Source organism: Haliotis asinina, chromosome 4, assembly GCF_037392515.1.
Source record: "Haliotis asinina isolate JCU_RB_2024 chromosome 4, JCU_Hal_asi_v2, whole genome shotgun sequence".
NCBI classification, from domain to species: Eukaryota; Metazoa; Mollusca; class Gastropoda; order Lepetellida; family Haliotidae; genus Haliotis; species Haliotis asinina.
The window spans coordinates 60,198,204-60,338,527 of NC_090283.1; the positions used below are offsets into that span (position 1 = coordinate 60,198,204).

The 140,324-nt window shown below is 40.3% G+C and overlaps 2 protein-coding genes across 2 annotated transcripts; both read right to left on the minus strand.

Moving 5' to 3' along the window:
- Nucleotides 1-24,327: 24,327 nt before the first annotated feature.
- Nucleotides 24,328-85,904, minus strand: LOC137281065 (mucin-2-like). Its single transcript, XM_067812209.1, has 23 exons — nucleotides 85,818-85,904; nucleotides 84,779-84,874; nucleotides 78,112-78,225; nucleotides 77,418-77,513; nucleotides 69,584-69,697; nucleotides 68,866-68,961; nucleotides 59,101-59,238; nucleotides 58,403-58,498; nucleotides 54,947-55,084; nucleotides 54,249-54,344; nucleotides 46,639-46,764; nucleotides 45,328-45,426; nucleotides 44,437-44,643; nucleotides 43,419-43,517; nucleotides 42,381-42,521; nucleotides 41,879-41,977; nucleotides 31,864-31,923; nucleotides 30,642-30,743; nucleotides 29,360-29,401; nucleotides 27,302-27,403; nucleotides 26,957-26,974; nucleotides 25,216-25,240; nucleotides 24,328-24,397 (listed from the first exon to the last, which is right to left on the minus strand). The coding sequence occupies exons 1-22, from the start codon at nucleotides 85,879-85,881 to the stop codon at nucleotides 25,233-25,235; spliced, it is 2,151 nt and encodes a 716-aa protein (XP_067668310.1). The 5' UTR covers nucleotides 85,882-85,904; the 3' UTR covers nucleotides 24,328-24,397; nucleotides 25,216-25,232.
- Nucleotides 85,905-106,612: 20,708 nt separating this feature from the next.
- Nucleotides 106,613-128,534, minus strand: LOC137281751 (uncharacterized). Its single transcript, XM_067813349.1, has 14 exons — nucleotides 128,425-128,534; nucleotides 126,844-126,951; nucleotides 123,329-123,442; nucleotides 121,422-121,523; nucleotides 120,345-120,377; nucleotides 119,753-119,848; nucleotides 117,739-117,771; nucleotides 117,203-117,304; nucleotides 115,172-115,213; nucleotides 112,734-112,832; nucleotides 110,807-110,839; nucleotides 108,985-109,074; nucleotides 107,492-107,530; nucleotides 106,613-106,706 (listed from the first exon to the last, which is right to left on the minus strand). The coding sequence occupies exons 1-13, from the start codon at nucleotides 128,489-128,491 to the stop codon at nucleotides 107,517-107,519; spliced, it is 933 nt and encodes a 310-aa protein (XP_067669450.1). The 5' UTR covers nucleotides 128,492-128,534; the 3' UTR covers nucleotides 106,613-106,706; nucleotides 107,492-107,516.
- Nucleotides 128,535-140,324: the final 11,790 nt, after the last annotated feature.

Sequence of the window (140,324 nt, forward strand, 5' to 3'; positions counted from 1 at the left end):
CAAACGCGGATCGATGAATTGCAATGTAATAATCATCAGCAATCACCATAACATACTCAGTAAAACGCTGATTCATAATCTAAACACCATACCAACTCTGTGAGGGTTTTTGCAGCGGTTTTGTCCTAATAATAAAAAAACTATCATAAAAATATTGACACAGTTCATTGTTTATTACGAGGGAGGAGTGCAGAGAACGCCACGGCCACGTGTTCGCAAAGCACGTGCACAAGTGCCGAGGAAGTTATACATTTATTAACCTGTGCTGTCTCCAGGCCACCTGACCTGTTGTGCCACCTGAGTGAATGCGTTTAGTTTAACGCCGCTGTTAACAACATTCCAGCAATACCATGCTTCACACATTGTGCCCATGTGGGGAATCGAACCCGGGACTTCGTCAAGACGAGCGAACGCATTAATCTCATACGCTACCCCACAGCCCCACTGACACTAAGGATTGGAGCTGATATTGAAAATCGTTTCTGAGGCAGTATCAGGGTATTTTCTTAAGAGAAATGATTCATTATGCTACCCTCTAGGGAAATCGTGCAGCACCCCATTTCCATACTCATCAAGCACTGTCAACAAGCTTTATACTGCTGCGAGTACTCAAGCTGAAACGGTCGAGGATAATGGTGTGTTATCCACGACTGTGGCGTGAAATGTTGTTGAAACGTCAGACAGGCTGGCCAATGACAGTCAGGCTGAGGCTACAGAAATGAGAGGTCAGCATCACCACTTTGGTCAATGAACCACCACCACCCTCTGAGCATATGGATCTAAGCATTTCGTAGAACTGATATTCTGATAGCCGACCTTACATTAACAGGTATCGAAAAACATTTTCTGCACGTGGGAGGATTTGACAACCACAATCGTGCTCAGGGACCGTAAACTACCGCCTTTTAAGGAGACAGGGACGCAGCCCCCGGCAAACGAGTTGCCCAGTTACAACGTCTCTTTCGAGTGCTGGGGCCACCGTTAATAAGGATCCACGCGGGGGTTTAAGCGGCGGATTAATGGATACTGTAATGCATACTGGATAGCAAAAGAAGGGCAAGAATTATTGTTCAGACAAACTCATTCAATTCTTTGTGTCGCCCAAAATTACAGTGATCCAATTAAATATTATTCAGTGATTCCATATGCAGTCACAGCATTTTTGTTCCTATGGGGTGGGTTCCAATTTGACTTTGAGCGTCTTCTGTGCAGAGAAAGTACTTTAATCGGATACCTTGAGGAACCCGCTCTGATTTCTTTATTATCAGAGAGTGTGCCGTAAAACAACCTTTTATTATCAGCCCTATTATTCCCAGCCTCTTAGAAAGCTTCAGGGTAGTGACAAACAGAACATAAGCAGAGATAATTACACTATCCGCATCACCTGCCACCAAATCAGCTGAAACATCACAATCATCATGATGCTGATCTGGCATATCGCCAACACGCTTAAGTCGTGTAGCCCACTTCACTGAACTTTCGTTTATCGCTTCAATCCACGATTTAGTTATTGTGGGTAGGCACGTGGCTCGCCCGCACGATCTGACCTACTGGTTATAGAAGACAACCAAAGACATTGAAATGAGTGAGTGTATTTTTACACCTCACTCCGCAATATTCCAGCTATATGGCGGCGGTCTGTAAATAATCTGCGCAATTGGGAACCGATGACATGAGTCAACGAAGTCAGCGAGCCTGACCACCCGATCCCGTTAGTCGCCTCTGACGACAAGCATAGTCGCCTTTTATGACAAGCATGGGTTGCTGAAGGCCTATTCTACCTTGGAACCTTCACGAGTCCAAAGACATTGAAACACAAAAGCTATATCATCGACTCGCTAAGATCCGGGTTAGCACTGGTCTTCAGCAACCCACACTTGTCGTAAGAGACAACTAACGGGACACGTCATCGTATCCCAATTGCGAAGATCGATGCTCAAAATATTGATCACTGTCTAGTCAAATCTCGATATTATTTGTAGACCGCCGCCGTGTAGCTGAATATTGCTGAACGTTAAACAACAAACCAACCAACCAACATAATCGCCTACGGCAATTGGTGGTGATTAGATGGCTGACTTTGTGTGCTGGCGATTAGGTAGCTGACTCTGAGACTGTGTGTTCCAAACATGGAAGGGACTCAACTAAATTGTTAGAATCGGTAATCTACTGAGGAAATATATTCCCGGATATAACATATACTATAATCGGTTATAAGTAAACAGCATGTGTTAGCATAGTTTCAGTAAAGATATGACGACCGTGAAGATAAACCAGTGCAATCGGGTAGATATTTATTGTGAATACATCACCACTAACTCACTAGAAGGTCTTGCTATTTCTTCCAAGTATAATCGTGGCTCTTTCAAAAGGGCACATTACCACCCGAGGAGTATGATCATATTTAAGTGGAACCCTTGAATACTACTACATACATACTACTACATACATACGTACACACATGCGCGCGTACGTACGCACACGCACACATGACAGGAGACGCAAACCTCTTGGAAAAACCTGCAAATTTGGCTTAACAATGTCGACCTTCATCTATTATGAAAACATATGGTTTGGTACTCTACAGCAAAATATATTACTAAATCACATCATAATTGCACGACCCTGTTTTCGGGTTTCCTGACTCTCAGACCAATCTCTTTCAACCCGTTCCGTACAGGCTGACCGGATACCCTCTGAAGTACCCGAATGTACCGACCTTCGGCTGCAGTGGTAACCCGAGGTATGCATGCTCGGGGACGGTCAACTGTTATACCTGTTAGGATGCAACGAGCTGCAAGCCATGATATCTTGCTTACACTAACCTTCAGACGCCTGGCAACTGAAGATTGGTAATTTCTAGCATGCATTCTTTCAACGGCGGTGTTCCCAGTCGCAGAGTCACCACATGGCGTAGTGATTTGACCTTGAACCACCTTCAAAACGAATGCCAATTTCGAAAGTAATGTGGAATTTTATTGCCAGACAGTGAATGCACTTAGCTGCACAATTTCAACTGGTAGGTGATTTCTGTTGCGTTGTGGCGATGCCTTTCTAAACCTTGTAACAAATCTCATCAAAAGCAACATTTTCAGGTTAAATCGATTTTTTCCTTGTGCAACTATGTAAAATGAACACTTTTCTTACATATTTTGACGACTGCTCGAACACAACAGGTAATTAATAGATTTAAAATACAAATCGCCTATCCTTTTTTGGAATAGTGTACAAATACCTGTTTTCATTCTACGTGGTGGGCTTTCCTTACATATCATTGAAAAACCCAAGGTTTTATTATGCCAGTCCTGATTTAATCATCGTCGAGTAATTGGCGTATTTCTGTTTTCATGATACCCTCTAACCTTCATCAAGGTAATGATGCGTAATATACATAAGGTGCTGTGGAGCGTCTGATACACGCCAATATTAATGGTCCCATAGATAATGACACGTTGTCAGAGGGGAGTTATACAACCTGACCCAACATTTTATTGTTTCGTTTTCTCAATGACATTATAACTGTCTCGTCAGTCTGATGAAATGGTTACTGAAGACTACACCTATGAAAAAGACGATTTTGTGTTTGGTTTGTTGGACAATTAAGATTTTTCCTATGTTGGTCTCCATCAACCATTAAACGACACAAGCCTTGAGCGTAGTACTCTCAATACGAGACTTTGATGGGTTACCATCTCTCCGATTTGGGTAAACTTAAGAATGCTCTTTCATGGCTTCATGTTCAAATCTTCCATTCACTTGCAGAAAGTTTAGGATATGTATTATACTACAGTAGAAGCTGTCTAAACCGGCACTCATTGAGGCTGAATAAACAATCCAGTTTAGACAATGTGCCGGATTGTAGAGCTGATGATAAATGCACAAGTCACGGATGGGACTGTGTCTAAATGCCGGTGTTGACAGCTTGCCGGATTGTGAAAAACAGTTTTGATGATAATAATGAATGTTTTGAGTACATCACCACTTGCACTTCCTTATGACCATAAGTAATCAATAATCGCTCTTGATGATTGAAATATGACGTGAAATTTGCATGTGTACGAATTTCATTTTTGTCAAACAAAACCTCCCGGCTATAAACAAACAAATGTGTGATGCAAGACCATTGTAAAAACAAAGGTGTACAGTGATTTATGGACCTACTTGAAAACCGTCAAAGTCAAGGATGACCCATGCGTGAGTGTGAGACTACTCTGTTATTCACGTGCATCCCATGCGCGTTCATTGTGGTGATTAAAAACAATTTGTGGTGCGTTCATAAGATGTCTTTGAAAATTCTGGTAACGGTTATACTTCCTATCCAGATTGAAAGTTCACGTTCCCCTACTTTTGTAAAGAGTATACAAGCCAAAAAGGTCGACACAAACACAGCAAGGGATACTGATGACGGCGAATATGTGTGGCATCTAGGTGTAACCTGACGTTGCACAATAAGTGAGTGGGTGTTGTTACAGTTAAGAATTTTGCAGTGACAAAAGGTGTAAGAAATCCCCTGTGAACCAGCAAAACAGAACAAAGACAAGTGTAAAACATTCAAATGTTATTATTAAGCAAAGAGAGCAAGTTATACAAAGTCACAAGTATTTTTATCAATACCGATTTTAAATACAATACAAATGAGACAAAATCTAAGGCAATGGGTCACAAAATATGTAGCAAACTCACCAAAGAGAGAGAAACAGTTATGCAGAATGTAACACAGCGAGCTGTTAGGTAGCTAAGATACATAGCGGTCGATATGCAGCACCTCCATAGGCCGCAATTGAGGAAATCCTTTGTCGCACTTTCGCGCACTCGTTACGATTTTTGCGCGCAAGAAAATTATGTGAATGACTTCTTTGTACTTATACCTACACGTACGCCCTATTTTCGTTATCAAAATATCTAAAATTAAATATTTGCAAGCCATCAAATATCTCTGTCGATCGCTCACATTTGCCCGGCGCCATTTTGAACCACGTGACCTATGCCGCGTCGGGGATTCCCTCCTTAAAATAGTAACACACGTGCTCTGTACCTCGTTGCTTGTTTACATCGAGTTTTCGTACGTTACCATAGATTTGTACCCAATTAAAACCATTGTATGGGCAGCTTCCTTTCCAAGTCACGCTGACTGACCACTCCTGCTCATTCTACAGCTGTTTCCCGAAACTTGCAGGTGAGTTTTCAATGCTTCTTATAATATTCTTTCTGTCACCATGACGTGTATCTGTACTAGTCCTGAGCATTTGCTTACAAGACAAAGTTTATTTATCAGAATTTAGGGCTTAATTAACTACTGAATTAATTATTTAATGACTCAACGAATTACTTATCTGTCTAGTTGTTTTATACCAATGGATGTTTTTATTCCTCAGTTCACATTTCTCCCACCTTGAATAATATTTTGAATATTTCCATGTCATGTTCATTCATTCCCATAGGTTATGATGTGAAATATATTATTTAATTCAATTTCATTAATTATAGATTATAGCTCATCTGAAAATGCTGTAATGGATAAGTTGAAACTCCTGTCTATGTTCGAGGAAGTAAAGTTGAAATTCAGGATGGACTTTGATCTGAAAGATGAACAGTGCTCACGAATACTAGAAATAATAAATAAGAAGGACTCTATGGGAATCCTTGGAACTGGGTTTGGAAAGTCTTTGACTTTTGTGCTGCCACCCATTTTATTGGATATGGTAAATATTCAGAGTATACATTATATTACCCATTTGGATACAATTATCTTTACTGTTACACTTAATACTGTAATGATTTTCTGTAATATTCTAGTAAGGTGTTAACAAATTTGTACAGCATACTGACAAGATAAACATCAAAACATAATTATTGTTTAGATGTACCCCGACCATGTACACATGGCAGTGGTTGTGTCCCCACTGAGGAGCTTGATGCAGACCCAGGTTGCCTCACTTAAGGAGAAGGGCGTTGCAGCAGCTGCTGTCCTGCAGAGATCCGAGATGTCTGAAAGCACACTCACTGGTAAGACATTTTGATAAATACTACTGAATACTACAAGAGCTCCTGTGTAATACCGTGTTCATCAAACAAGTTAATGGTTCCAAACCAAACAAGCAGGACAGTCTAAATCATTCACAAATAGAGGAGATAGGTAAATAGAGAATATTAAATTAGTTTGTATGTCATGTCACTAGGATAACTTAAAAGGTTTCTGTATGTCATTCTATTTTGTGGATCCTATACCTGCTATTCACAGGTTTTGTTTACTTGCAAATGACTCGTTCCATGAAATGCAAAATAGTTGATCTTAATAGATAGATAGATCTTTAGCCAAGTGTGAATAGTATTTATACTTGATATGTTCATTCTTGTAGCTAATCAAATTTTAAATTCTCTCTGTCTATAATTTTGCATAATTGTTGAATTTTCATTTCTAAACAACCTAACTGATGCTTTAACTAGGGATCAAAAGGGGGGTCTACTCAGTGGTATTCATATCACCAGAGGCACTCAACACTGATCTGTGGAGCAGTGTGTTGCAGGGCAAACGCTTTAGAGAACTTGTTGTTCTTATTGCAATAGATGAAGCTCACTGTGTAATAGAATGGTATGATTTACATCCTTCCTTAAAATATCAACCACAAAATAATGACTAAAATGAATTCATCTTTTTATTTGAAAAGTGATAATAAATTATGATTTCTTCTTTAAATGTGGAATTAATTATTATTGTTCAATATAATCAATATGCGAAATACTATTTATGAGTTTTGTTTAGGGGTGAGAGCTTTCGAGAGGACAAGGCTATAACATGGCTAAGACCTGTGATGAGGGATTGCCCATTTCTGTTTCTCACCGCTACCTGTACAAGACAAATGAAAGATGACATTCTGAAGCAATTTTGCATTCAGAATGTTTCTGTTACAGCTGCAATACCAAACAGGTGCCGTAGTTTCAACATTTACGCTTCTACCTTAAGTAATGAGCCTATGATTAGAGTGCATGATTCAACTGATACATAGTGAGAAATGTAGCATACTTTTTTCAGACCAACCATCTTCTTGTCTTACAAATGCAAGCCTGGCATGCGAATTGATGAGGAGCTAGCATTCTACATCAATGAGCTACTGGAGAAGGGAAAAGCTGCCAGAAAATGTCTTATATACACGTAAGTATATCTAGCTTGAATTTACATCTGTCATTCAACAGATACAAAGTCATTGCAAGAGAAAAATGAAGTTCCAATAATAATACAATAATTATTGTAAAATGAACATATACGAGTTATTGAACCATGAATCATTTGTTTTCTAAACCAGTATCTAATCAATTTGAACAAAAGTAAATATGCCATCAACTATTACTGAACAATCTTAAATAGTCAGACCTTTTCAGTAAGACTGATTCTACTTATAATTAATTACACTTGTGTTGAAAGAATACAGAAAAAAATTCTATTAACATTCCAGTCGGGTAAATCCAGCAGGGGAAATATTTGAAGAGTTTATGGACAGACTTAAAGAGAAGGCATACAATGCCCGAGGGCAACGACTAGTTGATGTGTTTGTTTTGAAAACATCAGATCTTGCCAAAAAACAGATCCTAGAAACATTTCCTCTTGAATCATCTGCCATTCGATGTCTTATTGCTTCATCAGCATTTGGAATGGGTGTTGACATTCTAGATGTTGAGCTTGTGATCCACTGGGGTGTCAGCACCACAGTACTTGACTACTGGCAGGAAGTGGGCAGGGCTGGTCGAGATGGTCTCGCTCTCCTCTTTGCAACACCTGTCACCATCAGTGACAAAAGAATGACAAAAGATAGTGTGAAAGAGCTGCATGAGCAGGTGAGCAAAGAAGCAGCTTGCGTCCGGCTCTGTATCCTAAAGGTGCTCTACATGGAATGCATGGACAAGACTGAAATCAAGAGAGTGGAGCACAAGGATGAGTGCACATTAGACTGTAGTCCAGGACAATCTTGTGCCTGTGCATTGTGTGCCTGTTGCAGCAACTGCCAAAGCAAGTGTTGCACAGGTTAGTCCATGGGTCTTACCGCTGCAAACCGCCCTCTGTCAAGTTTTCGGGAATAGGAAAGTAGGCGAGCTTTCAGCTTTGCTGGCTTCCTAATAGCCTGGTGGCATTCACTAGCGCTGAAATTTTGGTATTGTGAGTGAGTTCTACCTGGCACTTTTCCAAAGAGATTGTCGGCCTGGTATGCTTGAAGGAAAGCCAGAACTGCATTCTGCAGTTTGCCTTTACCATGGCTTACTTCATCATGCTCACAATCTGCTACATTTTGGGCAAATGTTTTGTTCAGATCTCTGGTCACACTTCCAATGATGTAACTACTTCTGTTGATGTTTGGGTAGTATACTTGCCATGTGTTCTCTTGGGGTTTTCTATGTTTAAAAGCATTAAAATATTTTTCATAAAAATTGATAAGAACAAATTATGATATTTGTGTCAGACACTTAAGATGCAAAAGACATTAACTTTACTTTGCCAGTTCATTTACTTGTACACATTTAATTCATTGTAAGACACTTGAGATGTAAAAGAAATTAACTTGATGTTGCCAGTTCATTTACTTGTAGATATTTAATAATTTCATGACTGATCTTATTGATATTTATCTTTTAACAAGTTACTGTGAACCAATATATTTGACATATGATACCTTTGAATTGATTATTGAGAAACTCGTTGTACTTGTCCATGGCAATGTTATGGCAAGGACCACCCCTTATGTTAACAGTTCGATTCCATGTCAGATCAGCAGCCTGTCGTTTTTGATAGCCATCCATTTATACCTGAACGTACAGTTTGGACTTAATTGTTTGTAAACATCTGTGGAATTCTATATGTCTTTAACACTATTTACAAGTATACATGTCTTCTCATAAGTCATACATATATAATAAATGGTTTAGATTAGGATTTAAATTGTTATTCATTCTTATCACGTACCAGAGATCATTCTATGCATGAGTATCAGATACTTATTATGGCCCTCATTCCAAAAGTGAATGCCATCATCCTTCCAGAATTCCAGCATCATCCTGCCATTTCCAGTCCGAATGGCATGACGCCTGACCTTGTCATTCAGTAACATCCAGGTTAGGCCAATAGAGTATTGGTACACACTATCATCCTGGTCTTTGGATGTGCAACCCGGACAGTACCATGTGTCGCCGGGTGATAATAATTCAGTGCAATAAATGCAGATGTCTATTCATGATGCTGATAATTTTATTTTTTAATTATCATGTTACAGATAGATATAAATGATATATTGCTATGGGTATTCTAGAAATATAGTCAGACATATATTAATAATGGGTATGATTAAATTTTAGATTGATATATTCAATGACAATATCACATAACCATCAGCACTTAAGTTTTTTGGTAAAAAGCTAAGTGAAATAGCTACGTGTCTTGGGGGTTCTTGACAATCCGACACAAGTCAAATGGAACCATTGGCCATGCTGACAGGCAGTTCTCATATGGCATTCCACCATAGATGTGTCCGCATTAAACCTTTTGCATTTGCAAAACTTGCTATACGGCTCACACTCTGGGGAACACCACCAGTCTTCTTCCTGCGATGGGCTTTCGCCAGTGATGAGCTCAATGCACTGGTCATGGAAGTGACCACCAGATGGACAATTGGGATTGGAGCGAGCATGTGACAACATCCCCAGCAACATCTTAACAGACAGGCAGATCAATAGACAAAGCACCATATCATGAAATAATAAAATTACTGCAACATATGTCATATTGGGGATTTCACTTTCTTAGTAAAGTACAAATTCTAGTACTTTTTTTTGGGGGGGTTGGGTCCCATCCGGGATTCGAACCCGCACCCTCAGTGTCAGGCACCTAATCGCCAGCAAAGTCAGCTGTCTAGCCCTCTCAGCCACCGCGACTTCCACAAAAATGAAAGTCGGACAACTGGTAGTCTAGACTGCGCACTTTGTGTACCCCTCTGATGAGTGTAAATTGGCACGGCTCCCATGGCCGAAAGCTATGATTACACGATGCCTTTAGAAAGTGGTCAAATGCAATATATGTCATATATGTATTTGCGTATTACATTTTTGGTAATTTTAAGGTACCTTGGCCACAGCAGATTGAGTCAAAACGACTTGTTGGAGGAACCAAAGCCTCAACAACTTCCCTCACCGAGTCACAGGTAGGTTGCAGCCAAATATTGTCAAGCATTCTCTGCAATATTTGATAGTATTTACTATTATATAACCTTAACTCACAAAGATGTGAAAAAAGGTATCAAACAATCACAATGTCATTATAAGTCATTTGTTAGGAACTGATTTATGTTAATGAAAAAAACCTACAGCAGAAGTTTCCTCTAATAGGCGTTCTTTGTCTTCTTTGGTTTTAACGAAAGGCAGTTCCTCATCATAGGTCTCCATGCCAATAATGTTCATAGCCAAAAGACAAAGGAGCCCATCACATGTCATTTCAAACATGTCTTCGACATGATTGAAGCAATCCATGACCTTGTTTTTGACTGAGTGTTGGTTCAGGACAAATTTGATGTTGAACAAAGTGCCTCTATCTGCCTGACTTCCCCCTTTGAAATACCTGTCCATTATGAGCTAACAAAGAAAAGTGAAAGAAGGGAAAATATATCATAATTTTCAATTCAAAAAGAATTACAGCAACAATAAGACAAAATCTATGCAAAAGTTTATTTTCCTTATTTTGCTCAAAATCATAATACTTCCGATATGATTGTAAAGTAGTAAATCATACATTATAATTATTCTTCTTTAAATTCTAATAATGCATCAACAACCATGATTATTGTCAATAACTAAAATACGTAAATCATATTTATCTCTTATTTTACTAATGCATCATGCCTTTGAATGTGTAAACCCTTACAGCTATACTACCTGTAGCATCAAGCCACGCTTGTGGAACTCTTGAGCACTGGGCTCCACCCCCAGCAGCTGGTGCAAAGGACCCCGGTCTGATGCCCTCACTCTCCTGGCACCAACCATGCGCTCAAATGCACCCCCATCACAGTGGGTTATCACAGTGTAGGGCCTCCCATCTGGATAGGTTGGAACGAGTCTGGTCAGATGTTCATAGATGCCAATTGCACCATCTGTTGTCGAAGGATTTTCGTCCAACACCCCAAGATTTATCTGTCAACATGTTCTTATTTATATTAGATATGAATATATTCATAGAAAATATAAATGGCATCTGAACGCAAATAAAAAGAAAGAACAACTAAATCACCAGAGCACTCATGTGAACACAGATACTAACAGAGACTTGAAATGCCTTAACTTATAATTCATTAAGGTTATAACTTATTTGAACCTACGATTTGAGATTTCTCCGACATCACACCAATGTGTTCATGCGGAATGAATCTAGGAAGCTGACAGTTCTTGAATGCTGGAAGGGATGAGACTAGGGCCTGCTTAATGCTAAACAGTAACCAGTCTCTGAGGGCTGAGTTGTGGGCTGGGTCTGGGAGGTAGACTTCTACAGGAATGTCACTTGCAGAAATAGTGGGAGATGTATCATCAAGGTACTCTGTTGCAACACGGTTGGTGGCTGCGTAGCACAGTGCCCAAGGCATTTGAGACGCAGTTTTGTCCTTCAACTGATGACGTGCCCTAACTTCAACTTGGGTGTTATCCCAGCAAAAAGTATAACCCCTTGGTTCCACTAAATAAATAAATTAACATTAACGTAGATAACAGATGCAAGATTGTGAAATTACTCTTGTTTAGATATAAATCATTAAAATTATCTTCTCACTTGTTCATTTCCAATACCAAAAAATCTCGAAATGTTTTGTATACTATGATACTGGCATTAATCACATTTAGAAACAATCAATTTTGTGAAATAATGATGCAAAATGAAATAACTTTACCGCTAGTAGCTGTATCACCAAATAGCTGTCGCTTTGGCCGAGGAGAGTTAATTTGACCATTAGCCAACAGTCTCTGAAAAGATTACTTCAGAACCATTTACACTTCATTATGAACATTTAAAATACAAGTTTTGAACTAGTATGTTACATTCTCGTATGCTGATGTATGATACCTGTTATATCTATTCTATGTTTTAAATGGTAGAGATATCTCAACTAAAAGATGTAGATTGAACAGAGAAGACAGTGTTCACTACTTGGCTGTCTATATAGCGTCAGAACATGTTTGAACTTGAGGGACAGATAAACTGTGACTGTTGACATGTGACATGTATTCACATATTGCTAATGGGTTTTCTTGAAGTGCATTGTTTTTTAACTTGATCTTAGCATTTATATACTGTGTTTTTAATTCAGAATAACCATTTTCCTAAATTGACTATTATCACGCAAATAGGTCTTGTAAATAGTGAGTGCGTGAGTTAATATTTTACGTCACATCGGCATTATCTCAGCCATATCGTGACGAGTCTTGTAAATAACAAGCAAAACGTCTTTATAGGGTTTGTCACTGAAAATCTATAATAATAATAAAACATTTAAGAGTATTACATTATAAACCAAAAAACTACATTTTTTAAAAATGTAACATTAATGATAATGTATATATCTTTGGTATAGTGACATGATGATGTTGACAGTATTGACAGTCTCACAACACATCTTTGTTTAAACTCAGCTTGGTTCAAACGACAGAAAATACATACACTAAAAAACTTAACATTAAGTAATTTGGAATACATGTAGGATATCCTTACTTGTAATTCATCCCTTTTCTCCTCTATTTTACCCTTGTACTGCTGCACAAAGCTAACAACCACTCTTCGTGCACTGTCTGCACTAGCTGATAAGTGCATTTTGTTGAAGGTTGTTAGGAGCTGAATGAAATAATCAATATAGAAGGCAAATCAACAAATTATTTGTTCACCCACTTCTTGATTTTGTGATGAGGTCCTGTAATAAACAACTGTTAAATTGTTTCCAAATGAATTAATTTGTGGTGAAGAATTAATAAAGTCAAGGCCGGGGGGGACAACTTAGGAATGGCCAGCGAGTCCTAACTTGACATACAGAAGGGAGCAAGCTACAAAGACATATTTTATATCATTGGAAAGATCTCGAGGAGATGAACACGAAAAGTTCATTTGCCAGTGTGTTCACGTGTTAATAAGCTCACAAATTGGCTCTGAAAATGCACTTCTGCAGAAATTTCTGGCAGAATTTTTTTTTTCCGCAGAAATTTCTGGCAGAAATTTTTTATTTCACTACCAGAATTATCTTAATTTAACAAAATTAGAGAGTATAAGTAATGATACTGCTGCATGAGTGGTAGTTTCATGTTTATTCCAAGTAATAAGCACTTAGCGTGATCAACGGATCTGATATTTTTGTTTCGATACTAGAATTATCTTAGTTGAATAAGATTAAACACAATCGTTAAATAATTTAATATAGACTTTCTTTAAATGGTGTCGTTTTCCCTGTTTAAAGCCTATTAGTACCAGTACCAGTATTGGGTTGCATTTTCTAATCTCAATAAGCCTACATTGTTTTTGCATGCGACATGGGTTGAAGGCGAATAGAGACGAAACCGGACATATACTACACACATACAATATAATAACAATGTAAGACGTGTGAGCCATAATTTGAATTCATCAACATGCCCGAAAAGACCAACGTACCAGATGAGATGATAAACAATACCTATGTGACAATGCATCAGTGTTCAAAGTGTCAATGCCCGCGAAAATGTAATTGCCTCTTTGAAACAATGATTTTTGCCGAAGTGGCCACCGACTTTTCACACCTGTTAATCCCATTCAAAAATGACTAATGTGGTACAATATCCCCTTTATATTTGTTATTCCTACCTTTTTTTAGCCAAGACCCTAGTGAGTGAATTATCGTCCCATCATGACAGAAGCTAGTGAGATAACTTGATTGGCGTGTTTTCGCAACAAAGGCCAGTGGTTGAAATGTTAAATTGTATAAATGTGTTTAATCTTATTCAACTAAGATAATTCTGGTATCAAACAAAAATATCAGATCCGTTGATCACGCTAAGTGCTTATTACTTGGAATAAACATGAAACTACCACTCATGCAGCAGTATCATTACTTATACTCTCTAATTTTGTTAAATTAAGATAATTCTGGTAGTGAAATAAAAAATTTCTGCCAGAAATTTCTGCGGGAAAAAAATTTCTGCCAGAAATTTCTGCAGAAATGCATTTTCAGAGCCAATTTGTGAGCTTATTAAACGTGAACACACTGGCAAATGAACTTTTCGTGTTCATCTCCTCGAGATCTTTCCAATGATATAAAATATGTCTTTGTAGCTTGCTCCCTTCTGTATGACTCGCTGGCCATTCCTAAGTTCTCCCGCCCGGACTTAAAGGATAGATAGGCCAGGGACTCAAAGATTACATTAACAGGTAAAGGGTCACAATTGAAATCAACTCTTACTAATTTCCTTTCATTAAACCACGATATTCCAATAATCAAAGTTTGCAAGTTTGTAAAATCAGAATAGTATTAATTGTTGTTCTGCTTTGCTATAGTTATATTTAATCTTTATATCGCAATATCTACAAGCAACAAAGATGTAAAAGTAATAGACCTTTTATGGAGCACCATGCCGGTACAATTCAAGAGCCATCATGTTCTGCAGCAAATTGAACTTTTGCCCGTTGTTCACATGAAGGATGATGGCCAAGAGCAAGCCAATTGTTGGATGTAGACTGCCACTATCACTGATAACAATGAATTTTTTCTTTCAGTCCAGAAAATACTTTGATTTAATTGTGATAGTGTAAGGAAAGAAATCTCAATTTTTGTTGAATGTATATAACTGGAAGTGAAGCTTTTATGTAACTGTAACATCAAAGTATTAGTCACAATTTGTTACTCACACTTTTGAAACAGAGTCATGCCTACTTGTCAGCATCGATGTTAGAAATGTAGTAACAGTGGGCATGTATGTGCTGAGCTCTTTCAGACAAGCACTCCAGTTGAAGGTATGAAGACTCTCTAGTGTAAGGGTTTGTCTCAAAAAGGCATCTTTATGTGATAGATAACATCCAACCTCTTTTCTCAGAATGTTAGTGAAGCTCAATATATTTGCTCTACAAAATCCTTTTCTTTGAAGAAACGATGTCATTGCATGATTATATTTATGCCGAGTGATGTTGGTAGGGGTGGCAGAGGACTGAAGTAAAAAACAATATGGTGCAGATTTAAAAGTAAGTACAATATTTCTTATTTTGGTACTTTATGTAAAATATATTTATTATACTACTATGAAAGATTGACATGAAAAGTCATTGTAAATTGTAAATTTGGCATTGAAATATTCAGCATTGTCATGCATCACCATATATATATTTATATCCTCTGTTGTAAATTAAACAATAACTGTGCCTTGAGCATGTACTAGTTGCCTGGATAAGTCTTTTTATATATGTCCAGTATGAATAATAACATTAATATTGTGCCCGTAATATTAATATTATTATTAATAGAGGTCATATATAAAAAGACTTATCCAGGCAACTAGTACATGCTCAAGGCACAGTTATTGTTAAATATACAATGTAATTTCAAAATATAACAAAATTCTGACCTTTGATACAGAATGAATGCCATGCTTTTTTGATGGTGTCCCTAACTTGACCTTTTTTGGCTTAGGCGATTTGCCAGGAGTAGACATAACCCGGTGTTTTCTCTCAGATTTTTTTTCGATAGGTGAAAATAGCAAGTGTCACAAAAAAACCCAGACATGTCCTCGAACACTAAGTTGCAACTATGTCTCTTCCACCCCTTTGTTTTTTTCTTGAACTTTCCCTTGCAATGTGCACAGACCGTGTCATCCATGGTTTGTTCTCTTCACTCTCAGCCTTGAATATATACAATGGTAATACCAGTCAATAAAGTGCATATAATGCTAATTATTAATCATCATGTTAATTCATCATGAGTTTAAATTCATACCCTCAGAGTATAGACATAACGCACAATTTCATATCCTTATCATTGTTAATGTTCTTACTATACATCCAATTATTATTATGTATATCCAATTGCACCTTGAAAAAATGACTTTTTGAGCAAACGCTTTGCTGATTTATTTGGAGAGCCTGCTATTTTTGCTGACAAGAGCTAGGAAGTACTGTAACAATTTCAAATGAGTATATATCCAGATAACCTAACAAATAAAAGCCTTTTTACAATGATGTATGCACAAGAGTTAAGATAAAGATTTCAGAAATTGCATTGTACTGTACAGTGGAAGCTGTCTAAACTGGGACTGAAGGAATAATCCAGTTTAGGCAATGTGCCGGATTTTAGAGCTGATGATAAATGTACAAGCCAGGGATGGGACTGAGATTATATGCTGCTGTTGACAACTTGTCAGATTGGACAGATACCGGTTTTGACAGCTTCCAATGTAATTTGGATGATCCTTTCCCCCTTTTAACAAATGATTTTTTGTTGTATCCCTTTGTTGTAGCATGTGTCCATAATTCATGATGGCAAATAAACATAAATGTTGTACAACATGGAAATGTGGTGGGAGAAATGTGAACTGAGGAATAAAAACATCCATTGGTATAAAACAACTAGACAGATAAGTAATTCGTTGAGTCATTAAATAATTAATTCAGTAGTTAATTAGCCCTAAATTCAATAAGTCTGTCTTGTCTTTGGCTTGTAAACAAATGCTCAGGACTAGTACAGATACACGTCATGGTGACAGCAAGAATATTATAAGAAGCATTGAAAACTCACCTGCAAGTTTCGGGAAACAGCTGTGGAATGAGCAGGAGTGGTCAGTCAGCGTGACTTGGAAAGGAAGCTGCCCATACAATGGTTTTAATTGGGTACAAATGTATGGTAATGTACGAAAACTCGATGTAAACAAGCAACGAGGTACAGAGCACGTGTGTTACTATTTTAAGGAGGGAATCCCCGACGCGTCATAGGTCACGTGGTTCAAAATGGCGCCGGACAAATGTGAGCGATCGACAGAGATATTTGATGGCTTGCAAATATTTAATTTTAGATATTTTGATAACGAAAATAGGGCGTACGTGTAGGTATAAGTACAAAGAAGTCATTCACATAATTTTCTTGCGCGCAAAAATCGTAACGAGTGCGCGAAAGTGCGACAAAGGATTTCCTCCATTGCGGCCTATGGAGGTGCTGCATAGCGTTCATGTAGTGAACGCTATGTATTTTAGCTAAGCGTTCATGTAGTGAACGCTATGTATCTTAGCTAAGCGTTCATGTAGTGAACGCTATGTATCTTAGCTAGTGGTTAGGCAGCAAGAGATCAGGCGTTGAGGGATATTGATGATGTATATACTCTAGTGAATGTGTGCCCGTGTGCAGTTAGCCTTTATATATACATTCAGTCACAGCTTCAAGAACCTACGAGCACTTACGGCCATCGCCAACACCGTAGGAAGCTCCAAGAACTCGTGTTTATATGTTTTTCAAAGGGAAGTAACTCTGAAGTACTGCCTTAGAGGCATGCCGCTTAAATAATTCTCTGTAGGAAATGTGACCCAATTACAACTACAGCAATAATAGTTAATAGCAACTCAAATCACGGAAAATACACTCTCGTAACAATGTGGATTTTAAATCACATCGTCATTATTTAGCTGCAGTGTCATTCAAAGTAGTTTTAAAATCATGAGAGAGACACACGATTATGAAACCCTGTCAGTGAAGGTAAGTACTCACTAGGTATTCACATAGTTGTTAAACCTAGATTTAGGAAAATTAAAACAATACACTAACAATTAACGATGAGTGAGTGAGTGAGTTTAGTTTTACGCCGCTTTTAGAAATATGGGCTTCACACATTGTACCCATGTGGGGACTCGAACCCGGGTCTTCGGCGTGAAGAGCGAACGAGCCACCATATTCTGATTCAAAACGGTGGTAGATATGGATATAGATATGATTGGAGTGGGCTTGCATGCCCTCGCAAAAGTTGACATTGCAACTGGTCGAGAGGAGTTACTTTGCAGCTCCGTAACGTAAGGTCTCACCTCGCGAGAATTGTCTGAGATACCTAGCGTGTTGTTTTGACCCGTTCTCCAGATTCCTGCTGACGTCATCCCCTGGCTGAGGACACCATGTTGGCGTGTATGTTGGCGTGATGGAATACCCAGCCCCAAGAGTGCTCAATCTGGCTACTGACGCCATCATATGACCCTATTTGCAGTTTTTGAATGAAGTCTGATTTTGTTTAATTCTTATTTGGACCATATGACTCTTTCTTGAATTTCGGCAAATGCAACACCAGCATTACAGGGAAGTTGCACTAAAATTATAGGAAAAGGATTTCTGTTTGTAAATTAATTAACATAAATCTCATGTCTTTGTTTCAATTTTTTGTAAAGCGCAGCTGCTGATAACTTTCTTTGGTCCTGTAGTTTAATACATTTGTTGATTGTTACACTAATGGCACACTACCAACATGTTCTAATTTAGTATTTTTTGCAAGCATTAGTACACTGACCGTGGCGTTCAGCTGAATAATACACTGTGCGCAAAAATGGACCAATAAAGGTTTTTGAGATGGTGACAGTAATTTCCATGGTTGTTATGTCCCCAATCTACCACCACAGCTTTCTTTCTGTACACTGCCTCTATTGGCCATGTTGCATGTGTAGGTTGTAAGATGATCGTTTTAATTGGAACACACGGATTTTCAGGGACAGAGTTGGCATGTTGAAGTTACATTGAATGATCGTCTTGTGATCAGCTATTTTCTGCAAAACATCATCAAACTCCAAAATGCCCAACAGAAGGCACTTTACAACAAAAGAGGTAGGCCAAACGACTGGTCTTTTGAACGCTCGTCTTTCTTTTCAGGAAGTCGTCAGAAGGCTTAATGTCAGTCTCGGCTAACTGCGTGAATGGCATCAGCAGACTGGATCAGTTAAGGCTAGGAGCGGACGTTCCACGAAAACTACTCCACACCAGGACCGAGAAATGGTAGTCACTGACAAAAGGAACATAACGAAATCGGCAAGAACGATAAATTCTGAATTCAGATATGACACTCCGATGGTCCCGTAGTCCAGCTGTTTAGTCGCACATCACAGAAGAAATCGACCTGAATTTGCACGATCGCATGGGAGTATGGATAGGGCCTCACTATAGAAAACATATTTTACACAGACAAATCCAGATTCTGCCTGGACTATCAGAACAGAAGAGGACATGAGTGAAGATCGACAATGTTAAAGATTCGTTTACTGTAATGTGGTTGAATATGACTGGTTTAGAGGAGGCTAGATCATGGTTTCGAGGGCAGTCCACAGACCTGTATATGGTAAGGAATGGCAATTTGAATGTTGTGAGATATCAGGGTGAGATTTTGGCTCCCATTTTCAGACCATTTGTTGGTGCCACTGAAAATCATTATAACTTCGAGGATGACAATGCTCGATCGCACAGATGATTATTTTGCGAGAGAATACTTTATTTGGTTGGACTGGCCTGCCTACTCACTAGACATTAATCCTATTGAACACGCTTCAAATTCGAATTTCAAAACGTCCGTTATGGAAGTGGTTTTCCCTCGAAATCCCTGTTTCAGTAAAGTTTGGTTTCCGAGAGGAGGTACTGTACCTCCAATGACTGAGTACAAGACATCACAAGAAAACATGCAAAGCAAACTGCATGTGCACGTTAGCGGAAAAGCATGCGATAGCAATCATTATAAACTCGTGGACAAAAGAAAGTGAACACTTTTGATTTTGAATTTTTGGCAATGTTTTTCAAGTTAGTAATTTAAAAATACTTTTAGTTTTTCAAGATAGTAAATACTTTTACACCGAAACGGTTCGCCCTAATCGCGGCATTCTGGCTGTGTAGACGCACGTGAATTTGTGAAATGGGGTGGGGGGGTGGGGGGGGCTGTCAGTATGAGGCTAATACCAACCATATTGCAAGAGCCCTGAACTGGACTCATGGTGCCATCAGCAGGCTGTTCCAATGTTACGGGCAGACTTGCAGCACCCAAAACAAACCACGATCAGACAGACCACCTTTGACGACTCCAAAGATCAGACAGACCACCTGTGACTACTCCAAAGATCAAACAGACCACCTGTGGCGACTCCAAAGGAAGACTCTTCATCTGTGCAACCGGGTTATAACGTGAACGGAAGCGACGGCAACGGCTCTAGGGCGTGTCATCATTCAACGTATCGTGCTACGACGTTTACGTGCAGCAGGTGTCAGAACTCGATGTCCTCTGCGTGGAATGGCACTGACCGAGGAACATCGCCGTCGTAGGTAACAGTGGGCAAGGACTTTATGGCACCGATTGAATTTTACAGAAGAAAGTCGATTCACCATGTTCTATAATGATGACCGTTGCGATCATACCGTCGCAAGGGAGAAAGACTAACGCCGAACGGCGTTCAAGAAGTACATCCTATTGCAGGCAGAGGTGTAATGGTGAGGTGAGGAATTTGTGGGAATCAACGAACACGATTAGTCGCAATACGTGGAAACTTGCCCACAACAGGGAACACTTCTGCAGCACGACTACGCTAGGCCCCACACAGCGCGAGTTGTCCAGAGCTTCTAGAACTCCCAGAATATCAAAGTTCTTCTATGGCCAGCACGTTCACCAGTAAGTACGTAAACTTTGCCTCAGTTTTGTTCGTTACACTCCTACACTGGGTCTAACAAACCCTAGTAGGAGGTCGTGTCGGGTAACCTTTAGGCGACGTATGACCGTCCAATCAAATTCGAGATAGCCGAATGGATTCAACCAATCACACATCAGCTATTGTTTAGGGTTCGGCCAAAATTCCGCGGTTGCTGACACTGATCTCTCAACAAACGAAAATCCGCAGGTATGTGACATGCAGTATGTACACGTTGGGTGATTCTGTTGACATGGTTACTATTAGCTAATATTTCCGCAAGCTGACATACTTGAATATTGCTAAAACTCTACTTTCAGGGACTGTTTAATCAATGTTGTGGCGTGCTCCACTGTGCATCACGTGGAAGTGATCGTACGGAAAATAGCATTCTGAATCGTTCGGGTACAAATCTTTTCGAGGAAAAAGTCCAAAAGGTATGTGCGAATGAAAAACCTTTTTGATTTGGTAAGCTGTGTTCTGATTGGTCAACTTAACGCGGCGTCCTTGCTAGACTCAGTATAGGAGTGTAGCGAAAAATACTGAGACTAAGTTTACTTAAACTGGCTCTTTCCCCGGTCTCAAACCCCATAAAGCACTGGGGGATTCACAGTGAGGAGACGCGCTCCCGAACAAGTGGAATAGGATTCCGCAAGACGTCATTCGTCGGCTGACGACATCGATGAGACGGAAAGTCTGGGCTTGTATTGCTGCTAGAGGTGGTCACGCTCGTTACTAAAGATGTGTGTGCGTGACTTGAAATGACTGAGACATTCCAGGATTGACAGTTGTATCTATGAACTGTGCTATTCCTACCCTTCTGTCCATTATGTGACACACGTTCTTCATCTGTGATGAGTTCCACTTAGATACTCTTTGTGCATTGTCCAAAATGCTGGCTTCATTAAATGTACTATAACTTAAAAAACATTCTTTGCTTTGCTTTTATTGATCATTGATAAGGGTGTTCCTTTCCTGTTGTCCACTAGTTACGTCCACAAAGCAAACTAATACAAGACACTATTATGGATGACAACTTCTTTAATTCTTTTAACACGACGTTTCAAGGCTAATTCTTGCCCCTTCGTCAGGTGATATTGACTTCCTCTTTTCCAGGCAAAAATGAATGACAAAATATACATAACGTTTGCTTTTTAAAATTCTTCAAAGGCATTTAGAAGTTGGTGAGGTAATACAAGACACTATTATGGATGACAACTTCTTTAATTCTTTTAACACGACGTTTCAAGGCTAATTCTTGCCCCTTCGTCAGGTGGATCAGGCTAATTCTTGCCCCTTCGTCAGGTGGATCACCTGACGAAGGGGCAAGAATTAGCCTTGAAACGTCGTGTTAAAAGAATTAAAGAAGTTGTCTGTATCCATCTGACGAAGGGGCAAGAATTAGCCTTGAAACGTCGTGTTAAAAGAATTAAAGAAGTTGTCATCCATAATAGTGTCTTGTATTACCTCACCAACTTCTAAATGCCTTTGAAGAATTTTAAAAAGCAAACGTTATGTATATTTTGTCATTCATTCTTGCCTGGAAAAGAGGAAGTCAATATGCCACCATTAAGGGCTGCCAAACGAAACATTGTCATAGACCGCCTTGAAGCTGAAGAGTCTGCAGTTCCCCGGCATTTCAACGTTCATCACAGCACCATATCTCGCCTTTGGGATGGTTTCCTGCAGACAGGTCACGCCCAAGATCGCTCGAGGAGCGGCCGTTCGAAAACGATGCACCCCATTCCCCTTCTCCCCAGAAAAAAACGAACCCATTACCCATCGCACTTTCTTAAATGGTATATAAGCGAACCCACCACACTTGCTAAAATGGTACGTGTGCGAACTCATCACATTCATTAAAATGGTACATGTGTGAACCCATCACATTTGTTGGATTGGTACATTTACGAACCCATCACATTTGTTGAAATGGTACATGCACGAACCCATCACATTTGTTGGATTGGTACATTTACGAACCCATCACATTTGTTGAAATGGTACTAGTGCGAACCCATCACATTTGTGGAAATGGTCCGTGTGCAAAACCATCACATTTGTTGAAATGGTATATGTACGAACCAATTACATATGTTGTACTGATACGCGTGCTCACCCATCACGTGTTGAAATGATACATGTACGAACCCATCACATTTGTTGCAATGGTACGTGTGCGAACCCATCACATTTGTTGAAATGGTACTTGTACGAACCCATCACATTTGTTGAAATGGTACATGTGCCAACCCATCACATTTGTGCAAATGGTACATTTACGAACCCATCACATTTGTGGAAATGGTACAAGTACGAACTCGTCACATTTGTTGAAATGGTATATGTGCGAACCCATCACATTTGTGGAAGTGGTACATGTACGAACCCATCACATTTGCTGCATTGGTACGAGTGCAAACCCATCACAAATTTGTTGAAATGGTACATGTACGAACCCATCACATTTGTTGAAATGGTACGTGTGCGAACAAATCACATTTTTAGAAATGGTACGTGCTCGAACCCATCACATTTGTTGGATTGGTGTGTGTGCGAACCAATCACATTTGTTGAAATGATACGCGTGCTCACCCATCACATTTGTGGAAATGGTACATGTACGAACCCATCACATTTGTTGAAATGGTACATGTACGAACCCATTGCAATTTCAAACATAATATATGCATGCTATGTAGAGAGCCACTCCTTGACGAGGATGATAATATCAATACCCTGTGTTCTCGTTTCAGCTTCAGCATAGTGTCACATATACGAAACATTACCGGTAACTAAATGTCACATTGGCGGTACCTTGATAAAGACCATTTGACCTTTCAGCTTCAAGACTGGCTGGTCTTAAATGTAGGCTTGAGTTGCAGTAATCATTATCCTGCACCAGCAAATAGTCCAATTACCAATAGTCCAATAAACCAATTACTTGCAGGAAGTAACATTGTTTGCTGAATGTTATAAATCAAAGGTATTAGGGGTGTCCATCACGTGATTTCATAAACTACATACCTTAAGCTATACGAAAAGCATAGTGACGTTTCATCGCTCACTATGGTGGTCAAATCCAGTGTGACTCATACATCATAATTCTATTCGAATTTCAAGCCATTTTTGTTTTGGCTGAATTATAATTGCAAAATCATTGATACTATTTGCTTGTGCCTGGATTTCTAAGTGGCATTGTGTATTCAGAGCTTTCTGTCGTGGGAGCCGTGCCCGTATACATTTTTCAGGGTTACACAAAGCCCGTGATAAGCACTACCAGGTGTCCAGTTTTGATATATTAGATTTGGTTTTACCAATTGGTAAGTAACGAGAATATCATCACTTCTCAATTGTTCCAGTGACCAATGTTGGTACTTCAGTGACCAGTGTTGGTACTTCCGTGACCAATGTTGGTACTTCAGACACCAATGTTCGTACTTCAGACACCAATGTTGGTACAGGTCGCATCAGATAGGCACTGGTTTTCTTAATCCATGGTAAAGGCTGTATCCTCACGATTCTAGCATATTGTATTGGTGGGGACGTTTATGAACCAAGGCTGTGTGTATCATTGTCTTGGTCACAGACTCGATGGTTGACGTGTCTTCAGTGGTTCCATGAAAATGACAAAGCTTGGCAGAGTTAACATTTTAATCGAATACATGGTCATACAGAAGAAAATCAAGGAAATTTTATCTCGGCTTTCATACTCTGTACCTGTGTCTTCTCGTCCTGAGATTTCTAGAAATGTAAATACTTGTTTTTAAAACGAAAAAAAATGGGTAGACTTGTGGTCTATTAATTTACAAGCAGATGTCAAAACAAATAGAGAGAATACATATTTAAGAAATAGTAAAAGAATACTTCACCGGTAAATCTTGATCATGGCGGATAGATTTTAGCCTAGTAAGCATTTATTTCATTTTGATTGCATTCGGTGGTAATAACTTGAGACAACGAATATAACCAATAGGGTATGAAAAATGTGCACCATTTTTGATACGGCGTTGCTACATCTTTTTATTTGACTCTACTCGATAATGTCGGATCTATGATAATAGTCTATTTGTCATGCGCATTTCTCAATGCGCAATGCAGGCACCTGCAATACAAGTGGTCTCACCTAGGCAAGCGCGTTTGTTCAAAATTACCTCTGTTCACTGGGTATCCAGTGGGATAAAGTCATTGGACTATGGCCTTCTAGCACTTAACATGAGTCCATATAATCTCTGTATTACTATTAACCTGTCTGTTAGACTATATCCCACCGGGTATCCATTTTCTGCTGAGTGAACAGGGGCAGTTTTGAACAAAACTCACTTGCCTAAGATGGGACGACTTCTATGACAGGTGCTCCATTGTGGGCAGAACTGAAGTCCAAGCACTTCAGAAACTGCCAAACACGGTCACCCATCCACGTACAACGTGGCTCACCTTCATATGATTTGTGACCTGAGCCTCTGTGCAAAGGACCACACGATATACAATCACAAGTGAAATCTTGGTAATGGCGTGTGATGTTTTCTCACTCACAATTCTTGAAAGGTTTGTATACTTACCTCCATATGCCAGCCCGTTATTGTGCTGAGGAAATCAAAAAGACATTTGTCACTGCATTAACCTATCTAGCATCATTGTCTAAGGTTCTCACATGATAGAATGTGCTCCACCCGAACATATACCTAATACCGATGCTGAACGTATTGCACTGTCTATCACAAGAAATGTGTTGCTCTCATTCTTTCAGTGACCATCCCCACCCCCTAGTATCAGTATCATATTGTATCCATCACATTATTATGTATCCATTCTCGTCACGGTCAATATGACTGTGTTGTGGCGTTCTCAATGACCACGGAGAAGGTGTCAAACAGCAACAGATGCAGAAACTCTCCTCAGGACTTTCATTCATATTAATAAACTGCAAGAGTACCTCAATCTCAATGAAATCGCAACCACAATAGGGTAAATTCCAAGTTGTCATTTTGCGAGTGGAACAAGTACAAAAAAAACGTTGGACTAAGATTAAGAGAGGCAACGTCAGTGGAATTCAAGAATGATTCAAGTGCACTTTCCTTTAAACCCTGGAAATAGCGAAATGCCTCCCAGTCACAAAGAACCCGCGAATAGATAGATAGATAGATAGATAGATAGATAGATAGATAGATAGATAGATAGATAGATAGATAGATAGATAGATAGATAGATAGATAGACGGCGCGTCGCAAAGTCTACCCTGGGTAACCCAAGCAGAAGGTTACAATCAAGTGATGTAAACTAGTGTCCAAAAGAAACGATACCACTTGTTTGCAAAAACATAAAACATAAACCGAACAATAGACAGTACAATAAACAACAATTTTCCCCGGAAGTGGGGTTATTCTTTTGATAATTCATTTCTCAATACCTCTAAAAGAATTCATTTAAGTCACATTTGAATACTGAATTTGACAAGACTTTAAAGATGGGTGCGGTCAAAAATGAACATTTCCTTAGAGCACTAATCAGAGAAACAATATGAAACATCAGCTGAAATGTCTCAAAGTCAAGTCAGTAGCGGGTATGTCAACCGTCATACACGCCAGGACACGCCTGCGGACTGATGACGTCAAGCGTCTAAGACGTTGGGAATGATGCGTTCCTATTCCTCGAGAAGATTTCGTTCCAAGTCCTGAACGTTGACTGGAGGCACAGGGCGACGTCAGATTTGCCGATCGAGGTGGTCCCATAAGTGTTCGATGGGATTCATGCGGGCCATGGCAAAACCTGTATGTTGGCGTTGTTAAGGAAGTCCTGTGTCAATCTTGATGTGTGTGGCCTTGCATTGTCCTGTTGGAAAATGATTCCACGAGGTTGTTGCTGAAGGAAGGGCACCACAACAGGTCGTAAGATGTCATCACGATAACGTTGTGCATGCAGATTTTTACGAATTACAACAAACCTTGCCTTGACGTCACCACATATGCCACCCCAAACCATTAACCCTCCACCCCCAACCGACCGGACTTGATGAACACGGTTAAACATGGCATGTCTTGTGTTCTTTTTGTTTCTGTGATCTAACGGGTAGACCCATCCGTTTTATACAGTTTTTATGCACGTGCAGAAGATGCTAGAGCGAGAAACGTCACTCTCACGAAATTTACGTTTTCCCCGGAAGTGGTAAAGTGTTCCCGGTATTTTCCATCAAATACGCTTTGTTTGGGATATGCAATACGGATTGGCACGTTTTAGTAATAAACTAATTTGAAAAATAGTTGGTATCGTTTCTTTTGGACACTAGTTTATATTTTCACTTACCTGTGATGATGAAATTGTCTGCAAATAAAAATGAATATCAAACAACTACGCAAACAAAATACTCAAACACAAATGTGCAGGCTCGAATAATACAGAAAAAGGTAACATAGTAACACCATACGCATTGTTGAGGACCAGTGCTAACCCAGGTCTTCACGCGGAGACAAGCACGATTGGCTGAAGACCAAAGCTAACCCGGATGTTCACAGGTGAGTGCACACACAGTACATTCATTGGTCACATGTAGCACGTACACTGTCTGTCACCTGTGATCACGTGGATACAACAGAACGTGTAAAACAGCGTCAAAAGCCAGTTTGGGATTTCGCAGAACGGATTACTCACTGACACAGCACGACTGCCCAGTTGGACAGGATCTTGCGCTTACAATCCCAGTCGACATGCATCTGCTTGTTTCAATACACTGAATAGTAGGGAGATCGCACGCTGAAACAAAGATTCAATACGTTATCACCATAGACAGCGTGAAAAACTTAACATATTGTAATCATGCAATCTTACATTCACTGTTGATTTTGATGGGCAAAATACAGTTTCCTGGATCTGAGTCTTCCAACTGCTTTAAGATGATACATGGCAGCTGCCATAAACACATACACAGGCAGGTCAACTAGCTTGATGCTCTAGCCATTAATGTCAGGTGTTCGACTTTGCATACGTACCTTGGAAATGGCGGATAATCATATAATTCGAACGCCACAACAACTGGTAAATTATGACATTATTATTGTTTGAAAATCGTCATGATTATATATCAACACAATCAAACTTGATGTCACTTGTTTCTCGGGTATAGTTTTTATCTTAACCACCATCAAAACACCTAAGTGAGTTTAGCTTTTAGCAAGATTCCATCAATAACACAACAGGGGACACCAGAAACGGACTTCACACCATGTGCCCATTTTGGGAACAGAACCTAGGTCTTCAATATGACGTACGAACGCCTTAACCACTAGACTATTCCACCGTCCCCAACACACCTGAAGTAAAAGTTACACTTATGTAGTTTAGAAAAGGAAAATGGTCTTATTTCATGTGCAGAAGAGAAACGTGATGGTTGCACCATGGGGGCTCATTTGTTGTTGATATCAGTGAAACATACGAAACAAGGAATCGTCCTTGATTACTGACACGAAACACAAACGGACGGACACAGTATGCAAGAGAGTCTGGCTTTGCGATTTTCCACATTTACTTACTATGAAAACGACAATAACTGACTCAGATTTAAGAAATATTGAGGAAGGTGTGAAAAATAGTTTCGTGCGATAAAACAAATCTAATGTGGAAATAAATGCACTACTTGGAACATTTACCGAGTTAGGGAGGTTAAGTGTTGTCATCCATTTACGTTGCAAACAAAGGTGAGGACAAAAAATACTTAATAAAGACCATTTTGATCCTCATAAATTTGTATGAAAAACACCCTTGACAATCTAATTCCCCGGCAACAGATGTGTAGGACAATCATGGAGCCAGTGTTAACAATATTTAATGTTAATAAATTAAAGCGTTTATACTAAGGCCATCCTTCTCAAGGAGAGTATCGAGAAAAGGTAGAAACACTTCATAAAACTTGCGTCAAACAGTAGCAGAGTGCATGAGTGTGATTTTACGCCGCACTCAGCAATATTCCAGCTACATGGCGGCGGCCTGTAAATATATGATTGAATTCGTTCGACCAAAATACCAGTTATCGGCCCTGTTTTGAGAGACTGCTATCGGTGCAATCGCTTGCGTTGTGTCGCTGTGTCCGTAAGTGGAAAGTTGGAAACTGGAGGCTTCTTCATAGGCGAGATGGAGGTGTGTTTACCGTCGGAAAAACGTGGGTTTTTACTCTAATTGCATTCGATAGGTCAACAGATTGGGTGGAGTGTGACCTAGCACGTCACATGCTTATGGAGTTGTTCAAGACAACGCTACTTCACATACAGCACGCGTCATGGTCAGCCTAGTCAATTCTAAATTCTATGTCACAATATCCAGACACTGACCATGATTTCTGGGGTGTTTTGGGGGTTTTGTAGGGTGGAGGTGCTAGGTGAATTTCCTGGGGTTGTAGACTATTGTCACGTTGACATCACAATGCTGTAGATTAGACTAATCAAATTAATCTATATAGTCATCAAAGTATACTGGGAGAGGGTTGTTGGACAGTTACTAAAAGGCAAACGGTTATTCTGAGTGTAAATTTCAACGTTAACATTTCGTCAGGCACACATAGCTGTTAGTCCTTTCACTCATGGGAAGATCGCGTCTACACTGCTGAGCAGCTTATGGAAGACTAACTGGAAAACCACTGGGTGTTTTGCAGTTTGAACACCGGCCTTATATATACATAGTGTACATTTGAGTGCAGAATTAATTCTTTACACTTACGTGCCATAGTGGTCGTGGTTGTTGTTGTTACAGTCAGGGCATCTGAAACAGAACGATGGGTGCCATGCAAATGCAGTTTAAGGCAAAATGCTATGGATGTGAACTTCTTTATCATTTACAATTCTAATATAAGACCAAATGTTGTGGATGTCAACTTCTTTATTATTTACACTTCTGATATAAGACAAAAGTTGTGGATGCCAACTTCTTTATTATTTACATTATTTACAGAATGCCGCCATATAGCAGGAATATTGCTGAATGCGGCATAAAACTGACCTCACTCACTCACTGTATTATTTACACTTCTAATATAAGATAGAATGTTATGAATGTCAACTTCTCCTTTATTATTTACACAATCCATTAATTGACATCCATAACATTTTTTGTTTTATATGAAAAGTGTAAACAACAAAGACGAAGTTGACATCCACATCATTTTATCTTAAATTACAAGTGTGAAAAATACAGAAGTTGACATCCATAGCATTTTATCTTATATTACAAGTGTAAAAAATACAGAAGTTGACATCCATAGCATTTTATCTTAAATTACAAGTGTAAAAAATACAGAAGTTGACATCCATAGCATTTTATCTTATATTACAAGTGTAAAAAATACAGAAGTTGACATCCATAGCATTTTATCTTATATTACAAGTGTAAAAAATACAGAAGTTGACATCCATAGCATTTTATCTTATATTACAAGTGTAAAAAATACAGAAGTTGACATCCATAGCATTTTGTCTTATATTAGAATACTAACTTCGAAATGCCTCTCAACAACCTCTTGAAAAATGTACATAAAGCAAACGTACATATGATATGATGTTATGAGAAAATCAAGTCTACTTCTCTGAAGACAATACGATCCTGGATATCAATTAAAGCTGAATAATACCCACAGGGGCTTGTATCGCTTTGTATAGTACTAGTATAGGGTCTATACATCTATATGTCTTTCGAACGCCGTTTCAAAGCGATACAAGCCCCTGTGATAATACCATCTTTAATTCATAAGCAACCTTAAGGCCAATATATTTTAACAGGTTTGCAAAGCCATCATGCAATTCACAGTTGTATAATCATTTAATTTCCAATTGTATAACCATTTAATTTCAATCCGGAGTAAACAACTGTATACAGATGACAGATCAAAACAAAGTAGCCGAAAATTGATTACCTGTTGGTTTAAGCTTTCGTCTTCGTGTTATTGTAAAAGTAAGACCGGGGAGGAAAGCGCTTGTTTTGAGGTGAAAAGGGTCAGACAACTTACCTGCACAGCACACCTGACCACTTGGACAATGGCGGCCAGGAGTAACTCCTGTGGGGTCACAGCTACTAGTCGGAACACAGGAGATAGCGGAACCACTACATACTGAAAGAAAAGCAAATGCATAACTTTCCTAAAATGTCCACAGGTCTTTCATTTTCATTTTTTGTTGTTCAGAAAGTAGATTTCTTTAGAAACAGATATATTAGGTCATCTATTTGTTGAGTCTATAGATGACTCAGTATTTGCCAAAATCCTATTGTATGCTTTAACTTAACAATTCTATGTATTTATAAATAAGTAAAGAATGTTGCTAGCATATTCCATCCGTTCCAGATGAACATCTCGAAAGCACCGTGCTTTAATTGACGTTTCTTTGTGCCTGTAGTGCCTTCATCGAACCGTTTGTGAAATTCAGTAGTTTTCATTGTGATTCTGACTGGTATTTTCTATGAGCGATAATGCGTTAATGCGGTGCTTTCAAACGGTGCATAATTTAAGTGTGTTCAAAAAATAAAGGTATCTATTTGTCAACTTTGTCAACTATTTTTCTGTTTTGTGCTCATTTCACAAATCAGATGAAAGGTGGTGGTGGTGGTGGCTGTGTTTGACAGCTTGACACCTAAGGGTTTCTAGGACTTTGGACGTGCCCTACAAAAAAGCACACGTGATACATGTGATCTCACCCTAGGCAAGTGAGTTTGTTCAAACATGCCTGTGTTCATCCAACAGAAAATGGGTACCCGGTGGGATAAAATCATTTGACTATAACTTTCTAGGCACCTCGCTGGCAGCTTGGTTTATCCGGGATAATAATGAGCTGTCTAACCACAGCAGGAGCAGACACCGACAACCAGGAGTATTTAGCGCTCTAGAAATACACTCATTATCATTATTATGAACTATTTGTTATCACTTTGAAAAGTAAAGAGCAATGATCTATCAAGAACATGTTCTTGATTCCTTTAACAGCTAGATGAGGAAAGGTTAAGTAATTCAAACTACGGCCACTATGTTGGTCATTCATTTCATGTTGAAAGTTTATAAATTTTCCTCAGCAACTTAAACTTGTCATACACAGATACTTTGATTTCTGCTGTCATGGTTGATGCATGTCATTGCATCCTAACTGCGCAGATGGATGTTCATGGTGTCAGTCACTGGACTGTCTGGACTATTGCTTGAACCGATGTTGAGGAAACATACACACGAGCAGTACACGTACATGGCATAGTTGTCGTCGTGGTTGTCGTTGTCGTTGTTGTTGTTGGTGAAGTAAAGAAGTCTGAAACATAACAGTGTGTGATACGAAAATACAGGGTGTTTATATTATGATGATATACACTTTCATAATTTTAAAAATGGTATCTCATTGCTTTTGCTGCCCCTCGCAATACCATAGGAGAATCCAGAGGGGCTATACGGGTGGGTGGGTGCAGCCGTGCAAATATTTTAGAATGAAAATCGAAACTCCAGTGAAAATGAAGTGTGCATCACCACCCCCTATTCTCAATAGTATGCACACACACCACCGCTAGCCCATCCCCTTTCTAAAAGAACATGTATCCGCCCCTGAAGACCACACCTTCAAACAGGCACTTCTCCATAATAACTAAACTGATAGCATCCCCCATTCATGAGAAACCTTCTTAAACAATCTGTACTTTCAAGGAACACATATGTTATAAGCTACAAATTAAGGAGTATTTGTTAAATTGTATAAGGTAGCTTACACAGTTATCATGGTAAATAACTGAGCAAGCTATTATCTTACTTAAAGTCACTGTACATGGTAAATGGTTAGATATAAAATCACATCAAACACTATCTGTTAATGACTCTACGAGTGAGTGAGTATTCTTGATTAACGCCACATCGACAGTTATCATGGTAAATGTTTGAGCAAAGGATCTTCTCACTTAAAGTCACTGTACATGGTAAATGGTTAGATATAAAATCACATCAAACATTATCTGTTAATGACTCTACGAGTGAGTGAGTATTATTGATTAACGCCACATCGACAGTTATCATGGTAAATGTTTGAGCAAAGGATCTTCTCACGTAAAGTCACTGTACATGGTAAATGGTTAGATATAAAATCACATCAAACACTATCTGTTAATGACTCTACGAGTGAGTGAGTATTCTTGATTAACGCCACATCGACAGTTATCATGGTAAATGTTTGAGCAAAGGATCTTCTCACTTAAAGTCACTGTACATGGTAAATGGTTAGATATAAAATCACATCAAACACTATCTGTTAATGACTCTACGAGTGAGTGAGTATTATTGATTAATGCTACATCAGCAGTTTTGCAGCTAGTCTCCACGAGAAAATCTATGTACAATAACTGAACACAATAAAGTGTTGTTGTAAATATCTGAAATATCAGCACTTTATGCCATTCAAAGGTAAAAACATTATCTCAGATATAACATTCTATATTTCTTTATACAGTTTGATTTCTTTTAAATAGGCTGAAATCAAGAGATTAAACACATGGTAGACAGAGCACTAAGGAGCAGATTTTCACACGTTATGGGGTGGTAGTTGATATCGGTGTTGTAGTTGTTAAGGTTGTTATCGGTGTTGTAGTTGTCGAGGTTGTAATCGGTGTTGTGGTTGTCGAGGGTGTTGTTATTAGAATGGTACTTTATGAGAGTGTGTTCAGGTGATATGTGTAGTAGGGATGGCTGCACGTGTTAGAATGTTGATTGTCGTTACTGGGATGTATAGTATAGTTGTGGTGGTGATGGTTGTTGGGCCTTTTTGTTCCAGGGTTGGTATAATTGTTTGATGGTAGTTATTGCAAATTTGATCTGGTTGTGACGTTGGTCTTGTTGCTAAACTCTCGAAAACAACAACTCAGTTCTCCTATAACGGTGTACAGTTATATAACTCCTCCAATTCGGGCTGAAAGATTATTATCTCTCTTTCATGAGACAAAGTCAAGTTTCAAGTTGCAAATTTCAAGTTTCTTGCCAACCGGCGTAAGCCTTTAGCCGCATGAAAGAGGGTAGTTTTTTCACAACAGCTGAAAAAGTAGTTCCTGGAAAATGAAATACTTTTAAACATTAAGGCTTAAGGAAACCAAAATAATGTAAATTTTCCTGATTCTACCTGAGTTTCTTGATTGCCAGTGAAATGCGTTTCATACTAGGAACCTGTATAAATCGTTTAATTAGTGCAAAGCTATGTAAATATTTTCACCTCCGATATCACATATTTAATAGACTTAAAAATCATATACATGTATTTGCATCGGCATATGAACAAATATTTCTGGAAAAACAATAATCGACAAAGTCCGTCGTACACGAATCGTATTCCATATATTTGATTCAGATGACACTATGTCAAGAAAAGTGCAGAATACATGATTTATGAATATTCACGAGTCCTAATTTCTAATGTTATGAGTCAAACTTTTCGACACCAACACAACATAAAGCCGGTGTTGCACCAAATATGACCTGCTTCGTCCAACCCCTACATAATGTGCTGCTATTTGGATAAATGTTTACAGAGTTTACAGGACTTTCATGTACAGGTCAGTTGAAGAACGTCTCATGCTATAAGTGTTTCATTTCAGTTGAATATGACAAGAGAGAAACGAAAATGAAGATCGCGAAATCTAACTTCCGTTTCCTTGTGAGTTCAAATGTCATCGGATGTGACGTCACAGACAGGGATTGTCCGCTAAAAAATCTTTGGTTACTGAATCTAAACAGTAACTTTTGAGGTATTTCGTCCTGCAAACACAAATTTATCACAAGTTACCACAATGTTTCCCATATATAATTTGCAAGAAGAAGAAGAAGCCCCCGACACCCTGAAACAGTAACTGATCAATACTCCACAAGTAGATTTCTCAGTATCTTCTATTTGAATTTTTATAAATATTAGGACCACAGCTTGATTCTACACTGAAAATATAAATGAGAAACATATAAAATAGTGAGGCATGTTGATGCTAGTTTTGTGTAGTTGTTGTTGTTGTTGTTGTTGCTGTTTTGAGGTTTTTTTTGTTTGTTTGGGTTTTTTTCATTGTCAAACGCAACAACATTTATAGACATAGGCAAAAAGTGCGCGGAAATGGGCGTGACAAGGTTTGTGTTTCAAAATAGAAGCTCCGCGATGCACATGTGTTACTCTAAAGTATAGTATCAATTTTAGTTGCATGGAATGAGGAATTATTTAATCAGTTGTGCGCTTATATTACAGGTATGCCAAATATACAGGTATCACTTTAGAACAATTTGAATTACATAAATGAACTTGTGCAATAAATTAATATCCTCGGTGGATATTGATGATAGATTTATCAATCTTACTATTTCACAGCTGTTTTGCAACTTTCACTTTTTCATTTATTATCAGATGTTGATTGTCACTGATAATATGATTAGTTCTTTTGGTCATGAGTAAAGATTTAGCGAATCTGTGAATGCATTATCAAAGCTAAAATAACCAATCGTCAATCACTGTCTTTCAAAGAAGTGAACCACTAACCAATTTACATAATTATTTGATACAAATATTCCATACGGAAATATGTGATACAACATTTTGATATCCGCACAATGTCTTGCCAACATATAGCACAAGGACAGTTGTTATGGACTATTTTGTCCTCAACAGTAGGTGTTTGTTTTGAAAATATTTTTTGAACTGGTTCCAGCTATGTCTCAATCTTTCAATCATCATCATCATTGGTCCAAACCAGCTCCTTTCCGTTCTGCTTTCCATGGAACGTGTGTGTTGCAAAATATGAACATGCACAGTGTGGGAAAGTAAGTATAAATATGAGGTTACATTTTACAGTTTTTGGTTACACCAGTACTTATTATGCTAAATGCTTAATGAATGCATCGGGTCACTTAACCAGATCTGCTTGCTTTTTGAGGCAACAGAATGTGTTGCTTAGCTTTAGTCTGTTTGCAGTGAAAACGCACCGATGAATTTAAACAGGAGGATTGGTTAACGCTCATCATGAACCGCACGTGCATTTGTTTCACTGTTCACTGCGCTTGCAATACAAGCCAATATAACGATTTGAAACCATGATCGTTTATGAAACAACTTTTATCCTAAGTTGGATAAAATTCCAAGATTTAAAGTTTTTTCACTTGACAAGGTGAACTAATAAGGATTCTCTATTTCAATTTCACTCTATTTGATTTAATATTTTATTTAAAGTCAAATTCATCGCAAATGTCTAAAATGTATACCGGGATTTTGTATCGAAATGAACGACACAGACGATGACTATTTTTTTAATCCCATATTTAATAGATATTTTCATTTTTCAAGAAATCCAGTTACATGTACCAAACAATTCTTACACTAGATCTGGTTTCATCCGTTTCAGTGAAAACAAAAAGGTTTCACGCACCGACATCTACAATTATGAGAACTGTCTTGTAAGAACAGACACAGAACAATAGTTTGTTATTGCTATGGCATGCTGAAATCTTGCCCTTTCAGAACATTATTCGAAGTTCGTTGACCGCGAAGTTCAAAGTTCATTAGGACTGAGGACTGATCACAACGCACTGACGGCAATACTGGGGTGGAGAAATATACAAGTAAAAAGAAAAATGACAACTACAATTGATAGCGGCTAACAGTAACCAAATGACGGTGTTTCAGGCGATCGGTGGGCGAGCTGGCTAAAGCGCCAGGCTAGTGATCCAAACGAGGTTGCGGTGTCGGGATCGAGCCCAACTGTGACCGGGTGTAAAAATCTTGTAGTCAACTTTGTGTGCAGACTGTTTCAGTCTTGTCACAACCCCTAGTGTACAGTACATAACACAACCCCTAGCATACAGTACATAACACAACCCCTAGTGTACAGTACATAACACAACCCCTAGTGTACAGTACATAACACAACCCCTAGTCTGCAGAACACAACCTTGTGCACTCACAAGAACCCACGAATCCGTTGGTTTATGACCAGATGGTGGCCACATGAATACGTGCAAACAGCTAGTTGCGAGTACAGTAATGTGCAGTAAACTTGGACAAAGTACTGTGACTATGTGTTCCAGTCTACCCAGCTGTGAATTGGGTGCCTCGTTAGGATGAGAGGGCAACAATAAGAAACTCTGTTCGCCTAGTGGCAGCAAGAGTTGTACACTCCCCAGGGAGTTCAGATTGATAATACGACGTGACGCTGAGACGGACATCCAATGATGGGAAACAAATATCAGCGACTTGAGCAAGCAATAGTTGCATGGATATGTTGGCTATATAAATATCCTATAATAATGATGTACTGCTGGACGGTACAGTGATGGGAGTAAACCAGGGGAAGTCTTTCACCATGTCTGCCCACAGTCGGCCCATTGTGGAGAAGCTGTCTGAGAAGCCATTGCATCGTGTGTACATGCAGTGTGTGGAACAGAACAGTAATCCAACCGACCCTTTCGCCTGGATGTGAAACTGAGGGCTTCCTTTTTGATGCTCAGGACCAGTCACTTCCCACTCGCAATCGCAAGAATGTGATTGTTCAAGAAAAAATCAATATGCAATGTCGTCTTTGCAATGTATTTACAGAGACTGTCCAACACCTTGTCAGTGGATGTCCTTCCTTGACACAAACAGCATACCTTAAAAGTCATGATGGCATGACTCGCTGCTTTGACTACCGCCTCCACCATGCCTGTGGCTTTGACCCCGAGGTCCATCCATGGCACGACCCTGAACATGTCCAGGGCGTCCTGGAAAATGACAGTTTTAAACTTCCATGGAATAGGACCATATACAGCCTCAGAAAAATTCCAGCTGACAAACCTGATCTTGTCCTTTTTGGTAAAGACAATGAAATTATTTATATCACTGAATTTTCTTTTGACAGCAATGTGATTGGCAAGATTCAGGAAAAGCATGATAAATATGCGGACCTCGCCTTTGAAATGCCTCTCTTGCATCCTAAGTACACTGTCGTCAGGCTCCCCATTGTTCTCGGTGCCCATGGTCTGGTACCTCCTGATCTCTTGGCTCAGATCAGGAGGGTGCCCGGGTTCTCAGCACAGCCCCTCTGACAATCTGGGTAATGCAGAAGGCAGCAGTGTTGGGGAGCCTTCATATTCTCCGGAAAGTTCTTGGTGGGTTCGACTAGGCAGTGTTTTCTGGGAGAAGTCCCATTCGCTGTCTCGGCTGCGTATAGAAGGGACGAGGGCCCTTATCTGATGATGCGCTTTACCAGCCTCAGTGTGCCAGGATCATCCGTACCCTGTCTGCTGCATTTCAATCCTAATCTGTAAAACATAATAATTTAACAGTTAACTCTACTACATATTTTGGAATTTACGGGAATTTGTTTCAGTTTCGAAAATCAATGGTGATGTCCCAGCTAGTGCATCTATGTGTGCGATACCATACGTGCTTCCGGTTTGATCAAGTATGGGTACAATTACAAATATTATGATTACTTTTAATGATCTGCAATATTTAAGTACTGAATCGTTTTCTTAGAATATATATAAGTTCGGATTCTACTTATGAACGTATTTTTAAACATCCTTCACATCTTGTCACTTCAAAACGCCACGCCCTTACGTGCACACGTGTGAACTATGGCTTCCAACAGTGTCAGTGTCGGAAGATTTGTCCTACAAAATCATTACAAACATTTAAATATGATAATTGTTTTACGTAAACAGTGAAGTAATCGGACCATGTTATCAACGCTAGCGAAAATATATAGTGGGTCTATCAAAAGGATGGCACATTTTTTCCGTATCACGATCCATGTGGAGTTGTTTGTTCACCGTCGTTGTCATGGTTGTTTTAGCTCATTCAACCAGTGATGAAACATTGAGATTGCTTTTGTTTTTATCCAGTGAAACAGAACATCACAGTTGTTGTAGAAATAGGGAACGTCGGCGTTTACTTCAAAGAGCACACACTTTGATCAAATTTTTGAAGATATTACTTCATTATGATGAAAAGATTAGATATTATGTGCATGAAGTCAACTATGGCCATTATCTGTGCCCAGAAATTTGACAATTACATTTTTAATTAGCGGGCTCTTTTAAGGTATATAAACTAACTAAAGATTGCATGATTAGAAAGTTTTAATGCACTCCCTCCATAATTCAAATGACACTTAAATCTTACTTGGCAAATAATTTTTGCAAATTTTATTTGGGGATGTTATTACGCTACTCTTTTGTTCTGAATTTGTTCGACAGCAGCAACAGCAGCAAGTTCAACTGTCAATCAATACAGAAAGTATAGGGTACAAAGTTAGGGATCTGTGGTAAGCCGCATAAAGTGGGCAACCTGATGTATTTATTCAGGTTATACTTTGAACAAACAATCATCCTTTGTTTAGAGAATACAGTCCTTGATTATTCAATTCTTATTTCCTTTGTTGTTTGTTCATATCGCACCCAGTTCTGTTACTCTCGCTTCATCTTTTAGTTTCAACTTGATAATCAGCAGGTAACAATATTTGGATGCTGACGTCTAAGACAAAGTAATAAAGAGACAAATATAATTTTCACATTCAGTTTTTTTTCACACGTATTTCAAACTTACTATTAATGTATCCTTTTTATACACATTGTGTCCAAAACACATGTTAAGCATAGCATAATTCTATCCACAAATATGGGATTTTGCAGTACACTTAAAATACATGAAGAGGTTAGGCATTGCTCGTTTTCAAAATGCCTTGTAGAGCAGACAGAACATCAAGGAGCAGGCGTTTTGCAAATATTCTCCACAGATGTAAAACCTTTTCGTCTATGTTCATTTCGTTCCATGATCAGAAGATTACAAAAACAATTGGATTTGCCACATCAAGTTCATGGAAGTTGTGGCACCAGACTTTCGTTCTCCAGAAATAACCTACTGGGACAGAGATTATGGATCCAATGCAAGCTGGAAGAAAACGTTCATCAAAGGGAATACAGCTGTTTCCTTACTTTACTGCGAAAAGTTCCTTTATATTTGATGCAATTGCTTCATCTGGTCATTCAGTTTTCCATGACATTTGCAAACAACGACAGGTTAAACAAGAGTCATCAGAAGATGACATATCCCCCGGCCCCCACATATTTCAAAGGACAAATCATCTGAAGAGTTACTTGACATTTTTTTAGACTAAGTTTGAATCGAAAATGATAAACCACAAAACCTGTAAATAGCGAAAGGCACCACTTTAGGTTCTGATTCATATATCTACAAGGTTTTGCAGAAAAATATTGGACGGCTTTTTAGTTCTGCTCCGGAAACGAAGCCCACTCCAACATTAGACTAAAACCAAAATGTTCCATGGAAAAAAATACAAATGCCAAAAATCTGTAAATAGCAAAGGGCACAACCATTGGTTCAGATTATTATATGTATCAATTCTGGTCTAAAAATACTGAACGGGTTTTGAGTTATCCTCCGGAAACAAAATGATTACGGACGGGCGGACGGGCGGACGGACAGACGAAGCGTCGACTATATGTCAGACAAAAAGTTTCTCAATGGACGGTTTGAATAACAATTTCATGTGAAAGTAAGGGACAGATACATGAATCAGGACAATGATAATGAGGACTATGAAGCATCTTGTTCACGAAATATTTCCAAAAAATAATATCTCTTTGGGGGAAAATATACTACAAACAAAAAGTATGGTGCTGGTGTGTTACACAACCCTTGTTTGACAATTTCCTTTCACTCGAAATCAACGAATAATGAATCAGTTGCTTCACTGCAAGTTCTAAAGTTTAAAGTGCCCATTAAACACACAAAACGTTTACTTTACCATAGTGTATAAATGACCAAGACACGTTCAAGTGTATATCTGACCATCAAATGTTTTCCCACACTTTTGTTTGCAGTATATATGATGAAGGGTGAAATCCCATAAAAAGTGAGTAAATATTTAACGTCACATCCGCAATATCACAGCCATATGGTGACGATCCAGAAACAAAAAACAAACAAAAACAAAACAAAACAAAAAAAAGTCTACTGTATTATTTGTTAATCACACTTACGTTGCAAACCTCCCAAACTTGTTGTTGTTGTTGTTGGTTGAGTACTAGTTGTTGATTGGGTGCTTGTTGTTGGGGATGTAGTTGTTGATTGGGTGCTTGTTGGGGATGTAGTTGTTGATTGGGTGCTTGTTGTTAGGGATGTAGTTGTTGATTGGGTGCTTGTTGTTGGGGATGTAGTTGTTGATTGGGTGCTTGTTGTTGGGGATGTAGTTGTTGATTGGGTGCTTGTTGTTGGGGATGTAGTTGTTGATTGGGTGCTTGTTGTTGGGGATGTAGTTGTTGATTGGGTGCTTGTTGGGGATGTAGTTGTTGATTGGGTGCTTGTTGTTGGGGATGTAGTTGTTGATTGGGTGCTTGTTGGCGATGTAACTGTTGATTGGGTGCTTGTTGTGATTGCAGTTGTTGACTGGGTGCTTGTTGTTGGGGTTGTAGTTGTTGGAGATGAAGTTGTTGATTGGGTGGATGTTGTTAGTGTGGTGGTAGTTATTGTTTGTGTTGTTGTTGTTGTTGCTGTTGTTAAAGTCAGGAGAGCTGAAACGGCACAATGTGTGGCGTGAAAATACAGCTCTTGTCGATTATGAAGGCACACATTTTGTTCATCTTTCTATGAATCTGAGATCTCATTGCTTATATTCAGCAACACTGTCCACATCCTGAAGCAAAAGATGTAATTTGGAATTTCTCAAACAAACATCCTGTGTTTACTTTAGGCAAATAATCATCTAACTAAGGCTATTCCAGCAATAATTACCATGGCAAAAGGTCACATAAAATTATGTCTCTCTAACTGTAAATTGTTCCCACAACTATATATTATATGTTATATAATGCGGGCATCGGAAACAGAATTCACTTCAAGTGAAAAATCTTTACTTGTTTACTTATGTATCCTTGTAATTTACGTTATGGCCAACACAGTCGTCAAATAGTCAAATAGTACTACAAGTACAAATATGTGACATCCCATTACTTTCACATTCGATGGATGCACTAAATCAATCACGCTGGCTAAATTTTCAAAATGCCATGCATGGCAGACAGAACACCAGAGAGCAGATTTTCACAAATATCCCATTTTTTGAAAAAAATCCAGAATTGTTATCACATCAAAGATGAATCTGAAAATTGACGGCCAGCATTAATTTCTTCTAAGTTTTCGTTTTCCAAAAAAATAACTAAATAATCAAATGCCAAGAAGGCCCAAACAACTGCAGACTACTTACTGGGACAGCACACTTCACCACTGCCACACATACGTCCCGCAACAACTCCAAAAGGGTTACATCGACTAGGCGGAACACATGTTAAGATTCCATCGCAAGCTGAAAAGAAAAAAAAAACGTCCATCGAAGCATAATTCAAAGCATAAATCTGTTTCGGAAATGAACTTTTGCGGTTTTGCCACACGTGTATTAGTTTACGGATCACGTTCTTTTCGTGATATTTTCAAACGAGACAGGCAAAATAATGAATGTTGATTAGAAGATTAGACAATCCAGCGATCAACAACATGAGCATCGATCAGCCCAATTGGGAAACGATGACATGTGTCAATCAAGTCAGTAAGCCTGACCACCGATCCCGTTAGTCGCCTTTTACGACGAGCATCGTCGCCTCTTATGACAAGCACGGATTGCTGAAGGCCTATTCTGGCCTATCCTGGAAAAATATGATGTAGTTCTAAGGACCAGCTAGTCGAGTTTACCATTGTTTCATAAAACTTACGTGGTAAAGTTGTTGTTATGGTGGTAGTTGTTGATGGAGTTGTAGTTGTCGTCGTTATAGTTGTTGTTGTGATGGTAGTTGTGGTGGTAGTTGTTGGCCCTGTTGTTGTGGTTGTAGTTGATGTCGTTATAGTTTGTTGTACTGAAACAGAACAAAGAGAAATGAAGCTCTTTACCACTGTAATGGTACATAATGGTTTAACTGGAGAATGTGATCTCCTTGCTTATGTTCAGCTACACAAGTCCACACCCCGAGGCAACAATCCATAAAAAAACCCAAATCAACAATCCATAAAGTACCCCAAAGCGACAATCCATCAATTACCCCGAAGCAACAATCCATCAATTACCCCAAAGAAACAATCCATCAATTACCCCGAAGCAACAATCCATCAATTACCCCAAAGAAACAATCCATCAAGTACCCCGAAGCAATGATCCATCAAGTACCCCGAAGCAACAATCCATCAAGTACCCCAAAGAAACAATCCATCAAGTGCCCCGAAGCAACAATCCATCAAGTATAATTTAGGCTGAAAAGTTAGTATCTATCATTTCGAGAAACCTCATGCAAATGCCTTATCAACAGGCTTTAAAGCCATCATGCAATTCACTGTCTATCCTTCACTCTAACAAGACTTGTACTCAAATAATTTCCACCATTTTTGAAAGCAGATACTATACGGTTAAAAAAGATGTGGCAAAATTTATCTTGAACACATTAAGAAATCGGGAACAATTATCCTGGTTATACAATCATCGTCCCAAGAATAATTACCATGGTAAATAATGACATAACGACTCATTTCACACACTGTCTCTTCGAGTAGCTTTAAATGTTTTGACAAGGGCATATGAAACAGGGCCATGTAGAATCTAGATAAGTCATTTCTCCTAAAGTGAATTATCTTTACTCCCTGATTATTATCGTATCAGTGTGGTTCATATTATGGTCAGGGATGTTGCCAAAATATAAATTTATGAAACATAGTGGGAAGAAGGTTAGTGTTATATTCTAAAACAACGTTAGACAACTTACCAAGGCAGCACACCTCCCCACTTGCACAATTGAAGCCAGTAACAACCCCAGCAGGGTTACATTGACTAGTTGCAACACATGTAAAGAATCCAGTGCAAGCTGAAAAGAAAACGTTTATCTAAATTAATACATCTGTTTCCTTTCTTTACCACGAAAACGTCCGTTTCAGTTTTTGTCACTCGTGTATTAAAATGTTGCAAAATGTCTACAAATCACTTGAGGTGCTTCATGTGGTCATGTAGTTTATAGATCACTCCTTTTTCAGGCTAAACTATACATGTTGATTAGACGATTCCTTGCCGCGTGTCTGTAGCACATTCATCAAAATGTCTGTGAGATTCTTTAGCTTTTCATATGTATAATGGCTTTTCGTCGACCATTTTCTGAGGTAAAACAAATATGAGGTCTATTCGTGTTGTACCAAAAATTAATTATGAATGAAATGCATTGCTGTGCACATTTTCTAAACATTTACTATAGATAATACCTTATTTCAGTCATTTACATATTTGGTTTTGTTGGACTGTTTAATGAACAGTTGGATGACAAAGTAAACGACAGATTTGTCCATCACAACCATTGTCATGAGGATTTAGAAACGTATAGTACACCATATATCTCTTGAAAAGGATATTTCAAATTGGAAAATTTATGGTGAAGTTACAAGGGTCAACTTTAGAATACCCTACTTAAGGAGTCAGTTACTTTAGTTTTATGTCGCACTTAGCAATATCCCAGCTATAGGGCAGCAGTCTGTAAGTAATCGAGTCTGGACCAGACAATCCAGTGATCAACAATATGAGCATCAGTTTGTGCAATTAGAAACTGATGACATGTGCCAACCAATCAGCGAGCCTGACCATCCAGTCCCTCTAACAACAAGCATAGTAGCCTCTTATGGCAAGCATGGGTTGCTGAAGACCTATGCTACCCCAGACCATACCCTACTTAACTTTAATTCAAATTAAGAAGAGTCCACTTAACTATAGTCGAGTTTACATTATTCCATTACACTTACGTGGCAAAGTTGTTGTTATGGTGGTAGTAGTTGTTGGAGTTGTAGTTGTCGTCGTTGTAGTTGTTGTTGGAGTTGTAGTTGTCGTCGTTGTAGTTGTTGTTGTTGTAGTTGTAGTTGTCGTTGTAGTTGTTGTTGTGATGGTAGTTGTGGTGGTAGTTGTTGGCCCTGTTGTTGTGGTTGTAGTTGATGTCGTTATAGTTTGTTGTACTGAAACAGAACAATGAAAAATGAAGCTCTTTACCATTGTAATGGTACATAATGGTTTAACTGGGAAAATGTGATCTCCTTGCTTATATTCAACCACACAAATCCACACCCCGAGGCAACAATCCATTAAGTACCCCGAAGCAACAATCCATCAACTATAATTTAGGCTGAAAAGTTAGTATCTATCATTTCGAGAAACCTCATGCAAATGCCTTATCAACAGGCTTTAAAGCCATCATGCAATTCACTGTCTATCCTTCACTCTAACAAGACTTGTACTCAAATAATTTCCACCATTTTTGAAAGCAGATACTATACGGTTAAAAAAGATGTGGCAAAATTTATCTTGAACACATTAAGAAATCGGGAACAATTATCCTGGTTATACTTTGAGCAAACAATCATCGTCCCAAGAATAATTACCATGGTAAATAATGACATGACGACTCATTTCACACACTGTCTCTTCGAGTAGCTTTCAATGTTTTGACAAGGACATATGAAACAGGGCCATGTAGAATCTAGATAAGTCATTTCTCCTAAAGTGAATTATCTTTACTCCCTGAATATTATCGTATCAGTGTGGTTCATATTATGGTCAGGGATGTTGCCAAAATATAAATTTATGAAACATAGTGGGAAGAAGGTTAGTGTTATATTCTAAAACAACGTTAGACAACTTACCAAGGCAGCACACCTCCCCACTTGCACAATTGAAGCCAGTAACAACCCCAGCAGGGTTACATTGACTAGTTGCAACACATGTAAAGAATCCAGTGCAAGCTGAAAAGAAAACGTTTATCTAAGTTAATAAACCCGTGAAGGTCCCGGGGTAGAATTGGCCTTCAGCAACCCATGCTTGCCATAAAAGGTGACTATGCTTGTCGTAAGAGGCGACTAACGGAATCGAGTAGTCAGACTCGCTGACTTGGTTGACACATGTCATCGGTTCCCAGTCCCGCAGATCGATGCTCATGTTGTTGGTCACCGGATTGTCTGGTCCAGACTCGATTATTTACAGTCCGCCGCCAAATAGCTGGAATATTGCTAAGTGCGGTGTAAAACTAAACTCACTCACTCACTCACTCTATGTTAATACATCTGTTTCCTTTCTTTACCACGAAAACGTCCGTTTCAGTTTTTGTCACTCGTATATTAACATGTTGCAATTTGTCTACAAATCACTTGAGGTGCTTCATGTGGTCATGTAGGTTATAGATCACTCCCTTTTCAGGCTAAACAATAAATGTTGACTAAAAGATTCACTTCTGCGTGTCTGTAGCACATTCATCAAAATGTCTGTGAGATTCTTTAGCTTCTCATATGTATAATGGCTTTTCGTCGACCATTTTCTGAGGTAAAACAAATATGAGGTCTATTCGTGTTGTACCAAAAATTAATTATGAATGAAGTGCAATGTAGTGCACATTTTAAAAACATTTACTACAGATAATACCTTATTTCAGTCATTTACATATTTGGTATTGCTGGACTGTCTAATGAACAGTTGGGTGACAATGTAAACGACAGATTTGTCCATCACAACCATTGTCATGAGGATTTAGAAAGGTGTAGAATAGAATACCCTACTTAAGGAGTCAGTTACTTTAGTTTTATGCCGCACTCAGCAATATACCAGCTACAGGGCGACAGTCTGTAAGTAATCGAGTCTTGACCAGACAATCCAGTGATCAACAATATGAGCATCAGCTTGTGCAATAAGAAACTGATAACGTGCCAACCAAGTCAGCGAGCGTGACCATCCAGTCCCGTTAGTCACCTCTTATGACAAGCATAGTAGCCTCTTATGGCAAGCATAGTAGCCTCTTATGGCAAGCATAGTAGCCTCTTATGGCAAGCAACAAATACGTCCATTACAAGCATAATCATATGGACTTGGAAAATACATGAAGAATTTATAAGGACTAACCCTCCAAATTAGGAAATATGTATCCTTACATTTAGTCTATTCCACCACTTTTTCATTACACTTACGTGGCAACGTTGTTGTTGAAGTGGTAGTTGTTGTTGGGGCTGTAGTTGTAGTCGTTGTAGTTGTTGTTGTGGTTGTTGTGATGGTAGTTGTTGTGGTTGTAGTTGTTGTAGGTAACACACTGGATGCTGAAACAGGTCATGGCATGTCAATACAGCGCTTTATCATAATACACACACACACACACACACACATATATATATATATACATACATACATACATACATACATACATACATACATACATACATACATACATACATACATACATACATACATACATACATACATACATATATATATACCCTGACACACACACACATATTGTTACGAGAGAGTATTTTCCATGATTTCAGTTGCTATTAATTATTATTGCGGTAGTTGTAATTGGGTCACAATATTTAAGGTTTTAGCGTTAGTTATTATGGGTCACATTTCGTACAGAGAATCATTTAAGCCTCTAAGACAGTACTTTGGAGTTATCTGCCCTTGGCTTTCTGTTGACTTCCCGGAGACTGCTCTAGGCCATTCCGCGTTAGTGGCGATGGTCATATGTGCTCATACTTTCAGGAAATGACTGAATGTATATATAAGTGTCAGTTGCCGTGTTGTCGACAGGCACGGACACACACATTTACTGGAGTAACATCATCAATCTCCGACAATGCTTGATCTTGATTCGAACCCTGGAAGCGTGCCAGTTCACACTTATCAGAGGGGTACACAAAGTACACAGTCTAGACTACCAGTTGTCCGTACTTTATTTGTACTTTACTGAGTGAAATCCCAAATAGGACATATGCTGCATTTGACCACTTTCTAAATGGCACCGTGTAATCATAACATGTATTTTCATTGGCAAGTCCCATGGTCTGGGTATAAACAAGATTTGTGAGAAAATTAATGTACATTTCTTTTCGGACAAGATGTGGCTGAATTTTGCAAGACCTGTCATGCATGCCAAATTGTTGGAAAACCAAATCAGAAAATTCCTTCCGATGCCTTAAAACCAATACTGGCTTTTGAGGAACCTTTCCGTTGAGTTATTATTGATTGTGTTGGTCAACTACCTAAGACTAAGTCTGGTAATCAGTATTTACGCACTATTATGTTTGCTTCTACCAGATTTCCTGAAGCAATTCCGCTTCCTAGGATTGTTACTCCTGTGATTGTCAAGGCTTTGATTAAGTTTTTCACCTTAGTTGGTTTGCCAGACATTGTTCAGTCTGATCAGTGCTCAAACTAAGGAGTTTCAACAAACTATGTACCAGTTAGGTATTAAACAAGTTAAATCTAGCGCTTATCATCCAGAGTCACTGGGAGCTTTAGAAAGGTTTCGTCAAACTTTGAAAAATATGGTCAAGACTTATTGTTTTGAGAGAAAGATTGGGATGAGGGTGTGCATTTGTTGTTGTTTGCTGTCAGAAAGTCAGTTCAGGAAAGTTTAGGGTTTAGCCCCTTTGAACTTATATTTTGTCACAGTGTGCGTGGGCCACTAAAACATTTAACAGAACAATTGCTCAGTGACAGTCCTGAGATCATCCTGTTGGCTATGTGTCTACATTTAGGGACAGACTATCAAAAGCAAGTGAACTGGGCAGAAAAAACCTTTAAAGTTTCACAAGAAAAAATGAAGCTAAACTGTGACAGAAAGTCAAAAGAGAGAAAGTTTCCTTGTGGTGAAAAAGTTTTAGCTTTGCTTCCCATTCCTGGTCAGCCACTGAGAGCAACATATCAAGGTCCATATGTTGTTGACAAGAAGGTTAGCGACACCGAATATGTCATCCTGACGCCTGGTCATCGTAAACAAAAGAGACTGTGTCATGTAAACATGATTAAGAAATATCATGACAGGTTAGAAACCAAACATGTAAATTGTATTGCCACACTCTCCCCAGTTACTGATTGTACTAAAGACAATTGTGAAAATGTTGACAACATTGATGATTGTGTTAGCAATTTGAAGTTTGATGATCTTAGTGATAATGTTTCACCAAACTTGAGAAATTCTGATGTGTTAGCTCACCTTGATGAGAAACTATCACATTTATCCCCTGAGCAAAAAGTTCAAATGTCAGATTTGATTCATGAGTTCTCTCACTTATTTCCTGATGTGCCTGGTCGAGCTCAAGTTGTTGAGCTGTGAAACAACACCCTTATCGGATGAATCTAGTGAAACGTGAAATTCTGCGGAAGGAAGTGAAATACATGCTGGACAATGACATTACTGAACCCAGTGACACTCCGTGGAGTTCACCGTGTGTTCTTGTGCCAAAGAGTAGTGGTGGTTGGCGCTGCTGTGCTGACATGAAAGCTGTCAATGCACTCTCACGAACTGATTCGTATCCTATTCCGAGAGAGGACGATTGCATTGATCAAGCTAAATTTATGAGTAAGTTTGACTTACTTAAGGGCGTCTGGCAGATTCCACTTACAGACCGTGCAAAGAGAATATCAGCATTCATGACACCAGATGGACTGTATCAATACAAGTGGATGCCCTTTGGTCTGAAGAACGCACCAGCGACGTTGCAGAGACTCGTCAACAATGTCACATCAGACCTTGATCGTGTCAAGGCTTACATGGATGATGTCATCAATTAAGACATGGAGTGGGATGACCATCTGAAAAGGACTCGTGCTTTGTTCTAAAGACTGACTGAGGCAAAGTTGACTGTGAATCTTGCCATGTGTGAATTTGGGAGGGCACACGTTGAATTCTTAGGGCATGCTGTTGGACACAGCCAGGTACTGCCAGTTCGTGCTAAAGTTGAAGCAAATGTACATTTTCCAATACCTCAATCTAAGAAAGAACTCATGAGATCCTTGGGTATGGCTATTACAGGAAGTTTTGTCGAAACTTCTCAGACATTGCATCACCATTTACCAACATTTTGGGTAAAAGGTAAAATTTCAGTGGGATGGTGGTTGTCAGACTGCATTTGAAAAAGTCAAAGCCATATTCATGAATTCTCCAGTATTACAGGCAACACATTTTGAAAAAGCATTTAAGCTGCAAATTGATGCAAGTGATGTTGGTGCAGGTGCTGTCCTTATTCAAGACGATGATTCAGGGATTGAACATCCAGTTTGTTATTTTTCAAAGAAATTTGACAAGCACCAAAGAAATTATTCTACCACTGAAAAAGAGACATTAGGCCTTTTGTTAGCTTTACAGCATTTTGAAGTGTACCTTGCTACCACCACTTTGCCAACTGAAGTTTTTACCCATCACAGTCCCTTGACGTTACTTCACAAAATGAAGAACAAGAACCAAAGACTTATGAGGTGGAGTTTGACCTTGCAAGGGTTCAGTCTTCTGATCAAACACATTAAAGGCAAAGACAATGTTTGTGCTGATGCACTTTCCAGGGTGTATGATGGTTTGATGATGCTGTATGTATGTATCTGCTTTTTGTTATAGCAATAAGTTTCTAATATTACTCATATTATTACATGTCAAGTTATTATGTTAGGGTTTGCTATGATTGTAACATAAGATTTCTATGAAACTTTCTTTTCCTCAAGGGGGAGAGTGTTACGAGAGTGTATTTTCTGTGATTTGAGTTGCTATTAATTATTATTGTGGTAGTTGTAATTGGATCACAATCTTTAATGTTCTAGACCATTCCACGTTAGTGGCGATGGTTGTATGTGCTCAAACTACATAACCGCTGCCTGACTGCTCGCTGTGTTACATTCAGCATAACTGTTTCTCACTCTCGCACGGAGACTTTGGTGAGTTTGCTATAACATTTGGGGCCCACTGCCTTAGATTTTGTCTCATTTGTGTTGTAATTGAAATCGGTATTGTTAAATTGACTTGTCACTTTGTGTATCTTGCACTCTTTGCTTAATAATACAATATTTGAATCTTTTAGACTTGACTTTGTTCTGTCACCTTTTGTCATGGCAAATTTTTAAACCTAACTAAACACACACACACACACACACACACACACACACACACACATATATATATATATATATATATATATATATATACTTGTGACTCTATATTTTATGTGTAATATATATACTTTACACATAAATGTCGTTTTCTGATTGGCTGAGCACTCATCTATTTTCAATGTCCCCTGCTTACAAGCCATGTGCATTACAATGCACCCCCTTGCCAATTGTAACTCAGTTGGTACTTCATGGTTGTGAGTCAAATAACATTGACTCACGGATGATGTATGGAAATTATCAATGTTTCGCAAAATCAAGTAGATGAAAGGGAGATCAAATCTATATCTGTTGTTTCTGGTGTCGTCTGCAAAATCTACGACAAGATTTGACTCGTATTGTAATAAATCAATTTTGACAGAAAGTTTAAATTTAGTCTGTGTGAATACTAAGTACAGAAATTACACTCAGTGACTATACTAAGACGATAGCTACGGGAAAAACAGCAAGATGCAAGATTCACACAGGCTTGTCGAAGTGTACGATTCGACACCGATGCTTCAAACAGTTCAAAATTATCACTGAGGTGTAAGGTAAGATGAATACGTTGTTCCCTGGTCCCCAGAGGACCATGTGTTGATGTACACTCGATGTTTCTTTATGTTCTGCCCGCCCTTCGGGTTACATTGTTCACAGGTCACGAGAGGGCATGAGTTGATGTACACTCGATGTTTGTTTATGTTCCCTGTGTCCGAAGGGCAAGGGGAACATAAACACACATCGAAGGTACATCAACTCATGGGCCCGATGAACCAGTGAATAACATAATTATCTTAATTTTGATCTGTTGGAAGCATAGGTATTGCATCGTACACTTCAACCAATCTGTGTAAATCAAACGATTCGAATCTCGTGTCTTACTGTTTTTCCCGCAGGTATTGTCTTAGTGAAGTCGCTGCGGTGTAATTTCCCTTATAAAAGGGACATTTGAACGTTTTGTGAAAATGTATTTATTCAAATCCTTTATTCAAATCCTTTCGTATCCATCGCTAGATTCTGCTAACGACACAAAAAACAGATCTAGAGTTATCTCCCTTCCATAGATTTGCATTCGCAAAACATCGGTTATTTCCGTGCATCATGTGTGATTCAATGTTATTGGAGATAAAGAAGTACTACCACGAAGTACCGAAAGTGCTGCTGTTGGCAGCGGGTATATTTCAACAATTATCTTATTTAAAGTCGCTAAAACAAAAACTACGATGGTAAGTGATCACGTATAAAATCAGATTTCACACTAACTGTTAATTGTTCTTATGAGTATTTTTCAATGTTGATAAACATTTGAACAAGTCCTTCTCCTTGAAATAAAATATATTTATTTGCTGATTACTTATTACAACGTACCCTTGTGATTTGCATTACGGTCAGCGTACGTCAAATAGCATAATATGGAAACATTCATCAGTTTCAAACAATAAAATACCACCCGATGCTGCTCGTTTTCAAAATACTATGCATTTCATTCTGTTCAAGGTGCTGATCTGAAAATATTCAGATTTTACATCAAAACATAGTCTTGCCAAGAATATTGCAGCTGTTTCTGCAATCATACGTCTGAAAGCATTTCACTGACTTAAATTATCGTGTATCACCGTGGTAGACAGTACTTATTCTTTCATATCATCTAATAATATCCAGACACTGTATCTGTGTAACAAAGTGAGTTGCAAGTTGGTACGCATAGGTACGCTTTAACCATTAGACTACACCTTGATTGGAATTATGACTTCAGTTTAAAAAGTTCCAACCTTTATTACCTTATAACAAACAATACAAAGCCCCAATAGAGAGAATTACGTGATTTGCATCTTTCACATTGCCAAAGAAAAAAATCAGAATGCAGTGCAACTTGAAGCAATTAACTGTAGAAGAAACACGCAGTAGAATACTAATGGCATATAGTGAAAAGCGAAAGTAGGCCCTGAAGTGGAATATACCAAGCGAATTCCAAGTGTTTATGTCTGTCAGTCAGTCGAATCTGTCCCAACTCAATGTGTAACAAATAACTCAAGTAGACCATCAGTCGTAGTGATATCTGGACGTGATTGCACGTAGTGATAATAAAACAGATTCGGTTTTCAATCTCCCAAGGTTCAGGATCTTTTGGGGGTTTTGCAGTGCAATTTCCGCATTGCAGTCCTCTAGAAGGAAATATTTCGGCGACTATCCTTCTTTTCAAGGCCTACTCCATATTGCATAGAGTTCAGTATCTTTGATGCACCGTCCACCCTAATGGGCGTGTATGGTCTCAACAGAGTTAGGAACCAGAGCACATCGTCCGCCTCGCATCTCTTGCCATCCGACGCAGTAATGTAATCCTTCAGGGTAGCCAGCAGGTTGAACTGTTGCCACGCCCTTTTTCTATTGTCCTTTGTCCCGTGTAAATTAATGTCTTTTGATCCATCATCCTGAAGACAGAGTTGCTTTACACGGAACACCATCCGCCAGGTCTTGTAGTCTGGGCTGTGCACAGCATCATGAGGTGCCATATCTGACAATCGCAGTGAGGCCACTAGGGTCAACAGAACCAATTCTTTCTCCCTCAACTCATCTAGGTTCAGTGTTCTTTAATTGTCCCACTACCTTAAGTACCATGCAGGAAATCACTGTACATGAATAACTTCAGATTTCTTGCGAACCGTCATGGTTTCAGCTCCTGAAACCCATGCTCTCACTAAAATTCTCAATGCCCAGTGCTTCCCAGAGACATGCGACTGTTGTTGTGGTGCATCTTAACTGAGATGCTGGTCTGCTCAATGCATCAGTTAACTGACAAATAAACTAAAACTGATATCTCAACACTAGGAAATGATGGTCCAACTTCGGAACAGGAGATCAGAATCATCACTTGCTTGATAAAAGTGAAGTTGAGTATCCCTACAGCTTGGTTTTCCTTCATCACTTGCTTGATAACAGCGTTGGTACCTGCACCGATATTTTTTCAAATAAAGAAGTTGACTATCCAAACAACTTGGCTTTCCTTCAGTATATCAGACATTTCTGTAAAATCCTGTTATACAGACATTATGTGATCATGTAAATAAACATAAGACACACACATGGATCAAAATGGATCCAATGATGGTGGTGCAGTTCCTTCTGGATCCACTGTATCGAGAATAATATTTTATTAGCTATGAAATGTATCAATTTGAAAATTTTGAAATTATGAATGCTGATATATTTATTCATTGACATACTGATAAAATATCAATCATAAATACATCAATATCCCTAACTTTTCTTTCCAGTATATATTATTATGTGGCATGGGGAAGAGCACTGTTTATTTGTGACATCAAGGTACACAACTCCACAGAGGTATGAAAAACTGATAAAGGAAACCTTTATCAGTATTTCATATCGGGCTGAATCATCCAGACGGGAGCAAGGAAACCAAAAACATAATAGAGGAAAGCCTTTAGATCTTGGGTTAGAATTGGCCTCCAGCAACCTATAGTAGTTACACAGTGGGGGATGGGGGCGGAGGTCAAACTGATGCCAGCCATCGAGTTCCGATTGCTTACATATGTGCTCAGTCAGTGCTCATGATGACGTCATTCACTGGGCTGTGTCATCCGGAACATGTGGTTTGATTATTGGTAGTTGTGGTGTTCAGAAACGATCAAAGGAAACTTACAGACACAGCACACCTGGCCAGGTGGACAAGTCAAAGATGATATAACTCCTGCTGGGTCGCAGTTTCCAGCACAGGTGATTCCAGGAACGATGCAGGCTGAAACAGACAACGAATCATTAACACATGCAATCGCGGGTCACCGTTGTCAGATCATACCTTATGAAATAGCGAGGGAGTGAGTTCAGTTTTACGTCGCATTCAGCAATATTCCAGCAATATGGCGGCGGTATAAATGATCGATTCTGGACCAGACCATCCAGTGATCAACAGCATGAGCATCGATTTGCGCAAATGGGAATCGATGAAATGTGTCAACCAAGTCAGCGAGCCTGATAACCCGAACCCATTAGTCACCTCTTTTGACATTGCATAGTCACCGTTTATGACAAGCAAGGGTTGCTCAAGGTCTATGCTAACCCGGACCTTCACGATTCTGTGAAATAATATTGCTGAAAGTGTAATTGTGACACAGTGGTGAGTTTCACACACGAAGCACAGGAAGCACACAATCTTGACTCAAAGAAGCATACGACATGTTGGTTGCTTAACGTGGCACTCATTTTAGCTCTAACTCAGACAATCCAGAGATAGACATCATCTGCGCAAATTGGCTTTGGAACGCAGCACGCAGCATCGCTCACTCATAAGCATAATCATAATCATATGCTTACATTTCACCACTTTTTCATGCAACTTACTTGGTGCTGGAGTGGTAGTTGTTGTTGTGGTTGTAGTTGTCGTCGTTGTAGTTGTAGTGGGTGTTGTGGTTGTAGTTGTAGTGGTTGTTGTGATGGTAGTTGTTGTGGTTGTAGTTGTTGTAGGTAACACGCTGGACGCTGAAACAGCACATGGCACGTCAATACAGCACTTTATCATTATTTTATTTATACACACACATACACAGAGAGAGAGAGAGAGAGAGAGAGAGAGAGTACCTGCTTACTAGCGAGGTGCATTACAATGCACCCAGTTGCCAATTTTAACTCAAATCATTACTTCGTGCTCATACGTCTTTATATTGCGTAACATTGACTCATGGATGATGTACGGACATTACCGATGTTTCGCAAATTGCAAGTAGATGGAAGGGAGATAACTCTAAATCTCTTTATTTCTCATGTCGTCTGCAAAATCTCCTACAAGATTGGCCTCCCATTGCAAGAAATATATTTTGACAGAACGTTTAAAGTTAGTCCGTGTCAATACTAGGAAGAGAAATTACACTGGGGTGACTTTACAAAGACAATACCTTTGGGACAAAACAGCAAGATGCAAGATTCAAAATGGTTTGACTCACACAGGTTGGCTGAAGTGTACAATCTGATACCCATGCTTCAAACAGTGCACAATTATCACTGAGGTGTAAGGTAAGATGAATACGTTGTTCACTGGTCCCCAGAGGACCATGTGTTGATGTACACTCGATGTTTCTTTATGTTCTGCCCTTTTATGTTCTTCTGTTCGGGTTATATTGTTCCCTGTGCTCAAAGGGCAAGGGGAATATAAACACACATCGAAGGTACATCAACTCATGGGCCCCGATGGACCTGTGAACAACATATTTATCTTACCGAACAGTTCAATGTTAATTTTGATCTGTTTGAAGCATAGGTATTGTATTGTACACTTCAGCCAGTCTGTGTGAATCAAACGATTCGAATCTCGTGTCTTACTGTTTTTCCCGCAGGTATTGTCTTAGTGAAGACGCCGCGGTGTAATTTCCCTTATAAAAGGGACATTTGAACGTTTTGTGAAAATGTATTTATTTAAATGCGAGGGAAATACTTTCGTATCCATCGCTAGATTCTGCTAACCACACAAGAAAAACAGACTTAGAGTTATCTCCCTTCCATAGATTTGCATTCGCAAAACATCGGTTATTTCCGTGCATCATGTGTGATTCAATGTTTTTCGAGATAAAGAAGTACTACCACGAAGTACCAAAAGAGCTGTTGTTGGCAGCGGGTACATTTCAATGTACCTCTCTTGTAGGTGGAGTACATTAAAAATAAAAGAGCACTCAGTTAACCAGAGAGCGACATTTATGTCGTTGTGAGGTAAGATAAAATGGTCTAATTTGAATATGAAGTGTGAACTCATTGCAAGTCCACATCCTGAAGCAACAATTTATCAAATGTGATTTAGGTTAGTATCTACCATTTATAACAAACCTTCATGCACATTTCTGATAACAGGCTTTTAAGTCATAATGCATCTAACCGTCTATCCTCCACTTCACCAAACGCTGCCTGAACACAATAAGTATAGGGTACAAATAACTTTACACTTAGTTTCAAAGTCAATAATTTGAACATTTTGGAAAATGATGACTGTATTCAATTGTCTTGTCACTAAAGATGCTATAGCATACAGATGATGTTTGTCATGGAATCGGTTCCACCGGAAATGCAACTACAATGTCTATCTACAATAGCTATCAAAAACTGTGAGTCACAACTTAATGAAATCAATATCGGGCGTTCACAGCTGCGATACAACGTCTGCTCATTGATTGGATGATTCGTCTGAACACAACTTGTGGTATGCGTCGCCATATTCGTACCAGCATGGCACCAAGCTCCTGCAAGTTCTGTGGAGGGTTCCTTATTTGACGGAGCCGCCTACCTAACACATCCCAAGCATGCTCTATAGGGTTGAGGTCGGGAGATCTTGAGAGCCACTCCATGATATTGATGCCAGCGTTCTTGAGGAAATTTGTTCTTAAATTGGCCGTATGAGGTCTGGCGTTATCCTGTTGGAAAGTCAGACCTGGGTCATGAGCTGCCGTGAATGGCAAAACCTCTGGAACGAGCACATGATCCCTACATGCTGGCGCATTAAGGTTTCCCTGGATGACAATGAGTCGGGATCGAGCATGACCGTCGATAGCACCCCAAACCATAATGCTACCGCCCCCAAATCGATCCACTTTCTGTATGCAACACTGTGCATTGCGTTCTCCTCGTCTTCTCCTAACTCCAACCCTTCCATCAGCAAAGGTTAATGTGAACTTTGATTCGTCACTAAACTCAACCCTATTTCAATCTCGCTGGGTCCATCTCAGGTGCCATCGTGCCCAGAGAAGACGTTGGCATCGATGGAAACGGGTTAGAATTGGTCCACGATATGGTCACCGTGCATGAAGACGACACCTGACTCTGACTTTCTGAACATATGTCCCTCGTAGTAGCAAATAGCTATATTTTTATGAAACTTATTATGCATAAACCTCACAGTGTTGGTCTGGTGTTTTGATTATGATCAGCGTGATCAGCGTTCTATTGAGTATTTTAGGTTCATAAGTTTTCGAGTTGGGTTGCAATTCCTCAGTCCACTATGGATTCAACGTATGTAACGTATACTTGTGTTTCTCAGCATGGGACAACCACAGCCATGTGAACAAACAAGTATTCACAAAAATGCAACACATGTGTGCAGGCAAAAGAAACACTATTATAACACAAAATCTTCACAGAGCAGCATTTTCTGTGCTTCTCACCGCCCAGTGTCACAAACAAATTAATTTCAGTACACACAATTATGTGATCATGTAAATAAACATAAGACACACACATGGATCAAAATGGATCCAATGGTGGTGGTGCAGTTCCTTCTGGATCCACTGTATCGAGAATAATATTTTATTAGCTAAGAAATGTATCAATTTGAAAATTTTGAAATTATGAATGCTGATGTATTTATTCATTGACATACTGATAAAATATCAATCATAAATACACCCATATCCCTAACTTTTCTTTCCAGTATATACTATTATGTGGCATGGGGAAGAGCACTGTTTATTTGTGACATCAAGGTACACAACTCCACAGAGGTATGAAAAATTGATAAAGGAAACCTTTATCAGTATTTCATATCGGGCTGAATCATCCAGACGGGAGCAAGGAAACCAAAAACATAATAGAGGGAGGCCTTTAGATCTTGGGTTAGAATTGGACTCCAGCAACCTATAGTAGTTAAACAGTGGGGGATGGGGGCGGAGGTCAAACTGATGCCAGCCATCGAGTTCCGATTGCTTACATATGTGCTCAGTCAGTGCTCATGATGACGTCATTCACTGGGCTGTGTCATTCGGAACATGTGGTTTGATTATTGGTAGTTGTGGTGTTCAGAAACGATCAAAGGAAACTTACAGACACAGCACACCTGGCCAGGTGGACAAGTCAAAGATAATATAACTCCTGCTGGGTCGCAGTTTCCAGCACAGGTGATTCCAGGAACGATGCAGGCTGAAACAGACAACGAATCATTAACACATGCAATCGCGGGTCACCATTGTCAGATCATACCTTATGAAATAGTGAGGGAGTGAGTTCAGTTTTACGTCGCATTCAGCAATATTCCAGCAATATGGCGGCGGTATAAATGATCGATTCTGGACCAGACCATCCAGTGATCAACAGCATGAGCATTGATTTGCGCAAATGGGAATCGATGAAATGTGTCAACCAAGTCAGCGAGCCTGATAACCCGAACCCATTAGTCACCTCTTTTGACATTGCATAGTCACCGTTTATGACAAGCAAGGGTTGCTCAAGGTCTATGCTAACCCGGACCTTCACGATTCTGTGAAATAATATTGCTGAAAGTGTAATCGTGACACAGTGGTGAGTTTCACGCACGAAGCACAGGAAGCACACAATCTTGACTCAAAGAAGCATACAACGTGTTGGTTGCTTAACGTGGCACTCATTTTAGCTCTAACTCAGACAATCCAGAGATAGACATCATCTGCGCAAATTGGCTTTGGAACGCAGCACGCAGCATCGCTCACTCATAAGCATAATCATAATCATATGCTTACATTTCACCACTTTTTCATACAACTTACTTGGTGCTGGAGTGGTAGTTGTTGTTGTGGTTGTAGTTGTCGTCGTTGTAGTTGTAGTGGGTGTTGTGGTTGTAGTTGTAGTGGTTGTTGTGATGGTAGTTGTTGTGGTTGTAGTTGTTGTAGGTAACACGCTGGACGCTGAAACAGCACATGGCACGTCAATACAGCACTTTATCATTATTTTATTTATTCACACACATACAGAGAGAGAGAGAGATAGAGAGAGATAGAGAGAGAGAGAGACTATCCTGCTTACTAGCGAGGTGCATTACAATGCACCCAGTTGCCAATTTTAACTCAAATCATTACTTCGTGCTCATACGTCTTTATATTGCGTAACATTGACTCATGGATGATGTACGGACATTACCGATGTTTCGCAAATTGCAAGTAGATGGAAGGGAGATAACTCTAAATCTCTTTTTTTCTCATGTCGTCTGCAAAATCTCCTACAAGATTGGCCTCCCATTGCAAGAAATATATTTTGACAGAACGTTTAAAGTTAGTCCGTGTCAATACTAGGAAGAGAAATTACACTGGGGTGACTTTACAAAGACAATACCTTTGGGAAAAACAGCAAGATGCAAGATTCAAAATGGTTTGACTCACACAGGTTGGCTGAAGTGTACAATCTGATACCCATGCTTCAAACAGTGCACAATTATCACTGAGGTGTAAGGTAAGATGAATACGTTGTTCACTGGTCCCCAGAAGACCATGTGTTGATGTACACTCGATGTTTCTTTATGTTCTGCCCTTTTATGTTCAAAGGGCAAGGGGAACATAAACACACATCGAAGGTACATCAACTCATGGGCCCCGATGGACCAGTGAACAACATATTTATCTTACCGAACAGTTCAATGTTAATTTTGATCTGTTTGAAGCATAGGTATTGTATCGTACACTTCAGCCAGTCTGTGTGAATCAAACGATTCGAATCTCGTGTCTTACTGTTTTTCCCGCAGGTATTGTCTTAGTGAAGACGCCGCGGTGTAATTTCCCTTATAAAAGGGACATTTGAACGTTTTGTGAAAATGTATTTATTTAAATGCGAGGGAAATACTTTCGTATCCATCGCTAGATTCTGCTAACCACACAAGGAAAACAGATCTAGAGTTATCTCCCTTCCATAGATTTGCATTCGCAAAACATCGGTTATTTCCATGCATCATGTGTGATTCAATGTTATTCGAGATAAAGAAGTACTACCACGAAGTACCAAAAGAGCTGCTGTTGGCAGCGGGTATATTTCAATGTACCTCTCTTGTAGGTGGAGTACATTAAAAATAAAAGAGCACTCAGTTAACCAGAGAGCGACATTTATGTCGTTGTGAGGTAAGATAAAATGGTCCAATTTGAATATGAAGTGTGAACTCATTGCAAGTCCACATCCTGAAGCAACAATTTATCAAATGTGATTTAGGTTAGTATCTACCATTTATAACAAACCTTCATGCACATTTCTGATAACAGGCTTTTAAGTCATAATGCATCTAACCGTCTATCCTTCACTTCACCAAACGATGCCTGAACACAACAAGTATAGGGTACAAATAACTTTACACTTAGTTTCAAAGTCAATAATTTGAACATTTTGGAAAATAACGATTGTATTCAATTTTCTTGTCACTAAAGATGCTATGGCATACAGATCAATCGGTTCCACCGGAAATGCAACTACAATATCCATGATCAAAAACTGTGAGTCACAACTTAATGAAATCAATATCGGGCGTTCACAACTGCGATACAACGTCTGCTCATTGATTGGATGATTCGTCTGAACACAACTTGTGGTATGCGTCGCCATATTCGTACCAGCATGGCACCAAGCTCCTGCAAGTTCTGTGGAGGGTTCCTTATTTGACGGAGCCGCCTACCTAACACATCCCAAGCATGCTCTATAGGGTTGAGGTCGGGAGATCTTGAGAGCCACTCCATGATATTGATGCCACCGTTCCTGAGGAAATTTGTTCTTAAATTGGCCGTATGAGGTCTGGCGTTATCCTGTTGGAAAGTCAGACCTGGGTCATGAGCTGCCGTGAATGGCAAAACCTCTGGAACGAGCACATGATCCCTACATGCTGGCGCATTAAGGTTTCCCTGGATGACAATGAGTCGGGATCGAGCATGACCGTCGATAGCACCCCAAACCATAATGCTACCCCTAATCGATCCACTTTCTGTATGCAACACTGTGCATTGCGTTCTCCTCGTCTTCTCCAAACTCCAACCCTTCCATCAGCAAAGGTTAATGTGAACCTTGATTCGTCACTAAACACAACCCTATTACAATCTCGTTGAGTCAATCTCAGGTGCCATCGTGCTCACAGAAGACGTTGGCGTCGATGGAAACGGGTTAGAATTGGTCCACGATATGGTCACCGTGCATGAAGACGAGAAGAGGCGATTTCGAATGGTATGGGCAGTCACTCGACCTCCAAACTGTACATTCCCAGTGGATGTGGCAGCAACGAACCGATTACGCAAATGACGTAAGACAATCTGTCGGTCTTCTGCGTGTGTCGTCACACGTGGTCGACCAGGACGGGGGCGGTCGGCTGTGGTGCCAGTTTGATGGACACGTGTCTGGGGATTATGGATGGTCTGTCGACTGCATCCCATAACCCTCGCAACAACAGTGACGGGCGTTCCCGTATTCAGCATGCTAATGGCACCTTCGCGCTGAATGTTTGACAACCATGGCATAGCAAATTAACGAATAATTAACCATAAAACCGATGACACTACTCTGCTACCGTGAGATCAACTACACGTGTATCAATAGGTCACGTGACTTGTGTCACGTGGAAACGTGATTTTAACGTGCAGTGCTCTCCCCCCTGCTACTTAAGCCCGACCACTGGAATGAGTGTGTGACGTAATGCCTTTCACAATGCATTTAACCATGTTCACAACAAGAACTCTGTCAAGAAAAGTTTCAAAACACTATTTGAAAAATAATGAGTGTCAAGGTTTTAGTTTGCTGAGTTTATTATCCTCGAACACATTAGGAAAATCCTGGTTATACTTTGTGCTAACAATCACCTTACTTAAAGTCGCTACAACAATTACTGCTATGGTAAGTGATAACATATACAATCAGACTTCACACTAACTGTCAAGTGTTTCTACGAGTATTTTTAAATGTTGATAACACGTCATATAACATTTGAACAAGTCATTCTCCTTATAATAGAGTATATTTACTTGCTGATTACTTATTATAACGTACCCTTGTGATTTGCATTACGGTCAGCGTACGTCAAATAGCATAATGTGGAAACATTCATCAGTTTCAAACAATAAAATACCACCCGATGCTGCTCGTTTTCAAAATACTATGCATTTCATTCTGTTCAAGGTGCTGATCTGAAAATATTCAGATGTTAGATCAAAACGTAGTGAACTTTGTCAAGAATATTTTTCAAATGCAGGTGTATCTATACTTTATATTTCGGCATTTTATCGGACAACCCCAAGTAAATTAAGTACAGCTCCCGTAATGGGCGTATATGGTCTCTGTATTACGCAGAGTTCAGTATCTTTGATGCAGTGTCCACAGTAATGGGCGTGTATGGTCTCCGTATTGTGGAGAGTTCAGTATCTTTGATACACTGTCCGCCATAATGTTGATAAACTGTCCACCGTAATGGACGTGTATGGTCTCCGCATTACGGAGTTCAGTATCTTTGATGCAATATCTACCGTAATGGGCCTGTATGGTCTCCATACTGAGCAGAGTTCAGCATCTTTGATGCCGAATCCACCGTGCACCGTATTACACGGAGTTCACTATACTGTAAATCATTAAATTTTCACGAGCATGATAATTTTTGTGAAAATTGCGAATGACTTAAGCTCGCAAAAATATCATGATATCAATAGAAATATCATTTGCTGGTAGATTGCAATGAATAATCAGCAAACAACCTGTCCTATCTTTGCTTTATTATTCACCACTTCATATAAATTAACAATAGATGTAGACAATACATATATTAAGCAATGACATCAACGCGAAAAATGACTAATTACTAGTATTACTCGTACTCACGTGTCACATGTCAAACAATGGATACCTGAACAAAAGTCACTCAATCAGTACGTCCGATACTCCAGAGAGGCGCCAACCACGCAACACACATTTCTAGGAGACTGTTTGAAAGGCCGAGACCATCCAGCGGGCGTGGATAGCTTTCATGACACTTATCTGGAGATCAACAGCTTCGCCGACACTGACTAAACTGGTCCTTAATCAGTGGCAATGTATTAGAGTCATTCCATTTAATTTAATCCTTTTGAAGTGTTTTAGGTGTTGTTTTTAGGAAACATCACTGATTGCATATTGTTATGAGTATGTAGTGAGAATAGCTTATATGTTATACTATACATATATCTGTAAATATCTTTATAAAATCTGAAGTTAATCTAAAAACTTTTAACTACCCGTTCACCATGAAGCTGAGAAGCTCTGCTTACCACTGACCACTTTCCATTGTATGTAAGTAAGCTGGGGTAAGGAAAATACAATAGGATTATATAACTACAGCTTGGGTTTGACTTGGTTAAACAGGGTAACACTAAGAAAGGTGATCAGTTCCCAGGTGGGGAGTGATGAGGTTGGCCAGGTCGGCTGTCTTCATTTTGTCAACTTGAGAGTGCCATGTCGGCATAGTTTATGACAATTATTTGGACATATGTGATCACATTCAGAGGAAGGAGATGGAACAGGAGCAATTGGAACTGTTATGTGATTAACAAAGTAAGACTTTTAACCATACACTGTGATTCTTGTTTTGCCAGCATTAAAACGATTGTTAAAATTGTTGCGTGATCTCTCCACTTGGGGGCTCGTCCGGGAGCTGTTCATTTAACGTTGATGGTTTTCTAAGCAGGGATAAAATGGAAATCAGTGCAAATAAAGCACTTATATTCACCCCTTGCATATCAATTCCAAATTCAAATTGTTCATTGTTTTATTGTTCAGTGTAAACAGGGAAAGCACACCAATTAACTGCCATGTAATTCAAAGTGAAGGATTTTGTACAGACAATTAATGTTGAAGGTATCCTTGCATTGAAAAACATCTGAAGTAATACAGGTAGCAAATATGTTCAGATTGACATTGATCCATTGTCTCGGAAATTAAATATTTAAAACCTTGTGATAGAATACCTAGTGGATGAAAATACTTTAGATGACAGCCTTGAACCTAAATCAGAAGTCATGAGTGAAAAAAATATTTTAATGGAGTTAGAGGTCCAGAAATAGAAAAAGCAGACAGAAAGGGAATTGAGATCAAGACAGTTAGATATTCAGAAACTAGAATTAGAGCTGAAAATAAAACAACAGAAACTAGGTGATGAGAAGAATAAGGGATATGATGTGGCCAAATTTATGAAACTTATTCCCCCGTTTCAAGAAAATGAGGTTGATAAGTTCTTTTTGCATTTCGAAAAGTTAGCAACAAATCTGAAGTGGCCTGAAGAATCATGGACGACACTTGTTCAGAGTGTTCTCGTCGGGAAAGCTCAGGAAGTTTATGCTGCTTTGTCCATTGATCAGAGCTCTGATTATCAGATGGTTAAGAGTGTCATACTGAAAGTTTATGAGATAGTTCCCGAGGCATATCGACAAAAGTTTAGAAACTGCAGAAAGCATGAAGGACAGACATACGTTGAGTTTGCTAGAAGCAAAGATATGGTGTTTGATAGGTGGTGTACATCCAAAAAGATAAATAAAGACTACGAGAAAGTGAAACAGTTTATGCTGGTTGAGGAGTTCAAAAGGTGTATTCCATGTGACACTAAAACTTACTTGGATGAACAAAAGGCTCAGACATTAGAACATGCAGCTACTCTTGCAGATGACTACGCACTAACAAGTAAGGCTTCATTGCAAAATGCAGAATATCATAGTGGAGGGAAGTTTAGTTCTTCTAGTCAGTCAAAGGCTTCAGGGAGTAGTTTACCAAGGTCAGATGGTACATGTGGTTATGTTACAGGTCATGGATTGTCTCGTCTTCATTTAGAGGTTCTAACAATAATGAGATGGCAGGTAGAACGCTTAGTTCAGCACATGGGAAATTCTTCAGCAGGAATGATGAGTTCAGGGCCAGTTTGTTCTTATTGTAATAAAAAGGACATTTGTTAAGTGCGTGTTGGAAATTGAAGAACAAATCTCAAAGTGAACAGTTGCCCCATGCCCTTGCCTCAGTGATATCAGATCAGTCCATTTGAAATCAGATTTGGTGACAGGAACTATTAGGGTTGGAATCATGTCAACATTGCCAGTGCCAGGTGTATCACTCATCATGGGCAATGATATTGCAGAAGATAAGGTTGTAGCTGATCTACCTAAGATGAGTGAGATACCGTGTGAAAAGCAGGAGGTTAGAGAAGAGATAAGTGTATACCCTTCTTGTGCAATTACTAGGCCTATGACACAGCAGAAAGCAAAGTGCCAAGGGAAGACTGACATTCCTAGATCCAGGGAAATTGATTTACCTCAGACTTTTATCAGTAAACTTGATGAAACTGAAGGAGTGACAACTTTCAGTCATAGTATTGGGGATGAAACTGATAAAGAGGACAGCTTTGTTTCTAACGGAAATAGACCTACTGTTAAGTTCACTTTTTCTGACGAACCAGTTAGTGATATTACCAGGGAGAAACTTTTTGAAGAACAGAAGATGGATCCAGAACATAAGTTGATTAGAAACAAAGCCGTTTCTGAGAAAGATAGTCACAGGGAGGCAGTGTGTTACTATGTTTTGCAGATGTTTTGATGAGGAAGTAGAGACCGCCAGATAGTCCAGCAGATGCAGAATGGAAAATATTGCACCAGATTGTTATTCCACCAATGTATAGACATGAGATTCCCAGCTTAGGTCATGATACTCTACTGGCAGGTCATTTAGGGGTTAACACGACCTAACAAGACAGTAAGATCTTAAAACATTCCTATTGGCCAGGAATTCAGAAAGATGTCAAACAATTCTGTAGAACATGTCACACCTATCAAATGGTCGGTAAATCGAACCAGAAGATAGCAAAATATCCTTTGCAACCTATTCCAACACTTGAAGCAGGGTTATAATAGAATGTGTTGGACCCCTCCCTCGCACAAGGACAGGAAATGTCTATTTGTTGACAATAATGTGTGCATCTACACGCTTTCCCGAAGCTATTCCCTTGAGGAACGTTAGGACTCTTGTTGTTGTCAAGGCACTGATTAAGTTCTTCACTCTAGTAGGGTTGCCAAAGTCAATCTAGTCAGATCAGGGATCTAACTTTATGTCTGGGATATTTCAGCAGGATATGAATGAATTAGGTATCACTCAGTACAGTTCGAGTGCGTATCATCCTGAGTCGCAGGGTGCTCTTGAGGTTAAGGCTTAAGGCTTATTGTGAGGACAATCAGAAAGATTGGGACGAGGGGATTCCATATGTGTTGTTTGCAGCTACGGAATCAGTGCAATCCCTAGGTTTCAGTCCTTTTGAGTTAGTCTTTGGGCGGACAGTTCGGGGACCATTAAAGTTCCTGAAGGAGAAGTGGCTAGATGAGAATACCGAAATCAATCTCCTTGATTACGTTTCAAACTTCTAAGAGAGGTTTACTAAGGCTTGTAGCATAGCTAAACAGAACGTGCAGGGTAGCCAAGACAGGATGAAAACCTGGTATGATACCAAAGCACAAAATAGAGTGTTTGCAGCAGGTGACAAGGTACTTAACCTGCTACCAATACCAGGACATCCGTTTAGTGCTAGGTTCTATGGCCCATATCTTGTGTGCAAGAAAGTGAGTGACACAGATTATGAAATAGAAACTCCAGATCAAAGGAAGTCCAAGAGAAGTTTGTCATATCAATGTGATAAAACCATACTTTGATAGGCATGCTGAAAATGTACCACAGACTGTGGGTGTTAACACAATAAACACAGTAGAAATAACTGAGAATGATACATTGGCTGGAGACTCTGGTACCAAAAGCAAAGAACCTGATTTGAAGCTTAGTAACTCAGATGTCTTAAACAATCTAGATGCTAAGTTATCACATTTGAATCGTGAACAGAAGATTGAACTGGAGGTATCAATTCATGAGTACTCACATTTATTTCCAGATGTACCCTCTAGGACAGACTGTATCTATCATGACATAGATGTAGGGGAGGCAATGCCTGTCAAGCAACATGCCTATCGCATGAATTCAATCAAATTAGCACAACTTAGAACAGAGATACACTACATGTTGGACAATAACATCATCAAACCCAGCAATAGTGCTTGGAGTTCACCATGTATCCTTGTACCTAAAGCTGGAGGTAGTGTTCGACTATGTAATAACTACAAACGAGTTAATGCTCTCTCCAAATCTGATTCCTATCCAAAGCCTAGGATTGATGATTGTATTGATAGGATGGGAACAGCTAAGTATGTGAGCAAATTTGATTTACTGAAGGGATACTGGCAGGTCCCGTTAACAGATAAGGGAAAACAAGTATCAGCATTGGTTACCCTAGAAGGCTTATATCAATATAATGTGATGCCTTATACTACCAATACATGCGGAAGTACACCACTAAATGGTGTCCAAGATTAGCGGCAAACCTTGATATGTGATTGAATTTATGCCATGCAAACACTCTCCATCTGACGTTTTTGCATGGTTCCGGTGCTGTATTCTTCATAATGAAGGTTTCGATGCTGTAGTTTAAACAGCTGATCGAACCTCATCTACAGTGGCATGGCGCGATCAGAGTTACGTGCCCTTGCTGAATTTCGAGGATGCTGATTATCAGACTGACCAAACTGAGGTCCTAGAATGGACTGTTGATTCTGGGTATGAAGCGGTGTACCTCACTTGCGAGCCGATCTACTTGCTGGGGACCAGTCTCTCTCAGTCTCTTGAGTATTTTAGGTTTATACGTTTTCGAGTTGGATTGCATTTCCTCAGTCCACTATAGAGTCCACGTATGTAACATATACTTGTGTTTCTCAGCACCACACAACCACAGCCACGTGAACAAACACGTATTCACAAATATGCAACACATGTGTGCAGACAAAAGAAACACTATACAAAATCTTCACAGTGTTTCTCATCGCCCAATGTTATACACAAATGAATTTCAGTACACACAAGGATGTGATCAAGTAAATAAATATAAGACACACAAATTGATAAAATGGATCCAATGATGGTGGTGCAGTTCCTTCTGCTCAATGGATCCAGAATAATATTTTATTAGCTAAAAAATGTACCAATTTTGAAATTTTGAAATTATGGATGCTGGTGTATTTATTCATTGACATACTGATAAAATATCAATCTTAAATACATCAATATCCCTAACTTTTCTTTCCAGTATATATTATGTGGCAAGGGGAAGAGCACTGTTTATTTGTGACATCAAGGTACACAACTCTACAGAGGTGTAAAAAATTGACAAGGGAAACCTTTTTCAGTATTTCATGTCGGACTGAATCTTCCGGACGGGAACATGGAAACCCCCAAAATAATAGAGGGAAGCCTTTAGATCTTGGGTTAGAATTGGACTCCAGCAACCTATAGTAGTTAAACAGTGGGGGATGGGGATGGGGGTCAAACTGATGCCAGCCATCGAGTTCCAATTGCTTACATATGTGCTCAGTCAGTGCTCATGATGACGTCATTCACTGGGCTGTGTCATCCGGAACATGTGGTTTGATTATTGGTATTGGTGTTGTGGTGTTCAGAAACGGTCAAAGGAAACTTACAGACACAGCACACTTGGCCAGGTGGACAAGTCAAAGATGATACAACTCCTGCTGGGTCGCAGTTTCCAGCACAGGTGATTCCGGGAAAGATGCAGGCTGAAACAGACAACGAATCATTAATACTTGCAATGGCAGGTCACTGTTGTTAGATTATACCTCATGAAATAGTGAGGGAGTGAGTTTAGTTTTACGTCGCACTCAGCAATATTCCAGCTATATGGCGGTGGTATAAATGATCGAGTCTGGACCAGACCATCCAGTGATCAACAGCATGAGCATCGATTTGCGCAAATGGGAATCGATGAAATGTGTCAACCAAGTCAGCGAGCCTGAAAACCCAATCCCGTTAGTAGCCTCTTTTGACAAGCATAGTCGCCGTTTATGACAAGCATGGGTTGCTCAAGGCCTATTCTAACCCGGACCTTCACGATTCTGTGAAATAATATTGCTGAAATTGTAATCGTGACACAGTGGTGAGTTTCACACAAGAAACACAGGAAGCACACGATGTTGGCTCAAAGAAGCATACGACGTGTTGGTTGCTTAACGTGGCACTCATTTTAGCTCTTAGTCAGACAATCCAGAGATAGACATCATCTGCGCAAATTGGCTTTGGAACGCAGCATGCAGCATCCCTCCCTCAGACTGACAAATACGTCGATTACAAGCATAATCATAATCATATGCTTACATTTCACCACTTTTTCATTACACTTACTTGATGCTGGAGTGGTAGTTGTTGTTGTGGTTGTAGTTGTTGTGGTTGTAGTTGTAGTGGGTATTGTGGTTGTAGTTGTTGTGGTTGTAGTCGTTGTAGGTAACACGCTGGACGCTGAAACAGCACATGACACGTCAATACAGCACTTTATCATTATTTTATTTATACACACACACACACACACACACATACACATACACATACACACACACACACACACACACACACATACACACACACACAGTGTGTACCCTGCTTACAAGCGAGGTGCATTACAATGCACCCAGTTGCCAATTTTAACTCAATCTTTACTTCGTGGTCATTCGTCTTTATCTTGCGTAACATTGACTCATGGATGATGTACGGATATTACCAATGTTTCACAAATTGCAAGTAGATGGAAGGGAGATAACTCTCAATCTTTTTTTCTCATGTCATCTGCAAAATCTCCTACAAGATTGGGCTCCCATTGCAAGAAATATATTTTGACAGAACGTTTAAATTTAGTCCGTGTCAATACTAGGAAGAGAAATTACACTGGGGTGACTTTACAAGAACAATACCTTTGGGAAAATACAACAAGATGTAAGATTCAAAATGGTTTGACTCACACAGGTTGGCTGAAGTGTACGATCTGATACCCATGCTTCAAACAGTTCGAAATTATCACTGAGGTGTAAGGTAAGATAAATACGTTGTTCCCTGGTCCCCAGAGGACCATGTGTTGATGTACACTCGATGTTTCTTTATGTTCTCCCCTTTTATGTTCTTCTGTTCGGGTTATATTGTTCCCTGTGCCCAAAGGGCAAGGGGAACATAAACACACATCGAAGGTACATCAACTCATGGGCCCCGATGGACCAGTGAACAACATATTTATCTTACCGAACAGTTCAATGTTAATTTTGATCTGTTTGAAACATAGGTATTGTATCGTACACTTCAGCCAGTCTGTGTGAATCAAACGATTCGAATCTCGTGTTTTACTGTTTTTCCCGCAGGTATTGTCTTAGTGAAGACGCCGCGGTGTAATTTCCCTTATAAAAGGGACATTTGAACGTTTTGTGTAAGTGCATTTATTTAAATGCCAGGCAAATACTTTCGTATCCATCGCTAGATTCTGCTAACCACACAAGGAAAACAGATCTAGAGTTATCTCCCTTCCATAGATTTGCATTTGCAAAACATCGGTTATTTCCGTGCATCATGTGTGATTCAATGTTATTCGAGATAAAGAAGTACTAACGCGAAGTACCGAAAGAGCTGCCGTTGGCAGCGGGTATGTTTCAATGTACCTCTCTTGTAAGTGGAGTACATTAAAAATAAAAGAGTGCTCAGTTAACCAGAGAGCGACATTTATGTCGTTGTGAGGTAAGATAAAATGGTCTAATTTGAATATGAAGTGTGAACTCATTGCAAGTCCACATCCTGAAGCAACAATTTATCAATGTGATTTAGGTTAGTATCTACCATTTATAACAAACCTTCAAGCAAATTTCTGATAACAGGCTTTTAAGTCATAATGCATCTAACCGTCAATCCTTCACTCCACCAAACGCTGCCTGAACACAATAAGTATAGGGTACAAATAACTTTACACTTAGTGTCAAAGACAATAGTTTGAACATTTTGGAAAATAACGATTGTATTCAATTTTCAAATCATTAAAGATGCTATAGTATACAGATCATGTTTGTCATGGAATCGGTTCAACCGGAAATGCAACTACAATATCCATGATCAAAAACTGTGAGTCAGAACTTAATGAAATCAATATCGGGCGTTCACAACTGCGATACAACGCCTCCTCATGGATTGGATGACGCGTCTGAACACAGCTTCTGGTATGTGTCGCCATATTCGTACCAGCATGGCACCAAGCTCCTGCAAGTTCTGTGGAGGGTTCCTTATTTGACGGAGCCGCCTGCCTAACACAGCCCAAGCATGCTCTATAGGGTTGAGGTCGGGAGATCTTGAGAGCCACTCCATGATATTGATGCCACCGTTCCTGAGGAAATTTGTTCTTAAATTGATCGTATGAGGTCTGGCGTTATCCTGTTGGAAAGTCAGACCTGGGTCATGAGCTGCCGTGAATGGCAAAACCTCTGGAACGAGCACATGATCCCTACATGCGGGCGCATTAAGGTTTCCCTGGATGACAATGAGTCTGGATCGAGCATGACCGTCGATAGCACCCCAAACCATAATGCTACCGCCCCCAAATCGATCCACTTCCTGTACGCAACACTGTGCATTGCGTTCTCCTCGTATTCTCCAAACTCCAACCCATCCATCAGCAAAGGTTAATGTGAACTTTGATTCGTCACTAAACACAACCCTATTCCAATCTCACTGGGTCCATCTCAGGCGCCATCGTGCCCACAGAAGACGATGGCGTCGATGGAAACGGGTTAGCATTGGTCCACGATATGGTCGCATGAAGACGAGCAGAGCGCAGGCGATTTCGAATGGTTTGGGCAGTCACTCGACCTCCAAATTATACATTCCCAGTGGATGTAGCTGCAACGAAACAATTACGCAAATGACGTAAGACAATCTGTCGGTCTTCTTCGTGTGACGTCACACATGGACCAGGTCGACCAGGACAGGGGTGGTCGGCTGTGGTGCCAGTTTGGTGGACACGTGTCTGGAGATTATGGATGGTCTGTCGACTGCATCCCATAACCCTCGCAACAACAGTGACGGGCGTTCCCGTATTCAGCATGCCCATGGTACCTTCACGCTGAATGTTTGACAGTCATGGCATAGCAAATTAACAAATAATTAACCATAAAACCGATGACAGTCTACCCTGCTACCGTGAGATCAACTACACGTGTATCAATAGGTCACGTGACTTGTGTCTCGTGGAAACGTGATTTTAGCGTGCAGTGCTCTTCCCTCGCTATTTGGGCCCGACCAGTGGAATGAATGTGTGACGTAATGCCCTTCACAATGCATTTAACCATATTCACAACAAGAAAAATTTTAAAACACCATTTGAAAAATAGTGAGTGTCAAGTTTTTAGTTTGCTGAGTTTATTATCCTCGTACACATTAGGAAAATCCTGGTTATACTTTGTGCTAACAATCACCTTACTTAAAGTCGCTACAACAATTACTGCTATGGTAAGTGATAACATATAAAATCAGACTTCACACTAACTGTCAATTGTTTCTATGAGTATTTTTAAATGTTGATAACACGTCATAAAACATTTGAACAAGTCATTCTCCTTATGATAAAGTACATTTACTTGCTGATTACTTATTATAACGTACCCTTGTGATCTGCATTACGGTCAGCGTACGTCAAATAGCATAATATGGAAACATTCATCTGTTTCAAACAATAAAATACCACCCGATATTGCTCGTTTTCAAAATATTATCCATTTCATTCTGTTCAAGGTGCTGATTTGAAAATATTCAGATTTTAGATCAAAACGAAGTGAGCTTTGTCAAGAATATTTTTCAAATGCAGGTGTATCTATAGTTTATATTTCTGCATTGTATTGGTCAACCCCAAGTAAATTAATTACAGCTGCCGTAATAGGCCTATGTGGTCTCAGTATTATGCAGAGTTCAGTATCTTTGATGCAGTGTCCACCGTAATGGGCGTGCATCGTCTCCGTATTACAGAGAGTTCAGTATCTTTGATGCAGTGTCCACGGTAATGGGCGTGTATGATCTCCGCATTGCGCAGAGTTCAGTATCTTTGATACACTGTCCACCGTAATGTTGATACACTGTCCGCCGTAATGGACGTGTATGGTCTCCGCATTACACACAGTTCAGTATCTTTGATGCCGAATCCACTGTACATCGTATTACAAGGAGTTCAGCTTCAGCTAAAGCTGGAGGTAGGAATCATTAAATTTTCACGAGCATGATATTTTGGTGAAAATTGCGACTGACTTAAGCTCACAAAAATATCATGACGTAATTTGCTGTACAGACAATTAATGCTGAAGGTATCCTTGCATTGAAGAAATCTGAAGTAATACAGGTAGCAAATATGTTCAGGTTGACATTGATCCTAGTGGATGAAAATACTTTACATGACAGCCTTGAACCTAAATCAGAAGTCAAGAGTGAAAAAAAATATTTTAATGGAGTTAGAGGTCCAGAAAGAGAAAGAGCAGACAGAAAGGGAATTGAGATCAAGACAGTTAGATATTCAGAAACTAGAACGCTTAGTTCAGCACATGGGAAATTCTTCAGCAGGAATGATGAGTTCAGGGCCAGTTTGTTTTTACTGTAAGAATAAGGGACATTTGTTAAGTACGTGTTGGAAATTGAAGAACAAATCTCAGAGTGAACAGCTGCCCCATGCCCTTGCCTCAGTGATATCACATCAAGTGAAGGTTGAAGATGTGCCAGTAGACAAGCTCGCCTTTGGAAAGGGTTATTCTCCTTTCATGTCTAAAGGAGTGGTGTCCTTAGTTAGTGATAGGTCAGTCTCAAAACCTGTAGATCTCTTGAGAGATACTGGAGCCCTCCAGACTCATATGCTAGAAGATGAGTTACCATTTTCTGAGACTACCTACACGGGAACCAGTGTCCTCATGCGGGGAATTGGTTGTTACATGAAGGCACCTCTTCGTGAAGTCCATTTGAAATCAGATTTGGTGACAGGATCATATTGCAGAAGATAAGGTTGTAGCTGATCTACCTAAGATGAGTGAGATACCGTGTGAAAAGCAGGAGATTAGAGAAGAGTTAAGTGTATACCCTTCTTGTGCAGTTACTAGGCCTATGATATAGTAGAAAGCAAAGTGCCAACGAAAGACTGACATTCCTAGATCCAGGGAAATTGATTTATCTCAGACTTTTATCAGTAAACTTGATGAAACTGAAGGAGTGACAACTTTCAGTCATAGTATTGGGGATGAAACTGATAAAGAGGACAGATTTGTTTCTAACGGAAATAGACCTACTGTTAAGTTCACTTTTTCTGAGGAACCAATTAGTGATGCTACCAGGGAGAAATTTATTGAAAAACAGAAGATGGATCCAGAACATAAGTTGCTTAGAAACAAAGCCGTTTCTGAGAAAGATAGTCACAGGTAGGCAGTGTGTTACTATGTTTTGCAGATGTTTTGATGAGGAAGTAGAGACCACCAGATAGTCCAGCAGATGCGGAAAGGAAAATGTTGCACCAGATTGTTATTCCACCAATGTATAGACATAAGATTCCCAGCTTTGGTCATGATTCTCTACTGGCAGGGCATTTAGGGGTTAACAAGACCTATCAAAAGATCTTAAAACATTCCTATTGGCCAGGAATTCAGAAAGATGTCAAACAATTCTGTAGAACATGTCACACCTGTCAAATGGTCGGTAAATCGAACCAGAAGATAGCAAAATATCCTTTGCAACCTATTCCAACACTTGAAGCAGGGTTATAATAGATTGTGTTGGACCCCTCCCTCGCACAGGGACAGGAAATGTCTATTTGTTGACAATAATGTGTGCATCTACACGCTTTCCCGAAGCTATTCCCTTGAGGAACGTTAGGACTCCTGTTGTTGTCAAGGCACTGATTAAGTTCTTCACTCTAGTAGGGTTGCCAAAGTCAATCTAGTCAGATCAGGGATCTAACTTCATGTCTGGGATATTTCAGCAGGATATGAATGAATTAGGTATCACTCAGTACAGTTCGAGTGCGTATCATCCTGAGTCGCAGGGTGCTCTTGAGCAGTTCCATCAAACTCTAAAGAATATGCTTAAGGCTTATTGTGAGGACAATCAGAAAGATTGGGACGAGGGGATTCCATATGTGTTGTTTGCAGCTAGGGAATCAGTGCAATCCCTAGGTTTCAGTCATTTTGAGTTAGTCTTTGGGCAGACAGTTCGGGGACCATTAAAGTTCCTGAAGGAGAAGTGGCTAGATGAGCATACCGAAATCAATCTCCTTGATTATGTTTCAAACTTCAAAGAGAGGTTTACTAAGGCTTGTAGCATTAGCTTGTAGAACATGCAGGGTAGCCAGGAAAGGATGAAAACCTGGTATGATACCAAAGCACAAAATAGAGTGTTTGCAGCAGGTGACAAGGTACTTAACCTGCTACCAATACCAGGACATCCGTTTAGTGCTAGGTTCTATGGCCCATATCTTGTGCGCAGGAAAGTGAGTGACACAGATTATGAAATAGAAACTCCAGATCAAAGGAAGTCCAAGAGAAGTTTGTCATATCAATATGATAAAACCATACTTTGATAGGCATGCTGAAAATGTACCACAGACTGTGGGTGTTAACACAATAAACACAGTAGAAATAACTGAGAATGATACATTGGCTGGAGACTCTGGTACCAAAAGCAAAGAACCTGATCTGAAGCTTAGTAACTCAGATGTCTTAAACAATCTAGATGCTAAGTTATCACATTTGAATCGTGAACAGAAGATAAAACTGGAGGTATTAATTCATGAGTACTCACATTTATTTCCAGATGTACCCTCTAGGACAGACTGTATCTATCATGACATAGATGTAGGGGAGGCAATGCCTGTCAAGCAACATGCCTATCGCATGAATCCAATCAAATTAGCACAACTTAGAACAGAGATACACTACATGTTGGACAATAACATCATCAAACCCAGCAATAGTGCTTGGAGTTCACCATGTATCCTTGTACCTAAAGCTGGAGGTAGTGTTCGACTATGTAATAACTACAAACGAGTTAATGCTCTCTCTAAATATGATTCCTATCCAATGCAAAGGATTGATGATTGTATTGATAGGATAGGAAAAGCTACGTATGTGAGCAAATTTGATTTACTGAAGGGATACTGGCAGATCCCGTTAAGAGACAGCGAAAACAAGTATCAGCATTGGTTACCCCAGAAGGCTTATATCAATATTATGTGATGCCTTTTGCTACCAATACATGCAAAAGTACTCCACTAAACGCTGTTCAAGATTAGCGGCAAACTTTGATATGTGATTGGATTTACGTGCAAACACTCTCCATCTGACGTTTTTGCATGGTTCCGGTGCTGTATTCTTCCTAATGAAGGTTTCAATGCTGAAGTTTAAACAGCTGATCGAACCTCATCTACAGTGGCATGGCGCGATCAGAGTTACATGCCCTTGCTGAATTTCCAGGATGCTGATTATCAGACTGACCAAACTGAAGTCCTATAAAATCTTCACAGAGCAGCATTTTCTGTGTTTCGCCCAATGTTACAAACAAATTAATTTCAGTACGCACAATTATGTGATCATGTAAATAACCATAAGACACACAAATGGATCAAAATGGATCCAATGATGGTGGTGCAGTTCCATCACTGGATCGAGAATAATATTTTATTTGCTAAAAAATGTATCAATTTGAAAATTTTGAAATTATCAATGCTGATGTATTTATTCATTGAGATACTGATAAAATATCAATCATAAATACACCAATATCCCTAACTTTTCTTTCTAGTATATATTATGTGGCAAGGGGAAGAGCAATGTTTATTTGTGACATCGAGGTACACAACTCTACAGAGGTCTGTAAAATTGACAAGGGAAACATTTTTCAGTATTTCATGTCGGACTGAATCTTCCGGACGGGAGCAAGGAAACCAAAAACATAATAGAGGGAAGCCTTTGGATCTTGGGTTAGAATTGGACTCCAGCAACCTGTAGTAGTTAAACAGTGGGGGATGGGGATGGGGGTCAAACTGATGCCAGCCATCGAGTTCCAATCGCTTACATATGTGCTCAGTCAGTGCTCATGATGACGTCATTCACTGGGCTGTGTCATCCGGAACATGTGGTTTGATTATTGGTATTGGTGTTGTGGTGTTCAGAAACGATCAAAGAAAACTTACAGACACAGCACACCTGGCCAGGTGGACAAGTCAAAGATGATACAACTCCTGCTGGGTCGCAGTTTCCAGCACAGGTGATTCCGGGAAAGATGCAGGCTGAAACAGACGACGAATCATTAATACTTGCAATGGCAGGTCACTGTTGTCAGAATATAGCTTATGAAATAGTGAGGGAGGGAGTTTTGTTTCACGCCGCACTCAGCAATATTCCAGCTATATGGCGGTGGTACAAATGATCGAGACAATCCAGTGACCAACAGCATGAGCATTGATTTGCGCAAATGGGAATCGATGACATGTGTCAACCAAGTCAGCAAGCCTGATAACCTGATCTTTTGACAAGCATAGTCGCCGTTTATGACAAGCATGGGTTGCTTAAGTCCTATTCTAATCCGGACCTTCACGATTCTGTGAAATAATACTGCTGAAAGTGTAATCGTGACACAGTGGTGAGTTTCACACAAGAAGCACAGGAAGAACACGATGTTGGCTCAAAGAAGCATACGACGTGTTGGTTGCTTAACGTGGCACTCATTTCAGCTCTTAGTCAGACAATCCAGAGATAGACATCATCTGCGCAAATTGGCTTTGGAACGCAGCATGCAGCATCCCTCCCTCAGACTGACAAATACGTCGATTACAAGCATAATCATAATCATATGCTTACATTTCACCACTTTTTCATTACACTTACTTGATGCTGGAGTGGTAGTTGTTGTTGTGGTTGTAGTTGTTGTCGTTGTAGTTGTAGTGGTTGTTGTGGTTGTAGTTGTTGTTGTTGTAGTTGTTGTAGGTAACACGCTGGACGCTGAAACAGCACATGACACGTCAATACAGCACTTCATCATTATTTTATTTATACACACACACATACACACACACACACACACACACACACACAGAGTGTACCCTGCTTACAAGCGAGGTGCATTACAATGCACCAAGTTGCCAATTTTAACTCAATCGGTACTTCGTGCTCATTCGTCTTTATCTTGCGTAACATTGACTCACGGATGATGTACGGATATTACCGATGTTTCGCAAATTGCAAGTAGGTGGAAGGGAGATAACTCTCAATCTTTTTTTCTCATGTCGTCTGCAAAATCTTCTACAAGACTGGCCTCCCATTGCAAGAAATATATTTTGACAGAACGTTTAAATTTAGTGCGTGTCAATACTAGGAAGAGAAATTACACTGGGGTGACTTTACAAAGACCTTTGGAAAAAATAACAGGATGCAAGATTCAAAATGGTTTGACTCACACAGGTTGTGTACAATCTGATACCCATGCTTCAAACAGGTCAAAGTTATCACTGAGGTGTAAGGTAAGATGAATACGTTGTTCCCTGGTCCCCAGAGGACCATGTGTTGATGTACACTCGATGTTTCTTTATCTTCTCCCCTTCTGTGTTCTTCTGTTCGGGTTATATTGTTCCCTGTGCCCGAAGGGCAAGGGGAACATAAACACACATCGAAGGTACATCAACTCAGGGTCCCGATGGACCAGTGAACAACGTATTTGTCTTACCGAACAGTTCAATGTTAATTTTGATCTGTTTGAAACATAGGTATTGCATCGTACACTTCAACCAATCTGTGTGAATCAAACGATTCGAATCTCGTGTCTTACTGTTTTTCCCGCAGGTATTGTCTTAGTGACGCCACGGTGTAATTTCCCTTATAAAAGGGACATTTGAACGTTTTATGAAAATGTATTTATTTATATCCGAGACAAATACTTTCATATCCATCGCTAGATTCTGCTAACCACACAAGAAAAACAGATCTAGAGTTCTCCCTTCCATAGATTTGCATTCGCAAAACATCGGTTATTTCCGTGCATCATGAGTGATTCAATGTTATTCGAGATAAAGAAGTTCTACCACGTAGTACCAAAAGAGCTGCTGTTGGCAGCGGGTATATTTCAATGTACCTCTCTTGTAAGTGGAGTACATTGAAAATAAAAGAGTGCTCAGTTAACCAGAGAGCGACATTTATGTCGATGTGAGGTAAGATTTGAATATGAAGTGTGAACTCATTGCAAGTCCACATCCTGAAGCAACAATTTATCAAATGTGATTTAGGTTAGTATCTACCACTTATAACAAACCTTCCTCCACAATTTCTGATAACAGGCTTATAAGTCATAATGCATCTCATTTTCTATCCTTCACTCCACCAAACGCTGCCTGAACACAATAAGTATAGAGTACAAATAACTTTACACTCGTTTCAACGTCAATAATGTGAACATTTTGGAAAATGGGTTTGAAATAACGATTGTATTCAATTTTCTTGTCATTAAAGATGCTATGGCATACAGATCATGTTTGTCATGGAATCGGTTCCACCGGAGACCTTGAGAGCCACTCCATGATATTGATTCCACCGTTCCTGAGGAAATTTGTTCTTAAATTGATCGTATGAGGTCTGGCGTTATTCTGTTGGAAAGTCAGACCTGGGTCATGAGCTCCCTTGAATGGCAAAACCTCTGAAACGAGCACCTGATCCCTATATGCTGCAGCATTAAGGGTTCCCTGGATGACAATGAGACGGGATCGAGCATGACCGTCGATAGCACCCCAAACCATAATGCTACCGCCCCCAAATCGATCCACTTCCTGTATGCAACACTGTGCATTGCGTTCTCCTCGTCTTCTCCAAACTCTAACCCTTCCATCAGCAAAGGTTAATGTGAACCTTGATTCGTCACTAAACACAACCCTATTCCAATCTCGCTGGGTCCACCTCAAGTGACATCGTACCCAGTCACTCGACCTCCAAACTGTACATTCCCAGTGGATGTGACAGCGACGAACCGATTACGCAAATGACGTAAGACAATCTGTCGGTCTTCTTCGTGTGTCGTCACACGTGGTCGACCAGGACGGGGGCGGTCACCTGTGGTGCCAGTTTGATGGACACGTGTCTGGAGATTATGGATGGTCTGTCGACTGCATCCCATAACCCTCGCAACAACAGTGACGGGCGTTCCCGTATTCAGCATGCCAATGGCACCTTCACGCTGAATATTTGACAGTCATGGCATAGCAAATTAACAAATAATTAACCATAAAACCGTGTTCTTTTCTGAGATGACAGTCTACCCTGCTACCGTGAGATCAACTACACGTGTATCAATAGGTCACGTGGCTTGTGTCACGTGGAAACGTGATTTTAGCGTGCAGTGCTCTCCCCTCGCTATATGGGCCCGACCAGTGGAATGAGTGTGTGACGTAATGCCCTTGACAATGCACATAACCATAATCACAACAAGAACTCTGTCAAGAAAAGTTTCAAAACACCATCTGAAAAATAGTGAGTGTCAAGTTTTTAGTTTGCTGAGTTTATTATCCTCGTGCACATTAGGAAAATCCTGGTTATACTTTGTGCTAGCAATCACCTTACTTAAAGTCGCTACAACAATTACTGCTATGGTAAGTGATAACATATACAATCAGATTTCACACTAACTGTCAATTGTTTCTATGAGTATTTTTAAATGTTGATAACACGTCATAAAACATTTGAACAAGTCATTCTCCTTAAAATATGATATATTTACTTGCTGATTACTTATCATAACGTACCCTTGTGATTTGCATTACGGTCAGCGTATGTCAAATAGCATAATATGGAAACATTCATCAGTTTCAAACAATAAAATACCACCCGATATTGCTCTTTTTCAAAATACTATGCATTTCATTCTGTTCAAGGTGCTGATCTGAAAATATTCAGATTTTAGATCAAAACGAAGTGAGCTTTGCCAAGAATATTTTTCAAATGCAGGTGTATCTATACTTTATATTTCGGCATTTTATCGGTCGGTAGCTCAAGTAAATTAATTACAGCTCCCGTAATGGGTGTGTATGGTCTCCATATTGCGCAGAGTTCAGTATCTTTGATGCCGAACCCACCGTAATGGGCGTGAATGGTATCCGTATTGTGCAGAGTTCAGTATCTTTGATGCAGTGTCCACAGTAATGGGTGTGTATGGTCTCCGTATTGCGCAGAGTTCAGTACCTTTGATGCAGTGTCCACCGTTCTTGGCCTGTATGGTCTCCACACAGTTAGAAACCAGAGCACATCGCCCGCCTCGCATCTCTTGCCACCCGTCACCATACCGTACCCCTTCGGGGTAGCCATCAGGTTGAACTGTTGCCACGCCCTTTTTCTATCGTCCTTTGTCCCGTGAAAATTAATGTCTTGTGATCCATCATCTAGTCTGTCGTACAGACCCTGAAGTATACATATCCAAGAAAGCCCACGCAAGTCTAGAAAATGTGGCAAGTCTAGATTTAGCTTCAGAGTCTGTACCAATCTGCTGAATCCACAGCCAGTATATGGCTAGTAATTAATTATCAGTTGATCTCTATCTGTCACTGGTGTTTAGTATAAATTCATGGGGAGGCTCCCCGACAGCTCCCCCATGGCCCCACCCTTGGCTAAGACCTCCTGCCCTGTCCTCTCACCACCAGGCAACATGTGTCGGGTTTTATCCAAGATTCCTGATCTTTCTTCCTGGAAAACTAACTTCCTGAGCGAGTCCCTCGACTCACAATGTCTTCGATAGACTAACAACTACTCTCTGAAATGAACATATTTTACTGGGAAAAGGTCATAGTAAAAGAAATAAGGATAGCATAATAAAATGGAGACTGAGACTTTCTTCACTTTCAGAAGCTACGGGAATCTAGACTTGCCACATTTTCTAGACTTGCATGGGCGTTCTTGGATATATTTGCTTCAGGATCTGTACAACATCGCATATCATTGATCAGTTGTTTTGTGACTTCAGTTCCACAGGACTGGTACAAATAGATGGCAGTCTTTTCAAGGGGTTTTACAAGACGGCACAAAGTATTGTCCATATGAGTGACCTGATGTGAACATTTTCTACACACTGTGTGTGTTGAACATTTCCTGTTAGCTGTTACTAAAACATTTCAATCAAAGACATGGTTCTGTCTTACTACATCCAATATACATTTTTCTCCTGTTCCATGTGATTTCAATCAAACTGCCGTATATAATGCAGACATAATATTTTGATTTGACAGAAAAATTATATTTGATATCTTTGTTGGAGTTTTGGATACATCCAGATTTCCAGCCATAGCATTAGTCTCAAGAGATGCTAACCCTGAGCTATGTGGTTGCGACACTTGATACTTCCCATGAACTGCCCACACCACACTGAGAGGGAGTAGGGGTCGGGCTGGGTAGGGTGATGTTGGGGGCAATAAAAGGTCCTCTCACATACACCTTCAGTGGCGTGTCAGTAATGGGTGATAAGAATATTTGCAGGTGTTGAGAAATTCCAAGAAATTATCGCTCTGCAGATATCGCTCTGAAAATGAAGAAAGTCTCAGGGCTCCACTTCATTATATTATTTGTTTTCACTATGAACGTTTTTTCAGTAAAATATGTTCATTTCAGAGACTAGCTGTTAGTCTATACTGAAGGAACAATCCACTAGGTCTTGCCGTCTGAGCTGTGCACAGCATCATGAGGTGCAATATCTGAGAGTCACAATGAGACCACTGGGACCAACAGAACCAAACCTTTCTCCCTCAACTCATCTAGGTTTAGTGTTCTTTGATTGTCCGGCTACCTTAAGTACCCTGCGGTAAATTTCTGTACATGAATAACTTCAGATTTCTTGCGAACCGTCATAATTTCGGATGATATTAGCACGTCACTAAACCTCCAGAAACCCATGCTCTCACCAAATATTCTCAATGCCCAGTGCTTCACAGAGGCACGCGACTAGCGCTGTGGTGTATCTTAACTGAGATGCTGGCCTGTCTGATGCATCAGTTAACTGACAAATAAACTAAAACTGATGGGAAATCATGCTCCAACTTCGGAACAGGAGATCAGAATCATCACCATTGCTTGACGAAAGTGACGTTGAGTATCCATACAGCTTGGTTTTCCTTCATCACTTGCTTGATAAAGGTGAAGTTGACTCTCCACCTGACGTTTTTACCTGGTTCCGGTGCCCTAATCTTCATAATGAAGGTTTCGATACTGCAGTTTAAACGGCTGATCGAACCTCGTCTACAGCAGCATGGCGCGGTCAGAGTTACGTGCCCTTGCTGAATTTCGAGGATGCTGAGTATCCGACTGACCATATTGAGGTCCTAGAATCGACTGTCTTTTTTGGGGGGTACGAAGTGGTTTACCTCACTTGCGAGCCGATCTACCTGATGGGGACTAATTGTGGCTTAATTTGTGTTTTCATTATGACCAGCGTGATCAACGTTCCACTGAGTATTTTAGGTTTATAAGTTTTCGAGTTGGGTTGCAATTCCTCAGTCCCCTATGGAGTCAAACGCACTGTAGCGTATACTTGTGTTTCTCAAGAAGAGACAACCACAGCCATGTGAGTAAACAAATATTCACAAATATGCAACATCTGTGTGCAAACAAAAGAAACACTATACAAAGTCTTCACAGAACAGCATTTTCTGTGTTTCTCATCGCTCAATGTTATACACAAATGAATTACAGTACACACAAGATTATGATAAAGTAAATAACCATAAAACACACAAATGGATCAAAATGGATCCAATGATGGTGGTGCAGTTCCTTCTGCTCACTGGATCCAGAATAATATCTTATTAGCTAAAAACGTATCAACAAACACCATCTACATTCACATATATGTAATATTTTCAGTCTCATTTCCATCCCTTTGTGTCCCATAAACATTAAAACAAATAAAGACGTTTTAACTCTTAGTAAGAGTCATACAAACTCAGTTATGTAGATTATGTTTTACTACGGATTCAATATTTTAACTACCGGAGATGAGATCAACCTTTGATATTATACTGGACAAAAATAGTTAGGGATATTTCAACATTCTTTAAATTATGAATACTAATGTATGTATTCATTGACATACTGATAAAATATCAGCATAAACATACCAATATCCCTAACATTTTTTGTCCAGCATATATTATGTGGCAAGGGGAGGCACACTGCTTATTTGTGACATCAAGGTACACAACTCCACAGAGGTGTGAAAAATTGACAAAGGAAGCCTTTTTCAATATTTCATAATGGACTGAAATCCGGACGTAAGCTAGGAAACCAAAAAAAATAATAGAAGGAAGTCTTTAAATTCTGGGTTAGAATTGGACTCCAGCAACCTATAGTAGTTAAACAGTGGGGGATGGAGGCGGAGGTCAAACTGATGAGAGCAATCGAGTTTCAGTTGCTTACATATATGTTCAGTCAGTGCTCATGATGACGTCATTCACTGGGCTGTGTCATCCGGAACATATGGTTTGATTATTGGTATTGGTGTTGTGGTGTTCAGAAACGATCAAAGAAAACTTACAGACACAGCACACCTGGCCAGTTGGACAAGTCAAAGATGATACAACTCCTGCTGGGTCGCAGTTTTCAGCACAGGTGATTCCGGGAAAGGTGCAGGCTGAAACAGACAACGAATCATTAATACATGCAATGGCGGATCACCGTTGTCAGATTATACCTTATGAAATAGTGAGGTAGTGAGTGAGTTTAGTTTTACGCCGCACTCAACAATATTCCAGCTATATGGCGGCGGTCTGTAAATAATCGAGTCTGGACCAGACAATCCAATGATCAACAGCATGAGCATTGATTTGCGCAATTGGGAATCGATGACATGTGTCAACCAAGTCAGTGAGCCTGACCACCCGATCCCGTTAGTCGCCTCTTTCGACATGCATAGTCACCTTTTATGACAAGCATCGGTTGCTCAAGGCCTATTCTAACCCTGATTTTCACGGGTCTGTGAAATAATACTGGTGAAATTGTCTTCTTGACTATACAGCAAAAATAAATAAATAAAAACAGTACTTCACCTGAGACTACAGATTCAATAAAAGCCAAAAGTATTAAAATATCCATTCATTCACAAATGGTTCATGATTACCTTATACATGGTACCGGGAATGTGTGAAGTTTAGTCAAACACTGTATACTTTCTTTTGAGCACTAGTTTATACTTCATTTCTGATTTCATCGTACATAATGACTAAACTTTCAAATTAGGGATTTTTATAACGGTCTTACAAGAAAAGGGATGTTCATAGCAGCGGTCTATAAATAACAGAGTCTGGACCAGACACTCTGGTGATCAACAGCATGAGCATCGATCTACGCAATTGGGATACGATGGTGTGTGTCAACCACGTAAGCGAACCTGACCATCCGATCCCGTCAATCGTCTCTTACGACAATGGGTTACCGAAGACCATCTCTAACCAGGATCTTTCACGGATGCCAAATGACAATGTACTGCAATAACTATCATCTACCTGCCACGTTCTCACTTCAAAAGAATGCGCCCTTGGCAAATGCAGTAAGCAAACACAACGGTTTTACATTACCTTGGCCATCTACTCCTGTGAGAAACAGCATTAGAAGAAGACAACATGTTTGGGCAACTGCCATTTCGAGTTTCGGCAATCATCCGCTCTTGAACAAAACCAGATATCGTCTGCTAAGAATCTTTGTTATCGACAATACTTAAACAAAGAACATAAATAATTCACCCCGGGCGCCATGCTATCATAATCGTGCCTCATGGCAAACAGGTCGTTTATCTTTCGTGTCACTTCATATTTTGAGTATGCATAATGTATTCCAGTATTATCTTTTTGCTAGGATGCCTTTTATGAAAATCAAAATTCCTTATTCCTTCTTCTTGGTATATGACTTTTTTGACTGAATTTCTTTCAATTTTACGTAATGATCACACAAGATTAAATGGCGTTATCTTGTAATATCAACCATGCGTTGTAACCATTAGAATTCACACTCAACCCCGGGAAACTAACATCCTCCACTTTCACCTCTAAAAACGAACCTGCAAGTCTTCAGTTCTCTAGCTCCATGATGGCGGTATTTAAATATTCTTAACGGGCGTAGACAGTCAGTCCACTGATTGGTATCGTCAACAATGTCCCGTCGGGGCGAGATGCTGTGAAGCACAATCGCTTGGCCTGGTACGTTTAGTTTCCATGAACGACATAAAATAAGGACTCGCCCAATCCTGAATCATCACTTGCACAACAATGAAGAACTGTGGACAAGGCTACCAGGGTACGTTTCTAGGGCTAAGTCATTTATCACAGTGTTATTCCTGGTTACGAGATTTGTAATAGCGTGTTCATCCGGAAAATCTTAAATGTGAGTGGAAATGCTTTAGCATGTGATCAGCAGTCACAGAATTGTCTCAATGGAGAAGAATAAAGGTGAGGTGACCTAAGGTATAACGTGACGGCATGCCTCCCTGTTTTGTGTGGCTGCTTATACTAGTCCAGGCGTAAGCTGTATCTTCGTGAAGAAGAAGAAGGAGAAGAAGAAGAAGAAGAAGAAGAAGAAGAAGAAGGAGAAGAAGGAGAAGAAGAAGAAGAAGGAGAAGAAGGAGAAGGAGAAGAAGAAGGAGAAGGAGAAGAAGAAGAAGAAGAAGAAGAAGAAGGAGAAGAAGGAGAAGAAGAAGGAGAAGGAGAAGAAGAAGAAGGAGAAGAAGAAGGAGAAGAAGGAGAAGGAGAAGAAGAAGGAGAAGGAGAAGAAGAAGAAGAAGAAGAAGTAAATTAGTAAATTCCGTGTCACATACTTTAGTAATGGCTCACTGAGATGCCTCAGTTAAGCTTGATTACCCTACTTACAGCCGACCTGTCCTCGCTGTAGCTGTTAATGCCAAGGGGGAGACAAGGACCAATAAGTGTCATATTTTAACGACTTTTCTTATGACGTGGCCGGGGATCGAAACCAAACCAGTAAGTAGTAAATAAGAGTGAGTTTCGTCTTACACTGCATTCACAAAGCATTTAGCAATATTTCAGTATATGGCGATACTCTTTAAATAATTCGAGGCTCCACCAGACAATCCAGTGATGAGCAGTATGAACATCGATCTATGCAAATGGGAACCTATTTCACGTGTCAATCAAGTCACCGAGGAGGACCAATCGATCCCTTTAGTCGCATATTACAAGCATAGTCGCCTTTTGAATAGCCTAAGATAACAAAATAAGTAGGATCACCATGACAATTAGTGAATGTTAGTTAATTAGGTAGAAGCCAAGGTGCTTGGGGGGTTCATCAGTGGGAAACCAGTGGTGAGGAATGTGAGTATACGGGGTGATGAGAAACCAGAGTGGGTTGAGTGGATAACTATTTACATCAAGCAACATTTCAGCAAGCTGAGGCTAAAAATCTGACTCATCACCCGAATGGTGTATAATATAAATGTGTACTAGCGCTGTTGTTTGAAGAGTCTGACAGAAAAGGTTTCACTCCTGCAAACAATTCTTCTAGCGTGAGCATTGAACACATTCCACAGGAACATTCTTTAGCACAGATGTCAACAACTACAGTTCGTTTGATTCCATTTGAGACCGATGAATTGCTCACTACAGTCCGTTTGATTCCATTTGAGACCAATGAATTGCTCACTAACGATCACACGACGCTAACTCAATTATTTGCAAAGTATTTAACTTTTTTAAAAAACGAAGGTGAAAAGGGTAGTCCTCAATATGTTTTGGCTAAGTATCGTTTAAGACGGAAGGGAAGTTAAAAACTATCTTGAAAAACTGTACCGATTCAGCCTGCACGGTCACAACTGAGGGGACCGTCTCAAAACCCACACGATGTGAGAAAGTCGATTCATTTCAACAACAGTTCGATAGAAACGCCATTAAATCTCTATATAAACAAAATACCTTTGTCTCTCTGCGTATTCTGAAAAAGCATATGGAGACAAATCATTCTTTGGTAATTTCAAGTATCAGTTATGGAAGTTGGGTCACAAATTTGGTTTCCGTTACAAAAAAATAGCTTCAGAAAATAGACGTGCACTGTGTGAGAGGTCTAATATTGTTCGACTAAGAAACCAGTACTTACGCACAGTTCGAAAGAAACGTACAGAGGGTTATGATCCTGTATATTTGGACGAAACATGGGTAAATGCTTCCCATACCACAGGGACACAATGGTTCTTCAGAGTCCTTTGCCAGAAAATTACCATTGGGCAAGGGAGAGCGACTGATTGTGCTCCATGCTGGTTACAACAGTCGGGGAATCCTACCTGGCTGCTCCCTAGTCTTCAAGGCAAAATCTAACGACAGCCGAGACTATCATACCGAAATGAACGGGATGGTTTTCTTAGAATGGGTACAAAATCAATTGGTTCCAGCACTGCCCCCCAAACGTCTGACTGTCATGGATAACGCTCCATATCATGGCGTTCAAGTACATAATACAAAGGCCCCAACATCTAACAGTAAGAAGCGTGGCATGATAGCGTTTGCAAAACAAGGCAATATCGTATCCAGACAAAAAAACAACCATACCTGTTCTGTATGACATCATAAAGTCAAATAAAACCACACCTGTCTTTAAGGTTGATGAGTACCCTACAGAACATTGTCATTCAGTTTTGCGATTGCTACCCTATTATTGCGATTTAAACCCAATGAAACTCATTTGGGGTGTCATGAAATCAGATGTTGGCAGGCAACATGTAACATTCAAACTTCGGGATGTACAGACGATTGTTCAACAGTCAATAGACACCATCAGACAGGAAACATGGCAAAAGTGCGTTGAGAAAGTTGAGAATGAAATAGAAAGACATTATTGGGAACAAAGTGGACTGGACCATGCCACCATCAAGCCAGCCGTCATAAGGGTAGACTCTGACGACAGAGACACCGAAGGTGACACGAAAATGATGATCGTTTGTTAAACAACTTTTTTATTTGGGTGTCTCAAATTATGAGACACATCATCAGAGTTGGTCTGACGATTTCATGTGGCTGTGCAAAATTTGGTTTTGTTGCAATTATTAGATTTTGTGTTACAGTCCGTTTGATTCCATTTGAGACCGATGAATTGCTCACTAACACAAAATCTAATAATTGCAACAAAACCAAATTTTGCACAGCCACAGCATATCAAAACTCTGATCAAAGCATGTACGGTACAACGATCGGAATAGACCGGATGAAGTCAGTTGTGGAGAAGCATTCTGAGAAGCCACTGCATCGCATGTACATGCCGGAATCTGACTCTTAAAGTAAATGTTAACATGAAATGTCGACTGTGGAATGAATGTTCTGAAACCAACACTTTGTCAATGAAAGTCCTTCGTAGGCACAAAAAGCATATCTTGATGACATGATGACATAGTTAAATATGCGGGCATCGCCCTTGAAATGTCTCGCTTGCATCATACGTACACTGTCGCTCGCCTCCCCATTGTTCTCGGTGCCCTTGGTTTGGTACCTCATCTCCTCATCTCCTCATCTCATCATCTGCTCATCTCCTGGGGGGCACCTAGGTTCTCCACAGTCCTTCTGACACTCCTAGTATTGCAGAAATCTGAGGTATTTAGGACTATCCATATTTTCCGGAATGTTCATGATGTTAAAGCATTGGCTCATCCCGAAAAAGACGGAGGTTTGTTTGCTCAGATGGGTACAATATGTGAAGTCCATTTCTAGTGTCTCCACCATGGTATTGCTGGAGTATTGCCAACAGCGGCATAAAACCATACTGAATCACTCAGTTCCATGCTTTTCGCCCTAGTGCTAGCCGCATCAAAGCAGTGCAAGTTTACTCAGAAGCTTCCGAGCACATGCATCAGGCCATAGGCAGTCGGGCCCATACTGAAAATTACCTGAGCGAGTCCAGCCGCACGCAGTTGTCGGGCCTTAGTTTGAGGTCATTCAATCCTCTTTGAATATTACTAATGTGAACCAATCTTTTGGTGTAAATCTGTAATCATCTTGGTTTATGCACATGAAGCAGGAATACAGTGGAAGCTGTTTAATCTGGCACTCTTTGGGACTGATGAAATAATCTGCTTACGGCAATGTGCCGGATTGTAGAGCTGATGTAAATGTACATGCCACGGAAGGGACTTGGATTTTATGCCGGTTTTGACAATTTGCTGTATTAGGTAGATGCCGGTTTTGACAGCTTCCACTGCATATGTCTGCATTCGTAGTGTTAAGCCTGGTTTTATGATGTTTATTTTTCTCTTCTTCTGAGTGATCAGTGTATACTTTGGTTATACACCAGTACATACAAAATGATATCAGATATATATTTTTATACAGTTATTTACTTGTATACAACTGTGTACGATTTTGGTACACAACAAATGGAAGTTTAGCACAGCTTTAGGTTGAAAGAAGTAGAATCTGCACAGTATATGTTGCTAATGTCGTCATTCTGTTGATGCCATTTCATAATTAATAGGGTCTCACAGAATCGGACATATATCCTTCTGTTGGAGGGTGGTTTGCCTTCTGTTACACATTGTTTCAACCTTGATTCACTGGATATTTGTATCGACTTAAGGAAGGTGATGGCCTCGAAGATGTTGGGATGAACCTTTCTGACGATTTTGTTAAGACGCCCATGGTATCCTTCAAAGAGGTTGAAATACGCTGACGACACCCAGATGTATGACTTGCCTTGCAGAGCAAGAGGAACAGCACATGGCATGGACGAAAACATTCCATATCTAATGTTAAAGAATGGATTACTGAATATGCTTCATCTAAACGAGAAAAGACAGAAGCTGCTGTTATGGGGCATGACCTTACTTAGCAGGTTGCCTGAAGACAAACTGCACATTAACCAGATAAACATCGATATGTCCCCTGTTGTAATCCAGTCGTCCTAAATGAACATTTATTATGAATGGAACAGCAAGTGAGCAACATGTGTAAAAGTTGTTACCTTCAACTGAGAAACCCTGTGAACATACGTCATCTCATGACTAAAATTCAGCTGAAACACTCGCTCGAAGCTTGGTTCTGACACACATAGACTACTGCAATAGTCTGCTTGTGAACATCACAACACTCTTCAGTAAACGAACTCAACTGAGTGGATGTTACCTGTAATGTCTTTTTTAAAGAAGCACAACTTTGGAATCAACGGCTGAACTTTGTGAATGATATCTCCCTTCAATGTGTTATGCAGCCATTTCAAAGAAAAGTGACGGGAATATTTTCTATGTTTTACGTTTTGTGTCTTTCAAATTGAGTATTCTCAGTTAGTGTGGTTCAGACCGATTACACAACACACCATGATGCTTGGACCAGCCTCTTTCAACAAAACACTTACTGGAAAACACTTCCCAAAACCTTCACCATATTCTCACTCTGCCATCGACTGCCAAAACTCAGTATCGGCTTTCATGACATAAAAGCACAACTCTCTGTTATAATAATCCGGTGATAATGCCAGTTTCTATGCCAAGTTGCTGGTTGGGCGATGAAGACCGGTGACTACGATATGGTCTGTGACAGCAGTGGTTTCTTCCACGCAAACGTCGACGCACTGTGTCGGCACTGATGAGTCTGTTGTAAGTCCCAAAGGTCTGGCGTGTTGTGTCCGTCGCTGAGAGGAAGCGATCCTGCAGATGGTTGCGCACAATATGTGGGTCTTAATGTTACTGAAGATGGCAAACTGCGCGGAAGATCCTGGATGCGGTTGGTGACCTGGTACTACTCATGCAGTCGGTATATTGTCCTATCATGATCATTAAAATGTTTGGCCACCATGATCATTAAAATGTTTGGCCACCATGATCATTAAAATGTTTGGCCACCATGATCATTAAAATGTTTGGCCACCATGATCATTAAAATGATTCTCTACCTCCGTGCAGCCTGGTCCCAAGACTTGATTCCTCTGATGTCTTTTCACGAATGTCATACGAAACCTTTTATTACGTCTCTCGATTTTGCGCAGATGTCACACTGATGTTGTTAATAACTGTCAGTTTGTATTGACGAAAATAGAAAGATATAAGCATTATAAAAATACCACTTTGTAAGAACAAGATCTTGTATTGGCGACGTGTATTTTGCGGTTCAATACATAACAATATACAGTCAGTTGCAATAGTTAATCTTACGTATTTACTGACTTTCTACTTATAGTTTCATATTTAGTTCTAACACTGGTAATTACTCCGACAAAATGCAGACATATACCACTCATTTGTTCATGATTTTTTTTTACTTTTAGAACGGCTGAATGTAGTAAAATATATCATTCAGGGTGAATTGTTCCTGAACACACACCAAACATATACCGCATGGAATTCATCATTATAAAGATGACCCATTCCTTGGTCTATTTCACAGAACCATTCAATACACACAATACACAGTTCCAGTAAATCTACCAGTTCCAAGTTCAACGATATAATTAACTACATAATTTCACTATACATAACGTGGCATTACATTCATCAGAACTATATACATTTTCAAAACCGATAAACCAATGCATATCATTATATACCATGATGTATCATCATCTTCACCGAATGACAAGTAATGGCTAACATTCCCAGTTTAGTGACGTATGCAAACAAAACCGAAACCACACTAGACTATGTGACTTAGGAGATAAACATCATGTGCTGGCCAAATTCAGGGTGTTATTGAGCATTTGAAGCCCGGGAATATTTTATTTGAAACCTCCGGCGTATGTTGGGCAATGTCCGGGTGTTATTACGTATTTGACGTCCGGGAATACATTTGGAACTGACGGCGTTAGCAAAACAATTGTTTGCGATGTTTCTACGTGTCAATACACAGCGAATAGTCTTGCAGTTTCCGGGAATCGAATACCATTTCAACCAATCAGATTACAGAACACACTGACTTTTGGTTTATAATAACTTTTAATATCAATGTAAGATGTCAACATTAGGTAACATTTATGTTCAAGACCTTTCCTTCTTAATGTACATGTACAGATTCGGGAGATGTTTTTTCAGAGCCATACCAGAGGAGTGAGTGAGTGAGTGAGTGGGTGGGTGGGTGGGTGAGTGAGTGAGTGAGTGAGTGAGTGAGTGAGTGAGGGTTGCTTTGACACCAATGACATGCAATAATTAATGGTCAAATGGCCAACAATAGAATCTGTGCAGAAACGCATTCGTTTTGAGTACTGTACTCACTACTGTTTTTAGTGTTCTGTTATGGTAAACAAAGGTGCATAAGAACCTTTAGTGTCCACGTTTTCTAGGGACCAAGTGACTGTTGTCTTGAACAGCACTGCCCCCCAAACGTCTGACTGTCATGGATAACGCTCCATATCATGGCGTTCAAGTACATAATACAAAGGCCCCAACATCTAACAGTAAGAAGCGTGGCATGATAGCGTTTGCAAAACAAGGCAATATCGTATCCAGACAAAAAAACAACCATACCTGTTCTGTATGACATCATAAAGTCAAATAAAACCACACCTGTCTTTAAGGTTGATGAGTACCCTACAGAACATTGTCATTCAGTTTTGCGATTGCTACCCTATTATTGCGATTTAAACCCAATGAAACTCATTTGGGGTGTCATGAAATCAGATGTTGGCAGGCAACATGTAACATTCAAACTTCGGGATGTACAGACGATTGTTCAACAGTCAATAGACACCATCAGACAGGAAACATGGCAAAAGTGCGTTGAGAAAGTTGAGAATGAAATAGAAAGACATTATTGGGAACAAAGTGGACTGGACCATGCCACCATCAAGCCAGCCGTCATAAGGGTAGACTCTGACGACAGAGACACCGAAGGTGACACGAAAATGATGATCGTTTGTTAAACAACTTTTTTATTTGGGTGTCTCAAATTATGAGACACATCATCAGAGTTGGTCTGACGATTTCATGTGGCTGTGCAAAATTTGGTTTTGTTGCAATTATTAGATTTTGTGTTACAGTCCGTTTGATTCCATTTGAGACCGATGAATTGCTCACTAACACAAAATCTAATAATTGCAACAAAACCAAATTTTGCACAGCCACAGCATATCAAAACTCTGATCAAAGCTTGGTTCTGACACACATAGACTACTGCAATAGTCTGCTTGTGAACATCACAACACTCTTCAGTAAACGAACTCAACTGAGTGGATGTTACCTGTAATGTCTTTTTTAAAGAAGCACAACTTTGGAATCAACGGCTGAACTTTGTGAATGATATCTCCCTTCAATGTGTTATGCAGCCATTTCAAAGAAAAGTGACGGGAATATTTTCTATGTTTTACGTTTTGTGTCTTTCAAATTGAGTATTCTCAGTTAGTGTGGTTCAGACCGATTACACAACACACCATGATGCTTGGACCAGCCTCTTTCAACAAAACACTTACTGGAAAACACTTCCCAAAACCTTCACCATATTCTCACTCTGCCATCGACTGCCAAAACTCAGTATTGGCTTTCATGACATGAAAGCACAATTCTCTGTTATAATAATCCGGTGATAATGCCAGTTTCTATGCCAAGTTGCTGGTTTGGGGGATGAAGACCGGTGACTACGATATGGTCTGTGACAGCAGTGGTTTCTTCCACGCAAACGTCGACGCACTGTGTCGGCACTGATGAGTCTGTTGTAAGTCCCAAAGGTCTGGCGTGTTGTGTCCGTCGCTGAGAGGAAGCGATCCTGCAGATGGTTGCGCACAATATGTGGGTCTTAATGTTACTGAAGATGGCAAACTGCGCGGAAGATCCTGGATGCGGTTGGTGACCTGGTACTACTCATGCAGTCGGTATATTGTCCTATCATGATCATTAAAATGTTTGGCCACCATGATCATTAAAATGTTTGGCCACCATGATCATTAAAATGATTCTCTACCTCCGTGCAGTCTGGTCCCAAGACTTGATTCCTCTGATGTCTTTTCACGAATGTCATACGAAACCTTTTATTACGTCTCTCGATTTTGCGCAGATATCACACTGATGTTGTTAATAACTGTCAGTTTGTATTGACGAAAATAGAAAGATATAAGCATTATAAAAATACCACTTTGTAAGAACAAGATCTTGTATTGGCGACGTGTATTTTGCGGTTCAATACATAACAATATGCAGTCAGTTGCAATAGTTAATCGTACGTATTTACTGACTTTCTACTTATAGGTTCATATTTAGTTCTAACACTGGTAATTACTCCGACAAAATGCAGACATATACCACTCATTTGTTCATGATTTTTTTTTACTTTTAGAACGGCTGAATGTAGTAAGTGAGTGGGTGGGTGGGTGGGTGAGTGAGTGAGTGAGTGAGTGAGTGAGTGAGGGTTGCTTTGACACCAATGACATGCAATAATTAATGGTCAAATGGCCAACAATAGAATCTGTGCAGAAACGCATTCGTTTTGAGTACTGTACTCACTACTGTTTTTAGTGTTCTGTTATGGTAAACAAAGGTGCATAAGAACCTTTAGTGTCCACGTTTTCTAGGGACCAAGTGACTGTTGTCTTGAACAGCACTGCCCCCCAAACGTCTGACTGTCATGGATAACGCTCCATATCATGGCGTTCAAGTACATAATACAAAGGCCCCAACATCTAACAGTAAGAAGCGTGGCATGATAGCGTTTGCAAAACAAAGCAATATCGTATCCAGACAAAAAAACAACCATACCTGTTCTGTATGACATCATAAAGTCAAATAAAACCACACCTGTCTTTAAGGTTGATGAGTACCCTACAGAACATTGTCATTCAGTTTTGCGATTGCTACCCTATTATTGCGATTTAAACCCAATGAAACTCATTTGGGGTGTCATGAAATCAGATGTTGGCAGGCAACATGTAACATTCAAACTTCGGGATGTACAGACGATTGTTCAACAGTCAATAGACACCATCAGACAGGAAACATGGCAAAAGTGCTTTGAGAAAGTTGAGAATGAAATAGAAAGACATTATTGGGAACAAAGTGGACTGGACCATGCCACCATCAAGCCAGCCGTCATAAGGGTAGACTCTGACGACAGAGACACCGAAGGTGACACGAAAATGATGATCGTTTGTTAAACAACTTTTTTATGAGACACATCATCAGAGTTGGTCTGACGATTTCATGTGGCTGTGCAAAATTTGGTTTTGTTGCAATTATTAGATTTTGTGTTACAGTCCGTTTGATTCCATTTGAGACCGATGAATTGCTCACTAACACAAAATCTAATAATTGCAACAAAACCAAATTTTGCACAGCCACAGCATATCAAAACTCTGATCAAAGCATGTACGGTACAACGATCGGAATAGACCGGATGAAGTCAGTTGTGGAGAAGCATTCTGAGAAGCCACTGCATCGCATGTACATGCCGGAATCTGACTCTTAAAGTAAATGTTAACATGAAATGTCGACTGTGGAATGAATGTTCTGAAACCAACACTTTGTCAATGAAAGTCCTTCGTAGGCACAAAAAGCATATCTTGATGACATGATGACATAGTTAAATATGCGGGCATCGCCCTTGAAATGTCTCGCTTGCATCATACGTACACTGTCGCTCGCCTCCCCATTGTTCTCGGTGCCCTTGGTTTGGTACCTCATCTCCTCATCTCCTCATCTCATCATCTGCTCATCTCCTGGGGGGCACCTAGGTTCTCCACAGTCCTTCTGACACTCCTAGTATTGCAGAAATCTGAGGTATTTAGGACTATCCATATTTTCCGGAATGTTCATGATGTTAAAGCATTGGCTCATCCCGAAAAAGACGGAGGTTTGTTTGCTCAGATGGGTACAATATGTGAAGTCCATTTCTAGTGTCTCCACCATGGTATTGCTGGAGTATTGCCAACAGCGGCATAAAACCATACTGAATCACTCAGTTCCATGCTTTTCGCCCTAGTGCTAGCCGCATCAAAGCAGTGCAAGTTTACTCAGAAGCTTCCGAGCACATGCATCAGGCCATAGGCAGTCGGGCCCATACTGAAAATTACCTGAGCGAGTCCAGCCGCACGCAGTTGTCGGGCCTTAGTTTGAGGTCATTCAATCCTCTTTGAATATTACTAATGTGAACCAATCTTTTGGTGTAAATCTGTAATCATCTTGGTTTATGCACATGAAGCAGGAATACAGTGGAAGCTGTTTAATCTGGCACTCTTTGGGACTGATGAAATAATCCGCTTACGGCAATGTGCCGGATTGTAGAGCTGATGTAAATGTACATGCCACGGAAGGGACTTGGATTTTATGCCGGTTTTGACAATTTGCTGTATTAGGTAGATGCCGGTTTTGACAGCTTCCACTGCATATGTCTGCATTCGTAGTGTTAAGCCTGGTTTTATGATGTTTATTTTTCTCTTCTTCTGAGTGATCAGTGTATACTTTGGTTATACACCAGTACATACAAAATGATATCAGATATATATTTTTATACAGTTATTTACTTGTATACAACTGTGTACGATTTTGGTACACAACAAATGGAAGTTTAGCACAGCTTTAGGTTGAAAGAAGTAGAATCTGCACAGTATATGTTGCTAATGTCGTCATTCTGTTGATGCCATTTCATAATTAATAGGGTCTCACAGAATCGGACATATATCCTTCTGTTGGAGGGTGGTTTGCCTTCTGTTACACATTGTTTCAACCTTGATTCACTGGATATTTGTATCGACTTAAGGAAGGTGATGGCCTCGAAGATGTTGGGATGAACCTTTCTGACGATTTTGTTAAGACGCCCATGGTATCCTTCAAAGAGGTTGAAATACGCTGACGACACCCAGATGTATGACTTGCCTTGCAGAGCAAGAGGAACAGCACATGGCATGGACGAAAACATTCCATATCTAATGTTAAAGAATGGATTACTGAATATGCTTCATCTAAACGAGAAAAGACAGAAGCTGCTGTTATGGGGCATGACCTTACTTAGCAGGTTGCCTGAAGACAAACTGCACATTAACCAGATAAACATCGATATGTCCCCTGTTGTAATCCAGTCGTCCTAAATGAACATTTATTATGAATGGAACAGCAAGTGAACATCATGTGTAAAAGTTGTTACCTTCAACTGAGAAACCCTGTGAACATACGTCATCTCATGACTAAAATTCAGCTGAAACACTCGCTCGAAGCTTGGTTCTGACACACATAGACTACTGCAATAGTCTGCTTGTGAACATCACAACACTCTTCAGTAAACGAACTCAACTGAGTGGATGTTACCTGTAATGTCTTTTTTAAAGAAGCACAACTTTGGAATCAACGGCTGAACTTTGTGAATGATATCTCCCTTCAATGTGTTATGCAGCCATTTCAAAGAAAAGTGACGGGAATATTTTCTATGTTTTACGTTTTGTGTCTTTCAAATTGAGTATTCTCAGTTAGTGTGGTTCAGACCGATTACACAACACACCATGATGCTTGGACCAGCCTCTTTCAACAAAACACTTACTGGAAAACACTTCCCAAAACCTTCACCATATTCTCACTCTGCCATCGACTGCCAAAACTCAGTATTGGCTTTCATGACATGAAAGCACAATTCTCTGTTATAATAATCCGGTGATAATGCCAGTTTCTATGCCAAGTTGCTGGTTTGGGGGATGAAGACCGGTGACTACGATATGGTCTGTGACAGCAGTGGTTTCTTCCACGCAAACGTCGACGCACTGTGTCGGCACTGATGAGTCTGTTGTAAGTCCCAAAGGTCTGGCGTGTTGTGTCCGTCGCTGAGAGGAAGCGATCCTGCAGATGGTTGCGCACAATATGTGGGTCTTAATGTTACTGAAGATGGCAAACTGCGCGGAAGATCCTGGATGCGGTTGGTGACCTGGTACTACTCATGCAGTCGGTATATTGTCCTATCATGATCATTAAAATGTTTGGCCACCATGATCATTAAAATGTTTGGCCACCATGATCATTAAAATGATTCTCTACCTCCGTGCAGTCTGGTCCCAAGACTTGATTCCTCTGATGTCTTTTCACGAATGTCATACGAAACCTTTTATTACGTCTCTCGATTTTGCGCAGATATCACACTGATGTTGTTAATAACTGTCAGTTTGTATTGACGAAAATAGAAAGATATAAGCATTATAAAAATACCACTTTGTAAGAACAAGATCTTGTATTGGCGACGTGTATTTTGCGGTTCAATACATAACAATATGCAGTCAGTTGCAATAGTTAATCGTACGTATTTACTGACTTTCTACTTATAGGTTCATATTTAGTTCTAACACTGGTAATTACTCCGACAAAATGCAGACATATACCACTCATTTGTTCATGATTTTTTTTTTACTTTTAGAACGGCTGAATGTAGTAAAATATATCATTCAGGGTGAATTGTTCCTGAACACACACCAAACATATACCGCATGGAATTCATCATTATAAAGATGACCCATTCCTTGGTCTATTTCACAGAACCATTCAATACACACAATACACAGTTCCAGTAAATCTACCAGTTCCAAGTTCAACGATATAATTAACTACATAATTTCACTATACATAACGTGGCATTACATTCATCAGAACTATATACATTTTCAAAACCGATAAACCAATGCATATCATTATATACCATGATGTATCATCATCTTCACCGAATGACAAGTAATGGCTAACATTCCCAGTTTAGTGACGTATTCAAACAAAACCGAAACCACACTAGACTATGTGACTTAGGAGATAAACATCATGTGCTGGCCAAATTCAGGATGTTATTGAGCATTTGAAGCCCGGGAATATTTTATTTGAAACCTCCGGCGTATGTTGGGCAATGTCCGGGTGTTATTACGTATTTGACGTCCGGGAATACATTTGGAACCGACGGCGTTAGCAAAACAATTGTTTGCGATGTTTCTACGTGTCAATACGCAGCGAATAGTCTTGCAGTTTCCGGGAATCGAATACCATTTCAACCAATCAGATTACAGAACACACTGACTTTTGGTTTATAATAACTTTTAATATCAATGTAAGATGTCAACATTAGGTAACATTTATGTTCAAGACCTTTCCTTCTTAATGTACATGTACAGATTCGGGAGATGTTTTTTCAGAGCCATACCAGAGGAGTGAGTGAGTGAGTGAGTGGGTGGGTGGGTGGGTGGGTGGGTGGGTGAGTGAGTGAGTGAGTGAGTGAGTGAGTGAGTGTTGCTTTGACACCAATGACATGCAATAATTAATGGTCAAATGGCCAACAATAGAATCTGTGCGGAAACGCATTCGTTTTGAGTACTGTACTCACTACTGTTTTTAGTGTTCTGTTATGGTAAACAAAGGTGCATAAGAACCTTTAGTGTCCACGTTTTCTAGGGACCAAGTGACTGTTGTCTTGAACAACTGTATAAAAGCTGAGCTGAGATGATTGTCGATACGAAATGTTAGCCAAATGTATGACTGAGTGAGTGAGTATGGTTTTACACCGCTTTGATCAGTATTCCAGCCATATCACGGTGACACCTGAAACCATGTGGGGAATCGAACCCGGTCTTTCGGCAACCCCATCGACCCTCCACAGCCAAGACACAACTATCTGGCATCGTCAAAGAGAGTGGATCAAGCCCATAAACAAACCAGGTATGCACTCAAGGGCAGGTTGAGTTGTCTGATTGATAGGAAATTGCTATTAGCTACTAATATGGATGTGTCCAAAGGGTTCTTTAACGCCTTTAACCTTTTTCCCCTTTTGACAGGTAGTTGTTTTACCTGCCAGTTATCCCACACCTGGAATGGCGTTCTTTTACCAGAACCACGATACACGCTTGTACTTCGGTCCTGACGAATAGGGGTGTGCGAGGGGTACAGCGTCAGTACCCGAGGGCCCTTTGGACCTTCATGGTGGGTGGCAAAGCACGTGTTTATGAATCACTATGAAGCAGGGATGACACCAGGTGTCCGCGACAAGGTGAGTGTATCCTATCCCAACGGTATCAACGTCATGAATGCAATTTCTAGTCACGTGTTCGCCTTAAATAATTCGGCAATTGTAGTACAAGTCAAAATAGGGAATTGTATCAGACATCATTTTTGTCACTGATGCATCAAATTTGTAATATTTCCACTTATCTGCCATAAAACGTCTTGAAAGCTTTACTGAGGCCTTGAATGTCGCAACCTTGATCAAGCAAGATTTGCACGACGCCCTTTGAAAATGCTCAAAAGTTGTTTGATCTCTGTCCCAACATTCAAGGTCTGAAGCTTTCAAAACCCTTTTATGGTAGACATGTGAGGGAAATATCCCAATTGGACCCATCAGTAACAAAATGTATGTCTGATGCACTTACACTGTAGGTCTCGGTCGTGTTATTGATAGAAGCAAGTGAAAAGGTTCCAAGCGTAGTGACCCGTGAAGGTCCCGGGGTAGAATAGGATTTAGGCAATTCATGCTTGCCACAAAAGGCGACTTTGCTTGTCGTAAGAGGCGACTAACGGGATCGGGTGACTTGGTTGGCACATGTCATCGGTTCCCAATTGCGCAGATCGATGCCCATGTTGCTGATCACTGGATTGTCTGGTCCAGGTTCGGTTATTTACAGACCGCCGCCATATAGCTGGAATATTGCTGAGTGCGGTGTAAAACTAAACTCACTCACTCACTCACTCCAAGGGTAGTTCATTTTTTCACTTGAAGACCACATCAGTCAAATCTGCAAACAAGCATACTTCCAGATCAGGAAGTATATCAACACGTGTAGCTGCACTACTCATCTCATCTTATACCATCTGGATTATTACAATGCTGACTTGCTTGGGCCACCAACACCGAATTGCAAAGTTACAGCGGGTACACTATGTAACTGCTAGAGCTATCTCCGAACTGGCACACATAAGCACAAAGCTCTCTGAGGAGTGTTGCGATGTTCACAAGCAGATTATTGCAGTAGTCTGTGCCTGTCAGAACCAGACATCGAGAGAGTGCTTCAACTGAATTTGCTCCCAGTAGTCAATTTGATAGAATTTAAGATTATTGTACTTGTATAACACAAAGCCGTTCACGGTATATCAACGAGTTGATGCAGATCAACTATCCCCTTCCCTATGTTCTCGTAGTGTCCAGCTACTAGTTGTGCCACGTGCCGAAGACGTTTGGAGACAGGTGTTTTGCACATGGGAATCTACAATCGGCTCAGAGAGTTCTTTGCCCCTTATACTTTTAAAACAACTACGGATACACGGTCATAAAGAACATCGAGAGAGTTCTAAACATCTTGCGCGTCTTTCTAGAAGGTATCTTTTTCGCATATCAAGTAGTCACCAACAATGCTGTAATCAGGAAACTCGGTGACCTGGCAGTGGTGGAAGCGCGGTGACAGTCTGACTGTTGCGTCTGATCAACGCTGATATCACTGAACTAGGTAACGATGTGCGGTCGACAATTAACCCATCGCCTGAAGTATGCCAACTGGCCGTGAACGACGCATTTCCAAATGCTGATCTTAACGACCGTTCATCATTTATGGCTTGGGGGCAAGTGGGACGGTAGTGATTTTAGAAAAAAAACTCTGTGTGTGTGTGAGTGGTGGGTGGATGGGGTGAGTGTAGGAGGTGTTCAAATTCTGATGCATGTACTAGTGGGGTTAGCAATTTTGTACATCTTGATACTGAAAAATTATGCTTCAACATATGGGAAGAGAGTCTCATGACGTGGGCTGGTCAGTTTTGTGCGTGATCTTTTAATGCTCAGCTAAATTTCTCCGTAATCCAACACATGAAGAGATGGTGTAAATCCATCTAATATCCATGGAGGTAGCACTGTATGTCCTCATGATCCCTTGTGTGGTCACCTGCTTTCAGCTGCAGGCTGATATTCTGGCAGTTTTACTGTCCTGTTATGTTCACAATTTATATAGGTTTTATGTATAATTTGTTCTCATGTCGATATTCCTGAAATATTGTGTTAAACGTACGTTAAGCACTCGCTCACTCGCTCACTCACTCACTCACTCACTCACTCACTCACCCAACCAGCCAACCACCAACCAATCAACCACACATTCACTCATGCTGCCCAGACTTCCGCTGACAGGCATCTACTCAAGAACCAGTTCTGGTTCAAAACTGCGCGAGCTCAATATATGACACAGGGAGTACTGAAGTCTCGCTAAGTGTCGTTGACTTACTTGCGGGTCCTATTGCTGAGGGCAAGAACTGAGTAGGTTGATAACGAATAAGCGTAATCGTCCGTTAATATCAACGATAATCTCTCCAGCTGAGTAGAGAATATAGGTCTGTTTTACACCGAAAAGTAGTGGGTTATTCTATTCTTTGTTCGCCGCATTCACAAATATTTCAGGTATACGAATGAGATCTGTGAACCAAATCGTGGATGGACCACACAATCTTGTGATGATATGAGCATCACTTTCAGGAACTGGGATACATTATTAGAGTAGGTTGCTAAAGATGAATTTTGGCATGAATCATGTCGGAAAAGCAGTATTTTTGTGTGGAAACACAAGTTAGAAAATAGCATACATCATAAAAAGATATGTGTGTGGAACAAGAACAAGATGAACGTTTCTCAGTTTACTAAAACAATGTACAGGGAAAATATAACCTGTTGCATTTGACGAGTTTCTAAATGGCATTGGTAACTGTGTCAAACTGCGCTTGTCATAAAAATGAGTGAAAAATATATAAACTACCAGTTGTCACACTTGCGTGTGGAATGCGCTGTGGCTGGGTGGCTTGATGGACTGACGTCGCTGACGAGTGGCCTCACTATGAGAGAATGAGTTCCCTCCAAAGGAACAGAATCCGTTAATTCATGAGAGTGTAATCCCAATATGGTCCAATCAGAGGGTAGACTTCATGGCTCCGAACGCAATGGCCTACCAACTGCCATTACCACTGTACCAAGCCGATCGGAACATTCATCCCTTTCCGTAACTCGTCCGTTTGTCGACGTTCGTGTGGGAAAACACCAACAAACAAATGATCTCGGTTCTTTGATAAAACAATCGAGTACTTAAATCGATTATGACATTATGTGATAGTTTTAAAAAAAACATAGCTAGCAGAAATGTATGGAATAATATGAAGTTTTATTAAGACTGATAACATGGACGGTGAGGGTTTCAAATACGCACGTGCTTTTGTTTACAGAACGGCTCTCATGGGTCCAAATGCGTGGCTGTTGTGGATATTTTACGTCCGCTTTCCAACATTTTAGCACATATGTTTGTAAATCGTTATTCCAAAGCAATGTGTTAATAAGTAACTGATCAGTTTTACTCTTTAACACTGATGTACATTTCACTTCAGTGGAGATATTCTAGCCTGACGTTCAGAATTGTTGCAACATACTCAACATTCCACAAGATGTGTGGCAGCAGGGTTGCACGAACGTTCAGTTTAAAAATAATCTAAAGCCGCTGTGAGTATCTGTTTTCTGATTTCAGGTGGCTGAAATATATATATATTTGTACACGCATATTCCATGAAACCAATCCCATTTGTGATTCTTAAACCCTATTCTGAAACACACATTGGGAAATATATGGTCACCAGATTTTAATAGTTACATTAGAATATATGTATAACAAACATTTCTGCTAATACTGTTGATCGTTGGATTGTCTGGTTCACACTCGATTGTTTACATACCGCCGCCATATAGCTGGAATATTGTTGTATGTTGCGTAAACAACCAACCAATTAATTTGATTGACACGTGTCATCGTATTCCAGTTGCGTAAATCGATGGTGATGCTGTTCATCACTGGATTGTCTGGTCCAGACTCGATTATTTACATACCGACGTCATATAGCCGGAAAATTGCTGATAACGTCAACTGAGTAATTGAGTGGAGCTCTAAACGAGGAGGACACTTGCCTCACTGCACCTAGCACCGATCGCCAGGCAGGGCAACAGCCAATACTAGAAGGGTAAGCTATTTTTCAGGGCATTATCATTTGCAGAAGCCCGAGGTCTTTCATTAACTGCAGTTGAAAAGGCCGATGCCAATGAAAGTGCACAGGCTGCGTGATCAAAGCAAAGTAGAACTCCGAGGTAAACTTCGTCGAGGTGTCTGACAGCCGATAGGACAATGCTCCAGTCCACACAACCCAAATGGCAGTGAGTGCTGAACAGGACAGTTTCTTCAAGATCCTCTCTCACCCAGCCTATTCTCCAGATCTTGTCGACCGTAGCGTATTGCAATTGGTTAGAGCATCCGACCGGAGATCGCGGGTTTGATCCCCGGCTGTGTCATACCATAAGGCGTTGAAATATTGTATTAGCTCCCTGCCTGGCGCTTGGCATTAATGGGTACAAGGACTGGACGGCTCGGAGTCAGTATAAGTAAGGTATTCATGTTTAACTCCTGCATGGTATCTCAATGAGCTTTTACGATAAAACCACCTTAAGTCTGGGAAAGTACAAGCAGCCACACACACATACACACATGCACGTTGCCACATGAGCGAAATATTTTTAAGTGCAAAACCCTCACTGAAGACCTCACACCTCCATATCGTGCCCTTTCTGACTTTCTTTCCCCAACACAAATCTGACTTTCTTTCCCCAACACAAATCTGACTTTAGAAACTGAGACAAGTGAGGAGGCCATCACTGTTGTGGAGTACTCGTCACCACTCGCCCCTTTCCGTAACCCCCAATCGGCTTGTCTCGGAATAACACGAATGTGCTGTAGAGTTGTTCTGGTCACGTGACAATGGTTTTGAGCCAGGTTAAATAAGCTGGAGACACAGTGAAGTAAGTGCGTTGAAATGAAGGGTGATTGTTTTGAAATAAGTACAACGTTACTATTCCCAGAACCTTTATGTTGCAGTAATATTTCAAATTGCCTTGCGTGTGTTTGTGTATCATTACTATTTGTTATGATTTCTTCTACGTACTGACCCGTGAAAGTCCCGGGGTAGAATAGCCTGCCTTCAGCAACCCCTGCTTGCCATAAAAGGCGACTTTGCTTGTCGTAATTAATAAGAGGCGACTAACGGGATCGGGTGGTCAGGCTCGCTGACTTGGTTGGCACATGTAATCAGTTAACAGATAGATGCTCATGTTGTTGATCACTGGATTGTCTGGTCCAGACTCGATTATTTACAGACCGCCGCCATATAGCTGGAATATTGCTGAGTTCGGAGTAAAACTAAACTCACTCACTCAATCAATCACTCACTCAATCACTCACTCACTATTCAACGTACGCATATAATATACTTAGTAGACCGAGATCCAGCATTTTAGTAACCATCGTGATTATGGAATGGAAATTTGTCACTTTCATTTCCAGCCTTTTATGAAGTAGCAGTTGTTCCAATCACAATACTGATACCTTTATGGTGGAGCGGTTGTCCTCGTTTCCAGTCCTTTGACTGGATGTATGATCACAGCATTTCAGTGAATGAACAAGGTAAAGCAGAGTGACTTCTTTATTGATTCATAATCACACATACAGCCACGGATGTATGATCTTCAGCGCGTAAGGCGTTCGGTAATCCTCGTCCGCTGAAACATGATAAATCCAAGTGTAATACGTCTGCCAAAAATACATTGAATAGACACAATGTTTCCGTACGTTTCTGCGTGCTATTTCGACACAGGAGAGGTCGTGAGGAAAGATATTGTAGTTTTCTATGGTAGCACATGGTTGAAGCGCTCGTAAAATGTGACAATATGGCAGCTGCAAGTGTAATTTGAAGTTATGAAAGAACCTGGTTATTTACAAACATCAAGTCTTGGGAGTTTCTGCCGACTCAAGGTGACCTTTTTTCTGAATACTATGCTGATCTACTTGAATTCCAGTCAGCTTAAACAGAAATTCATGAGTAGACATTCTGGTCGACGTTATTATGTGTGTTCAAGTCATATCAAACCACAATATGTAAGACAGGCAAGAAATCAGGTGGCAAGAATGGATGAATGAGTTTAGTTTTACGCCGCACTCAGCAATATTCCAGCTATATGGCGGCGGTCTCTAAATAATCGAGTCGGGAAGAGACAGTCTAGTGATCAACAGCATGAGCATCGATCTGCGCAATTGAGAACCGATGACATGTGTCAACCAAATCAGCGAGCCTGACCACCCGATCCCCTCTTACGACAAGTCGCCTTTTATGACAATCATGGGTTGCTGAAGGCCTATTCTACCCCGGGTAGACCTTCACGTGTCAGGTGTGTAGAAAGTCCCTGATAACGTTCATGCATTTTCATGTTATATCCGAGTAGTTAGATATGGCACTGGCTTCAACTCACCCGTATCTTTTAATATCCGAGCTGGTTTAAATACTTACCACAACCACGTTTTTCCTCCATCTGTTATCCGGCTGTACCTTTAAAATAGTCACATTATGTTTCAGTCCATCGATTGTGAGTACATATTCTTTGATGAAAACAAAACTTCAAACGCAAACATATGTCATCTTTGGGATTTCACTTTCTTAGTAAAGTACAAATTCGAGTTCTTTTTTGCTAGAGTTCCATCGGGGATTCGAACCCGCACCCTCAGATTCAGGCACCTAATCGCCAGCATACAAAGTCAGCCGCCAGCGCGCTCAGCCACCCCGACTTCCATTAAGAAAGTGAAATCCCAAATATGAGATATTTTGCATTTGCCCACTTTCTAAAATGGCATTGTGTAATCAAGATTTCAAACTTTAGACCGCAAAAGGAGGCAGGTATGTAACTGTACATACACTTCATACCTACCTCATCATACTTAACCGTAAGATGCTAAAGACCATGCTTTACAGTTATTCCTGTAATTCTAACAGCCGTTTCCCCTCCTGCACCAACAGGAATCTGTTCCGGTGGATCAATGGGTGAGTGAGTGAGTTTAGTTTTACGCCGCATTCAGCAGCATTCCAGCTGTATGGCGGCTGTCTGGACCAGACAATCCAGTGATCAACAGCATGAGCATCGATCTGCACAATTGGGAACTGATGACATGTGTCAACCAAGTCAGCGAGTCTGACCACCCGATCCCGGTAGTCGCTGAAGGACTATTCTACTCCGTAACTTCACGGATAGGATCAGTGGGACTGGCGTTGGTATGTGCATTTAGCCAAGCAAAACTAAGGAGCGAGAAGCGAGCTTTGAACTGTTGCAATATACGAGATGGTCATGAGCAGAACTTATGTTCAGAGAACTCTTCTAACAGTTCGATATCCTGGTAAATCAACTGATTTCTTTGCTGATAAGCAAATATGGCAATTAACTGGAATGCTGGCATATCACTGAGAACTGCTACAAAGACGCTAGGTGTCATCGACTACCCAGGAACCATCAGCAAAGTAACGACCTTCACCACCGTCAGCGTACAGGTCGACCACGAGGGAGTAGTTCTAGGAGGGGTAAATCCTTTCTCAGAATCACAATACTTAGAAACACATTAGCTTCCGGATAGTCGTTTGTCCAGCGGAACTGTCCAATGTCGCCTACAGTCGGCCGGGTGTAGAGCCAGACGACCGTGGTTGAACGCAGTGCACTTTTTTTTAAAAAAAAAAAAGAGCAGCATGGCGAGCTCGGAGGTAGACTGGAGGTCATGGGACAGGGCGCACCTGTAGGACGATTTCTTTTGTTCATGACTGAGCTGTTGTTTTGCGCCAGGAGCACTGCATATCCACAATGGAATATTTGGAACTGTTTGGGGTTATACCGGTGGAATAGATGCGTTCAGGCAAAATCTGAATGAAGAACGGTACGCACCAGTTGGTGAAATCTTACGTCAAGAGCCGGTACCGAATCCTCCATAAATGATAAAGAAAATAGGAGTGTGGCTACTTACCTACACAGCACGTCAAACCACCTGGGCAAAAGCGGGGAAGACTGATCGAGTTACAGGTCGACACGCAACCAATTCCGGTACCAGTGCAGGCTGAAATCAGTGAGTGAGTGAATGAGTCAGTCAGTCAGTGAGTCAGTGAGTCAGTGAGTCAGTGAGTGAGTGAGTCAGTCAGTCAGTTAGTGATACAAATAACATCCTCCCAACATACCCATTTAGAAAAAGTGATGAGAAATTTATTTTATGGGTCTTACATATACTACCCATCAAATGTTTAGACTAAATTTTGCATAATAGTCGACACCGGTTAAAGGTTCTGTTTTACACATGAATTGACGGGTTTTAAAACAAATTCGTAACGTTGAAAAGATGTTGTCATTACGAAACTTTACACAAAACGCAGCTGTTCACATACTTTTTGCTTTCAGTGAGTCGAAACGTTTGATGGGTAGAGTATGTCTCTTAGATCCCTGTTACACAATGTTAATCTGAAAATCACTTGTTTCGCCCAGCGGAGAGTGTTTTGTTTTGTATTAACCTTCCCATCGTAACTGTGGCAATGTGCAACAAGAAGGGAGATCAAACACGCACACTGAACTATTCTAATAAAACAACATTCGTCATCCCGAAATCATTGAACAGTAAGATTGACATGTGCCATATGTCTTCAGTTTACCACTTTAAGTGAGTTAGTGAGTGAGTTTAAGTCACACTGGCAGTATTTCAGCCATATCGTGCCTAAAACAAGTTATACATTCATTAAAAATAATGTCAGATTATAAAACCCTCTCAAAGAAGGACAGTAAAAGAACTAGAAACTCACACATACAGATATAAAACATTATGAAAATCTAAGACGTTTAAACTATAGAAACCATACAATATAAAAGCAGGGTATATATCGCCAGCAACTAAAGGTAGATCACCACACCAAGGACCATGAGCACTTACAGTACCTTTGCTACCTACATGGAACCTAGTTGGATTTACATCATCCCTTCAGCAAATCTAGCCATACATTAAAAGGAAATGTATCATGCGATTACAGAAAGTAGTAGGTTTAAATTCAGGACTTATGTACCCTCTCAGGAGGACAAAATTTTACAATACTTTAAAACCCCTTATATGGCACAGCCACTAAGATTCTCTGTTACTGATTTAAACTTCCAATTATGAAAAATACATTTATCTACAATACATATCGATTCCCATTCTCTTCCCACAGAGGTTACTTGTCATATCGTCCTACGTAACCTCTGTTTTAATACGGCCCTTTCAGGGTGCAAGTGTTCAAGACTCGTGATTGGAGGCAATCAGATTTAGTTGTGCAATCAGGGACCTTTTTTCAAAAGTGATCGTTTGCAAGATCTCGGTAATTTCCGGATGCATCGTGAAAACTAGAACCTCTTCCCGAGCGCGATACTCAAATGTTTCTTCTAGACAGAACTCAGTCATGTCATATTTGTTTCTCCATATTGCTTGCATTTGTCAAGTTGAATTTAGGTCGATGTAACACGTGTTCTATTTGGACTGAAAAAGGGAGATAAATCTGTTGCCACTTTTTGCCGCTAGGGGATTTTATGAGAACCGCGAAATATGGCCGTATTAGAACAGAGGTTCGCAGGAAGATATGACAAGTAACCTCTGTGTGGAGAGAATGATCGATTCCTTGTGGTGGCACATTAACACAGTTAAGTTGGACATGCATGACCGTGATTCGTAACTGTCGAGATTCAGAATCACAAACTGTGAGAAAACGCAAGTGTCTTGATAAGCAAGGTTGAATTGTACGAAACAGAAGCCAACTGCACGTTAATTCACATACGTGATAGAGTCGTTGGTGGTAGGGTCATTGAATCTGAAACAGAAGTGAAATACGTGTGAGGAACGCAGCAGGCAACTATTTAAAAATAAACTGATGGACAAAAGAAACTACACAAGTGTACGAGAATTAAATCAGTACCTTAAAATATGTTAACATGAGAGGTTTTTTTTAAAATGATACTTTGATTTAAAAGTATCAAAATTTACGAACAAACTTGCGAAATACACAATTACTCTGATCTGGATACAAATCTGGATAAAGTCATAGCCCAGTCTTTAATAAACGATTTTTCGAGCAGAAATAACCCAGATTCCCTTCAGTTTACATTTGAAATGCACATTTACTATTTTTCCCTATCATGTTGATGTGCTTATTTTATCTATAATGTTAAAGATAAATACACAAGCACCCACGCACGCACGCACGCTCGGACGGACGGACGGACGCACGCACCCAGGCACGCACTCACATGACATTAAGCAAAGAATAAATTGTCTTTGTTGTCGCAGAGTCATCTACGAGTATAAGCCACGTTCGCACAGACACTTGAGAATGTAGCCATATCGATATATGACCACTTTCACACACAAGTCGCACTGATATATTTACCGCAGATTGATATATATGCATGTTTAGCATAGTAACCGGTATCATAACAAGTCATGTCGTTGATGAATCAACGTAACCCCTAAAACACTCGATACCAGGGACAACCGAAACAAAGATCAAAGCAAAGAGCCAGGCCTTCGCATTCGTTCAATGTCGAGTTGTGACAGGCCCTGGCATTCTTAAATTGTCGAGTCTTGACAGGCCATTGCTTTTGTTAATTGTTTGCTTCTAGAGGGCATGCGCGTTGTAATCTTGAAAGACAAAGTGGCTACTAGAATAGCGAACCAGCACCATTATGCGTATAGTCCAGTGACTGCTGTACACAGAACCACGCCAAATATGTCATGGTGCCACCTCTGTTAAGACACCACGATTCTTTTTGAATCGTGAAGAAAACTCTCCATATTTTACGCTATGAAAACCAATAGCGCGGGTTTCAGAAAAAACGGCCCCACGCGAAAACGGCCCCCGAAAAATCGACAAAACGGCCACCGCGTTGAAGGGAACGATGTTGATTCTGAGATTAACAAAAGTACAATAATGTACATGCGTTTTCTGTTGAATGTAATGGTCGTCTTCGGTAGCAGCAGTGCCGGTCTTTTGTGAACGGTGGTCGTTTTCTGTAGTTATTTTGGGCCGTTTTCGCGAGGGGCGGAGGGGTGGGGGGTGGTCGTTATTACTATAATCCAATGGCGCAATGATTTAGTATGTTCCCGCTTTGTTTACCGATTTGATCTAGTTCCTGTATGTTTTGATTAATCCAAATTTGAAGTTCATTCCACACATTTTGCGGGTCATTTAATGTTGTGCTTTTAAGGTTATGCTTTAGCAGATAAATCCGTTTCATATACACTTATGTGGTTCAGATATCAAGCCGTATTTTCTTCTCTCACACTTTCCATAAAGGTGGCAAATTAGAAACAAAATCATAGCAAAGTGCATTTATCGGTGCACGATAAGAAAACGGAGAAATTTTAACAACATTTACCAGTGTCTATTTCTCAAACCGCTGACTATCGCAGTTATATTTATTCCAACGGATTGGAAATTTAATATTCTACACTTATGTGTATTTTTATAGCCAGGACCACACAAGCGCAAATATGGCACAACGTTCACTTTTCAAACCTGATGAAAATGTGCGCCTGAAAGAAACAACTTTGCATCCAAGGAGTTAAGCTACATCAGTCATAAAACCGCCAAGGTTTCTGAAGGCCTTCGTCTCGCAGGTTTACTGTCCTTTCTAATGTCCGAAAAAATGTTTATCGTGGTGGACAAACCCCTCAGGGTTGTGGTCAAGAGAAACTGAACTACTTACTCATACAGCATACTTCATTCGGTGGGCACTGGCGAGGACTGACAATTGCAGCACTTGGGCACCGGTTACTGCTGATACACGAGAAAGCTCCTATGCACGCTGAAAAATAACTTTCATAAAGACAAAATATATCTTGCTTTAAGATGTTGTCATTTCGTTTTAATGAATCTAAGACAAAATTTATTTTGGGGGTCGTGACTTATAAACCGTAGTATTCGCTTTTTGCACAATAGAAAGTCTGTCGAAAGTAGTACAACAGACTGAATAATATTTTGACTGCATTGCCTTCAGGAGATATCGCTTGAAATGTTGTCTTTAAATAGCTAGAGAATATCATTATCACGCTTAGTAGTCCTCATAAAATTAGTTTTCAAACAAAATGAGTGAGTGAGTGAGTGAGTGAGTGGTATTTCAGCCATATCTTGACTAAACCAAGTAATACATTTCTAATACATTTAGTTAAATTATATACATAATTAATACATTGAATTATAAATTACAAACTTTATACGAAGGACAGTAAAAAGATCTAGAATTATCAGAGATTAAATGTGAAACTGGTAATGTAAATCTAAATTGTTTGACTTTAAGTAAAAATTATAAAAATAATTTGCACAAATCTTGTCACTGATTTCAACGAACATGAAATTTATATTTTACAGTTTAAAATGTTGTCAGATTAAATTTTTTGAAAAAGTGATCTAATACCTCTCAGAGAGACCACAATTTTACAATACGTTTTGCAAAACAAATTTAGTTACTGATCTAATTTATGATACTACTGATCTGTTTACAAAGGAAAGAACTACCATTCAAACTTTTCCAAAGCATGCCAAAAAAAAATATGAATGATTATTAACGTAATCAAAAAGACCGTTAATTGTTTTGACACTATTTAAAAAAACACTTCTTCTGATTACCAGAAGTGGCTACTATATGGCGACAAAACTCTCCTTCCTGCCTCAACAAAACTGACTTAAAGTTACTAAAACACACCACACTTGTCAAAATATAAACGAATGCATTTCTCTCAATAACACTGTCGGGTCTCGAGGAAGTTACCATATAATTTATTCCCAAAATACGTATTTAGATTACAATATTTAGTTAAATTGCTGGAAAGAATTAATGCAATGTTGCATTACTCCTGCTCTTTCTACTGGCCGAACATTATTTCCAGCGAACCCCATAGTTACGTCGCTTGGAGCGCTCTTAACCAACATATACTACCCATAGTTTGATTGAAACCAAGTCAGCAAACACCGACAAGGCGTGCGACAATTTTCGATTCACGGCTTCCAGGTCCGGTGCTTGGATTCGAACCACGGACTTTATGATCCGACGTCGTACGCCATGTCTATGTAGCAGGGCGTGGGTTCATCCCACAGATAAATAGAGGATACTACACGACTTTGCGTGTAATACCATTTTTGTTAAACGAGTTAATGATTTGGTATCAAACGAGCGAAAGCGAGTTTGATACTAAATCTTTAACTAGTTTAATGAAAATGGTATTTCACGGAAGCGAGTTTAGTATTTTGTTTATTACTCGCCAACATTAATTGACAGAAACAGTGGTGAAATTGCCTACAGTGTGAGGACTCTCAGCTTTCAAGTCAAGCAAGGTCTAGTAAAATCGCGACATCAACATTAGCATTGTGACGTCACAACTTTGAACCATTTTGACGTCATACGTCAAGCGGTATTACAGTAGTGTAACATTGAAGAAAAATATGACACTGCAGTATCTTCAACGGGCGAGTAATAACATCCTTAACTTGTCAGCTTGTTGACGGTATTAACCTCTTTGGTCATGTGGACAAGGCGTGCGACTTCGGATCAGAAGGTCTATAGTTCGAATCCCATCACGGGACTCGGAAATTCTGTGGCAGCAACATCCACATGACCAAAGAGGTAAACCCGTCAGCATGCTGTCACGGTAAGGATGTCTACCGTTGGATGACTCCACACCCTGCTACATGCGGAACAATTGATTACATTCCATTTAGGCAAGCGTTCTCTGTTTGGAAGTTGTTCTTCTCGAAATAGTAGTTATCGATTTCAGACAAATATAGTAAGTCTTTAATTGCATAAAGGAAGCAAAATTGTGAGCATATGCCTCAAAGGGGCAATCTTTTTGTTGCGAGGGGCTATAACTCTCATTCTACCATGATTTCAGTAAATACTGGATTGTGACTGGTTAATCAAAGACATTCAGAGGTATATAATCACGTTATATACCTCTGATTTTCCAACACGCGTATTTTTTGAAAATCTGAATAACGTGGTTATGGTAGAATGGAGATAAACGCATTGTGTTGGAAAATCAGACATATATAACGAAATTATAATAGCTCTAAACATGATTTAAAACCGAACACGTAGTGTTAGGTTTTAAATACAAAATTTAGAGCTATTATAATTTCTTATTAACTTACGTCGCACTGTCGTTGTCATCGTTGTTGTTACCGTTAAGAGATCTGAAACAAAAGAAAGGATTACGAAGATGCAGCTCTGTACAGGTGTATCCCCAGGTGTATCCACCTGAACTAGAAATCAATGAGCGAGTGCCCGGTCTAATTCATAAAATGTATTAAAGTGACAAAACAGTTTCTACAATACTGTATTCAAGACGATTCAAACTGACAACTTTCAGCTTGTTCCAGTGGGGCGGTTGGGTAGCCTAGTGGTTAAAGCGGTCGCTTGTCACGCCCAAGACCCAGTTTCGATTTCCCACACGGGTACGATGTGAGAAACATATCTGGTGTCCCCCGCCGTGATATTGCTGGAAAGGTGCTAAAAGCGGCGCAAAACCACACTCGCTCAGATTTGTAGAATCGGCTTTGATTTAGGAAGAGATGTTTTGTGCATGTTAAGGGGAGGAGGTGTGGCCAAGTGGTTAAACCGTTCGCTCGTCACGCCCAAGACACGAGTTCGATTCCCACATAGGTGCAATGAGCATGCTTTGTTTTGTTTGTTTTTTTTGTGCAGCTAACAATGTTATTATTTCCATGACAACGGAAATACACTATACTACTAGAACCATTAAAGTGAAGATTCACTCCACGATAAAACAACTACACACAAAATCTAACTTAATCTTATATTTAACTTTAATCTAAATTAATCAACTTAATAGTGATGGAATGGTTAGTTGCTTGGTTGGTCTGCAATATTCCAGCTATATGGCGGCGGTCTATAAATAATCGAGTGTGGACCAAACAATGCAGTGATCAGCATCACGAGCATCGATCTACGGTATTAGGTATTAACCAAATCAGCGAGCCTCATTTTATTAACCAAGAACAATTTAAATTCGTGTGCACATTTATCAACATAATAATTGCAACGTTTAATTTGTCTATGCATAGGACAAGGCGCAGATTCATAAAACTGTGGCCAGTCATTTCATTAGAAGATCCGGGATAGAATAGGTCTTCAGCAAAACATGCTTACCACAAAAGGCAAATATGCTTGTCGTAAGGGGCGACTAAGGGGATCGGGTGGTTAGGCTCACTGACTTGGTTGGTTGATATCATCGCTTCCCAGTTGGGCAGACCGATGTTCATGCTGTTGATGGCTTGATTGTCTGGTCTGGATTATTTATAGACCGCCACCCTATAACTGGAACATTGCTGAGTGCGGCGTAAAACTAAACTCACTCAATCATCCATTAGTCAGGTGAATGATGGATTAATACTGAAGGGTCCAGAAACCCTTCTTCAGAGTCATCAGCGCCAGGGAGTCCACATTGAAAACTGTGTGCTAAGTATTTCTGCTGTTATCAATGGTGAAGTGATATTTCTGCTAAAGAGTGAGTGAGTGAGTGAGTGAGTGAGTGAGGGTTACAATTTTCAGTCACATCGGCTGTATTTCAGTCATATTGTGATCATATCGTCATTCAAAATACATGAAATTGAAATATAAACACATGTCCACGAGGGACAGTAAAACAGTTAAACTATCATGGGTGTGGATGTAAAACAAGTATAGCTGAGCGCCGTTGTGTCGAACTCTGATACCTCGATTGTCTCCATATATGAATCTATGTGAATCTAGACAAATCACAGTGAAAAAAATCAGTATTAGAAAATTTAGAGGTAAATAACACTCACAATTTATATGACACTCCACCAAACAGTACACACATTGAAAAATATGGAAGAAACTATATATGTGCTTTGTTCAGACTGAACATGAAACTGTTTTTATTATTTGTCCACAGATGGCAAAGAACAACTAGTCAGTTAACAGAAATGGGCTTCACACATTGTGCCCATGAGGGAATCAAACACGCGTCTTCGGCGTGACGACCGAACGCTTAAACCACTAGGCTACCCCACTGATACCATGAAACAGTGATCCATTATTTGTTTCCTTCAGTATGTATTATCGTTGACACCTGTATTCACTTTTTATTGAGTGTGAAGACATAGCTAACTCGATAGGGTCACACCAGGTCCACTTACCTACACAGCACACCTGGCCAAACGGACACTGCAGGCCGGGAATAACTCCGCCGGGGGAACAGAGTCCATCGAAGGTACATGTCAATCCCATAAATGTGCATGCTGGGAAAAGATCGGAGTTAAAACGTGTTTTGTGGTGCTACTTTCATTAAAAAACGTGAAAAGGCGATTAGATACTAAGTGACGCTCCAACATTTACAGGTTATTGTAAAACTAAATCTACACCATGTTTTGAAATATGATTGGTTGAAAAACATGATCGAGGGCACACTATGGCTTATCATAACATCACTTCCACAGGCTTATTAGTATATCACGTGACCGGACTTTTCTCTTGTCTTGCCATTGCGCTAACTGATTTTGTAGACACATTGTTCAGTGTTGTCTATTTTGTTTTCATTGGTTTGACTTAAACAAAATGGGCCTGCAGATTTCATTCAGGGCCCGTAGATTTTAAAGGCTGCAGGCCCTGATGGTCAGTTGGAAAATAAAGTATTGCAAACACTGTACCCAAGCTCTTTAACTCTCAAACTTACGTTGCATGGTCGTTGTCGGTATGGTAAAGGCACCTGAAACATTAGAATGAATGTTACAAAATTCTTTCAAAACAGGTTTCCATTTTAAAGATACCTATGTTTTGTACAGTAAGTGAGTATGGTTTACGCCTTTTCAGCAATATTCAAGCAATATCGTTGCGGGGGACAGGAGGTAATGTCAATACAACCAAGTGGATAGTTTTAGATAACGGAGACGTTGAGCGCGATGATGACGACGTAGCACGACACCGACATCGGGTTTCCTGCCTCTCAGACCAATCTCTTTCAACCTGTACCGTACACTTTGGCCGGATATCCTATGAAGTCCAGGAACCCTGGCTGCTATGCTCTCACCCGTGGCAGTACGATCACGCAACTTAGTACCCGAATGTACCGATCTTGGGATGCAGAGGTCTGACTGTACAGGGACGGTCATTTGTGTTATACTTGTTTGGTTGCAACAAGCTGCAAGCCAGGATGTCTTGCACAGACTAACATTCAGGCGCCCGGCAAAAAAAAGACTGGTAATCTCTAGCATGCATTCTTTCAATGGCGATGGTCCGTGTCGCAGAGTCAAGACCTGACGTAGTGATTTGACCTTGAAATTCCTCAATGCCTATTTCTTAAAGTAATCTGTATTTTTCATTTCGAGCGAATGCTCATTGCTGCATAATTTCAAGTGGAAGGTGATTTCTGTTGCGTTGTGGCAATGCTTTTCTTGTTAAAAAAATGCTACCGCCCTCGTCACTTTTGAAAAGAATGTGCCCGAGAAATATTCAATTGTTTTCTATGCTGCCTTACATCAATTCCGACTTCAGCTATATCTGGCAAGTACGTGACTGAGACAGAAAGTCACGTTCCTCCAGACACTTCCGCTTTAATCTTTAATCATAATCTTAAACCTTGAGATCACGTAACGAAAGCGTTGCCGAACTTTAAACATACCCAGTAGTGCTAAGGATATACGTATACGCAGCTGTTTCCGGGATGTACTTATGCGGAGTGACTTTACCCTTTAAAATCTCTTTAAAACTGCTTTCAGACATTCGTGGTCTGCAAACAACCGCCACTATCATGAGTTTGACTGCCTACATGGGTAGAATGCCGAGTCACTTTTCTGCCATAATATTGCTGCAATCGGGGGCTTACACATGATTGTTGCTGAAAAGGTTGAGCAAGACTTGAATATAAAACTTTGCGTCTCCATGACGTAATGTGAGGTCTGTCTGAGCGGGGCGAGGCAGAATTCGGGTTTACAACGAAAATATGGCTTCCCGCGCGAAAAGGAATATTGCTAAAATGCTCAAAAACTAACTCACTCACTTGTGGAATTTATCATCAATATGAACTGTATTTCGTTTTCAAAAAACAGTTGTTGACACGATACAAAGTTGTGAACGCCTTATCCACTGGGTCCGTTAGAGTTGATTGATTGATTGATTGATTGTAAGCGCTTCACTCAACAATAATCCAGCTATATGGTGGTGTCTGTAAACAATTGAGTATGGACCAGACAATCCATTGATCAACAGCATGATCCCTTCAACTTCGACGATATCAGCAGGGTTAGTCATGAACATTTGGGGTCTGGGATACCTGTTCCATTATCCGTCTTGTTTCTTTGTTGGTAAAAGATCGCATATACTCGAGGAGGACACAAATAAATACATCAGTTACTGACACAGCTATAATTGAAAACCTGTCATCAGAACTACTCATTTCGACATTTGATTACCCTAAATCGACTGTTTTGACAACAATGCACAATTCTCTCCCGCGAACGAAATTTCAATCAATCAGAGGGATGCGCCTCCGTGACGTAATGTGAGGAATACCTCTATAGGACGCTGCAGGATTTGCCTTGGTACACGCCTATCGCTAAAATGGTGAAAAAAAAGCAAAAAAACAACAACAAACAAACAAACAAAAAACTAAACAAATTGTAAACTAATAAAATTGTATCATCACTATGATCTGTTTACTATGAACAAAAGGTAGAGCTACATGAACTTACTTATGCAGCAGACTTGACCGCTATCACACCCAAATCCGACAAGTGGCGAGTTGCAGAAATTCGGGGCAACACATGAGATGCCGTTGAAATTGCAAGCTGAAACAAACTCAGTCTCCAATGCAAAATATAACTGTTCCATAACTCTCTTCCTAATAGTTGACACTCATTCAGTAACGTACATTATAAACTTCCAGTGACGTCACTCTATTGTTCTATAGAACAATAGTTCATTTCATATCCGGATGAACGTGGATGTCCGAGTAACTCTACATTCCTTAAAAATTATATGGATTAATATTGTCATGCTCATGTTTCTAGTTTCCGTTCACCTGACATCTAGTCACGTGTACCCTACTGAAACGGTAGATATGGATATTATTTGCTTGGTTACAGAGCAGACATAAAGTTTTTGGCCCTCGAACGATTGAAAGCAGTTCTCATACATGGGACTCGGTACTCGAGCCATTCTACAGCATCGTACTTTTATTATCATGCACATGTCGACGTAAACTATTCTACCCCGGGACCTTCACGGGTCCGTAAAAAATCGAAGTCTACGTAAACAATCGACTCTGTTCATTCAACAACTTACGTGGTCGCGTAGTCGTTTGTGCAGTAAAGCTATCTGAAACAGTAGAAAGGGCTTTGTGAGGAGAGAATGATCAGGTTACCGTAACAAATTTCACTTGACATAAAGAAATGCGTGGAGGAGTTAAGCTTTACGCCACACTCAGCAATATTCCAGCTATATTGCGGTGGTCTGTAAATAATCAAACCTGGGCCAGACATTCCAGTGATCAACAGCCTCAATCAGCGCAAGTGGGAACCGATAACATGTGTCTACCTTGTCAGCGAGTCTAGGCACCCGATCGCGTTAGTCGCCTCTAACGACAAGCGTGTGTTGCTAAATACCAATATTCTAATCCGGACCTTCACTGGACGTTAGTGAAGAGACTAAAGTATTGATTGCAACGACAGAAGTAAAATGAGAATTTTCAAAATAAGTGATGTTTAGGGTTTCTTATGGTGAATATACATGGCGATTTGTCAAATATTGATACATTTGACGCGACACACATTTGGTTTCATATGGTAAATCGACCTCGCGATTTGTCAAATATTGACACACTGCTCAATGATTTCGTAAAGTCTGGTTCAGGTGTTTTTCAACTTGGACGCTCACAACGCGGTCAGTTGCAAAAATGTCGGAGGTTTGGTGCCTGTTCCATTGCCTGTTTTCTTTCCTCGTTTCTTTGTTGGTTGGTTAACGCCCGCAGTCAGCCATATATAAGCTATATAGCGGCATTCTGTACATATTCGTGCGTGGAGCAGACAATCCAGTGATCAAAACCACGAACATCGGTCTATCAATCTATCAACAGGATTATGATGACATGTCAGCAAGCCTGACCGTCCATTACTGTTAGTAGCCTTTTACGACAACCATGGATTGCAGAAGACCAATTCTGATTAAAGACTTTGGGCAGAGAGCCCTACTACATACTGCACAAGACCCGTCGCTCTGGAACTTCCATGAAGTGATCTAAAAGATGGATTATCTACATAATCTTTGTCTCAACAAGAAATTTCATTGTATGTATTCTAGAAAATCGATCTCACAAAGGGTGGTGTTCTCCGTTGCGTGGAAAAAAGATGATAGCCTACTTACCGAGGCAACAAAGCTGGCCAGGTGGGCACTGGCGAGTGAAAATTGCCCCAATTGGGTTGCAGTCAGTGGGGCTAACACAGGAAATCCCTGGTGGGTTGCAGGCTGAAAATATAGCTGGTCTCATAAGAGTATTTTCATATTAATTCTCAATTGTATTAAGTTACGTCAAAGCATGTTAGCTGTGTCCCGTTGTTGCAGTCTGGACCAATTCGTGTTGTTCCAGGACAGGCCGAATAGCGACGCGTCGCCATCTTGAAGGATTTCCTATTGGCATATGAACATCAAGAATTACTTCAAACAAGAACGGAGGTCACGGAAAGGGGCGAGTGATGACGAATGGAATGGGGAGTCTTCTGGGAGGTCATGGAATGGGGCGTCGTCTTGAAGGTTACGGAATGGGGTGAGTGTCCTTTGGGGGGTCATGGAATATTGTGTCTTCTTCGCGGTCACAAAAGAGGTCACGGAAAGATGGAATGGGGCGTCCTCTTGGAGGTTACGGAATGGGGCGTATACTTAGGAGTCACAGAATGGTGTGTTTTTCTTCGCGGTCACAAAATGGGGGGTATTCCTGGGGGTCACGGAAAGGGGCGAGTGATGACGAATGAAATGGGGCGTCTTCTTGGAGGTTACAGAATGGGGCGTGTACTTAGGAGTCACAGAATGGTCTTCGCGGTCACAAAATGGGGGGGTATTCCTGGGAGTCACGGAAAGGGGCGAGTGATGACGAATGAAATGGGGCGTCTTCTTGGAGGTTACAGAATGGGGCGTGTACTTAGGAGTCACAGAATGGTCTTCGCGGTCACAAAATGGGGGGTATTCCTGGGGGTCACGGAAAGGGGCGAGTGATGACGAATGAAATGGGGCGTCTTCTTGGAGGTTACAGAATGGGGCGTGTACTTAGGAGTCACAGAATGGTCTTCGCGGTCACAAAATGGGGGGGTATTCCTGGGGGTCACGGAAAGGGGCGAGTGATGACGAATGGAATGGGTCTTCGTCTTGGAGGTTATGGAATGGGGCGTCATCTTGGAGGTTAGGGAATGGGGCGTATACTTGAGGGCTACGGAATGGGGCGTCTTCTTGGAGGTTGCCGAATGGGACGTCTTCCTTGGGGTCATGGAATGGGGAGAGTGATGACGAATGGAATGGAACGAGCCCCCTGAAGGCAACGGAAGGGGGGAAAGTGATGACTATCGTTAGGGAAGTCCAAATACAAAACCCGGAAAGAAATTAATTTCTTTGTTCTTTTCATTTAGTGTCATGTATAGGAGACACCTGAACAAATTCGCAAATGAATTACACAAAAGTAGCAGATTAAAATGCTTTTACGTTTGATTTTATTACAGAAAATAGACGTATTCAGTACTTATGAATGAACGGGTATATAAACCTTTACCAGTTTGGTGTGGGAATTGGCTGGTGTAGGGCCAAGCATTGTATATACCCCAGCACATAGCCACACCAAACTGGTGACGTCTCTTGGTGAGTGCGTGTGCGTGTGCGTGTGCGTGTGCGTGTGCGTGTGCGTGTGCGTGTGCGTGTGCGTGTGCGAATCACTCAGGAGAAGGACCCTGACAGTGGTGCTGCCCCGGCTCCCTTTTTGGCATTACTGAGTGAGTGTGGTTGTAAGCTGCAATGTTACAATGGTTCCAGCGAATATCATGGCGGCGAACACCAGAAGCCTGCTTCACACACTGTAGCCATGTGAGAATCAAACCTTCGGCGTGACGAGCCAACGATATAATCACAAGGCTATCCGACCGCCCCAGTAGTGTTAAGAGCTTGTGGCATGTGACGTCTCGGCTTCAATGAAATATGACATATTGACACAAGCAGGCTGAACAAGTACACTTTTCGGAATCCTTTCAGTCCTCGAAATCAAATACCCGAATGCTAAGTCAATAACTTACGTGGACGTGCCGGGGCCAGTGTTGTTGGTGTTGGTGTTGTTGTTGGTGGTGGTGTTGTTGGTGGTGGTGTTGTTGGCGCTGGAGGTGGTGCGATTGTTGGAATAACAAAGATATCTGAAAAGTAGGAACAGATGGTATAACAATACAAGTAGTTATATATGTGACTGCCCATCTAGTCCCACGTTAACTCCATTGGATGTTTATTATTCCCAAATCAGAAATTGAGTGACACTTCTGGCATGACATCATCGCGTCTTTCGTGGCGTCATGTAGTTGAATGCCTCTGAATTAAATTCTGAGATTTAAATGTTCAATTGGCAAGATAGTCTTATGAAGATTCGCACTATTTGACTTACGTTTTTGTTGAAAGTGAAATTCATGGGTACGTTTACACCGCAAACAGACTATAGATAGAATTTGCAAATGCATTACAGCTTCACCACTATGCAAGTCACCTACAGCGGCCGGCTGCCATTAAACGTCGACTAACGGTGCTCCTGAATATATTTACAATGTTAACATTAGAGCGTTCTGTCTGAAGATCTGTTGCGTTCAGGAATCTGGTATGTTACACAGTGCTAGTCATGTGTCTGTCAGCTCGGACTGTTGTGACTTTAGGGCAAACTGGTCGACGTGCATATTCCAGGGACTCAATAGCTTGACATTTCTGCCATAGTCTACTAACAAGACTCTGATTCACACTAAAGCGGACAGCAACCTGTCGCTGACTCTGACCAGATTCCGAAAGGTCGATAGCCTGTCCCCTTTGAGCAAGTGCCAAAACATTTCAAACAGGCACCTAAAGGTTTTCTTTACACAATTCCATTTAGAAAGTGGTTAAATGTTGCACTTTGGATTACACTTTCTTAGTAAAATACAGATTTCGGTACTTGTGTTACACAAGATCTGCAGCCGAGGTTACCAGTTGTCAGACTTCCATTTTTGTGGAAGTCGCGATATCTGAGCATATCATGCGGCTGACTTTGTGTTCTGGCGATTAGGTGCCTGACTCTGACGGCGTGGGACTGCTCACAAAAGTACTAGAATTTGTACTTTAGTGGGAAAGTGTAATGGTAAATATAACATATGTTACTAACTCACATATATAGTGACCATTGGTGTACCTCACACATGGTGACCAGAAACAATTAGGCATCCATATATTGGCCATAGAGAACAAACGTGAAGATGACCATTGGCTAATCTTTCAGATTCAAGGTTGGGGATCGAGATAGTTAGTGGGAGACCAATCTCAGATATGTTTTTATGAAAATGGACTTGAGAAGTATTAACTATTTGACAGAGAATATGTATCATATGTGCCTGTATACATAGTAAAAGGCTGTGGTGGAGAGAACATATATATGAGGCAAGTTATATCAGAAGTTAGACTGAATGAGTTTAGTTTTACGCCGCTTTAAGCAATAATCCATCAATATAACGGCGGGGGACACAAGAAACTGGGCTTCACACATTGTGGGGAATCGAACCGGGGTCTTCGGCGTGACGAGCGAACGCTTTAACCACTAGGCTACCCCACCGCCCCTTCAGAACTTAGAAGATCAATATGAGAGAAGACGATTTGTGGACAATGGAATCTGTTTTGAAGACCGGTGGACGTGGAGGCAATAAAGAACACTTGGTCAAATAGTTATACTGGCCTAAATAATTTAATTCACGGATTAAAGATTTCGATGTATGTGGTGTATAAACTGTTGGGTTTTCAATGACTGTACAGATAGATATCGGGTAGGCCAACGACCTGCAGACTGCGTTAATCTACGGGCAATTAAAACATTTGAAGCGATAGTCTGTTGGCAGTACACACGTACCCATGAAGTTCACTTTAGACGAAAAAGTAAATCAAGTCAAGTAAATTTGAGAATGGGAATTTTACCTTGCCAATCATAGGTTAAGTTTCTGAATTTTAGTCAACTTAGGATAAAGGTTGTTTATCAATTGATCAAATTGCTTTATTTGTTTGCATTACAAGATGTATGCACATTACATGAAACACCGAGAACAAGAAGGGTTGATCTAAGCTAATGGTCATCACGTACCGCAGATTCACTGTTTCATTGTTCCAACTACTGCGTTTGCCCCCTTGTAATACAAACCAATAATAGCAAAAAGAAAAAGTGTCACAGTGCGGGGAGCCATGTTCTACGCGGATAGATCAGAGTAGTGTGGTTCAAGGTAATCCTACAGCAAATGGCTACATCGACCACACCTCCTCCCATTTTATAACCTCCAGAGGGAGATGTTTCAACTCGACTCCCACACAGTTCGTTTAACTGGTGCCTCTGTCGCCAGTGCAAATGTCAATGTCTTCCTCTGGCCGTCCGATTTGAACCTGATCGAGCATTTGGGGGGCTTGATCGACGCGTCCGTAAACGTCACCATCGTCCATAACGCCTTGCAACGTGCTGCAGGATGAGTGGCGAAGATTTCCCCAAGCAACAACATGTGCAATCCCTTCTGTCGGTGTCAAGTAAGTGACAGCTTCAAGAGGTATCACCAGATATGGTGAACGCCCCCTGGTGTTCACACACCTGCAGTGACTGAACTGAATCAATGCTGGCAATAACAACAATACATATGTTCATTCGCATGTCGAAATTCCTTCATCTGTGTCCATGATCAATCGACTTATGTACAATTAAGTACGATAATTCATTTCTTTGTCCCTATGCGTTTTTTCTTAAGAGTGTATATGGTGACGGTCTGTTAGTAATCGAGTCTCGACCAGACAATCACGTTACCAGCATCATAAGAATCGAACTACACAACTCGGATACGTTATCATGTGTCCCAGTTGCACTTGTTGCAAGCATGGGTTACTGAAGACCAATTCTAGCCAGGCTCTTCGCGGGTACTGGTTTTAGGTAATTAAGAAGTTAATGTGAAGTAGTACCCTCAGAACCACAGGGTACGTAGTGGTCTTAATTTCTCTGCGCAGTAATGACTATATTAGGGCTAGGGCCAAATTTTGTACCCGGGTACCCTTCCCGGATGCCCGTTATATCAATTCCTGACATCAAACTTGTGAGAAATGACAGAACATTCTTCAGCTCGGAGGCTAAACGTCTTGCAGTATCTTCCCCATATAATGTCTAACTTCAAAGGATACGTAAGACCCAAATCTGTCAAAGTAAAATTTAAACATACTATACCAAATTTTTATTGTTCTTTTTGTTATTTTAATTTTCGGCTTTTTTTTCAAAAGCAGTTTTTCAGTGGTGTACATGGTATACCTTTGATGTGATCGGTGGTAGGTCACGAACTGACGCTACCCGTGAAAATTAAAATTCATTAGAATGTAGAAGTTAGAATTTGTCAGAAACCCATGCTTGTCGTAAGAGGCGGCTAACAGGATCGGCGCGCTGAATTGATTAACACACGTCATCATATCCCAGTTGTGTGGATCGATGCTCATGCTATTGATCACTCGATTATTTCCAGACCATGCGGATGGGATTTTACTGTGTGAGGCAACAAAGCAACCGACTACTTACCAATGCAGCACACTTGCCCAGCCACAGGACACAAGCGAAATGGAAGAAATCCAGCCGATACACAGTTGCTTCGTTCAACGCATGCAAGTCTGGGATCAGTGCAGGTTCCTGAAAAATAGTGAAAATAATGTGGCTGATGTTTAAGAGTCTTTCTGGAACTACGGCCAACACTGAGACTGCATCCTGTCGTGTAAGCTATGCGTGTTTAGTAGAACATCCAACGTTATTCATATCATTGCGAGGTACAGCTAAGCTGCGTAGCTGGATTAATTACGCAGATACTTATGTGACAAGCCATTCCTATTACGTCTTCGGCGTACAGGGGCGTCGGGGTTGCCTAGTGGTTAGAGCGTTCACTCGTCACGCCGAAAACCCGCGTTCGATTCCCCACATGGGTACAATGTGTGAGGCCCATTTTCAGGTGTCCCCCGCCGTGATATTGCTGGAATATAGCTAAAAGCGGCGTAAAACCAAACTCACTCACTCACTCACTCTTTGGCGTACAAGTACGCCTGAGCTTTTGTAAATACTCAATAAATTTGATCTTACGTGCGTGCTTACAAAAATGTCAAATCTTGTCTTACGTACCGGTGGGTAGATAAAATAACAGGTATATTGAGATTCTATTTCAACGCTTGAACTTTGCTGTCTTTCTTTTTGTTTCTAATATTGCAAAACAAACATAAATAACAAACATGTAAACCAACACTTAAACTTTGATACATATGCAGTTAATGGATAATGGCAAAATACCCATTTGTCAGTGAGGTGGGTACAAATTATTAGGTTACTCCAAGGAAAATAAGGATAGTCAAATGACATGAACGTAAGCGACTACACATAACTCAGTGACCCAAAAAGCTTGCTGTAGCTCTGTTATCACACACGTCAGTTATAATGAGTGAATGAGTTTAGTTTCACACCGCAATCAGAAATATTCCAGCTATGTGACGGCATGAGCATCGATCCGCGCAAATTGGAACCGATGACATGCGTCAACCAAGTCGGCGAGCCTGACCACCCAATCCCGTTAGTCGCCTCTTACGACAAGCACAGTCACCTTTTATGGCAAGCATGGGTTGCTGAAGGCCTATTCTACCCCGGGACCTTCACGGGTCACGTCAGTTATTAACGGTTTCGTATTTAACACAGACCGTAGGCATGATAACCACGATAACCACTCGGATAACAGATTATTCGTATCATACAAAACTGAGGCTGAGGTGAGGGTGAGAGAACACTCCTGAACAATGTAACTGTCTAACAACTGTGTGCAGACCTTTGTTACGCCACAATCAAATGACATCATTTATCACACTGCTACTAAAGCCAGGAATCACAATTCCCTCAGGTTAAGACTGCATACCAGCTCATATCAACTTATATCTAGTGACGATGCATTTGATATCACCTTTTGTGAGTGGATAGGATTTCAAGGCTGCCTTTAGCAATATGCAAGCGATATTACGACAGGGGACACACGTTATACACATATGGGGAATGGAACCCGGTCCTCTGGATAAACAGCCAAGGATATCAAAAGATACTGTTTTTGGAGGACAAACAGCACTGAATACTTACCTTGACCATCTGCTTGGTTCAGAACAAGTACCAAAAGAAGAAGACAGCATGCCTGTGAAGCTCTCATTTTGAGGTTTGACAAACGTCAGTTCTTCAACAAATTCAGCTATAGTCTCACACTGCCGTCGTCACTGAATTAAATATTGATAATTTTGCCTCAGGCCATGTATGATCCTAATAATGATTGATGACAAAAATGTATATTATCTTTCATCTCATGGCGAATTTTAAATACGGTATCTTTCTGCCAAAATGGTTTTGATAAGAATAATGCAAATTGAAAAACTATACTAAACTGGAACATTTTTCCGGCTGAAGATGACACTGTCGTAATGGTTCTGCGTATGCACCAACAGAATGTGGAGTCTCAGAAATCGAAAAAACTGAAAACCGAAGTCATCACAAAGTTAAGTGCGAGAAGACGAGAGAAATTGTTCCGACTGCTGTTTAGTCGTGGCTAAAAGTGGTGAAGTATGAAATACACATGTTTACATATCACTCAGCACAGTCGTCGATACTAATTGTTTTCGGGATTGTCTGGTCCAGACTCGACAGACTGACACCATATAGCAGGAACACTGTTGAGTGCGGTGTTAAACAACAATCAAACAAAACAAAACAAAACGCAATCAGTTTCGTGTGCTTGGTACTGAACTGATCTAACGTCTTCGAGACGTTTTTCATACCCATTCGTTCCACTGAATGTCACCCGAATGTCGTAAAAGGCGACTAACGGGATCCGGTTGTAATGCTCGGCGAGTTGGTTGACACAGGTCGATGTTCATGCTGTTGATCATTGGATTGTCGGGTCCAGGCACGATTAGTTGAAGAAAGCCGCCACACAGCTGGAATATTGCTGAGTACGGCGTCAAACTAAACTCACTCAATCACTCACTCACTCCATTGAATGTTGTCCCCCGTGAGAGATGTGGTAATGAGATAGTGCTTAGGTGGCAATCATCCATTGCTGATCTCACCAGATGTTTTTGTGTGTTTCTTTGTTGTTTAACTCTGCATTCAGCAATATTACAGCTAAAGACAGCTGTCTGTAAGTAATGGAGTCTAGACTAGACAATCCAGTGATCAACAGCATGAGCATCGATCCACGCAAATGGGATACAATGACTTGAGTCATCCAAGTCAGTGAGTCTGACCGGCTGATCCCGTTAGTCGCCTCGTATGACAAACATGGGTTGCTGGACATTAATTCTGATCTCTGTGGATGAAGAGGTATTGTCAGCTGAGGTCGTGCAGAGCGAGGCATGAACCGCCGTTTGTGGTTGGAAAGAGTGTCCACGTCGTTTTTTGACCACTTTTAACTCACTTTTCATGGGTATCCTACATTACAGTAACTGGATATATTGCAGCTACAAATTTTGTTTACAAGAGATGACAACATTAGCAGCATATATAACGAGATAAATGTGAAGATGTTTAACTTAAATATTCAGAAATATATTGTAGTTAGTTCTAGAGAAACGAAAGACAATCGACTAGTTGCGAGAGTCGGGATGCTATGAGTAGAATAGATAGATAGATAGATAGATAGATAGATAGATAGATAGATAGATAGATAGATAGATAGATAGATAGATAGATAGATAGATCAACCAATCTATAGATCGATTGATCACTAACAAACTAACCCAACAACCAAATTCGATCAATGTCCAAGTTGATCTATCAAAACTGATTGGGGTGAACCAGCCTCCCAGTGGTCAAAGTCTCAGTACCGTTGGGTTAAATGGTGGTGTTACCAACTCCTGAGGTCCGTGATAAACTCTCCAGACCACTGGAAACCATTATAGTTTGTGAAATTAATGGGGCATTCTATCCTCTGGCAGGGTATTAATTGTTTCTATTTCTCTGCGTTTTATTTCTCTGCGTGTTAGAATCTGTGCTGATCTCTCTCTCTCTCTCTGTGTGTGTGTGTGTGTGTGAGAGAGAGAGAGAGAGAGAGAGAGAGAGAGAGAGAGAGAGAGAGATTCTTTACCCCTAGAGCAGCAAAAGACTTCAACAGTAGTCTTCACCTTTGCTATCGACCAAGTGGTAACTAGATCCGATGTCTGCCCCTTACTTTGTTCTCAATTTCTGCAATGAACTCCTCCAGCGTTGGCAGACTAGAACATGATCGATCTGGTTCTCTGTCTGATAGTCAGGAGTGTCACAGAAGTCAGTTAGAAGTCCATTTTCGTTCATGTCTCCTAGGCCATTTGTCACCATATCCTTTTCTCTGCCTGGGATGGTACTTCCAGCCTTTGCATTGAGGTTTCCCATAACAATCAGCATGTCTCCTAGTATCTTGTTTACCGCACTTTGGGTTCTGATGTAGAAGAACTTCTTTACCTCCCTTTGCGGCACTGTTTGCTGGTCGGTAGCACACGATGATTGATGCTTTTGGAACTTTGACTCAAATCTTGGTCTTATGATGCGACCTTTTCCCCCATTCCATCAGGAGTCTTGATGTATCCTAGGTAGCAGCAGGCCCACCTAGCAGAGTAAAGGAATGTGTCTCCTGGCTGCAATTTGGTCTTGTGAGCTGGTATTGGTTCACCTCATCTACAGCTTATGCAAATTTGTGTGTGTATGCGTGTTGGTAAACTGAAAGCCATTCAAAACAAATTTGACATTCATACTTTCTTTGCTCACTCTAACGTCAACATATAAAAGAGGAATGCTCTGGGACTGAAACTCAAAATGGGTAACAATATCGACCTTCATGTGTATCGCAGGTAACAAATCTTCAATAGAAGTTTTGTATGTTCCAGCACAACGTTTTTAATGACTTTCAGTATATGTGTTGGTGTGTATGTCAGTCTGCATCAGTGTGTGTGTGTGTGTGTGTGTGTGTGTGTGTGTGTGTGTTAGTGTATGTATGCGTGTGCGAATGATATGATAGTTTATGTGTTTGTGGGTGTCAGTCTGCATCAGTGTGTGTGTGTGTGTGTGTGCGTGTGTGTGTGTGTGTGTGTGTGTGTGTGTTAGTGTATGTATGCGTGTGCGAATGATATGATAGTTTATGTGTTTGTGGGTGTCAGTCTGCATTAGTGTGTTTGTTAGGGTTGTGTGTGCTTATTAGTTTATTAAGGTTGTGTGTACTCGCGTGTATGCATGCGTGTACGTGTGTGTGCGTGTATGTCAGTCTGCGTTAGTGTTTACTGTGAGGCCGGGTAGAGTATGTATGTGTGTGGGTGTGTGTTCGGGCGGGCGGGCGGGCATCTACGTGTGGACGAATGACAATAACGTCAACATGATCACATTCTAATTGTCTCTAATCTCCTTTCATAACGGTAGACCCTTCAATGGTTTCAGTGTGGTACCCGGCAATTCCGATAACTATAAATACAGATGTATAAGTGCGGCAACTCATACGCAAACAATGGACTGGTCCCTATCTACAACAAGTCTTTATCTTGAAATCTATGATAAATAAGCTTCAGCTACGTATGGTTTAATTTCCACATATTTAACCGCCAGAGGTTTTCAAATCCGTTATCTTATCTTTTTTTCAATTTTAATGCCAGCACATTAGCTGGGACAGACGAGTCATCCGTGCACAGTGATATCTGCAAAACGTTTAAAAGAATATGCCCCTTGGAAATACTGAAGAGGTATACAGAACATTCACTTAAATATACCATTTCCACTTAAATACACCATTTCCGCTCAACTGGGCGAAAAGACTTCGCAGTGTTATGGAACTAAACGTGAATCAATCCAGTGACCAGGTTCCCCTTGGGATGAATGTGAAGGACGGTGATTTAGGAGTCTACAAATACAGATGTTACCCCGAAGAAGTGGGTTCTATTGTTCTTGACGAACGTTGCGTGTCATCAAGGAATCATCCACGCGACTTCATTTTTACCATGAAAACTTTGTTTAGAAACAAGGGCAAAGTTCTGAATTTTTCCGCCAATGATAAATGAAATGAATACACCACACACATGCACTGACACTGACGATGTCTAAGAATTGTCTGGTACACACTTGGTTATCTATAGACCACCATCACTTGACCGAGATATTGTCGAGTAAATAAACGCACAATGCCTTATCCAGATTTCCATTCAGAAAAGACAACAGAAGTTTTTATTTTAGGCACATTTGAAATAAAGACAGGTTGGCTTCTGTAAAGTTCCTATTTGTAGTACGGTGGTTCTTGTTCGTTCATGTGCTGTTAAAGATGCTCTCAACAAAAGCAATACACATATACACACGCACGCACACATACACACGCTGCTCTCAACAAAAGCAATACATTCCGAACAAGCTCACATAAACATTGAAAAACAATTACAATATTGCCTAACTTTACATTGAAAACACCTTTAGAAAAAAGGATTTGTAAATTTTGATGCAGCAAATCTGTTCAAGGTACACTTTCTCGTGGAGTGTGACTTATATTCTGATATTAGATACAATCTATGGCAGTATATCTCCGTATTAACCCCTTATTTTCACAAATGACTTCAAAAGCTCAGTTTATTTACTACGTCATGGAAGATTTATGAAACCTCTTGTAGCATTAATACCACAAATGTATAATACGGACGAAAACAAGCGGTTTAGTCCTCAGTCAATAATTATAATGTTCACGTGTGCATGTGGGTGTAATACTGTAAATCGTGGCTCATATGCCGAAGGGGCAGGTGGTCTAAATTTTTACTGCGAGTTTTATATGATTTCAACGTGTCAGTTGTACACCACTCGACGCGTTAAAAACCTATTTTCGTATTCTTTTCAAGTTCATTATAATGTCAAATTGATGCCATTGTGGCCTTGTGGTTAAACCCTTTGCTCGAGGCCATGGATTCGACATCAGCACAATGTGTAAAGCCCATTTCTGGTGTCCCTTACACAGATATTGCTGGACTCTCACGCGCTTTACCCATAACACTATACGGGATCACTTAGCAACCTGGTGCCCCTCCGCTCAGAATGACAAGTGCCAGTGTGTGGCTGATACATGCTGATACGGGTCAGTTGTCAGCTTGGTGCTCAACTTATCCTTGTTGGCCAGTAGGTCAAGGCCTGTGAGAAAATGATTGTGGCCTACACTGGAGGGGCTTAACAAAACCAAAAGCTGGAGTTGAAAAGCAGCAACAACAAGCAGCTAAAATTGACACGCAATGACCACAATTATTCGAATGTCAAAAATATAATACAAAATGTCATCTCGTGGGCTGCTATCCTTTCAAACGTCCAAACTACGTCCCTCCTGTGCTTTCTTGTGTCAGTCACGACACGGCTTTGAAACTTCCACCTCATATTACGCACACCCATAGGTGTAAGCAGACTCCCGGTACATTCATGCAGATGAAGGCGGTAGAGTAGTTAAAGCGTTCGCTCGTCACGTCGTAAGTCCGGGTTAGATTCTCCACAATGTGTTGAGGCCATTTCTAGTGTCCCCGACGTGATATTGCTGGATATTTGCATAAAGGGGCGTAAAACTAAACTCACTCGCTCACTCACTCATGCAGAGGATATCCAGAAAGCAGGTAAACCAGAAGCGTCCACGTGCCACTGTCCGATCACAACGTGCCTGTACCACCCCGGAGTCAGCGGTAGATCTACAACATACAAGTGCCTAAGACGTTAGTTCTTTAAACATCAGTGAATAAGTTTAATTATACTCCGCTCTACCAATATTCCAGTAACATCGCGGCAAGGGAAACCAGAAGCTGGCTTAGCGCATTGCTGGCCTAACGCGTGTGGGAAATGTGCGAGTTATCAGTAGTTATCCAGCCATGATGTTATTGGAACTTTTCTGAAATGGATATTTTGGATAGTAAGGTCTTCAATTCGTCTCTCTCACCACACATGGAAAGTGAAAAATATACTCAACAACAAGTAAAAGAACATATCACCAAAGATATTGACATATTGAGTTCTCTCAACAGGTCCAACTACTTGCGGACAACTGAATCGTTTCCAGAGTCACGATTTGCAGACTTTATGGGCTAGAAATGAACAGCAGACTAAAAGATTTAAAATGTGGAGACCTGTGGCTCCTTTAGTGAGTAATCTTTAACACTGCACTTGGATTACCTTAGTGACTTACGATCACCTTAGCGCTTGATGAAAGAAGGCCCTGGTCATACTCCAAACCAAGACATAAATGGCTCATGGGCCATTTATGTCTTTGTTTGGAGTATGAGAGCATACAAAGTGATGACAGGAAAGTTCGAAAGGCTGTGGTCAAGATAGCCCTTGGTGTTCAATCTGTTAGCTTCACTCAACCAATTACAGTATTTTTAATCAGGGTAGAAAACTGACATTGTGAGAATCTTTGCAGCGTTTATAAACATTTTACAGTTTCGGTTTCTTCAGACTGTTCAGCGGTTGTTAGTCTAAAAAGGGGTTTTCGTTTGAAAGTTTCATGTTTAAGGCGCGATTTCAATTTTGTTCCAGCTATAATCTTGTGATATATTGTGTAATATTACATGAGTTAAACGGGAGGATTATTCCCCCTTTGACCATTTCTGTTAAGTGGCAGTCCCTCTATTGTAGGCTGACGAAAGTTACCTCAGTTGTCGTCCTCTTTGGGCTTCCAGCATGTCCCCAAGCTCTGGCTACACTAGCTCGTGGACTGATCTTCAGCAGCCCATGCATGTTGGAATTTATGGTAAATGGGTTTTTCTTTTAAATACACAATGCCATTTTCATATGTTACAAATGTTATATCTGAGATTACATTTTCTTAGTAAAGTACAGATTACAAAGACGTTTTGTTGGGCTGAGTCCCATTCGTACCCGCACTCTCAGAGTCAGGCACTTAAATGCCAGCACACAAAGCCAGCTGCCTAACCCGTTCAGCCACCTTAGCTTCACAAATGATAGCTTTATCATATATATAAACAAACAGTGTCATTTATAAAAGTCCTGGTCCCTGGGTGGGAAAGGCGGGTGGGACTCAACCTTCTCTACCCGACAATGTACTAGTATCTGTATTTTACTAAGAAAGATTAATTCCAGATATTACGTGAAGTTTCTTATATATAGTCTTCCAAAAAAGAAGGGGGTCTTCACATTTTTTTATTTACCATTAAAATATTTAGGAGATTTATCGGAGTCAGTCAATGTTGGTATGATATTATTCAATGTTTTGAGAGTGCGTCACCATTTGCACTTCCTTACAACCATAGTTATTTGGAATACAGTCGCTTTTGAAAGATGATTGGTGTATAACATGTAATTTGCATGTACACGACTTTCACTGTAAAACAAATGACTAGAAACAAACACTAACAAATGTGTGATGCTAGATGAGTGTAAAAAGTAATGTTCTAAGTGATTTGTCGACCTTCTTGAAAAAACGTCAAAAACAAGAATGGGACCTCATGCACGTGTATGGGGGCTACTGTGTTGTGCACGTGCATATCATGCGTTGTGTTTAGGGGTGGTAATAGGGGGAAATGATGGTGCGTTCATAAGATGTCTGTCCTTGAAACGATTGTTAACACTTACACTTCCTATCCAAATTCATTATCCAAATTCATTATCCCTCACTTTTTTAAAGAGTATATTTGATACTACAGTGTCAGTGTTTCAAAATGATGTTTTATATCAAATGATGTGAATAAAGGTTGGACAGTCCTATCCCTTTTTTACATTTAAAGCTTTAATGACAGAAATGTTCGAATGCTGTTGTACTGAACAACAAAGCTATCGTCTGTTTGTCTGCACAAGGGTATGGGAGTTAGATCAGCTTAGGTATCCGAGAAGATCCGGGATAGAATAGGTCCTCAGCAACCGATGCTTGCCATAAAAGGCGACTATGCTTGTCGTAAGAGGCGACTAACGGGATCGGGTGGTCAGGCTCGCTGACTTGGTTGACACATGTCATCGGTTCCCAAATGCGCGGGTCGATGCTCGTTCTGTTTTTATCACTGGATTGTCTGGTCCAGACTCGATTATTGACAGACCACCGCCATATAGCTGGAATACTGCTGAGTGTGGCGAAAAACTAAACTCACTCACTCGGGTCACCTGATCGCCTGAGTGCCCAGTACATGAACCTTAACAGACGCCCTCGGGCTACAAAAGGCAAATGATTTTGATGGGGATGAATTGGGGGTGATTGGTAAGTTCAGTATCTTGTTTTCAGAAACGAGCGTTTCTGTATGAATGAACTGCAACAGAGCGTTTTGGTTTGGTGCCGTGTGTTATTTGTCACTGAAGCGTACTTAGAATACCTTTCTATGGTACTGTCCATGTCCTCCCTACCTACCATCACCTCCTTCGGTGAGCTGATATTATATTTGTGACCCATTACTTTAGATGGGACTCAGCTGCATTGCACCGGAACCTCCTATTGTGAATCTCTGTATCTTTTATATTGAATATTTTATACTTGTCAGTGTTATATTTTGCCGGTTCATAAGGGATTTCTTATACCTTTTGCCACAGCGAATGATTAACCGCAACAAATGCAAGAGGTGTTTTTATTATTATTCTTGGAGACCCTGATAAGAGCATTCTTATAAATCATGTCTTTCTGATAATAAAAGAATATATTTATATTTGTAAGTCTAGAGAAAGTTCTTTACAGTTAAATCTTCTCGCTGACCGAATACTATATTATTGTCGAATAGGCAAATATGTATTTCAAGAAAGTGTTTCATGTATTTAGAAATGGTCTGTACCGTAATTTGACAAATGAGTGTTAAATTCAACTTTTTTATCTCAAATAATATGAATTTTCATTAACCTAGCGTCACCACCGGCATATGCATGTAACTTTCCTCTTTTCAGTGACATTCACATATCTTCGTGATCCTAGGATATGTGAGGGTCGCTGCAAAGGCGTGGCCAGTACTTTCGCAATGAGATAAAAAAAAACCCATACAAACGAAAAAAACGAAAAAATATAAACGAATTTCACGTGTAAGGCCGGCTATCAATCTTCCGCCAGCTCTGAAAATTTCATTCGGACGAAAAATAATCAGTCTTCTTTCCATGTTTTCCCCTCCGCTGTTGAAATGCCCTGGTATGATATAAGCCTATGTGATCTATACGTTGCTAGGAATTGTGTTTATATTAATAGGTCTGACTATAATCATTCAGTGGCGGAGGGGTAACTTAGTGGTTATAGCGTTCTCTCTTCACGATGAAAACCCGGGTTCGATTCCCCACTTGGGCACAATGTGTGAAACCAAGTTCTGGTGTCAACTGCCGTTACACCGTTGCAATATTGCCATAGGTGGCATAAAACTAAACTCACTCACTATTATAACCATTCGCATTTTCTTTTATTAGAGGCTGATGTCGAATTTCAGTGTCTGTGTCTAAATGTTTTAGATATATTCTTCTCTGTTCGGTGTCTCAAAAACATTTGGGTCAGCATACATTTCGCACACTGACTGAAAAGAGCGCTGGGTAGGAACTTGTCGAATGACGTCATTACCTATGACGCCATATCTGCACGTGATTTAGCGCTATGGTTTGGTAGATTGGCTACTTCACCGGTGGGACAAGCAAACATATAGTACATTCGGAAACAAAAAGAAGATATGGAACGATATTTATAAAAACTTGATAAGTTCAGTCAAGAGATCGAGCAGTTATAAACATGTTAAAGAGGTGCTTCTCGGTGTTAGGTCAGAATGCCAACTTTCGGGTAAAACTCGTGTCAAGAAAGGAGTGTGGACAAAGGCCCCAACGGAAGCGTCAAACATGCTACAGACCTTCATCCATGTCTCACCAATAGTGTCTTTCTCACACTACACACGGCACACGTGTCAAATTTGACAAGCAAATTTGAAATCGTCTCTGCTCGGAGCCCGTAATTTCAGTTCGATTTTCCGGCCAGTAATTTTACTAATGACATCACACTTACGAAGTTATGTCTGGTTCCTCAATGCACAATTCCATAGGCCGCCGTGCTAAAGACGTTCGCGGCACAGTGCATGTTGATAAAGTTGTTGCCATCGATAAATAAGCAATTCAACAGAAATATTACCATTGTAGGTGAAATGATTCCTCGCCAATGTGAAAATGTTTACTTGGAACATTTATTTCATGATAATTACATATGCTACACTGAAATAAGAAGCAAGTCTATGGAAATGGCGTCCAGTGGGTAAGGATCTGCATATAGTGTAGTGTATAACAGCTAATGCCACACCTATACCATAAACATCAGAATGTCAGCACCTCTTGTGTTAGTGTAAAATATACACCTGGAAATTAATCAAGCAACACCCCAATTTTTTCTATTGGAGCAACTTTGAAGTGTTCTGACAATCAAAATATGCCGGGTTGATATAGTTTGACACTTTTTTATTCAACAGACGATCTCTGACAAACAACTTATAAAGGGAAAAAGTATCAAGACTTTGCTTTATTGCAACGAAATCCAAATTCTTAAAACTGTCTTAAATTCATGAAAAAATGGACACAATTTACTATTCATCCACAGACGTTGTTGTCAGGTGTATTAACACAAATGTCACATGGAAAGAAAGAACAGTCATCTGAGAGTCTGCACACCGACTTTCATCAATATCTAGTGTGTCCTCCCTGCGCACGCACCACCGATTCCAGACGCCTCCTCATTCCTTGGATGAGTCTCCGGATCTGATTCTGGGGGATCCTGTTCCACTCCTCATGCAGGGCAGCCGTCAATTCGTTGAGATTATGGACTGGTGGGTCTCTCTGCCTCACACGACGGCCAATAAAGTCCCACAAATGTTCAATGGGGTTGAGGTCAGGGCTCATGGCAGGCCATGGAATTCTGTCAATTGCATTTTGCCGCAAAAAATCATTTACAGCATGCGCCCTGTGAGGTCTAGCATTGTCGTCCATAAATATGGGTCTCGTTGCCAGAGGATGGTTCTCAAAATGAGGTACCACAGCCCTGTCAAGAACCTCCTGTTGGTAACGAACACCGTTAAGGTTGCCACGGATGGTAATGATATCCAACTTGCAGTTCATGGAAATGCACCCCCATACCATAACGGAACCTCCCCCAAAGGCCACAGTCTCCTGGATGTTCCGTGGAGCCATTGCTGTGTTCCTCTGCCTCCAGACCCGAGTACGACCGTCCACCATGTGCAGCAAGAACCGGCTCTCATCTGAGAAATGGACCTTCCTCCAAGAGGCAATGTTCCAGTGCAAACGGTCATTACACCAGGCCAGTCGGGCTGCCTTATGGGCTGGAGACAGTCTGGGTCGCTTGATTGGCCTCCTTGCCCGGTATCCTGCAGCTTTCAGACGATTCCGAACAGTCCTGTTCGAGATGGGTCTCCCTGGAAGCCACTCCTGTCTCAACCGAGAGCTCGAGTCGAAGGACCTGCGCCGTACAAGTCTCAGTAAAGCTCTGTCCTCCCGGACTGTGGTCTTCCTGGGTCTTCCTGGTCTAGGCAGGTCTTTAACTTCATTAGTGGCCCGGTATTTTTTCAAAAGTTTTGAAATTATGGAATGATGTCGTCCGATTTGAGTCCCGATTTGTCTTTGAGACATACCAGCATTCCTCATGCCGATTATTTGCCAACGAGTGGCCTCTGATAATTTCCTACGTGCCATGACATTGAAATGAATGAAAAACCGAATGCAATCGACAACCTGCGCTTGTAAACACCCCAGGGAAAAAGTGCATTTTTCGAAAGTTGAGGTTAAAGCAATGCACGTGCGCTGTGCAAGCTTCACGCGCGTCATATCAACCCATGAAAAGCTCATGCTGTATGTCAATACATCAAAATTGAATAATCAATCATCAAAATTACTTCGTTAAACTTTGTTAAGTTTTTATGTGTCTTTGAATTTGGTGTTGCTTAATTAATTTCCATATGTATATAATGAACCTGTATGTGATTTTCGGAGGTTAGCCGCTAGTTATACTACTTCCTTCCTGATGTGTAGTGGAACAAGTTAGCAGCTACAGCTTGTGTTGTGCTGTG

What these genes read in the sequence shown, in the direction of transcription:
- LOC137281065 (XM_067812209.1), bottom strand. Translation starts at nt 85,881, where the DNA reads ATGGCAGTTGCCCAAACATGTTGTCTTCTTCTAATGCTGTTTCTCACA. An exon ending in AACTACCACTCCAGCATCAA is followed by an intron (nt 68,962 to 69,583) that starts GTAAGTGTAATG and finishes TGTCTGTTTCAG; the next exon opens with CCTGCATCTTTCCCGGAATC. An exon ending in TGGGGAGGTGTGCTGCCTTG is followed by an intron (nt 44,644 to 45,327) that starts GTAAGTTGTCTA and finishes GTTCTGTTTCAG; the next exon opens with TACAACAAACTATAACGACA.
- LOC137281751 (XM_067813349.1), bottom strand. Translation starts at nt 128,491, where the DNA reads ATGAGAGCTTCACAGGCATGCTGTCTTCTTCTTTTGGTACTTGTTCTG. An exon ending in TGGCCAGCTTTGTTGCCTCG is followed by an intron (nt 120,378 to 121,421) that starts GTAAGTAGGCTA and finishes CTACTGTTTCAG; the next exon opens with ATAGCTTTACTGCACAAACG. An exon ending in TGGCCAGGTGTGCTGTGTAG is followed by an intron (nt 115,214 to 117,202) that starts GTAAGTGGACCT and finishes CTTTTGTTTCAG; the next exon opens with ATCTCTTAACGGTAACAACA.